General features: G+C 34.1%; 2 protein-coding genes across 2 annotated transcripts; one reads left to right on the forward strand and one right to left on the reverse strand.

Annotated features, from left to right (window-relative positions):
• Positions 1 to 10,814: 10,814 nt before the first annotated feature.
• Positions 10,815 to 27,601, forward strand: LOC137928886 (uncharacterized). The gene is made up of 7 exons (XM_068771891.1): positions 10,815 to 11,189; positions 19,291 to 19,484; positions 20,672 to 20,828; positions 21,204 to 21,369; positions 23,199 to 23,386; positions 25,415 to 25,597; positions 27,251 to 27,601. The coding sequence occupies exons 1-7, from the start codon at positions 11,028 to 11,030 to the stop codon at positions 27,419 to 27,421; spliced, it is 1,221 nt and encodes a 406-aa protein (XP_068627992.1). The 5' UTR covers positions 10,815 to 11,027; the 3' UTR covers positions 27,422 to 27,601.
• Positions 27,602 to 55,481: 27,880 nt separating this feature from the next.
• Positions 55,482 to 108,679, reverse strand: LOC137928765 (nose resistant to fluoxetine protein 6-like). Its single transcript, XM_068771727.1, has 12 exons — positions 108,385 to 108,679; positions 99,175 to 99,386; positions 74,639 to 74,832; positions 70,387 to 70,651; positions 68,255 to 68,415; positions 66,129 to 66,297; positions 62,382 to 62,575; positions 60,004 to 60,133; positions 58,932 to 59,121; positions 57,813 to 57,955; positions 55,914 to 56,010; positions 55,482 to 55,563 (listed from the first exon to the last, which is right to left on the reverse strand). The coding sequence occupies exons 1-12, from the start codon at positions 108,677 to 108,679 to the stop codon at positions 55,532 to 55,534; spliced, it is 2,082 nt and encodes a 693-aa protein (XP_068627828.1). The 3' UTR covers positions 55,482 to 55,531.
• Between the last annotated feature and the right edge of the window lie 13,217 nt (positions 108,680 to 121,896).

Consider the following 121,896-nt stretch of genomic DNA (forward strand, 5'->3'; position numbering starts at 1 on the left):
CCTACATTAATTCAAGACAAATGATCTACACATTCTTCCATTAAATCTTTTACACCACTTGAGTGTATAATATGTACTATACACATAAGTGTAAAAAAACGGTTTATACAAAAAAAAGTAAAATACAGCATTTCCGTGATGAAAAAGGCTTGGTTAATAAAGCATGCCGTCGTAATGGTAGTCGGGAAGCTTCGCATCTTGTTAGGCCGCCCGCACACGGACCGTCGATATCTCCCTGCCACTTATTATCGTCTGATTTGAATGAACGGTACAGGGTATAAACTGCCGGAGCCTCGCTTCGGATCGCTTGTTAGCCGGCTGTAGTGGCATCTATATTTATGTATTCGTAGATAAGTAAATATTTCATTATGTGTTACGGTAGTTCAGTATGATTATGGCTACTTTGCGTCGTAAATTATAACATAATGTAAGCGAACGATATGAAAAAGTACATACAAATAGGTTTTCAAATATTTTATCACTCACATTTAGTTTTACTGTTGAAGTTATATGGCTGACAAGATGATGAAATATTTCGGCGATTTTTTTCTAGCGTGATGCCTTAAAAATATCAGATGTCACGATCTGTAATTAATTTTTATACGCTTTTCAAAATAATTTTCAATTTTCTTTATAATATTTCAACTTTATTTAGTGTTCTTATTATCATCATCATTTCGACAAGCTGTTCGTCTTGTGGACGTGCTTGCAGGTCTGTGGTCTCCACTGCAAAACATCAGTAGCTGCCATCTGTTATGCTCGCTATGTGGCCTGCTCTCTACTTCTTTATGTTACCAATTCGCTAAGTATAGCTATGAGCTTTTTTATATTGGCTTTCATTTTTGGGGATTTCTCGGTAAGCCCTACCACCGTAAAGCTGGGACTATTTATGCAATTAATAATTTTTCACTGATTATTATTATTGTCATGCTCCTGTTTCATCTTTCTTAATATCTTTATTTCTCTTTTTTCCTTCTCAATATCTTGCATTCCTTTTCTTACCTTTCCTTTCGTACGTCGCCTTATTTCCTCCGCCTTCCCTCCATTTACATTTTATTTTTGTGTTTCTTAATTTAATATCAATATTATTTTGTTTATATTAGGGCGTGAGCTTGTCAATGATTCAGGAAGCGACAGACCACGTAACTGTGTCATAAATCATCACGTGTAACACACATTAGTGACAGGCCTTCGTCTTAGAGTATTAAGGAATAAAAAGGATGAAAATATGTTTCGGATTTTAATTTTAAGATGTACCAGTTGGCTCTTGCGACTAACAATTGTATATAATACCAACCAATCAAGCGCATACTACTCACAAATATATATTTATTATATATTTTAATTTATACTAATGTATTGGTAGCCTAGCCTAGCATTGTAGCCTAGCAGTAGAGAATTGAAATTTGTAGGTTCGATACCTGGGATACTATCTTATATGATTCACACTTTGTGCATTAATTATATAGGATTGCCACAGCTCACAAACAAGTTTCCTGACGATGGACAGCGGCACCCTCTGCGTGCCATAATACCACACTGCGATTGCTAGCCCGCCTGCAAACCGTGACAATTGTGGTATATCCTCCAATAGATATCTTTGGGGAGGTCTATGCCTTGGAGTACGTGCCTGAGTAAAAAATTAAAAAAACAATTGAGATATTGAAACGTACGTAAAATTAAAAAAGGGTGATTTCAAAGTCTTACTAAAATACTTGAATATTTTCCTCGTAAAATAAAAATGTTATGAAAGAATGTAGTGTAGTATACCTTTCGATTAAACTTGGCAATACTGACTTGAGGTTCTGGAGTGGAAATCATTGTACGGCAAGCTCAGTGCTGTATTAAGGTTGTTGGAAGGCGTTCGGTGTAAGCCGCTTCCTGCCGGTCCTTTTGCCATCCTTGGACGTCAGCAGTGGACATCGGTGATTTTTCATTAACTCCTTCAGAGCTTCTATACGTATAACCAATCATCCAGTATAATTAAAAATGTTGATCACCGTTGACTTATATAAATAGCGCCTCTTTTTCTATTACGTACTGGCGGTTTTAACGAACACTCCCAAAAGAGAGAAGTAAATTTCCTTAATATAAAAAAACAGTGTATGCTATGTATATGTTGTATTAACAAGACGCAGGCATTAAGAAATCTAAATATATAAAATGAAAAAAAACTAATGTAATGAATATTTAATGGAATTAGGCGTTATTTTACGGAATTCCATCCTAAGTAAGAAAAGGATCAATGATTAGCCATTTCCGCACATGCAGAGGTAGTCGTGCAACAAAGTGCACCGCTCGCCAGCCCACTGATAAATGCGCAAACAATGCGAATTACACAACTACCACCGTTAAATCACTCAACACGTATTTCACCCCTCCACGGGGCATCTTCAGGAGTTATGTTACACCGATTAGTGCCAAACGCAGAGTCGAAAGTAATGTAATGAAATAAAAAAAAAGAAAACGAAACAAACAAGTGGAACAACTTGTGGCATTTCTTAGTAAAATGTCATAGTGTACATTAAAAAAACTGGCCAGTTTTTATTTTATTATAGACAGGGGATGATTTATTTACTCCTATAATAAGATTTAAAGGCACAATGTACTTTTCATTTTCAAAAAATTAGCTCCGCGTTTATTATCATTAGAACATTGAATTCGATGACGTATTTCTAAACCGTTTGGAAGCAGGCTTTGTTTCGTAAGAGCTACCAAGTTGCTAGATTACTAAGAAATAGTAATGCTTCATTGTCAAAATTTTTTAAGGCAACTGTTCTCACATCGGATTGTATTTTTAGGAGTAGAGTACAATATAGCTGCTATTTGAATCATAATATTCTATTGGCCGATAACCCGTGGGTACCTTCGGTGTCGGTTGGAACGCGCGGGTTAGCAAGCTTGTAATGAAATATGAAGGTTCAAGTGGCAGTTACATATTTATATAAATGTCATTAAAATATATAGATTGCTCATTAAATTTTACAAAGTTATTGACAGTTACAAAATTTTTCATTATTCGATTTAAGCTTTAAATGAAAATAAACGTGTCCGAAATAAAGATAGAAGTGTCGACTCAGGCATAAAAACGTTTCTTTAGTTGCTAATGAACAAAATCAACATCTCTGATAGCCTGTTTAATGTTTGATTTGTTGAGAGTGCTTATTACATAGACGTCGTAATGTCTACCGTTCGCTTTATTTAGCGTTTGTAAATTTAACATTTTATTTACTTTGTACGTAGAAATTAGATACTGCCTACTCTCACAATCATAACAAGGAATAAATGCTTTATTGTATTTTGAACGCCTTTGCCAACCTTCGTGTGTTTATATCTTAAAATTTAAGTTATTGCCTGGAAATACTCGCACGGTTTCAACTCAATTAAATTGCAGCCTTTTTTTATATTTAAGTGTAAACATTTGGCTCCTAAAATTGGATTTTAATCTTAAAACAACTAACAAATTACGGGTTCAGACATGAAAAAGATGGGCTACGCAAATTGTTTAAATTACGGATCCCACTTTATGAAAAGATAGCGTTCTATAGAAGAAATTAAATAGGAAATAACGATAATTATCATGATAAAGCTTAACATCAGCACTAAATGCTCTAATAACCTTAAAAATACTTACATACATACGTTATCTTATTGTTTATATAATAAATGTAGATTTTAAGAAAATATTATAGATGAATTCATTTTTCTGCGTTCGACTTTCTTCACTAAATTAAAGTGACTATTATTGCTTTAATATTTAAAATAAATATCATTTTGCACGTGATAGAGATTTATAAGAATTAACATAGAAATAGCGCTATTGCAGTTTCTATCACGACACGTAATAGACTACTGCTTTATTGCTGGACTGAAAGCTCCAAGCGCGTCAGTGTTCGCTGGGACGGCACGCACGCCGCTGTAAGTGCGTGTGGCTTCTCGGTCAGACCACGTGTCGGTTCGAATTTGTTTCGCGTGTGTATATATTTGAAGACATTAATAAAAAAAATAAAATTTGTGCAATTTTGAATGTCGAACGTGGTTATTTAATTATCTATACCATTAATTCATTTAAATATTTATTATCAATTAACACGAGATATTTACGAGTAAGTTTGGAAAACGGTATTAATTTTTTTTTGTATTTCTTAGCTAGTATAACAATAGTGTTGAAAATGATGTAGCACAATTTAAATTAAATTTGAATCTTCTATTAATCAATAACCCTTTTTGATAACAAAATCAGGTAGAGACGGCGGTGACGGTTATGTTGGTTTTTTTCTGTTTTATATTCAAAATGATAGACCTTAGCTTCAAAAGTGTATTATATAATATATCTCAATGCATGTATATATATAATATATGTAGTATATATATAATGTATGTATATAATATATCTTAATGCAACTACAAATGAAAACATTACAAAAATTACTAAAGCATTTTGCCTTTTTAATCTCTCATGTAAAGGATGATGATGATGATGATGGTCGTCTGAAGTGGCAGTAGGCGGGGTACATCGCCCGTGCAACCGTTGGCCGTTGGAGCCGAAAGGTTCTCGAGTGGCAACCAAGAGCTGGTTAAAGAGGCTGGGATAGGCCTCTAGGGTGGCCGACGACATAGTTGGTTCGGATCGATCATCGTTGCGATTTTTGGGGTATGCCTATGCTTTGCAGTCCCGTCTATCGCCTAAAAAGAAGAAGATAAATAAACACTAAGCTTTGATTGTTATATTTTTCGAAAATTCCTAACGTCGTCGTTGTCTTTAAGTATGTCGATATACATAAATTGGGTCGCATATTATGTTATTGACATAAAATTTAACAAGTGCTTTAGGTAAAGAATGTTTTTTAAGATTTTTATTAGTCATAAGAATTCCCCAACGACAGGAAAATAAACTCTCAGTCAGAGCAGTAGAGTAAGGTCTATAATAGTGTCCTTGTGTGGTTGAAAGAGGTTACATATCTTTCTTATCTTTTATCCTAAAATATTTAAGTTCCTTTAAGGACTTTTTAATTTATTTTCAATAGAAGTTTAATTGATACAATACGTAGAAGATTGAAACTGCGATCTTACTACTTACATTCCCAATATGTTACATGAGATCACTGTACTTAAAGTGTTTATTCAAATATGTACGAACAACTTAACCATTAGTATTTGACTATGGAGTACATAGATAACGTTTAGTTCAGCTTTGTTGACGAATTTAGTTATTTCTTCCATACTACAAAGCTCATACTTACCTTTTTCACTGACTGTTATTTTACAAAATGTAGATTCATATTTTGTAACAATTTCAAAGACGAATCATAGATTAAAACACAATATGTCAAGGTTCAATATAAAAGAGACGTCACGATAGAAAACGAGACGAAATCTGCTAATAATAGTAAAAGCAAATTGGGACGCATTACAAAAGCGAGCTCGCAGAAGCCACTCAAAGTCATTAACATTAAAAGTTGAATGACAAAAGATATTATCCAACTGTTCTTTTGTAACTACAGCTATTATTTAGCAGCCGCCACTCGAAAAAATCTTAACACAGTATAGTTGGAATTTAAAACGAGAGAAAGAATTGGCTTTTGCAGTCTAGCCCCCATCTAGTCGCGGTTTCATTTTATTATGAGTCGAGACTGCGATTCTGTTGGATTAAATCACTTTTGAGATTGTACACTTACCCGTGTAATAATATTCACTTTTTGCCCCGCTTAAAACGGTCGCCGGCTTTGTTCTAAAGAACACCAATGTAAATTTATAAAATTTTATATAAATCCTTAATTTTTTTGTTATCTTTATACATAAAGTGTTTGTTGATGACGTCATCGTCAAAAACATAATTGCACAATATAAATACCAAGTTCTAATAAATTATTACACATTGAATAAGTATATCTAATTGTATTTATTACGATTGAGGAATAATTTGTTTGTATCAGTATTTATTCGCAGATAATAGGGAGTGTGACTATTATTAGGTCACATAACGTACAGAATAGATGACCGTTGAGGTCTAAGAATGTTTTGTGGCCCCAGTTTTCGGGGACCTTTCGTATTATCTCTATTATGAATTACATATGTATACTATATGAATAACATTTTTATTTTCACTCTCATCTTTTATCCGTCTCAATGTCACACATTTTTTTCTCTTTTATCTATCACAAACTATTTTATTTCTTTCCACACTTTATAACCTTTCATACACCGTCTTCCTTCGCCGGGATCTTAAAGTTCAGGAGTGTCTCCACTCTAAGGTATAGTAAGCGCAGCTTAGGTCATCCGTTCACAAATTAGACAGATGAACAAGTTAACGTCCATTTCTGGGTACCAATCCAGCTGATGTTTTTATGTTAAAATAATGATGACAATGACACTAGGCCAATGAGTTTTACCAACAAAGCATTCCTTAACATCAAGTCTAATATCTAGTGGCATTACAGTTATACGTTTGTCTATCATAAAAAAAAAAACAAAACTTTTTTACTATTTACTAGACATAAAATTTCAATAATGTTCTTTGGTCAACTAGAGTAATTATGTATCTAATAACCTACGTGTGCTTAATCTGTTTTTAAATTTGATTTATAAAATTAACATTCATACTTAATCTCCACTAGCTTTATTCTTAATATACGTCGCTTAGTTTGTCTGGCGTCTCGTCATCTTTATTTCTGTGACCGATCAATGTTCTAGATTATCTTCAAACTTCTTAGTATTAAAGTGTAATCAAACCATTTCAAATTTAATACTCCTAAAAGTTTTAAAATGTATAAACTCAAAGAACTTTAAAATCAAGGCACGTATCGCGTACAATTTGTAACAAATGAAATAGTTACATTTTAAAAACGTACAATTCGTTATGGTACTTAAAACAAATGTTATATAATTAAATAAAAGTAATCACAAGTTCACTACGTGTGTACAATACGGAAGTTGCATTACAGCATCGCTAAAATTCTCCAAGCGTACACGCGGCACTGACTATCGGGTACAAAACGCTGTTACGTCAAGCAAATCGTGAGATAGACCGCACTGTCCCATTTTATTCAAAAATACTGCTCTAGTGAATAGGTTCTCACGAATATTGCACCAGTAATGTTCTTGTGCATAATTTTACAACACAACCATAAGAGCTTGCAGCTTATTTGTATTTTTCTTTGTATCAATCCAAAACACGAGAAGTAATGGTCTACAGTCCGTTTATGTTAAGAATGTAGTCAATTATCATTGTCCGTCGGTCTGGTGATGCCCCGTAACCAATTAAATTAATCCTAATTACTCTTTTCGTTTCAAAAAACACGCCTTTGTCTTGACACTGCTGAATTTTTATTCACCAACGATTGGCCTAGTTGCTCGCAGCTTCGATTCCTGGGATGCAGTATATATAATTCACAATTTTTGCAATAATTATTTAGGATTAGCTCTGCCTACAAACAAGTTCTATAGGATGAGCAACAGCGTCCTCTGCGTACCATAATACTGCACTGCGATCGCCAACCCGCCTACCAAGCATGGTGATTAAGGTATATATTCCCTATATATATCTTTGAGGAAGGGTTATGCCTTGTAGTGAACGTTTATGGGCTGAAACGACGACGACAACGACGATTGGCCTAACAGCATAGCGACGGCACGTAGATAGGTCTGCGGACCATGATGATACTAATAAACATTCTTAACGCGAAAGAACTATAGTAACAATGTGATTTACGATCGTAAGTCACAGTTTTTCGAACGGAGCCACATTGTATGAATTATTTAAAATTGCCACTGTTTACAAAAATAACAGTCACCGATAATTTGTCACCCGAATGGTGGTTTAATGCTGGCACACTACTTTTGAGACGCTGATATCCAGATAATGGAACGTTACAAAGCTCACTGCAACAATTCTCTTTACTATTAAGTCTAAATTCTTTGTATTGCACAGGGATAGGTTGGTCCATATTCACCTGATGGAGAAGTGTTGGCTTAATATAGAAATCATTTTTTTAAACAATCCTGGGAAAATGAGTGACGAATACTATAATTGAGACTATATGTGCGAGAGATATATATTGATACTGTTTGTGTGCAAGTGGAGACTTCGAAAATAGCTCCTTTTGTAAATTTATCTATTAGCCGTATCCATAGTTTCATAGCGAAATTAAACGGAATAAATATGAATGCGAATAATGTAATATTCGCCATAAAGATGTAATTATCGTTGGCGATCGCAGAGTGGTATTTTGGTATGCAGAGGACGATGCCGCCGTCATCTCGAAACTTTTTTGTAAGCAGCAGCAACTTTTTAATAATTTTATAGGATTGCCACTGTTTACTATGCACTAAGTGTGAATTACATGAGATCCTATGAGTCAAACCATAACCTCCGATCGCAAGTCACAGTCCTCTAATACTGGGCTGCCTCTGCTCATAATAATATATATCATCTAAACTTGAAAAGGTTTTGTTTTTAAATCGTGCAAAGGGCGACCTTATTGTATCAATTACAATATAACAAACTTATTTCTTAGTTCTTATGTTTTTAAATAACGATTTTTATTCAGATAATTGTATCGGAATAACCAAAGATGAACAAAAAATAACAAAGGAATACAAATATGTTGTAAATCACGTTTTCGGTTTATGCGCTTGTTTTTGTTGAATTAATAAAACTTCGTTCGCATGAAAATTAAACATAATTTAAATCGGCAAAGTTGCGTGTTAGCGACTGTTATATTTCGATATCAGCATGCGCAGGATAAAGGAGGGTATTTAATTGATATGGCGATACGATCTATATATACCTGAATGTTGATGCCCAATGCATTGATATGTGTTATGGGATTGTAAAAGCTTTACAGAGTTGCATGTATGGCTCATCGTCATCGTTTTAGCCCATGGATGCACAGACCGCAGCCCGCCGGTCGAATACTGGCCCGCCGACAGCAAAAATAATACTCTCGTACATTCGAGCAAAAATATTGGATTCTAATTATTATCAATTCTTTATTGTCTTTAATTATCTATACTTCTGGCGGCCGGCCCGCCATCAGTTCATGATTTGCCCGAGTGGCCTCTAGTCTTAATAAGTCTGTGCAACTATGTTTTAGCCCATACACGCCCACCACAAGTCAAAGGCTCCCTCAAAGATATCTATGGGGGATATACCACAATATCAAGCAGAGGATGCTGCTTTCCATTCTCTGGAAACTAGTTTTTGAGCAGTGCAGTAGCACAAAGTGTAAATTATAAGTATGTGTCCTAGGAATCGAACCCGCGAATAGAGACCGGAAGTCTCAGTCAAATACCGCTGGGCTATCTGCTGCTGATATACCCCAATGACCCATATATCATTTGCTGTCAATATTATATGGTGCATTCTAGCCAAAAAATTAATAGTTTCAGATATAATAAATAACCTAATGATAATATAGTAAAAAAAGGTATTTCGAAAATCGGATTTATTAAATAGACTAGTACTATGTATTAAAATTAATTACGTTCTAATTATTAATTTCTGCACACTATGTACTGCCACAAATTATTCGACTGTCTCATCAAACATTTCAATAAAATAAATAATGCATTGAATTTCAGAGTGATTTTTATACGCCTTATACATGATGATTGGAAATAGGTGCATAGGTTTTAAAGTCTTTTGCTGACGAATGAAGTTTATATTCACTTTTTAATATAACCAATCACCTGTATACTTCGACTCGTTACCAAGAATGGTCCTTTGACGTGGATCGACCAATTTTACAAGCTATCAATGTTAAGTTTAGTATGTTTTTTTTTTAAATTGAACAAATTAATGACGAATACACATTTCCATCTACTTTTTAGCTGTAATTATTTTAAACTATTGCTTCGATAAGACTTGCAATTTTGCGAATATATCCATCCAGTTTTTACGTATCAAATGCAGGTATTGTCATTATTCTTGTACTTATAGCTGGCCAGGTACTATAATTTAGCGCTACGGTGTAATCTGTTCGAGTGATTTGGTATCGTGGGTATAGTTTCGACATTCTGTCTGGTATGATAAAACGTTAACCGTATCTTTAACCGTTACCTCCCGGTCTGCGGTAATCTGCGCAGTTACTCATTACACTGGAATTAGATAAACGGTGGTAAAAAAATAGGAATTTACGTGCTGGACGTTGGAGGCATTATTTTTGATTTCAGTCCCGTTAGATTATATATATAACTATGTTTAGGCTTGAAGGTTTAGTTATAACATATTACTGTACCATTCGTACACACCCGAATAATAGTATAGTCGTTTAATAATAGCAAAAATAGCATATTTGGATAATAAATTAAAATCTGCTATAATTATTAAGATAATAGATTGATGTAGTTATAAAATTGTGATTTTTTTTAATATTGGAAACCATCCCATCTACTTCCATAGACAATATTTCTACATGTGTTATTCAATTTCAAAATGGCCAAAAATATTGTGGATGCGGAAGTTATAAAATTATAAAAATTACAATGTTATGTATGCATATATGCACAGAATATGATTAACTATTGAGTGAGTATATATTTGAGAGAAATGGGCAGGTAACACGCAGAACCTATGAGATGGTAAGGCTTTGAAGAGACCACGCACCGGCCTTGTAAAAGCAGACCTTGAAAAGGTGGTCGAAAGACACAGAATTCAAACCCGCTTCCAACAGGTGGACATCCAACGGCTGAAATGATGATGATCATAATTATATAAAATATATCAATGATCATTTTATTATCTGCCATTTTAATAGTAGTTATTACCTCTTTAATAACTAAATACGTGATTTACTTTGTGTTCTAGAACATGAAATTTTCGGTGCGAAACATTTTAAAAGTGCGTGTTGTACTGTATTCATTGGACACAGAACAGTAAAAACTAAATAAAGTGCTAAGTGTAACAACTGGAACGTAAATGAAGTTTTATAACAGCATTTAAATTTGGAACATTAAAAGCGATGACCAAATGATATTAAGCAGTGATTGTCACTGGCACGAAAGGAATCGAAGAAGAAAAAAAGAAAATGGCCACTTGGTTATGGTTAGCTGCTTTAGTCTGTGGCACGCAGGCAGCCGTGCTGCCGCCGCCATGGGCAGACGTGAGAAGAAATCCTTGCGCTGCTCACCCACGAGGCTGGCTCATGCTGTACTGGCCAGCCGATGGGAAATGTTACACCATATATAAGGTACGTTTGTAAATATGAAAACGCATTAATTTACATTTTATGACTAACTGTGCTGGCAGATTTCGTATAGTTAAAATTTATTGGCGACAGTACAAGAGAAAAATTTAGTTAATAAGGCAATATCACAGCGATCGCATTATTTTATTTGATTATAATAAACAATAATTACTTTCAAATTAAAGTATACGTACAAAAAACTCTACGGTGCATGGTATATTGTTTTATAAATGTTAAAAATGCTTTTTCCTAGTTTCGATTGATATCAAATGTTTCACATCTTGGAACATGTGTTTTAATTTACTCTGTAATTTGTATCATACTTATATTTTTACTTTTTATAAGAACTTTCCTCGTGTGGTATTCAAAATATGAAAATTAATTCTATTATTAATAAGTAAATTATATTTTTATGTATTTATTTCAAGACTATTTATTATTATTTACATAAATAAATAAGTGCATAAGTTTAGGTGAAATTTTATTTTTTATATTCATGCACATTTATTTTGCGTTCATGTATATTTATATGTTGATTTAGATTTATTTTTAAGGGACTTATTTCTATTTAAATAGAAAATTGCACGTACATAAGTTTAACTGAAATAAGATCTTGGGGTATCTTTTATAAATGTCATTATCGCGTGAAGCATGGCTCTGATAAGGAAGTGTTGCTTGGCGGTGCCATTTAAGAGTGTGATCGGAGTTTGCAGCAGCTATTTATAAGTCCTACGTAATAGACATTAATTAAATCGTTAGTTGACATTGGTGAAAGGTGAAAAAATGCATGTCGATGTAAAAGGCGCCATGTTGCAAATCTTTGCGAATGTTTTGACCGTTTAAATACCAGTCTGTCCAGTTTGCCCACATTCGGAACGCGGACTTGTGAAAGACCGTGACCGGACACCCTCTTGACCCACTGCCTCTGTATTATTGAAACGTTTTTCGCAACAATTAGCGTCTACTGTGCGAATCGTGTTTTTTGATTAAATGCTAATTCAATTTTTGAAGTTTTTCCAATCGAAAGTTGCATTTAATAAATTATTTCATATTTAGAACAAATTTGTGTTTTTCAATTTAGTTTTTTTTTTGCGAAATGTAACCGTATTTTCCTTGGCGGAGTACGGTCAGCAGAACCGTATCTTGTATATTTGGAATTAATTTAAAATTATAAGGATAACGTATTTTATATCTGCAATGTACATTTATAGTTCAACTAGTACTTGGAGATAAAAGTTAACTTGATTGTATTCGTAACTATTATGAATACAGGTAACAGTCAGCGTTTTGTGATGGGGCCCTTAACTTTTACTAACTTCATCAATTATGTGATGAACGATGGGTCCGAGGTGGTCTACAACCATTTTGGTACAGCAAGGAGTAGCGTAAACATTGACTAACTCGATCAACGAATACATTTTTAAATACCACAGCGCTAAACGGACTTTAGTGCGCTTCGAATGTCTCCCAGAGCCACTCTTCAGCTTAAAAAACGGAGAATTTTAGTGGTTCCTCTGTTCTCTGTTCGCACACATAGGGCAAAGTGTTTTATGAGACGAAGATAACTCTAGTCTAAGGCAAAAAAAACGATCTGCCACAGGGTCCGGCCATAGCCCATACATTAAAAATTATTGCCATGAAACGTTTGTTACCGACGTAGCAGTAATAGTTACGTACTGTTAATAGGTAAATGATACAGGAAATTCGGCGATAAATAAAAAAATATCTACGCGAATAAGAGACAGTACTAGGTCAGTAATTTTCAAACTATTTAAATATACTTTTGGGATATATGAACAATTATAATTGCTTCTGTACATCACTATTGTTAATGCTCAGAGGCCAGTACTGTCACGCAAGTTATTAACGGTTACATGTAATTGTAAAGATTATTGCACACGATTGTTTTAGGCCAGTCATTATTCGCAACAACTAAACCCAAGTAACATACATAGTGCAACATACGGGTCAGTAGGCTACTTTGCTTTCGATTCGAATACCGTTGTCTTTGCTTATGTAATTCTTTTTAGGGTGCAAAGAGTCGCTTAACAATTGACACTATAGCAAATAATTTAAGTTAAAATTACTTCGAACAATGTTATATGAAGATGCACGCTTTTGCTAAAGCAGTGACCATAAAGGAAGACCTTCGTAAGCGTATAGAGGCTTTCGAAATGTGGACATATAGACGCATGCTGTCCATAAGCTGGACTCAGAAGATGACCAACGTCGAAGTTCTGAAACGAATCGGCCATATAAGCGCACTAATGCTCACAGTAAAACAAAGGAAAATCGCTTACTTGGGACACGTTCTTCGACACCAACGATACAATCTCCTTCAACTTATCATGATGGGAAAGGTCGCTGGTAAAAGGAAGGTTGGTAGGAGAAAGAAGTCGTGGCTTCGTAACATTAGAGAGTGGACCGGAATCGCCAGCGCTGCTGAGCTATTACGCAGAACCAAAAATAAGGAAGAGAGCAGGAAGCTGATAGCCAACCTCCTCTAGTTGGAGAGGCACTTCAAGAAGAAGAAGAAGCTAAAGCAATATGCCCTGCAATATTTTATAAAAATTGTACGTGTGCTTTTTTAACTGTTGTGATTAGCATGTCTAGTAACTGTGTGATAAAATACAGGCCTTCTAGCCGCATTTTTCGTTCCATATTCAAATTAAATCTCTTCTTGGTTCTCTCTGTAGGAGGAGAATTTTGTTTCCCAACAATGGGAATATTACATGTATAATAAAATATTTAATAACTAGAAAGCAATATTTTATAGTATGATTTTGCAAGTGTTCATGTTGCAGTAAACTTCTGTTTTGAGGAATAAAACCAGCTTTGAAAGGGGATGATCCCGGAGGTCTAACTCGAAATAAATATCACAAAGTAAAGTAAATATTTTTATGTGAATATCGAAATTCTCAATAGCAAAGGTCAAAATTGATGATAAAACTTCCAGTTTTTTGTACATTAATAATTTTATCGTCATTTTATTGAGTGTGCAATCGTTGTCAATTACGAAAACTTGTATTGTCATATCGTGTATCACTCTACGAAACCTACGTACTCGAGTAACAAGATGCGTGATAAAACCGGTTTTTATTTCATGGTACCTTAAGAAATTATCATTTAATCTTACACCGGAGTAGTGTTGTGAACTTGTGCCTAAAACGATTATCGATAGTTTTGATTATGACTGTAGTATTAGCTTAATATTTGTTGAAAATTATTAGTTAATTTTTCTTTCACCGTTTCTTATTATATATTCCATCGGTCATTAACTTCGTCAAGAAGAGGCGGCCCATAAAGCGACATATACAATCACTCATAGTTGCATTACAAGCAATCCTTAGAATATTCCTTTTAAAGGCAGTATCAATAAATTGATCACACCAAGGCATAGGCCTCCCCCATAGGGAGCTTCGTTAAGAGTGGTTGAAGCAAACTGCATTCAGTGTATTCTTGTGATCTTAATAAATTCGTCTATCCTCCTCTGAAGGTATACGTTATTAGTATAAGATTTAGTGAACCAGTTAAAATTAGCTGTGAAGCAAGAATTAAGAGAGTTTAGATCAGAAGGATTGATTTTTTCAGATGATTTACTAACTCTCAAGGACTGAAGAAACTCCCAGACTCTATTGTTGAGTTTCTGATATACTTATTACAATAGATATGATTAGCCACATGCTTATTCTAATTGCAAGAAATTAGTCAACTTTAGGCTTTGCCATCCCTTTATTGTGCGATTGGATTGGAGGAGCGATGACATCAGATGATCTTTTACCTTCATAAGGTTCATTGGAGCATAAAAGCCATGAAGCTTACTAAGATTGATCGTAAACAAAATCGCATGAACATTGACTAAGCACGTTGCAAGTACTGAGGCCAAGTCAAACTTATCAGCATGCTTACTTATAAAGTTGATTCAAGTCTATATAATAACTACGTCGCATCGCAATTATCATTAAAAAAATAAGATAATGATAAAAAAGTTTCAGTTGAAAATTGGCCATATTTTTAAAATAGATGACGAGAATAGATAGTAACGATGTCAAGAGAAGAAGGAGTAGAGTTTTGTAAATGATGAGTAGTGCTGAAAAGAACAATATGTCCTTATTTAAAGGTCGAAACGAAGGACGTAGATTGATTTAACTTTTTTTTAATATGTTTAAAACGTTATTTGTCCAAAAAATTATTTATAGGTAGAAATCGAGTATGAAATTTTACCGATGTAAAATAAATTGACAAATAATTATTATAAACAAACGCTTAGTTTTAAACCCGGAAGATTAGCCAGGCTCCATCCCGCTTTATGTGGTTAATAGCTCCGTGGACGTGACCTGAATTATCTAAGCTGTAGAGGCGATAATGGCTTGACGCTGTTACCGCTAATGTTGCATGACGTTCTTGACAGGTTCATGGGTCAAGTTGTATAACATTGTACGTGAGTTTTGTTTCTTTATATAGGATTATTCTCTAGGAATTGCCTTGGATGAATTATTTCATGCTATATATGTATATACCATTCACTACGTTAAGGTTTTACAACGTAAACGAAGTAAAAATCTCTTCACTTATGTCAATCACTGGAAACAAGAAATTTAAACTTTAGTAATCTACACTTATCTTCATGATATTAAAGTTGTTGTTGCCTTATCTATTTTACACTCCTTCTCCAGCAATGATTTTGATTAAATTATAGCGTAAATAAAAGGGTCTTTGAAATAAATTATTAATTAATTAATTTGTAAGTTTATTAATATAGGACCATTTAGAATAATTATTTGTGGCATAAGAAGAATTTCAGAAGAAATAAATTTAATACATACTTGAATTAGAATGAGCTTGGTTATGGTATCCTTAACTTAAACACTAATAATACGTAATATATTAGTAACGCAATTTATTCTCAAGTTTTTTAAACGCTTAAAAATCCTTCACGCTGTAATAAGATTTTTTAATCAGTTTTTATTAAATTATATGTAAAAGTAAATTTATTTATTGATAACTCATAGACATTACATAGCAGTGTATTGTAATACTGTATAAAGAGTTACAAATTTTATGAATTCTGTGTGGTATAATAAGCTATTCATACATACGAATACACACACACACAAACATATACATAATATTAACTTTTCTCTACGAGCTAAGAGCTCACAAGTTAGACATTGCTCTCACAATTAAAGTATATAGCCAATTATAACAAACCAATCTAATGATTTTCCGGATGGTTTCAAGTAACTAATATAGAAAAAATAGTTTCATAAAATAATCACGTAAAGTCACCGTGCTTGTTTCCGCCGGTAACAGAAAACATAAAGGTTATGTTATAGGCATATATTGCTCGATCAACTGCAAACTGCAATTTAGACACAACCGTTCAAAATATGTTCTCATGGTCAATTACATTCTGTATACGATCTTTTACTTAATTGTGTGTTTTAGAGCTGTTTTGGTTAAAGTGTTCGTTGCACAGAATTTCGCGCGTACAGATTCATGACACATACTGTAAAGTATGGTCTGGTAAATAAATCATCACTGGCAGTAAAATAAATTTATTAGCGATTACTTTAAGCTGTGGCTGTAAATAAACTTTCGCAACAACGTATTTTGCTCATTGTAATAAGATATACCCATCAATTCACAACTGCAAAGGTGCTGTCCAAGGGAGAATACTATCTTTGTAAGTTACAGTTAACCTAGATGCCATATCGTATATCTTGGAAGGTCCATATTACGGCTTGTTTTTTTGGCTGCATCTACATTGTACTTTTGGCTTTTACAAGATTTCGTGGGCTTGAGGTGGCAGAATGCGAAACATATTTATCCTTAACTTCGTTTATTTAACTTATATGGCTTCTTCAGGATCTCTGGCTTGGGGGGTTATATTACATATATTATTACCGTGTTGGATTTGTCTCTTTAAAGAGTTCTGCATTTAGTCATACTTATCGTACTATGTCATTAACATTTAAGTCGTATAACATTCACGGCTGGATATAGACCTTCATAGATTTTAAATGAGATAGGCTTCCTATCTCAGCTAGCATTCATGTCTTCCGAGGACCTGAATTAGGTCGTCTGTTCACCATGGCGGCAGGCATTCATGTCATCCGAAGACCTGAATTACGTCGTCTGTCCACTTTGTTGGTGGACGTCCTAACTCTGTGCTTGTTGGTCTATGATCTTCACTCCAGAACCTCGAGGCTTCAGCAACCGACAATTCAACGTGCTATATGGACTAGTGCTATTGCGGAGGCGTAAGGTTTACAGAGTGTATACATAATGTATCACGTGGGCTCATTGTGGGTTAAAATCACTCACAAATGTTGATAAATAGGTATACAAGTTTTTTTAGGATGTTTCCCTTTCCTATTTTTAATAGATGTTACTAGTATTAGATAGTACGAAGATTTGTCCTTGCGATCAACGCTTTAATATTCAACAGATAACTCGACGTAGATGTTTTATTTATAACAATATTCATATAAAAGAATTTAACTTCACAATGAAATAATTCACTCATACTCTACGTTTATACTGCGTTTTTGAACGCCTAACATACTTTGGTTCAATGTGCTTGTAACGTATCGAATGGTTTGTAAAATTAAATCGTCATTAAAACTGCTAACGCATTTTGGACTCTCATTTTAAGTTATAGTGGCTATTTTGTATTGCATCATCCGACGTTTATAAAGACGCGTGTGTACTACTGGACGTGATTTCCGTCACATAGAAACCGCATTCACTCAAATCTACGAGGATTAAATTGTAATGAGCTCTTTATGTAGGTTAAAATGGTGTTAAATTAATAATTTTAAAGTACTCCATGGACTTATGGAATATTCTAGTATATTCGTTTTTGAATGTGAATACGAACTAAATTAAAGTTTAAAATATCATTATTCAAGTAGACATTTAAAGGCACTTTCAATTGTTAACCATTTTAAGATTATTAAGCAGTAGGTTACCATCTGTTAAGCTGATCTGCTGAAAAGATCCGGTAATAATACATTTGTTTCTTTTATTTTTTAAAATGAAATTTAACAATGTTTATTGACAATGATAATACATCACAGTGTCAAACATGTAAATGAGCTAACAAACCGAGTTTCACACATTTCGATAAGGAAACTAAAAAGCTTTTGAATGCTATTATAATATTTTTTAAATTAAATTAAAAATCCACAGATAATTTATGACGAATACCAGTAACTCAAAAGATAGTTTTATCTATTGTGATTAACAAAAGTCACTTTTGGCATCTCCGGTTTATTCCATAAAATGTTTTGTCACGTTTAATGCTGTTACTATTTCATTCAATTTTTTATAAAGCACTATAGTTGCTAGGTTTTTGTTTTCTTTCTTCCGCTTTGAAGAACCGTGAGGTAGACAGACAGTGAACACAGTCGCACTACTCTCTAACCTAAATCCGTTTCGGATTTCGCTTCCTGTTCCGCGTTCGATTTCACTGGGAAATTCGCAACATTACGTAATGCCTATTTGCTCATAAATCTTTCTCCCCCAGATATCTACCACATTTTCGTAAGAAGAATATTGTTAGCGCGATTACTTAACATTATATTCATTATATGGTAGTATCACATTTTTTTTAACATCAAAAACTAATAAACGAAAACACTTAAAAATCATATAACGGTGTAAAAGATTTGTTAGATGTAAGTAAATTTCGGCAATTAATTGTTCTTACTACATAGAAGTAAGGAAAATTGTGAAAAGGATTACTAAACAATAAATTCGTCGGAGTTTATTTCACAAAATTTCCGGATGGAAAACGCATGCGTGACTAGCTTTGAATTTTTCCCTTTTTGATGAAATATTTTCCAAATATAATTTGAAGAAAAATAATGAAAAATAGTTGGAAACGAAAAGCGTGTTGAGTGTTATTCATTCGTTTCCTTTTTGTTCTAATTTAAATTAAAAAAATTAAGAAAGCCTTTTTTGATTAAAAACAAGCCTGTTGCTAATATTACACCCAACCAGATTTTATTACAAGCTTATAGGTTAAGCTTTAAGCTTATAGGTATTTTTGGTAACGCCTTTTTTCCGGCATATTAATCATATTCCTCTCTATTTCCAGAAAGGCCATCCGTGTTCCGATACGCAGGAATTGAGTCCTGGGCGGTGGGGTGGGAGAACGGTGGCTGAGTGCAAATGTCCTCCTGGTACTGCACAGCTGCCTCAGTCCACTACCTGTCACAAGCTGTTTGAACGCGGGCCCTGTCGGCCAGGGGAATACTTTGCACCCGTAGAGGAATCCTTTAACAAGCGAGGGTAGGTAAGCATCTGTGTAGATTTTGTTTTAATAGGGAGTTTTTAACCTATAGGCCTAACCGTATAGGCTCTATATTTTGAGCCCTATCAAGCTATTTTTTATTTTCCTCTAGTTCAAGAATGGGCAAATGCTAATAAGTATAACAAGGATTATTATATAATTTTATTGAGCCCAAAAATGTGATTCAAGTTTGATTTATTGTTTAAAAATCACTAAATACATTTTAACGAACTGTTACCTAAATTAAGTGTCGCTTATTTTCGTAATAAGTAGTGTTTATAAAGAAGGTTTCATGTCGTCTTTGCCGATATCACTAGCATAATTTTGATTATATCTGATTTTTTTATTGCCTCTCGTGTTCCCATCTTTGGGAAGGACAAGGTCGTTTTATTTAATTTAATATTTTTTAACATTACTTTTATTCGCGTACTCTTCTAGCATTCTTCTTATAATCTATCGGTTACATGTTTCTTTCCACATTTCTTCTGCCTTTCTCTTTCATTCCTCACCTCATTTCTGGATTTTATATTTCTTTATTTTATTTTAAGCATTATGTTCTGTATACAGTTCATTTTTATTTTGCTTTATTTGCTATTTTATTGTTTACACTTATTCTTATTTTTAACTTTTATCTCTACTGATTGATTTTTCTGCAATGATAATTGATTATAATTGATTACCAATACAAGAGTTTAGGAGAATATTCTCATAATTTACTAAACGTAACAACTTGAGAGATCTAAACGCTTTGCTAGTTCAAACGACAACGTTCTTTCTTGTGCCGTTGGTGCGGTGTTATAGAAAATTATTTAATTTTACTTTTTTTTAACAACTAGATGATTTTAAAACTTAGCTGCTCCGACATGCATCTATGAATAGACACTTTATAAATAGAAATTTTGTAAGAAAATTCTTTTACCTTTTTAACATTCATCACATATGTCTTAAGATTTTGTCGTGAGCTTTTCTCAATGATATAAAGTTACCATAAAACATAAGTCACAGTAAAAAGCTTTTGTAACCGTTTCCATGCGTGACAATGGCAGAGTGCAAAATACAAAAGCGTATCTTGCGTAATACGATTGGCAATGTTGATCGTGCGATCGTATGGGGTTACTGAGGCGTGTAACAAAATACCCATATTGTGTAAGTCGTGTGTGACTAAGTCCGCTATTTGGTATTCCAGCGTACGCCAGGGCATGTGTGTGAGGCCACAGCAATGCGCGGATTCGACCTTGATCTACTGGCCCGCGGATGGGCGATGCTATCATAGACTCACCCAGGGCCCCTGCTATCCTGGTACGATCCTCGATCTCGGTGCCGACGGTCTGGCAAATTGTACCGTAAGTAATATTTTCAACGACTTTTATAGGATTACAGGCATAGCCGCTCTTCGTGGCTCGAGGCGCGACTACGTTTACAAACTAAGTTTTATACATCAAATTGTGATTCCCAATAAATCAACTTGAAACAGTTCAAAATGCAATACTTAAAAAATATTTCAATAGCATCACTAAACAATTTCAAATTGCCGTCCTTTAGTTCAGTGCAAGATCAAAGCCTCTAACTTTAAAGTCCGCAAAACCGGCGGCATTTACGTTACGACAAAATATACTTTAGCTTTCTTTTCTAAAACCTAAGATCGAAAAGATGAATTTTTTTTTTAGAAAAAACAACTGGTAAAGGAGTTTAATTATTTAAAATTTTATCCTTTTCAGTGTAGCTCAGATAGTCCTTACTACTGGGCAGCGGACGGAGGTTGTTACGCGCATTACACGCGGGGGCCGTGCGAGAAGGGGCAGCTGTTCCTACCCGGCTCCCGATGCGGCTGCGATAGCTACCTCCCTCACTATCACAACGAAACTGCATCTTGTTATGAACTTGGTAAGGTCTATATTTCCATGAATTTACTATGATTTATACTTAAAAATTTTTACTCATACATACCTACGAGTATGATCATGTTTAAAAATAATATAACTCATATCCTATGTAAATTCTGCAATATATCATTCTAAACCATCAAGGGCATCTCTTAAGCCTTGAAACTAGGTTGAACTATGACTATAAACAATTTGCGCTTAACTTCTTGTCGTTAGACGACGTTAGACGCAGGTCACTCTTAATTAGTCAAATCTATAGAGGAGGCGATGTCCAGCTGTGGATCTCTTACAGCTGAAATGATTAATTATGATGATGATTTACTTTCCCTAATAAATAGGGATTTGTGTAATAAAAGAACTTTATTACCAGTATGTTTACACATCATACAAATTATGTTCGCGAAAACATAACACATTAAAACTATAATAAATGTTTTCAACTAAAGGTTTCAGGTTCTCGCTGCTAATGTCAGTACAATAATATCATCTAGGAACTTTGATTGCTTGTTGGACTTATTTATTTTAGGACTCTTTTGTTCGTTTCTGAAGAAGTTAATGCTGTTAGCCCTAAGGCTTTTACAGCTTCATCGGTACTGAGTTCACGGAGCGGTAGGGTCCGTGAACTAGAGAGACTCTTTTGCAAATTATACGTCACATTTTTATACGTGCAGTGTTATAGTTAGATTTTGATGCATTACCTACCTAAAGAAGTACAGGTTTAGGGATTATAATAAACATTGCGGTGTAATGTCTCTGGATTATCGGGTACTTGTAGTTTCAGCCCGTAGACGCCAACCGCAACGCTTTGCCTTCTCCCAAAGATATCTATGGGAGGATATAATATAATCGTCACGCTTGGCAGGCGAGTTAGCGATCGCGGTATGGGACTATGGTAGAGGAAACTGCTGCCCATCCTCTGGAAACTTCTTTGCGAGCGTTTACAATCCTGTATAATTAATGCATAAAGTGTTGATTACATAAGATTGTATCCCCGGATTCGAACTCGTGATCTTCGATCGCAAATTCAAGTCCTCTACCGCTGGACTACCGCTGTTCGAATTATTATGTAATAAATTATAAAAAAATATATATATAAGTGATTTATTTAGGCTTGGGACTAAATTTCCCTGATTAATGTATCGAGGGAACTTGTGGAAATGCTTCAAAACCCGTCTGTGTTTATTTGGTTACCGTTAGAGCTAAACTTCTTGTTTCTATCAATTTGGGCTCTTCTGGTATTCTTCTTATTACCTACGCAAGTGATACCTTTTAACCAACCATCCAGATCCATGTGTAACAATAATATCTTCATGAAAATGCTGCGCACACAATTAATTAATTTTTTATACTATAACTAACTGATCCCGCAAATGTTGTTTTGCAAAAAAATTAAAGTTTTTAAAAAATAAGGGTTGATCGAAAAGCGGTTAAAATTTAGGGTAATATTTTTGTATGCTGTATCATTAAAAAATAAAAACCCAAAAAATTGTTTAAAACTTAAAAATATTTAGGGGTGGACTACCCTTAACATTTAGGGGGATGAAAAATAGATGTTATCCGACCCTGGTCGATATGCATGCCAGGAATTGTCTGAATGTTTCGCTTGTCATAAAAATATGGATAGCATCATTGAAATTGGATACGGTATTATAGGAAGATTGAATTGTTCGTTCTATAGGGAAGAGGTCTGAACGTATACACGAAATAGTATCAAAGAACTCAGCAGTCACTAAGCTTTTTATTACTTACAAGTTATTACGGACACGGAAGTAATAAATAAATAAAAAATTACATTTTAAAGTTTTCTATCTTTTTTTTCGAAATTTCCAGAGACATTGGGCCCGTGCACCAAAGGTCATGTATTCGCGATATCGGAGGTGACAGAGCAAGGCTCTCGTGCGGAGTGCCGGTGCAAGTACTTCCATGCTCGCGCTCACGACGGCGCCTGCTACAGGCTGTACACGCGTGGACCTTGCAAAAACGACGAGATGATCGCCAGAGGAGGACGTTGTACCAAGGTACCAAATCTGTAACAATTAATATTTATTTTGTTATTTTACGTTTGTTCTGCTATACTCTTGATTGATTAATTGTTTGAAAGAGAAAGAGGCCGTGAAACGTGAGAGAAACAAAGTAAGAAAGACGTGAGTAATAGAAAAATATAATAATAACATGGTCCCTTAGATATAAAGATATATCGAAGAAAGTTTTAATTCCATTCGATAAACAATCGGTTTTGTCGGAAACGATTATACAAGATTGTAGCGTTGCTGGAGTTCCTTCTGACAGTTTTTCTCCTAGCGCTAAGAGCCAGGGTATCGCAATCGATCCAGACGAGGTTCAGCTCACCCAGGGAGTTCTGTCGGAAAGCTAAGTGAGTATTATAAAACCGAGGTGACTTACGACAGCTTACGAATCCGTTGAAAAGCTATGAAACGTTGCGAGCCTAGGAATCCCTAGGAGAATCTGGAAATGCCACTAAGGCGAACGGTGTCAAAATAAAGAACAGGTTTCAAAAGCCTTTATTAACTTGGAATGATTCTTTGCATCCTCTGGGAATGGTCGTCATAAATTTTAAATCAAGCAGAACCCGGTTTACCCCTGAAAGTATAAAAGGCTATTTAAACTGCGAGATTATCTTAGCTACGGTATCTTTTGAGATGTTAGATTTTAAAGGTAGATTTGTAGTAGAATACCTGAAGTAATCTGTTACACTCGTTCTTACAATTACGCTTTTATTACAGAAAACAAAATGTTATCCAAAAAAATCAGATTTTTATTAAATGCACATGTTGTCGTTCTGACTTTTAAATGCGACCGAAACCTGAACTGTCCCATAGGATACAACAAAAAAAATAATTTAAAAGAATAGTGCGAATGGTATTTAACGAGTTTTTTTAAGATTATTTTACTAAGTTGTCTGAATATCACGATTTTTTCCTTTAAGATTATTCGTCTCAAATAATGTTAAGTTTCATAAAAATTGCAGGATTAATTATTTTTTCGATACTAGATAAGTTAATATTCAATACTTTGAAATTGTTAAATTAATATTATTCAAAATAAATTTAAATGTGTATTGTATAAATCAAAAAGTCATTATAAATGATTATCATAATTTTAGATCAGTTAGCAACTTGTAAGTCTTTCTTTGGAGCGTGAGATTTAGATTGTTACAATATACGGTTAATTTTAATCTTTGAATCTGGCTTACAGGCCTGTATCGTGGAGATCAGAAGTTACTATTAAATTTGTTTATTGTTTTTTCCATCCATATTATGATATACAAACAAACAATTACATAATTGGCCAAGGTGCACAATGTGCACGCGGCTGCTTGTGTGAAAGTGTCAGTGCGTGAAACTAAGTTTGTATGTATATATGTGTGACGTGACGGAGCGGAAAGGAGGGAAAAGTAGTGAGTGTAAGATGTAATACAATTGATATGTAGGTGCCACTTGAACCTTTACATTTTATCTGCCGCTCGCTAACCCATGTGTCTTGTCCGCCGCCAAAATAATCGTTTTATTGACAGACTACTGCTGAAGTGCAATAGGATGATAACCTATGCGCCGCTTGATTGTGGTAACGCAGTTCTATAAATGGTCATGTAACTGTGACATATACGGAAGCGATGCACCGTACACATGTCACATAAGTACACGAGACACCGACAGCTGCGTTCGCCTTGCCCGCGATCGAGCAAGGGCAGTCAGCAGAGGCCCGTGTCGCTCCCGCACAATTAACACTACACTCCAGTCACAACTCTATAAAACTATTCGGGTAAAGTCCCGCTTCGTGTAAACGTCATCGTTGTAACTGAAATACGGTCGGCTAGCGTACAATTTTTAGCTTGCAGATGAAGCTGTACAAAGCCTCAATCGCTTAACAGCAATATGTCAATCCCATCAAGTGTCATGCAAAAACAAGCATTCAGTAATGGCGTTCCGTAACAGTCATGTGGTTTTCTTCATACAATAGTTCATTACAATAAAGATTTGAGAACCCTTGCTGCTCCTAAAGATGTATTCGTTGTTTGTGTGCAGGTGCCGTGCGCTCGCGGACGGCTATATGTGCCGGAGCGGCGGCGCTGCTACCGGCCCGGCGCGGGCGAGCCTTGCCCGGCGGGCGAGGTGGTCGCCTTCGACTTCGAAGCGCGCCCCGCCCTTGACGGCCTCAGCCACAACGGCGTCTGCGTCTGCGGCGGCGGCGCCTGCGCTAGGCGGGAGGTACTCACATCAAATGCATTTCTTGTAAGGTCCTAAGCCTCTCCCAAATATAGTAACGATGATATATATATATATAGCGGCTTCCCGCGACTTTATCTATGTCGTCGGTTCATCTAGTGGAGGGCTTACTACCGTTGTAACTTTTGCCATTGTCATTATAGACGAGCTACGTCATTTTGTGAACTGTTCTTTATATGTTATCATCGAGATGACCTTTTAACGCTTAGAAATAATAGCGCGACCCAAATAATACATAATGATATATACTACATAGTACAATCGCTATATACGTCGCACAATATTAACCAGCGGCCTCCGACCAAATGAAGAACATCAAGATTGTTCTCTCTTACTAGACGTAGTGATGCAAACTAGATCCAATACAAAAATTTTCATATTGAGTTATGCACATAGAAAGAACCTACAACTGACTTTAATCTGCCCAAAGGTCGGAATCATAAATTGTTTATAAACTCCAGTACTCCCTACGATCCCAAATACACGTTTAGAATATTACTTATTTCTATCAATATGCTTAACTCAGATACATATGATAAACTATTATTGGCAAAATTGTATTTTTAAAATAGTCAAGTCTATTTAAAACACATTCTTATTATAGACTTTTTTTCAATCTTTGTCAATGTGTATATATTTGCAAGCCTAAAGTTAGTTTGCATTAACAGTAAAAGTTACAAAGTCAAGTTCACGGTTAATAATTGAAAAAATACTTTTGAATGCAACAGTCGCTTAAAAATGTTTTAATGGGTTATTAGCTAGGCAACTAACTTTTAATCTCGACCACGAGTCCACAGTCCAATGCGCTCGACAGTCTGAACCATGGTCGATACAATAGCCGAAGCTATACATTCCGCTGAAAACACGCTTAACTTAGTGCCTTGCAAACTTTATAAAAAGGGTCATGTTCTACAGCAGAGAGGGATACAATGTAAGAAGGAGTTATGCAGGTTGACAATAACGATTCACTACATTCTAACAGATCGTACGTTTAATAGGTGTTCTTATTTTTACGGAAAGTTTCCATACATGAATGCTGTTTACTTTATACTAAATAAAACTGAAATCATTACTCAAACACACTCTCAATATCTGTTTCATTGTAATAATCTTCAAGTCTTGTTTCGTAATGTTTTCTAATATGAACTTCATTGGCGTAAGTATTTACTTACTTACTCCGCTGGCTCAGTGACCCCAAGTGGGTCTTGGCCTCCGAAACGAAAGACTTCCACTTTCCTCTATCTTGCGCCATCGTCTGCCATTGGTTGACATTCAATTCGCGCAAGTCTGCCTCAACGCCATCGATCCAGCGATACCTGGGTCTACCAACTAGTCTTCGACCCCTCGGTTTTTCCAGGTATGCTACCTTCACGCTCCAATCCGATCCCATTCGCTTCAAGTGACCAAGCCAGCGGATTCGTTGAGCTTTATATTCGCCAATGATATTTGGCTGTGCTACTAAAGTCTCAATTTCGGCATTCTTTTGGAGCCTCCAAGATCCGTCTTGATTTCTCGCTGGTCCCAAGATCTTCCGCATTAGTAGTTAGCATGTAAGTTATTTATTGATCTTTATTCTTTGCAATGAACGAAGCTCCCAGTTGTAAAGGATTTTTTAGTAAATAAATATGGTAACAGGTGGCAGCATGCTCGTCGCGCGTGGGCACGGTGATTTACAATAACGCGTGCCACATCCTGCACACGCGTGGGCCTTGCGGCGAGGGCGCATGGTTGGCACAACGTGGCGCCGACGTGAGCTGCCAGTGCCGTCCCGACCGTCCCAACTGCGACGGCAAAACCGACAGCTGACATACACCTATACCTCTGATCCCTTAATGATCTCGTTTGGAAACTTAATTTATAAACATATTTTACATAGTTTAAGTTATATTAACGATTACTGATAATTCGATAAAACAGTTATCACGTATTACGTTAAATACGATCCGCTGTTAAACTCTTGTTAACCTCCATTGGGTGTCTAAAATATTTCTTAAAAAACAATTAGATAATTACTGTTTAAACTATGATTAAACATTTCAGATGAACAGCTTTAAATTTTAAAAGTAATAATATTGTATTGTCGATATAGAAACCCTAGTGATAATTAAATAATGAACGAAGAACCTTAACAGAGAGAACAAGTAATATTGAATCATCAGGCCGAATACTAGTTTGAACTGGATCACCGATTCGCATGAGTCGGGTTTTCAGAATTTGACGGATCTTTCCTAGTGATGGCGGGTGGAAAAGAGGTGAAGAAAATACATAGAACGTCTTCTCCACCGTATTGAACTCTGAGTAAATGCGCCGAGATGAAAGTCTTTAACTTAAATCACGTCAGGTTTACCAGGGATAAGTCTGTCGATGAAAATTCTCTCGGGTCGCTGTGTCAATGTCAGACACACTGTTTTTACTGCTACCACCTTCCAGCAAATACTAAGCTACATAACGACGCATAGCAAGAGCAACGGGGGCATTAGAACCGTCCGGGTCATGACTGCGATCACTCAAGAATGCATGAATGAGACGCAGAACTTACGATATTTTGTATGAAATAAGTTTATTTTCTTAATGTAAACTTACTTCTGGCGACGCAAATCATGTTAAATTACGATTAACAACATATTAATTGTAAGTTAAATTAATATGCCAATGGTAAGACTAAAACGGGCTAAGAGGGCTTCTTGTAAAACAATTCGTTTGCATGACCACAACTGCTCTGTTAAAAATAAACGACCAAGAAAAAGAAGATTCAAAATTAAGAATGTTCAGTATGAATTTGAACTGGATACTTTATAAATAGCTTATAGTTATCTCAAAAGGAAAGAGAGGGAGGAAACGGTGGTGAGTTAAACTGCGACATCTCCGTTGTTAAATATTAGTGATGGTTACGTATTCGTGACATTCATTTAACTATAAATTATTTTGTGGGAATAACTTTTCCTCGTGTAATAACATAGGAGATTAGCTTAAATCCTAATTAAAACCTAAAGGTTTATTTTTTTTTGTGTGGATTCCTTAAAACATAAAAATGTTTTTTTAAATCAAAATTCAATACTTAGATGCAAAGTAATTAATATTTAACATATGCATCAATAAGTAACGAGGGAATCGAATGTTACGTAACGAACTGTTAACGTTCTGTAAATAGAACTAAAAACTTTTTACTACCAAATGATGTTAAAATTTAGGGCCGGAGAAGTGTTTTGTTGTTCACGAGTTTTCTGAATAACAAGGCTTTTGTTATTTCGTAATATAATTTAAACAAACTGGAAATCAAACTACTTTGTCTTTTAAGACTGAAACAAGTAATAAGTTAGTTACTATACATAATAGTCAATGGAAATCCGTAAATATAATACCTTCAAAAGTGGCGATTTTTTATCATCATCATTATTTCAGCTGTAGGACGTAGAGAAAGATAGATAAGATCTCAAGACGTGCATGTAACTAAATTATAAAATTAATATTAAGGTTAATTAAGATAAACAAATATTAATTATACTTGCATTTTCGACGTCATATTTTTATATTAATGATTTTATATTATATAAATAAAGAATAGAGAATAATAAATGTTTTTAAATAAAGAATAAATACTTGTATTTATTGTTTTAGAGTACTGAGACTAGTGATTCTAAGTCCAGAATTGCTATTGTATACAAATTTCCAGAAAATGGGCACATATCTTTCTACAGTTCTTAGCCAAAATGGCTTATTCGACGGCGCCCTTCCTTGCGAGTGCTATTGTTTCTGCATCGTCTAAACAGATAACTATTTTAAAATGCCTGCACCATTAAGTTTGTCGTTATATAAACATTGTGTAAGAAGTGTTGAAATTAGTAAATATGTAATATTAGTAAGCATAGTAACTTTATTAGTTTTAGTCTTTAGGAACACAATGACATTTGTATTTTGTTAGAGATGTTATGTCTTGTGTGTGCATTTGTATATGGTATTGCTGTTTTTTGTGCATTTTTAAGTTTCTTTTGTAACGGATGGTTACATTTGGTCTATTGGTATATATAGACTCCGCGGGCTTAAACAAGCAGAGCACAGAAGCGCGCAGTCTAAACCTCGTTTTTCATGGCAAAACTCGTGGGTACCTGAGAGCTTCGGTTTGGGCCGCTGTGTGTGACTTAAAATATCGGGTTAAATTATTTGTGTTTTTAGTGTTGCCGACTGATAAGAGATGGAGTTACTATTTAAGAACGTCTTTGGTGGACAAACTAAACGGTTATTAGAATAACATATGTGTCATTTGTCACGGATCTATTGAAGAAGCGATATATAATTCGATTCTATTAATTACATCACATTGGGATTTTTTCTTTCGTAGAAAAATTTAATATATTCGCAAGAAGATTTATATTTCATGCAGATGTTAAAATGAATATTTACCTACCTTATGACATTTTTAGTTTTTGAAACTAACGAACCTGATAATAACAGGTAGGGTATGCTCGTAATAGCTACTCAGAATTTTGCTTTAAAAAATTAAAACTGATAAAGTAGTAAAAAATCAAAAGAGACTTTCCACTATTAAATATGATTACAGGCGGCATTTTACTTTCAAATTACTCGCTATAATGCGAACAATTTAAAAATTCTTCTTTTTAATCCTAAACTGTTGGATGTTACTTCTGAGTAGAGTTCGCTAGCAAAGCCGCCAACTACAGAGAAATCATCATATCTCGTCTATCTATATCTCTCATCATATCTTCGAATTGAAATGTCAAAACAGATGATTGAATCTCACTCAGGTGTCATATGAACATTTAATCGAGAAATGATTGAGTAACAGTGAAAAACACATTGAAAAAAAAGGGGAAGGTGATACAACTCCGAGACTTTTATGATTAAAAATATGAAAGTAACCTTCACGTATCTTGACGAATTCTTCTCTGTCTTAAAGTTTATAATCCCACTGGAGAATGAGTATTTCTAGTACGTATAGCAATTCAGTGAGACGCATTTTTATAGCGTGCATTTTCAAGAAATTGTAAACTAAGTTGTTTTTGACTTTTGATAAATTTACAAAGGAAACACCCAGAACCATTTAAATTGCGACTGAAACCGCTGTACCGTGTCATGGGAACGCGACGAGGTGGGAGCAGAGGAAGAAAAGCATGAGCGCCGCTACTAAGAGTGTTGCCGGCTGACTGACGGGAAGGAGCGTCCGCTACTCCTCTAGTTTCATCATGTGCATACCTTAGGTGCGGTACATCGGATCCGGTGGAACTAATGCGCTACCAATTGGGTGAAATAGCAGTATGTAGAGGCCCGAGCCTGGGCTCATCTGGGAGCCATCGAGCTTTGCTACCTTAAAAGCGTCTTAGGCCAGGTGCTCTTTGCGTTCTGTCGCCTTCAATCCGCAGAACCAGCAAATGTAAATGGGCAGCATAGATAGGTCGGTCCAAAAAAAATCTACGCATCTTTAGCTTTTCAATAAATAAATCTTTTAAACATATTTTTAGTTCACAGTTCTTTCACTATCTTCTTTTGAAAATTCAGCAATCTTACACATTTTCTAGGATTTTCTAGTCCAATTACGTATGAATGTCGATAATGTAATTTTTGTAACCTTATTCGTAGCCTTCCTAATTATCTTATTAGTGTTATGTCTCAAAAAACTTTAAATATATAATTCCGAGAAAATAATCATTTAAATGGTTTTATATTCAAATATTTTTAGAAACTTAGATCGTGATCTAAGACGTTCTTATACCTAATTTCGTACTATGCATTTTCAATCTGTAACAAAAATGAAGAAACATCTGATGTGTCAATTTTCACGAGGACTATCATTTTTGGGAAGGTTTTATTGCGCCGTCAATACAATAACGGGTTGCTCGAAATTTCGTTTTTTCGTTGTCGGCTAAAGCTTTTAGGGGCTTATTTCTTTTTTTTTTGAATGTAAACGCTATACAGTGTCCGAATAAGTGCGGGGATAAAATGTATTTTATCGCTGCATCGTCCGGACGGGGCGGACTGAGCCTAACATGTAATATTGCGCCCACTGCGTCTCGTTAATTATGTCAAATAAACGCAATTTAGTTTTAACGTTATTAGTAGTTTATTTTTTAAATAAAAACAATGTACGTAATAGCAACTTATATGCGAAAGATATAAACTTTTGATAGACATGTTTACTTGTATGTCTCTCTAACTAGAGGCGTCTTAGGGAGAACTTAGTACCGCGACGTCATTTATATCTTTCCCGAAACAGTAGTATGTAAGCCAGGGGTCGGTAACCTATGACCCGTGAGTCAACGAGTGACCCATTTGATAATTTTAAGTGACCTATATCTACTCCTAGAATTAATAATAAAATATGAAAACTAATTTTATTACTAAAATATCTCTGTCTCATTCAGCTCCTCTTTAACAATTTCATCGATTAGTCTATTGGATCTATTGGAATGCGACTGGACAATAACTTCTGGCAGTATAAAGTTTGTCGGGACAGCTATTTATTTATAAATGTGACGACTATTATATTAAAATTATTTCAATGTATATCATTTTAAGTTTATATATATATATATATAAATACACATATATATACATATATATATATATATACATATAATAGAAAAAAAAGTTATGTGACATATTATAGTATTATCATTTACTATATTAATTTTATGTCAAATTAATTCATAAATTTTTTGATTTAACATAACTAATCGATGAAATTGTTAAAGAGGAGCTGAATGAGACAGAGATATTTTAGTATATATGTATATATATATATATTTATATATATATATATATATATATATATATATATATATATATATTTATATATATATTTTACAGTTTAAATTTTTAAATAACAATTACACTATCAATTACGCTTTATTCTTGTTGTCGTTCACTGCCTCGTATATTAACTGGTAAATATTGTTTAATAACATTAAGTTCGTCTTTTGTTCTTATACTTAGAGTAACAATAAACTTTTATACAAAATGCCTAATAATATTGCTTCTACTAATTATTCTTACCGTGTTATTTTAAACTAATTTAAGACACAAAATTAAATGTCAAGTAACGTGTGAATATTATCAAAAACACTGAGAGTAGCTCCAGTGAAACAATACTAGAGTGCCATACAGGTCCGGCTAGAGCCCGCTGTCCGAACAAATAAAGCTCTAGCACGCCGTATATTGGAAATAGCAATTTAGCACACCTCCGGGATTAATCTGTATGGAGTCGCAGCTGCGATATTCGTAGCTACGTCGGCGCAGGTATCCGGGGTCCGTCTGGGACCTACCAGCGCTTACAAACTGACACAATAGGGTAACCAACACTAACTTTACTGATATAAACTTTTAAGGATTCCTAGAATGTATTATATACCACGCGATCGAGCCGGTAGAGACGGCGTGGCTCTCCACTAGATTGACTTACGATTTTGTTAAAGTCCCTTGCAGTAGGCGTCCATCAGAGGAAGAAGAATATATTTTAAGAAAGAGAGGATATGACGACGAGACAAAACTATCGTCTAGAATGAGACAAAATAAATGTAGTTGTTATAAAATGTCATTAGATTTAATTTACAAATTAACGGACACTAATATAATAATAATTTACACATTCATAAGGTAATAATTATAAATATATAGTATCGACCGTATATAGGAGTTTTTTCTTACTGTATTATTATTACGTTATTTACTAATTCTGAAATCATTGATTTATGTATATGTTGTATCATATCTTTTAATGCTTTTACCGATCATATATCCTGTATAATATTATATACCTTTCTTTAAATCTTTTGTCTCTTTTATCTGTAGTGCCTGACTTAATTTGGGGTCTGACTTAACGTCTAGGTTTTATTTCATTGCGTAGAAGTCATTTAACTAGCATTTAAATTTTTTAAAGTCGTATAGAGCAATATGTCCGCGGCTTTGTTGTATCGCCAGAGCAATAACGATTCGTGAAATATTTACCTTTTCGATGTCAGGTGAAGCTTTTAAGGGTTTTTCGCTTTTTTATTTTAAATGTCAACGCTGGCCTCCCTTTATATATATTGCATTTTTATTTTATTGCGTAGTTCGCATAAATGCATTTTCATATTGACCTGAAAGAGTTGTTTGTAAATGAAATGGTTTTTTGTTATCTATTCTAAGTGAAGTTTAAGTAACAGTGTAAGATTAATCAAGTTGGCATTTATAATTTAGACTTGTCAACAGTCTTTGTGATGAATAAAAAAAAAGAATGTTAATAAAAAGATTTCGAAAAGTTGGAACTACTTTTTTAATAGATAAATGTAAGAATGAATTTTTTTTTAATAGACCAGTGAGGTACACTACCTTCAACAAATTAAGTTGTATTATAAAGAACACGGTCTCACATAATTGTATGATTCAAGACAAACGTAGCCAACCTTAAAACTCTTGTAAATAGGCGACTATAGTTGGTCATTAAAGCATTTGGTAACTTCTGATGTATGATAATAGGTTTGATTTTTCGTCATATACTCGTACTATTGCTGTATATGGCTGATTGCTGAAAATGGGAAGTTTTCTTAGGTTTTAATGAAGAAATAGGCCATAACTTAGCAAGTCATAGAACAATTAGTTCGAATTTAAAAGACTTGCAGCTTAGATATTTGATTGGAACTCTCACAGTATTTTAAAGGTGTTTTGAGGAATCTGCATAGGCGTTGGGCGTTGTATGGTTTAGTTTCATTCTCAGGTAATTGTAAAAGCGGTCGATGAATTGTCCGCTAGGAATCCTACAGAGTGAAGTGGTGGTCTGTTATGAAATATTATACTATTTCCATGAAATAAATACTTCATATGCCAAGGACCTCTAAGAGAATTCGAAGCCGGTATTATATGTTCGTTAGTTGTTTGCTCTTTGATTATTTTTACCGGTATAACACTAATAATTCTTTATACAAATTTGAGTCACCAACACGCGGATCTATCGATATAATCTGTCGAGCATTTTTGTATAAAAGACATTTCCGATTTTCTTACGATTTCACCTTTGTCATTTGTCAGCCTTGGTGGTGTTCATATTTATTTTTTGTATTATTTTATACTTTAGAAGGCGAGTTCATTCAACAGACAATTGTTGTAAACCGGAGTCTCAGGGAAATGCTAATTGGTGCACGCAGAGGGAGAAGATAAAGCAGAAGAGATTAAGTAATGGCATATTTGCTGGACACAAATGCTTAAGTGAGATTGGAAAGATTTCCTAGATCAAAATGAAGACTACGATGTCTAAATTCTAAATAATACCACTATAAGCCACACCGTCATCAAGCTATCTGTATGACTACGCTATGTTTGTTTAAAGTTAACATAAAATCGATGGCGTGTACGTACGGTAACGTGCGTTATACTAGGTGTAATCATCTGATGGCTAAAGCAATTTTCTAAAGCTGTGGAAGTGTTTTTCGAGTTAAATAATATTAATGGAGCTCCGGGCGTTGCGCGGTGTATCTCGTTACATTTTAATTAACCCCGAACATTGAGCAAAGGCTTGCTATTATTAAACAATGTTTTTTCAAAGGCCGTATTAAAATATTCTTTGTATAATTATATATTTAAAATAAAACTGTATAGCTATGAACGGAGCGTACGTTCTGGCAGGCGATATTGATTTACGTATTTTTCTTAAATACCACGTAAATTATTGTTATTCGTTTAAATTTAGAATGCAGTAATAAAATAGGTGGACATAGCCGTTGCGCACGTACTTATCTTCAACTGTTAATTCTGATTTGTTAAAAGGTGTGATAAGGACAAATGGTAAAGGGAATGATGAAACACTGTATTATTATTGCGAACGAACTATATTGTCTTCGTTTTGCGACACTGAGCCGGTATACGTCGTGGATAGTCCCCTTATACGTGGAGGTCTATGCCTTGTAGTGAGCATTCATCGGCTGAAAAGATCAAGAAGATTTTTAGGTAAAAGATGTTCCTTGTTATGAATTATTTATATCTAAAAGATCTTGCAACGACCTTTAACGCTATGCTAATTAAAAAATTGATAATAGGCTTTAACAAAAACACTAAAATAAGTTTTGTTTTTGCGCTACATAGTTTTGTGTTTACATATGACCTTGTGTGTGTAAGATTCTTTGCAATGCTGTTCACACACACAACTACATTGAGCTATTGTGTACAATTCTTTTAGTGCCTCGTGCTGCTAGCTGTGGTGCAACTGATATTAATGTGGGCAGGTGCAGCAATTTCCCTGCAATCATTTTTCACGCGTGACCTTAATACAATAAGGCTTCGTTGCGAAGACGTTTTCTCTCTCTCTCCTCCCTCTTTGTCCTGCTTCACGGATGTTTGTTTTGGTTTTGAATTGTTTATTTACTTTTTATAGAGAAAATGGTTCTTGTACTAAATTCGTGAAAAAGCTGTGGAAAATGAAATAGAAAAAAAATTAGTCTTTCTTTCTTTTAAGGTTTTAGTCACCTTCTTAAATTTAAAATCTATTACTTCTTGATGAAAGTGTGTAGATGGTCTAGATAAATAACAAGTAAGGCACTAATAAATCATCATCATCATATTAACGATAGGACGTCCACAGCTGGACTTATGCCTACCCAAAGAACCCCAACTCCCCTGCACACATCGTCTTCAGACAAATAAACAAAGTACACGCCTAATTGCAATGTATCTTACTTTTATTTTCTTTTTTATATTTTAGGTACCAAAGTTACTTATCCGCTAAACTTAAGTAAGCTTAGCCTTCGATAATATAACTCTCATCCTTTGCAATTGATTACATAATAAGAATATTTGTTATATGTATTATATGTTGACTGCAATTGTAGCAGAGACATTTTTTACCGCAAAGGAATAAGTTTAAATAGTATACACCTGATGATAAGTTATTCAGGCCACCCATAATTATGCGGACGCCCCCCGAAAACACCAAGGGGGACCGGCCACCACCAAGAAGCGAGCCCTGTGTCCGTCGAAGTTGTGAAAGCCTGCAAGGCTAAAACAACAAGAACATCAACAGAAAACAGCATAATTGTGCGGTCTTAAACAGTATTTTGTAGTACAAAGTCCAGAGTAATGTAACGTCTATGATCGTCTAGATACATACACGCTTTCGCGTGACGTCACTTCGTATTTAAGCACTAAACTTTTTGAAGTTAAATAATTCTTGTACGTTCAAATTCGTATTCGATCGCCGATTTGAATTCAGACACAATTATTGATGGTCGCCAATATTGTGTTTGGATTGAAGTTGTAAATATTACACGATTGTAAATAATCTTTGTATATATACACATTGATCAAATATGGCTTACATTTTCTTCACCAACGAAGAAGGACAGTACGTACTAAGATAAGTAAGGTATGTACGAAGAAAGACAGTATGTAAAAAGATAAGTATGAAGAAGTGCACGCATATATATATGTTATGCGTACGTGCACTGGATACTTCTCGCACCCGCAAAATGCGTACTCATAGTATGTCCCTACGGGACTTGCCTAGCAAAGGCAAATCGCCAATGAAAAAGTTTTACTTAATATTTTATTTTAAGGCCAAACATGTTGCCAACCGTCTACATGTATTTGGGGCAAGATCGAACGTGATGTCATAAACGGAAAAGGCTAAACTTTAATCTTAACGGGAGGAGTTTTAACAGATTCTTTGTTAGTACCGGAATCCAAATAAATCGATAAATAACTCTTTTGGCAGATTGTTTTTATTGCTATTAAGCGTGTAAGGAGATAATAATTAAATATTTACGATTTTTGATAAATATCAAAACTTTTTAAATTACATTTTAAACTCTCTACATACAGATAATTGATGATAATTGTTTCATAAATTGAATAAATATTGATAATCTGAAATGACGATGGACATTTTAAATGTTTTTATACTACCATAATTTCAGTAAGCAGAAAACACATAACTTTATGTACACACTTCCGTCCACTCGCACACTGTGTCTCTTAATGCAAGTATTGCAATAGTTAAAAGAATGTTCTCTATGTTTGGCACTAATCGGTGTAACATTACTCTTGAAGATGCCGCGTGGAGGGATGAAACACGTATTGAGTGATTTAACGGTGGCAGTTGTGTAATTCGCATTGTTTGCCGCATACGCATTTATCAGCGGGCTGGCGGGCGGTGCACTTTGTTGCTCGACTACCACTGCATGTGCGGAAGTGGCTAAATATTGGTTTACTTACTTAGGATGGACTTTCGTAAAAAAGGAGACACCAAAACAGGTTTAAGTTAATGATTGGCTTACCGAAATATTTTTTAACGAACTGGCAGATGCGTAGCTATTGTAATTTCAGTAAAAATCAGTCTAGAATTATGTTTTTTCCATAATTGTTTATATGAATTAAATAAAACTTTTTTCATAATACAAATAAAATACAATTTTTCCTGCATGTTGATTTATTTTAGACTAAGGTGACTAGTACGTAGCCGGTGCTTATTTCTGCCACCAAAATTCAAGCTACATTTTACTTTAATAGGATGCCGTAGCTAGAGAAAATTATTAGCTAATGACATGCAGGTATTTTAAAGTGACTTGATAATTTAAAAGTCTGAAAGGGACCTTGTTATGTTACGGCGTATTATTAACCAATATAGGAGCACATAATGAAAATGGAACTCAGAAAGCAACTAATTGAAGACATTTAGGTCACGTGACTGTTCGCAATATCACTGAAGCTTATATTGCAATCCATCACTACGTCGAATTGAAAAAGAAACATAATTGAAAGCTCCAACCAATTGATCCGTAAAACGTTTCATGGCGTTTGAAACTGTTCGTAATGGTCTGAGCATGACTAGACTGCTGCCATTCAATGTGCCTTATAGTTCGTTGGAACTGGGGCAGACGCCGTGCGCGTGCTGTGGGCGCTTTCATTCCTGACACCGAGCGACCTCGAAAGCTCATAAAGCTCCGTAACCGAAAAACTTATTCGATTTTTTTTAATAAACAGAATGTCTCTTCTGAAAAACCTTTCTATTTTTTGTCTTCTTGGATGTTTTGTAGATGGTAAAATTTTGAGGTTATTTAAAATGAGACATCACGAAAATAACCTTTATAATAAAAAATATCCAATACAACTGTATACTAAATGCTAGATGAGCTTTGGAGAAAGTTATATTTGTTATAATTGTTTTAAATTAAAGCATCTATTATGACTCTATTTGCGTTATCTCGCGGAAGTCCATCCTAACTAAGAAAGGGACTAATACATAGCTACTTATGAATTGCATAGCGGAAGTAGCTATATATAAGTACCTTTCTTAGTTAAATTAAAGCCATGTTGTAAATATATGTCTAATTAATTACTTCTAAATCTATAAAAAATATCGGTACAGCTGAGCGGATTGATAAGAAGTGAAAGTGGACAGGTCATATAGGACGCAGAACACATGGCTGTTGTGGTATTAAGGTTCTAAAATGATGAGCACAGACCTGGAAGCGAAGCGTAGTACATCCACTCCCAAGGTGTACAGACGACGTCGTTAAAGTAGTGAGAGGACGCTGGATGCAGGCCAATTTCAACTCCAAGAGAAGAAAGCTCCAGCTGTGAGTGACCTACAGCTGAAATGATGATGATGTTAAAACTTTGACATCATTTGTAAAGGGACGTAAAAGGCGGTGTAACTCTAGATAGCAAGTTCTTTTTAAATAGTAGTCTGTAGTAAGTGTCTTTAAAATCGGCGAATTGGTCCAAAGAAGTCATGCATATTATTTTTGTACTCTGTAATATGACTGCTAAGGGATAGAGGAAAGTAACATCGCCATGCTAGTTAGCCAAGAGGAGGAAGTCAGATCATTCTGGAGTACTGTAGGAGGATAATCAGAACAGTATTATTTATTATGTATGTATTATTTATTAGGGATAAGACGTAAGTTTGTAGAAGAGAGATAAATATTGCGAACAAACTGAAAAAACGAAATGAAAATGTTTATATCGAAATGTATAATAATAATGGATATAAAATATAACTTAAATAAATATGAAATTGTAAAAGTTATACCAAAAATAATAATTAAGAATTGCTATAATATTCTGGAGAGAGCTGAAGGAAGAGAGGCGATGTATCGAGGTATAAAAAGAAATAACGAAAGAGAAGCGCTTGATGTAACAAAAAAAATTGTGAAAATATTTGTACCTGACACAAGACAGGGGGGCACGATAGATCCCCAAAAACAGAGGCCACAAAAAATCGACTACTTAGAATACTAATCACCAAGTAAACGTTTTGTTCACCTCTGCAAAAATAAAATATAGGTACGTGTTTGAAACTCTCCCCAAGGGTAAATAAATGTTTTCATTTATGTAGATAGCAATACATCGCAGAAAAATCGATCAAAAATATATTGTATCGGCTTGACACACAAATCACATTAACTCGGAACCGTTTTCTGTAATATGTAATCATATTTTATGAAAGTGAATTTTCCCCAAGAAATGAATAACAGAAGTTCATTTGTTCTTACAGCCAAACGAAGTTACTGAAAAGAACCCGAAAAAACAAGATTGATTTTTAACTTCTATGTATTATTTCTTTTCTTCTAAAATATGTGAATTTTGTTATTTATATTTGATAGTAAGAGATTGGAACCTCTAAGAAAATTCCCAATATATCCACATGAACTGGAACGGCCCTCTGCATGTTCCACGTGTCTGACCCGTAGCTGAATATGGTGAAAATCTGAAAATATAAAAAGTTCTCCAACTTGTTAACATCATTTTGAACTTTTTAGATAGGTAGGTACCTGATAGCAAAACCGTAGGTTACCGACGTAGTTCGAAAAATTGCTTGTTTGTAGTGGCAGCGGGCGATGCATATTCTTCGGGCATCTGATGGCCGTTGGGGCCGAAAGGTTCCCGAGTAGCGATCACGAACCGGTGAATGTGGCATGGGTAGGCCTCCCACAGGTAGACCTACGACGTAGTTAAAGTCGTGGGAAGTCGCTAGATGCGTTCAGCGCAGGACAGGTCATGGTGACGATCTTTTGGGAAAGCCTATGCTTTGCAGTGAGCGTCTATCTGAAAAAAAGAATAAGATATATCTGTAGAATTGTAATCGGTCCTATTAAATCATTGGGAGAAGCGACGTCCAGCTGTGGACATTTGATAGTTGAAATGATGATGAGATCAAAATCTTGAAAACGAATTATTGACGGATTCATAAATGTTATTTAATAGTAAATATAAATATCAGTTTAGTAGCGCAAGAAATACAAACAGTGTTTTCTTACCATCCTCCTACACCCAGGATCAGCGGTGTAACTGATATTAATGTCGCCAGATGTCGCAATTTCCTCACTTTAATTTTTCAGGGGATTTATTATCTCTCTAACGCAGTAAGAGTCTTTCAAGTTAATATCAAATTAAAAAAAAATATAACACGCAACAAACTTCATAAAGTTCCTTTACTTTGTATAAAATAGTAATAAAAAGAAGTATTATGAAACTATCAGGGTCTAAACCTAAGTGCTTAACATATTATTTATGAGAAATGTGATCGCTAAATTACAATATATTGTAGTTTTACAAAGTTTGCTTTGAGTTTGAAATGTGTTTCCGTTTTATTTGTCGAAAAATGAACCTTTTAATTACTTCATAAACAATGGGAAACCAGGAAGGTGAAATTTCAATGATTTTAAAGATTGCAAGATGTACGAGTACTTTATAAAAAAGGCCAAAAGTTTACTTTATAAAAAACTGGCCATTTTAGTGGCTAATATTGAAGTTTCATTTTCATCGCCAAATGTACATCATAAAAAAACAACGTGTTTCAGTATTCAGTGCTATTTACTTATTTCATTTTTATATTTTTATAATCAGATGTGAGAAATATTTAAAGAAGAAGTCAGATGATGCAGTAAAGTCAATTCGAAATATTTAATTGTCTTAATTCTCAGAAGGTTCAATTCCCAACAGTTGTGTTCAAGAAAGCGTTGATGAGAGGGTCAAGAAGGCCGCAGCCGCCTTGGTAATGATTTGATTACTGTTAAACTCTATTAACAAAGCGAACTAAAATGGTTATTACAATATAAAACCTCAATAGACCGTGCTGATGTTAATTTCCCGAGGAATGGACGAATTCATTTTTAATTTTTTTTCATTGAAACAAATTAGTACATTTAATTTTCTGGTGGCGTTTTAAAATTAATAGGTTAAACGAATAGAAGAGAACAGATCCGAAATAAAGATATAAAGAATAAAGGGCACAGATCCGAAACAGCTAAGCCTGAAACGACCGCTTCTATATTTGGAGCGGTGAATGTATGAAATGAATATACTAGTCAACTATTCAAAATTAGCATTTTGATTGTAGTCGCCATGTACATTTATTGTTGTTTGTGTCTTGAGAGGTATAAGTTTTTTTTTACGTTATTTGTTCCCTTTCATATAACCCACAATTGGGACACATGTCTCCACTCTGAGAGGGTAGAGGATGTATATCCTAACGCATGTTTATATTATGCTTTTAATTTTAAGATTTTTCCAATGATTGCAAGTTGCAGTACTTATATCAGGTCCGAGTGTCTCAGGGTAAGTCCAGTCAAGCCTGTTATGCGATAGCCCATATTTAAAAAAAATTATTCAAGGAGTAAAAGTTGATTCTAATTTAGATGTATTATTGGACTAAATAATTAAAATGATAAAACTATATCTCGATAAAAAGCAAATAAATAGAATTGAGAACTTGAAAATTACCACAAGGCTACAACTCTACTTAAAAATTGTGATAAAATACTTATGTATTTGTCGCAAATAATTTTTATGAATTAAAATACACCTTACCATTATTGTATCGAGGTATTCGTTTATATGTCAAGCTATTTGTGAAACAACTTTCAGGAGTGTGAATGCGTCACAGAGAAACAACGATAGCCAAAAAAATGTCTGGTTTTCTGCATTTTGACATTTACATAAGCATGTTATACGATAATCATTATCTTTTTAGCCGTTAACATCCACTGCTAGGCTTAGGCCCACCCCTGGAAGGAAGGGCAAGGCCTATACCTGTTTATTTATAAAAATAAATAAAAATGTAGACTATTTCAATGTGATGTTGTGTTCAAAAATCTTTGTGTATTAACCTTAGTTAACCTAATAAATCTCATACTAAAAGGGCGGACCAACTGGCCAAGGACGCGGCCCTAAAGAGTAAAAGACGTCCAGAATATGAGGAATGCCCTATCTCATACGTCAAACGACAGCTTAGGCTGGGAAAGCTTGACGAATGGAATGGCAGGATGAATGGAACAACGGCATCGACAACGCGGAAGTTCTTCCCGGACGCCGTCGCGGCCTACCGCGCGCTCCGTAGCATGGAGGTGGACGTGGTCTTGGTTCAGCTCTTCACGGGGCACGGGGGGTTCTCTGAGTACCTTCATAGATTTAAGCTCAGAGAGGACCCCTCGTGCTTCTGTGAACTGGGCGTGGACCAGACCGCGATCCACCTGGTAGCCGAATGTCCCGCATTTGGAGGGCTCCGATATGAGACCGAACGCCGGCTAGGCAAAAATATAGAGTAGGCAAGACTTGCCTCCATTATAATGGAAAAGGATGAAAGAGAGTACGTCCTCAAATTCTTCAGGAAAGTTGCACAATACGCAATAGACAGGAACAAAACATAGGTGGATAAAACATTGTAAATTTATTAAAATAGATTTATTGATATTAAAAAAAATAATTGTAAAATAAATCCGTGATAAAATTGATGTACACGAGAATATAATTAAACCAATTAAAACTTTGATACTATAATAGAAATGGATAACTGCAGTGTTTGATGTACGAAAGGAATAGAATGATTGAGAAAGGAAGATGGAATTGTAGAATGATAGAAGGAGGAAAAAAAGATATTGTGTACTATGGAAGACGTGAACGAAAATAAAAATTCAAGTGAAAAAATTATTAAGAAATACAAAACCCTGTTCCCAATTAAATATGGGGTGGAAGGAAAAAAAATATATCGCATAATTTTAGGTTAAATGGTTTGTGTCCTTATTGTATAGAGAAAATGAGTAAAATGTATCGAATACTGTCACAGTAAATAGTTCGAAGCATTAGGTAGTCTCCGAGCAAACACTCGACCGAGAAAATGTTTAATGTAAGGCACTTGCTAATGGACAGGCGCAGTGTTTTATGGTAACATTTTTACGTGTAAATAATTTTTTGCCTGTCTGCGACTAGGCCAACTCTAATGGAATAATTCAATAGATAGTAATGGTGTTTGAAGCGATATAATTCTATTGTAAAAGATTATATTTATGTTAACGTGTATTTTTTGTCTATCGCTATCTCTAAAAGGTCTAAGATTCTATACGCTTTCTTTACATTATTGACGGAGAAAAGTTGCATACAAATTGGGCCTGGTGAAAATTAAGCTAAGATTTTGTTCTACATCCAGTGTGACTTCTTTTTCAACTTTTTATCTCAACATAAATATTTGATATTTTTATGTAATTATTTTGTCTGATCATGTGATTGTGATATCTTTATATAATCTCAATATAATTGTCTATTGTCTCGTGTGAAGTTTGTGCTGCTAGCCTTGCGGCTTTTACAGTTTCATCAGAAACGAGTTCACGGAACGGAGGGGTCCGTGAACTATATCCAATATAATTTCTGCAACACTTTCATACCACTTGATGACCGGTAGATGATGTTTTTGTTAATACGTCTGCATATTTTATTTTATCATCATTATCTGTTTAGTATTACTTTTTTTAATTTGTATATTAACAAATGAAATAAAATTAAAATATTGCGAAATAGTGGTTATTCCTACAATTTTGCGATGTCTGAATATAACAATAAAATAACATTTTTAATTAATTAGAGTATTAAAAAAGATTTGGGGCCAGTTTGAATTTGTAATGATTTTGCTTCGATGCAAAAGTCAGTGGCTTGCCGTTAGCGGCCGTTACTATTTTAAGCCGACGTATACACACACACTGGCATTTATTTATTTGTTGGCTGGCTTTGTATTCGAAATGAAATAGCGACGCAAACAAAATCTTGCCGAGCTCGCAATGCCAGACCGGTACTTATGCTTTGTTCTATTTAGATTGAAAATTTACTTTTTTTATAAACGTAAAATTGAAAGCGTCCTCTGTTTTACGGTTGTTTTCATTTTTTTTCCCGAACGAGTCCTTGAAAATAGCGTTCCATTTGCGATTTCGTTTTGGCAAATGAAATATTAAGTGGATAGAACGCTATCGTGAAAAGTGATATAAATACGTAAAATATTTTCATTCGTAAATTGAAAAAAGAATCTTTATTTTTCTTTTTTTGTGGGTCATTCACTTGATGTTATTTATTTATACAAAATAACTTGTGCAAAACTAAAATTTGGATCAACATGAGACATTTAACGGCTTGTCCAGTGCGGCTTTAGTTCAATAATTTCACTGTAGTCCGTTTGCGATAAGAATGCTAGGAATCATCTTTATATTGGCCTGGCCACGCCTCTTTACTAAACAATTTGTTTTATTTTGCTTGCTTAAGCTTCTATTCCTCCTTAAATATTATTAAGAGATATGTGTTGTTTATATTATTATATTTTTTGAAAAAACTTAGATTAGATAGCTACCCATATCCATTTGTATGGATTGTGTATAAAATTTATCAGGTGCTAATAACTTTTTTATTCATTAAATCTAATTTAAAGGCTCAATTTTTATTTTATACTTTATCATATTGTTCCTAATTAGAAAGTCAAGTTCACGGTGACTTCTTGAAGACATAATTTCAAAATAAACGGTTAATTTAAGTTTAGAACGTTAAGAGGCCTCAATAGTTGAGAACGACGATTCACTGTATTCTTTCCGAATAGACTGTGGCTTGGACGTCTTTTAATTAAAACATAATAAGTTTTACTATTATTTATAGGAAAATATTAAAGCTATGGAGACTTTTAAAGGTATGCTGACACAAATAAGTAATAATAAGAAGACTATCAACTAATAATTATAAATTAAATTGTATATATTCGATTATCTGTTTTGTTTAGTGGTATATGTTTTCTAATGAGATCAAATTAGGAATGACAAGGACTATAGATGAACGAAAGTAATCAGGGGTCGCAGGGACTTCAGGATTTTGAAGTGGAAATTAAGGACAGCAAGTGTAGTATGTCTATTTATTAAGTGAACAGACGTCTTGTTAAGATCGTCAAAAGACACTGGGAAGACACATTACGTCATTAAAACCTTGGCCATTGGTCAATGGCCAAAGTTGTAATGACGTAGTGGTGAGATAATAGATCTTGTCACCATAATACTAATATTAGATTTATACTTTCACGAATAATGCAAATACTTTTAGTAAAAAGTGGTGTTTATGTTTATTATAAAAAGTGTTGTAAAAGTTTTGTTTATGTATGTTATATATATATTATATATGTAAAGTACTCAGTGTAGGTACCAGTTCGACTAATACTAACAAAAGAAGTAGAATGTAGATGATATTGAGTAGCTCTTCTTTCTTGCCAAAAACCTTTCTGTGTAGGGTCCAGACCCCTATGAAAAGTGGTGCCAACCTGCAGCTTATGAACGTAATTAATTACTGTTAATTATTTATTTAGATCTGCTTTGTGATATATTTAGAGTACTCTCTGCAAAAATATATTCTGTTAATATAAAATTTTACACGTCTTGACATTTAACTACAAAGTATAAATGTAACGTATACATTGGTGTTTATACAGGAACAGCGGTCTCCTAGTGTAAGAGGCAGCCCGGCGCTCTAAGCTCGTGAGTGGGAAGGCTCCTCCGAGGATCGTATTTTAGTAATGCGCTCTGTGAATGGTGCAGCGTAGCGGAGCTACGGGATATGTTGATTATATGCAAATGTACCGGCAGCACGTGTTACTGGCAGTATATACTTGCATGGAAACAAGGAGGTTTTATTTTTTTTTCGAAAATTATGTTTAGTCACACTACGAAAATTCTATCGGTGTTTTCTAAAATTTGTCATTTAGGTAAACATTTATCTTTGCGCGCACGTAGGTTTTAGAACCATAGATAACATCAAAGATATTTAGCCTTTCATACCAAGGTTACAATAGCTATGCGCTAGATATTTCATTGGTCTGATTTTAGCTAATACAAAACTGACATAATACTTTCTTTGCTTACGTCCTTAAAAGCGTATTCGTGTCGAATATCGCAAAATAAAATAATACATTGTCAAATTGTGAGTAGTGGTAGTCCATCGGCGGAGGACAGGGACTTGTAACCGCGGGTTCGATTCCCGGGATACAACATTAATTAATTCACACTTCATGTCTTAATTTCATGGAATCACCACTGCCCACAAACAAGTTTTCAGATGACAGACAGCAGCGTCCTCTGCGTAACACAATACTACATTGCTCTCGCCAGCCTGTCTACCAATCGTGGCGATTGTGGAAGGTATGATGGCTTCGGTAACGAGGATATTTTTCCCGGACGCCGCCTCAGCTTACCGCGTGCTCCGCAGCATCGAGGTGGACGCGGTCTCGGCCCAGCTCTTCACGGGGCACGGGGGGTTCTCTGAGTACCTTCATAGGTTTAAGCTCAAGGAGGACCCCTCGTGCTTCTGTGAACCGGGCGTGGACCAGACCGTGATCCACCTTGTGGCCCGGTGTCCCGCATTCGGGGGACTCCGGTACGGCTTCGAGTGCCGGTCTGGCGTGCAAATCAGGGAGGACTCGATTGCCTTCCTGATAGGCGGGGAATTTAAACACTCATTCTTGACCCTCTGTAAGGAAATTGTCAAAAAAGCCACAAACATAAACAAAACGCAAACACAATAAATAAATAGAAAATAGAAAATAGAGTGATAAAATAGGAAACATAAATCTGTGATAAATGAAAAATAATTATAATGTAAGAAATTGAAATGTAAAAATAAAAAAGAAACAAAAAAATAAAAAATGTAAATTATAATAAGAAAAGAGGAAAGAATGAAAGTTGAATAGAGCGAATGAGAAAGAAAGACGAATTGTAGTATGAAAGACAGAAAAAGACTGAAAGAAATGAAAATGTAAAGCAAGAAAGAAGAGAAAGAAAATAAAAAAAAGGAATGTGAAAAATATAATTGTAAAAAATGTCCCTGTCCCACCATTAGATAGGGGTACGAGAGGCCCCCAATAGCGGGGGTCATATATTTACGGAAGCCTATACTTTCCTTACGTATACACACCCGTTATTTAATTAGTTACACTGTGTGTGTACTATTATTTTCTTTAAGAAGTTAGTTAGTTAAATATACTTAACGAAATCTCTAAAAAACTTACAACCAAAGCTTATTCATATGAAATACAATCGATTTCAGAAGGCACTTATACTTTAAAAACCTTGTTAGTAATGCCAGACATATCAACAACGTCCATTGAATATAATGCCTTTTGTTATGTTTTTATAGAATATTCGTTTTGAAATCTAACGGAGAGTTAACGTTTTAATTGAAATTATTTTAATAGTACTTCGTAATTGTATATTCATACATTAAATTGGTTATTTTTATTTGTCTGTTATTTAATTTTAAATAAAAACATTATTTTTTATTCATTTATTCAGGTTTACTTTAAGGATGTATCTAGCATAGTTGCGGCCACGACTGTGTACGTTTACAATAGGTAAAGATTTAAATTTGGAAATGTTATATGTGTTTATATGTTTTGCGGTAGACGTGTTTAAATGAAATACGTAAACGTATTTTGTCTCCTGTTTTAAAATAGTTACATGCCTTTGTATAAATTAGGATGAAACAATTGAAGCAACCTATCGTGCCTTGGAATATATTTTCACATCTTTTGTAATAAATGGCTTCAAATAAACTGCTAGAAGAATCAAAGAGAAAACGTTTTTATTTCAGACAATACAAATTTAAATATAATTTAAAAGCACAATAAACAACAATAGACTCGGGCATAGAGAGGATTCAATTTTATAAATCTCTCTTGTCTATTATACTGGGTTCTCGTAATGAGCTTATAAAATAAAAATTTTTCGCTACATAATGCTTTCTTAGTTTCTTAGGTAAATCTGAAAGATTTTTGCTATATTTTTATAATAAGCAATTAAAAATGAGTTTTCTAAACATTGCAAATTTGAACTTACGTAAATGATAAAGAACGCGACGGCACCTATTTGTTTTGGGCAATGGCTCGTGTATTGGTAATATTAAATTTTTTAAGTTCGTACTCTTAAAGAAAGTCTTTTTTTTAATAAAACGTACGAAATAATTAAAATCTGGTGATAGAGAAAGAATAATAAAATATAAAGAAAACGCGATCTTAGTAAATGGTTTATAAGGCTTATTTTTCAGCAAAGTAACATTTTATTGTTCACTTGCGATATTACGTTAAAGTGCCTTAATGGGATTATTGAAATGACATTTGCAAAAGCTGTAAGAACGGGAATACATGAATAAAATATGAAAATCGCGAAGCTTTTAGTCGAGAACAGTAGGTGAATGAATTTATTAATAATTGAAAGTCTTTGATAATGTAAATTTATAAAATGAAACTGTTTAAATTTTGTTCCTAAAGTGGCAAAATTTTTAATGTAGTAATAACATATATTTCAATAAATTTTCGCAAATATATGACTTGAATAGCAAAACAGTTGAAATGTTTTTAAATAGTATAAACGTATGAGAAATCGTCGTAAAAATACTTTAATGTACATATATATCTTTACAAGCTTCAGCTAAGACAAATTATATTTAATTAGTATAGTAATAATTACAATTATATAAAGATGTGTCAAAAATATTTACATTTTTAATTTTAACCAGACTAGTAAACCTTTTAAATTGTTTATTAATTACATAAATAATATTCATAGAATACGTAAACATGGAGTTTGATATGAATCAAATAAAGTTATAGCTGTTTCATTATAAACGTTCATATTAGTAATGTTTTTGTATGTAGTTGTGTACATTTATGTATGAAAAATTATGGCGATGCTTAGAAATTCGATATATAAAAACTTACGTAGGTCCGGGTTGTAAATTTGATATACGAGGGTATATCTCGTCGGATATGTATTCACTGGCTAAGGCGTCCGTCCATACGTATATACGTATATAACTATATATTGCACGTTATAATATTTCTGCCAAACACCATAATGACTTTCAGGTCTTGGCATTTTTCATGGATATTTTTAATCATTTAACTTTTGTTACAAAAAGAATAATTTTAGATTTTTAATCGGTGGCCTCTTATTACATACAGGATGATTTGTTACGAATGTAAAGTTTTAAAGGCGAATGTAAAGCTCATTTGCTGTCAATTAATATAGTATATGCTCTATACAAAAATCAATGGTTTTAGAAATAGTAAATATCGTAATGTTATCATATGATATCATTGTTAACCAAAATTCAGATTACTAATTATTAATTTTAGTGATTGTTTATAATCTGTCTGCGCAGATTTTGTACTGCTAGAAATTATTGGGCCGTTGCATTCTAGTCGTCTTCGATGTCGTAGTTTCAGCCCATAGATGCTCCTTGCTAGGCACAGGTCTTCCTCAAAGATATATGGATAGATATACCAGAACCACCACGGTTGCCAAGCGGGTTTGCGATCGCACTGTGGTATTACGGTACGCAGGGGACGCTACCTATCTTCTAGAAACTTATTTGTGAGCAGTGACAAATCTATATAATTAAGGCTTGAATTGTATGAAACGCAGAAAAATTAAATTAATGCGGCATATTTCAGTGTGATCACTTTCTAAAGGATGCTTGGAAAAAGGTGTAAAACTTTTAAAGTTATTTGCTGACAACTGAGCTTTTACCCCTAAAAAGCTTTTAAAATAATTATTACATAAAGTAGAGATGATTTTTGTACTCTAAATAAATAATATTAAATGTAGGTTAAACTAATAAATATTAAAAAAGAAACACAAAGTCTCGTAAACTTAAGATATAAACTAAATACGTTTGCCACAACATAAGACCGAGCGGCTGTCTATATAAAGTAAAGCTGAAGCCACTCAAGGACTTTTTCGCTCGGCTGGACTTCAAACATAAGTCCATTTTGGCTTTTCTATTTAAAAGCCGTATATATATTTCGTTCGTAAATCATAATCGTTAAAAAAATAACTTTTGAAAGTTTCTTAGAACACGTCACAAATTAATTCTTATAATACTAAGGTTTTTTTCAAGAGTAACGAAATATTTTACTTAATCCACATACAATCTTACATCTTTACAAAGTTGTTACTAGAATATACTGTAGAATAATCTGGTCTCTGATCTTCACTAAAATAATATACATATTGATTGAATATAGGTGTAAAAGTTTAAAAAGGTAAAAGTATTGGTCATTTGCTCTCAATAAATGTATGATACACCCTATCCAAAAATCCATAGTTACAGAAATAATAAATAACACAATGATAACATAATAAGAAAAAACATTTTCAAATTTCTGTTTATAACAAAATTAATTTAATTACTATCGTCTTTTAAAATCACCAACAACTACTACACAAATCTAATATCTTATATCTTCTAACAAGAAGTTTGTAAAAATAATGCATGTATTTTCTAGAACGTACAAGAATTTTTAACCTAAATTCCGGTGTGTTTAAGAAGTTAATTACAAATAATGAATACAGTATGATTGCTTATAGGTATAAAAGAATTAAAGGGGCAAATGTATATCTCATTTGTCAGCAAAAAGCTTTTAGCATATTTTCAATCAGTCTCTATCATATTATAACTCTAAAATATGTTTTTATTTTTCTATCGGGATGCGTAAGGCATATAACTTCTGGATAAGTACAAAGTCTGCAGAGAGAGATAGTGAACTATTATTAATTTTAATATTTGTTCACTATCTCTCTTTTCGATTTTGAAAACGCTTTTCCGTACTATGATACTCATTGTCTTATTTATTAGTTCTGAAATCTTTGCTTTTGAACAAGGTCTATTTTTTGCCATAAATTAACTGATAGTATTTACAACTAATCATTGGATATAACAATACGTTGTATTTTTCCATGTTGTACTTATTTATTGTAAAAAAAATATTGAATATTGTACTTTGGTTGTATCCCGTTGTGTGTCGTCGTTTCAGGCTAAAGACGCTCACTGCAAAGCAGGGCCTCCCCCAAAGATATTTATGGGGGGATTTACCATAATCGCCACGACTGGCAGGCGGATTGGCAAAGGCAGTCAAGTAGCAAAGGACGCAGCTGCTTATTCTCTGGAAACTTGTTTATGAGCAGTGGTAATCCTATATAATGTATGCACTAAGTGTAAATTATGTAAGACTGTATCCCGGGAATCGAACCCGCGACCTACATAATGTCGTATATGTCTTTTATAAATAAATAAATGTTTTAATGAAAATATATCTTATACGGACAGGTAACGGAGCGGTATCTTGAGTGAAAAATTTGAAGAAAATATCAATAAATTTTTCAGAGAAAAAACTGGTGTACGCATAAACGTGACCTCGTCATGGCCGTCAGCGAAATCGTTTACGAGGTTCCTTTGTTAAATTTGTACAGGTTTCAGGCACGAATGGACGGTAGAAAAATAAACGCCCTTAGGGCCGCAGGTTGTATGGACGCTTTTAACCTTTTACCAAAACTACGGATTACAATGGAAGATCAAGCATTTGGTTCAGACGCGTAATGTATCCAACTAAAGTTCACTTCGCATACTTTTGTAGTGCTATATCGTGCATACATTATTATTATTTATACGTAAAAGTCAAGTTAATATTTCCATAAATATTTATAAGTAAATCTGATAACCTTTGTACAAGTTATGCGGACTAAAATATATTATAGGAGTAAAAGATAGATGTGAATATATAATAAAATACGAGTATATTACATTAATATATCGTCCCTTTCGGAATGCGACAAACCTTTAACTCTTGGTAGTATAAAACCTGCAGGGACAGATAGTAAACAATAATTAAATTTAATATATAGTTATTCAAAATTTGACAAAAAATTTTTCTTATTGTATTACTATTATAATACTTATTGTCTCCGAAACCTTTGATTTTTGGATAGCATGTACCATATATTAAGACAGCAAAAGAGCTAAACAATCACGATCATTTAAAGATTTTACACCTATTATCAATCATCTTGTGTATATATATATATATATATATATCTCGAAGTGTTGTCATATAAATCTGTATGAAGTATTTTTTTATCATACAAATAACTTATGGTTTCAATTTATATGAAATTGTACTTTTACGTATTTTATTTAAGCAAGTACTGTTATTAAGTAAATATAATAATGGGGCAGCTCATTTGTTCGTTCATTTCAGCATTTCTAGTTGTTTTCTTTTTAGTTATACAAACGATTTTCATTAATATTGCAATTGTGCTTTCATAGCCTTTATATCTATTTTTAGACCTATAAATACCTAAACAAGAATAAGAATGGCGATAAAATGTTATTTTTATAGCTTCGTGTATCTGAAATTTTATTCTGAATTACCAGAGGCAGGACCATAGGTTTGATCAATGTTTTGATTCTAGTTTCTTTTGATCATGAATGTTTTATTGTAATGTTAATGTTTTATTTCTAGTTTCTTTTGATCATGAGTGTTAAATCTCATGTGTGTCTTAAAATACATTCAGATATTACTATTCGTGTGGAGCAATAAAGCCTTTCCAGCTTCTGTTTTACAATGGATTGCACGAAGCGAACCATCCTTGTGCCTGTATAAAACATCGGTAAAAAGACTGTTATTGAACTGTTTTAAAATGGGTTTTTCAAAGTTTAATACACGTTTACAAACTATTACATGAATTTAGATTTTTTACTTGAGTGTTAAGTATTTTTATAGCTGCACGAAAATTCAAATGAGAAATGTCTATTCGTCGTGGTAATATACTACACTTGATCCAAAGTTTTCAGTCTAAATAAAAATATTTTATTTTTATAAAAATCCTATATATTAGGGGGACTGGAAAGGAAAGTAGTTTCTGTCGACATATTTCACAAAAAAAACGATTGATTTTTACAGCTATATTTCTGTTATATTGGAAATTTGTATACTAGATGGCAAACGGTTGTTGATAACGAAGGTGAATGTATTGTTAATTGTGAGTTTACTTAAGAAAGCGGTATTACTTTATACTTTCCGGTCCCTCTAATGTTACTCGGGAATACATATATGTTGCGAAGACCTTTTGATAACTCTAAAGCAGGGATGAGCAACACGCGGCTTGTTAAACATATTTATGCGGCTCGCCAAGCATTTCTAAAACTGAATCTATTTTATCCGCTCTCTGTCATCAATGTATTGTTACAAAATTTATTATAATAAAATTGTGGTACATGCTAAACCGAAACAATTTGTTAATAATAACCACCGATCATAACTAATTGATGCAATATTAGAAAGATGCGTATGTATTATTATGCAGGCTGTACGCTTGTGTTTTAAACTGTGCTAAATTTCTCATTAATTTTTTTAATTACATTGCTTTTTCCATTTTTACCTTGTTTAGATATATTCTGTGTTAAAAGTTGTGTATTTTCTTATTGTAATATGTATTGTATGTTAATTATAATAACGTTTTATAATTATTGATAAATCTTATATTATGAGCAGCTCGTCAAAAAATTTTAAAATTTAATTTGTCCCGTTGATTTAAAAGGTTGCTCACCCCTGCAGTGGGGCAGGTTGAACTGCGGGTCGCAAACTATATGCGGCTATTTGTCTCTCGAATAATGTACTCGTCTCTTTTTCATACATGTATAATAATAATTGAAAGGTTGTTCAATATTAACTAACCAGCGTCTTTAAGAATTAATGAACAGTGCTGTTACCTGTTATTCACCAAATTTTATTGCATTATCAAGAGAAGTAAAATAAATGTGTTCAATTTTTAATATATAAATTCAATACACTTTGTATTTTTATTTATAAGTTGTCAATAAATATAATTAGCATAATTTTTTAAAAAAATTCTTTACATCTTTAATTATGGCTCACTAAAAATTCAATCATTTGGAAAAGTGCTAGGACTGTGAATAACTTCCGGATACTTACTAGTTCCATAGAGTCAGTAGTTGTAAACACAAGGACAGACAGTAGAGATGGACTATAAAAGTTTAAACTTTAAAGAATCTACAAGTTACTCCATGGAGCGTCTGCTGAAGCGACTGAACTTCTTCTGCTTTTCATGCCGTCCACTGCAAGGCATAGGTCTTCCCCATAGATCGCCACCATGACCAGTCTAGCGCTGCCTGCACCTAGCGACGTCTTGCGAACTTTTATGTCATCGGTACTTTGTCTAATCCAGTGAAATAAATAACTTTATTTTTTTAATCAGGCGTTACCTCGCGGAAGTCCATCCTAAGTAACAAAAGGACCAATATTTAGCCACTTCCGCACATGCAGTCAGCCTCTGACTATTGACTCTGTGTTTGGCACTAATCGGTGTAACTCCTGAAGATGCCCCGTGGAAGGGTGAAACACGTGTTGAGTAATTTGGCGGTGGCGGTTGTGTGATTCGCATTGTTTGCCGTATACGCATTTATCAGTGGGCTGGCGGGCGGTGCATTTTATTGCACGACTACCACTGCATGTGCAGAAGTGGCTAAATATTGGTTCTTTTCTTAAATAACTTTAAGTCAGTGTAAAGAAGCTATACCCATTTGACGCTCTGCCAACGGATATTAAAAAAGGCTCGTGTGAAATTAAACTAAACTGTGCCATTTTATTGATTACTTTTAACAATATCACCATGATTATATGTTTGGAAAAAAGATAATAAAAAATATACAATTTTTGAATATTTTATTTACAAAACTTATCATTACGTATTTTCTTAATATTACAGTACAAAATTGTCAAAATATACAAACTAATTATGTGATGTTTGGCTTAAAATAATAATACATAATATCTAGTCTTTGAATTGTTCACTTGTCTTTTAATTTCGTCTGTGATTTACCTGCAAGCGAAATATAAACAAACAGATTTTAATTACACATAACAGAGTTTTTGGAAACTAATTTTATATGGAAATTAATATTAATTTAAAATAACAAATTTAGCTGTTGAAAACTATTTAGCTCGATGTTATTTTAAAAAAAGTTTACGTGTCAAAGATTTTCGTGCTTAGAAATTTTATACGTGTGGCGAAGTTAAGGACTTTTCGCAGTGTGAAGAACCTTGATATGGATCCATTTTGGGGTGGCTTTTTATCATTCGATTTTTAAATATTTCAATATTGTGGAAGTCATATATTCAAATAGCGTTTTCTCGTTCTTAGGTATTATGTGATGAGGTTTTGGCACTTACCGAAATATATCCTATAAACTTGATTGAAAGGCATCTCGATGGCGACGGTTGCTAGTATAGACAGCATCAGAACGGCCAGCATCTCTGGTGCATGCATCTGTTTATATTCGCCGAATACAGTTAATATCAGAAAATTTTAGACTTGTCTCGTTAGTTAGTATTAAGATGCGTTTACATTATATGTGGTTTTTATGATACTTATTCATTCTCATTTATACTTACCCTTTAACTTACTTTGTTTTAGGTCCTGTTAATATTTAATACATGGTTAATGGTATTGAATAAAATATCATCTTCATCATTTCAGCCATAGGATGTCCACAGCTGGACATAAGCCTTCTCCATAGATTTCTAAAAGAAACGGTAGGAAGCGGTCTGCATTCAGCATCATGTAAACGTCACGCTAAGTTAATGGACACCTCAGTTCCGCAAACTCAACTCAAGCTGCGAAAGCCTCAAAATATTTAAACATCACGAACAAAAAATTTATTAAAAAGTAAGTAGGATTAGATTATGGTAAAGTAAAGTCATAAGAAATGTCTTATGTATAAAGTATTTATTCGTGACATAAATAATAACTATAATTTTTCCAATACTGATATTAGATTCGTCGTTCAAAATGTAAAAAGAATATGTTTTTCTTGATAATATTCTTGTATTTTAAACAGTTTAATTAAGAATTTTGTACCGGAGTAAACAACGGCGTGTGAAGGATAAATTCTAAGAAAATGCTCCAACAATCCTTGTTTCATTAAAGGATAACCCGAGAGAAAGCTTTTAAATTTACGTATAACATCTAGCAATTGTAGCCTAGCGGTACAGGATGGAGATTTGTGGTCGCGGCTTTGATTCTCGTGCAATCTTTTAAATAATTCACACCATGTAGATCAATTATAAGATTGTCACTGCTCTTCAACAAGTTTCCAGAAATAGGCAGCAGCGTCTTCTTCTTATCATGATACCACACTGCAATCGCCAACCCGCCTGCCAAGCGTGGCGATTAAGGTACATCCCCCACAGATATCTTTGAGGGTGGCCTATGCTTTGTAGTGGGTATCTATGGGCTGAAACTATTACCTATAATATTTCTTCCAACAATACATAGAAGTTCGTAAGGTTATTTAACTTTTGTAGGAACTTAGAAATATTAAATAACAAATATTAATTGTTATTAATATTTGTTATATGTTATTTAGCTTACAGCTTACTAAACAGTCATTAATATTTTGTGTGATAATTATTATTAACTATCTCCCCTGTCAGGCAGTAGCAAAAGTTATCTGTCTGTCATTAGTTAAATGAAAATAATAATATAATGAAATGAATTTCAGAGTGATTTACAGAATTATTTGATGTCTTAACAATAAACAACAATAAAACTAAATTTTCAAATTTGTACATTGCAAAATTTTAGTGCTAGTCACTAAAGGTATGTGGTTTTTAAAGGAAAAGAAAACCGACGTTTTTACTACTTTCATTTTCTTTATAATACAAACTCATTCTATTTTTTCGTTTCATAAGGACTTTCCCGTGGCTTAACAAAATTGCGAAAACAATTAGATGAATTGATGAAGCTGCTCTAGTTCAGTACAACCATTCATTTTCATTTATTTTCAATTCTTTAATATTCATTTTTTAATTTATAGTTTTAATTCTTTTTAGATACAGTAGTATATTGCTTGTCTATTTATATTAATAGCAGGCTTTGTTACTTACATTCAGTTGGCCAATATTTGAGTCGTTATAAAAAAATTGTATGGTCATATACTATTCTTATAAGAAATATTATCGTTCGATATTTCTGCCTAGAACACTTTTCTCAAAGCGGCTACTCATTGCATTTTCTGTTCTTAGAAAAACTGTTTATATAAGTATAAGTATAAGGAAACATCTACTTACAAGTAGCAACGGCGTGTAATACTCCGCGTGCCTCTGTACGCCCACGTTGTAGAAGAAAATTGGGAACTGAGTCAGGTACACCGCGTATGCGATCTTATTGAAGAATTTGAAGGCGCGCGACTCCACGAACGCCGTTCCGACGCCTAGCGAAATTTGCATCATTCAATTTAACATCAATACTTGCTAACAATGCGTGAAAATAATGTCATTTGCCATGGCGAACGTACGGAATACATTGTGCTTTTTATGCTACAACCAAAAATATTTGTAAAATCTGTTCACGTAAAAAATAAAAAAAACACAAACCACACCTTCGACTTGTTGTTTGATAGGTAATATTTTTTAAGGTAATATTATTTAAAAATAATATACGAACAGTAAATATTTTTGACAAGTCGGAAACGTGCGTAACATTTGAGTAATTGGGTCGACAGCGATTTTGGTCAAAAGTGACAATGTCTCCGGAAATAAGGACAAATATTGCCTTATTATCGAAAATATTTATGTCACTCACTTTTATGATAATAATGCCTTTTTTATTTGTTAACATATTTAGAAAATATTGTAATTTACATTTACTATATTTTGTGTAAGTGAAGTTTTAAAATAATTTTAATAAGCGGAGATTTTTTTCTTTATGAATTTCTAATCTTTTCATGGGTTCCATTTACGCATTTATAATTAATATTATAATCACTTTCTTCCCCATAGTTTTCCAATAGGATCGGCAAGAGGCGGCTTGCATCAGGCGTCACCCGATACTTTAACAGGCTCGTCTGTTTATCTTATGGGTGGATGGACGTCTTACTTTACGTTTGCTGGTTCGTGGTCACCATTCTAGAATCTAAAGGTCTCAAAGAATTTACTATAACAAATAAGCTATTATGGAGAATAGTGCAGCCTATTAATAACGCAATTTCAAATTTGTACCGGCGTTCAAACTAAAACACACTTGTATTTGATGATAGCGAAGTATAAAGTTAAGGATCCTTTTTAATATTTTGTTTTGTACTGTCATATTTCATCACTATACTCAAACTGTATTTGACGTTTGATTTTAATAAAAAAACATCGCAGATTTGTTTTCGATTTCTTAATAATTTTATGTTATAAACTGACCTGAATAATCGTTGCATATCGCCCAATGCGCTAAACACATGGACAAGCCCCACAGGATTGGCGAAAACGCTGCGAACATGGCCGCCGAGAAGTGTTCATATTGGTAACCTTCGAGTCCCATCTGGTACGGACTCGCTATCGTGAACGCCGCCACACCGAAGCATGTCGCCCATAGAGCACGCGCTTGCATCTGAAAAATGGACCCAGTGTACATTTTAAAATTGCCAACGTTTTATCAAAGATAACTTCAAAAACATGACAATGTATAAGAACCATTATTATGTATAGGGTCATAGAGGAATAAGCTTTAATAATATGAAATGTCTCTACCAGACGACCTTTGGATGGAGATAAGAGACATGAAGGAGTGGGCAGGCAGGAGGGACAGGAAGGAGCTTAGAGTGTACATACATACAAATACATACATTGCCATACACACATACGTATATTAAAACATGCTTCTATAAATATATATACATTTATACACATACATATATACAAAAATACTTATATATACAAATAGACGTATATAAATAATAATATATATTATTAAAATTAATTTTTGTTTACTATCTGTAGACTCTGCAGACTTTTGAATTGCAGAGCGCGGAAGAGGCTTAACTTTAACCTCGGTTAACTTAGCTCTAAAGATTCCTTGGAGTCCTCAGCTCGGGCTGTTATGTCATGTGCATTATCATTGGATTGGAATTTTCTAACGGAACCAGTGTAATATGAGTTTAAAAACCCTAAAGATTTTGGATATCTGTCACACTCATTGATTTTTCTTAATAAAAACTGTGTATGTGGACTCCATTGCGACACCTATTAAACTGTTGTGTATAAGCAATACTAAGTGGAATCTAAAACTGCACGACTATAGTGCATTAATTTGTTTATCTTTTTATATAATCGTGATTACTCTGAAATGCGTATTATAATTTTTTTATTAGACTGCGATCGGTAAATATCTTGATAGTACAAAATCTGTCAGCTTGTTACAAGTTCCAAGTATGTTTAACTAAGTACAGACCGTATTAGTATATATTTTCGGAGTAATATATAGAAGACTTACATCATTGAGTTTGAGACTGAACTTTTTCGATCGAATAATATAAGCCATTGCGACTCCAATGAGATATATCGTAGCGCGGTGGGTCGGCAATATATACGAGTATCGGGCTGCGTCAAGCAATTTCTGCACTCTGAAAGAAAATCGCATTAAATAAAATGATCTGCCGATATATTTCAACTCACTTGAAATATTTAATGAAATTTGTCTTTCAACTAAGTTTTTCAATGAAATATTGTATTTGAAATCAAAATTCGCAAATCAATTAATTTATAATAAAAATCCTTCAAAGTATTATTCTGTTAAAAAATTTTATGTTTAGAAAATATAATAAAAACACTGTACAGGATGTTAACCTCAATGACATGAATCTTTAGAGAAAATTTTATGAAATGTTTTAACTATTTTTCTTGTATATACGATATTGTTTTTTATCGCGTGGACAGTCCCGTCTCCTTAGGTAAACCGATGACATAGTCAAGGTTGTAGAAGGTCACTAGATGTGTGAAATGCAAGACTTGATATCGTGGCTATTTTTGGGTTAAGTCAATTCCTTGTAGCGGGCGACTAACCGATGATATGATAATAATGATGCTATCGATATCTCTTTCGCTCAATCAATTAAAGCGACACCAATACCTCACTTTGCGTTGTGGTTACGTTCCAAAAAAACACGACGCAATTTGAAACGCCGCAAAGTGAATTAAGATTTTCTATAGCAAACCATGTTAAGATCGAAGATAGGTTCCAGGGTTACGAAAATACAACTTTTTTAAAAAGAAAATTGAACAAAGTAAACATTTAAAAAATAAAGATAATATAACTCTGTCATCAAATAAATTGAAAAAATTTATACCTTTTTTGTAACCTGAAACAACACGTTAAAATTTATATAAATTTATTATTCTCTTTTTAAAAAAAGTACAACACACTACATTACAACACACTTCGTAATTGAATCTGAACTTCAAAACTAGCAAAACAAAGTGAAAATAAAACTGTATTAAAATTGCGTTGATTTTTAGTTAGAAATGGAAGCCCCGAGTTTTGAAGGCATGGCTCAATTAGAAACAAAAGTGTGGCCATCTTTTGGAAAAAAAAAGAACAATTTCAAGAAAGAAACTAAAGATTTGAACCCAAAACAACACAACCTCGAAAATGTTACGACGCACAGTGACAATTAGTGCTAATTAAGCAGCGACGCAACTTCGAAACAAACGCAAAACAAAACGACGCAAAGCGAGGTATTGGTGTATTGTGACATGAATGGCCGAACTGAACACATTTCCCCATAGCGTCTATGTACCATAAATACCGAATTTCATACAATATTAGTTTAATACCCATTGTTAATGCGTGCCCATTGTAACATTGTAAACGACAAATTATTCAGCAAGAATCACGATAATGATTAGGTCAGTCGAATTCATTGAGACGGCGACAATCAGTTATCATCCGGGGAATCCCGTGGAAAATTAGTTTAATTACATCGTGGTGGACGTGTGGATCGATAGAGTAGGTACCGTTCAAATTGACTTTGATTCATTGGTTAATTGCTAAATAGATTAGTTTCATGTTCTCTCATTAATGTCATTGTTAGTCACGGGGATGTGTTTCGGAGCTATTGAAGATAGATAATGTTATCTTAAATACATGTCGTACTATTTGTCAGTACAAATTTACGAAGGGTCCATATAGTCCACCACTTCATTTTGCGAAGAGATTTTTGTTTAGTGACAAAATATGACTGTTACGTAAATACAATAAACACGGATTAAAATTCACGCTATTGTTTAAACACCTTATCTTTTCTTATTTAAGCTTCTCGACAATGTGTGGCTATGCATAACATAAAGTATTGTTAAATATTGATTGCTTGGCAGATTACAAAATTGATAAAAAGTACAATTTTCACTCTCTCTTCTACATTCATTATAATTATTTTTTTGGAAGTAATATATCCACTGGTAGATATGGGCTTCCATAGATTTCAAATAGAAAGGGAAGTGGTCTGCATCCAGTGCCATCTTACGACTTTAACAAGGTCTTCTGTTCACTTTATTAGTGGACGACGTGTGCTGCGCTAACCAGTACGTGGTCTCCAGTCCAGAATGAAGAGGCCCCAGTCAGCCATCAATTTTGCGCCTTATGTGGCCTGCTCCATGCCACTATAACTTTCCAATTCCTGTTGTGTCTGTTTTGGTTACTTTCGTTTGTCTACTGATTTCTTCATTCCTTATTCGATCCCGTAAAGAAATCCCGAACATTACTACATTCCTTTCACATTATTACGTATAAGCTATATTATATCTAAGAAAGGTTTTAAGTTAACTTTTTAATTTAAATTACAAAGGTGGTAATATTTTCTTTTAATTACTTACGAAATTCCATAATACACGAACATGCTGATGTCGTACCAATGTATGGCCATATATCTCAGGACGGTGGACGCGACGGCGATGCCCGCTACCAAGGTCCATCCCAACGTTCTGAACTTCCAAAGAACCAGCATAAGGGGTAAGGTGGCCACGTAGAGCTGCATGTCCATTCCGATCTGATGTGTGTGAGTTAAGCACTGGAAATTTTGAATATAGACTAGAAGTTTTGATTTACAAAAAATTGTAACACTAATTAAATAACAAAAAGAACCCTGAGGTTGATATACAGTCAATATGACTAAATAATTTTCATCTTTATAATCATATCAAACGCACATTGCAAGGCATAAGCGTACCCCAAAGGTCGCCACGATGTCATGTCAATGGTCTTGTGCCGCCTGCTGCCTAAGGTGGCTGAATCCAGATGAAAGCCACCTTAGCTATTTCGACAGCCCACCTAATGCTCAAGGTATTTTTAGCATTTTTTTTTCAAAAAAACTCACTCACTCTCAACTCACTCGGTGTTTAGCACTAATCGGTGTAACAACTCCTGAAGATGCCCCGTGGAGGGGTGAAACACGTGTTGAGTGAATTTACGGTGGCGGTTGTGTAGTTGGCATTGTCTGTCGCATGCGCATTTATGAGCGGGCTGGCGGGCGGTGCACTTTCATGCACGACAACCACTGCATGTGCGGAAGTGGCTAGATATTGGTCCTTTCTTATTTAGGATGGACTTCCGCAATGTAACGCCTGAATCCATTAAATTTTCAAAAAATGTTTATTCGCCATTCTATCAAGATCTCACAGGGGTTATTAAAAGATTTTAACCATATCTTAATCAAAATCGAAAATTAAAATCAAAATATTCTTTATTCATTTTGAATTTTAGTATTGTCAGTTCTACAGGAAACTACCTCCAGCTCGTAAGGCAGTTCTGCTGATAAGAGACGTCGGAAAACTCAACAGCTACTCTTTACAAATATAGTTTTGTAAAGAGTGCTTGACAATGATTCGCTTGCTGGGAGAGCATTACCAACATTTAGTTTCACGCATTAACATCAGTATAGTATATTCGGATAAAATAATCAATAAAAAAAAATAATGTTTTTTTTACAATAACATTTTTTTGGTATTAGTTTCAAATCTTTCCAGTGACAGATATGAAATTAGTAGTGGAATTTTATTGTACATACTTTGTGCTATAAATTATTTATTTTTATTTTTCTATCGCAATGGCTGCGAAAAGTAATTAGACTTGTTACATTATTTTCGTCTATTTTCTCTCGTGTTAGTTGTAATTTACGCGAATTAGGGGAAAAAACTATTAATTACTACGTACAACTCATAAAAACAGGAAGCACATGAAACGTTTTTTAAGGAATATATCTTATAATATTTACTATATTGACTTCTTATTTATTAAAGCAGTAATGTAAGTTGTTATTGTGGTAATTGTAGAATAACATCTTTAGCAGGCGCTAAAGTGAACTACTGTGTTACTGTAAGAGGGATCTAATATTGGGTCATGTATAAGTAAATGTGTGAGCTTACTCTCTGGACGGCAACATATTTGAAAGCTACTTGGAGTAAAACATGCTACATGTTTAGCCTAGTGAATTTACAGGCTAAAGATCTCTTTAAATCGGAGCACTAATAATTCTTTTAGAAAGTCTTTAGCAAAAGAAATAAAGTCGGTAAACAGTTGACTCCGTCTGGCATTATACATTATGTTTCCTAATTTAATAATATAATAAGATATAACAACGTTATAAATAGTTTCATAATAATGTGTACGTTCCAAATATTATTTCTAGAATATGAACACGGGAACTATGTGTAACTTACAATAAGCACATTTATATTGTAGTAAATATTTCACTTGTTTTATTTACGACTTTAATATGAACTAGAAAAAGTACGAAAAAATAAACTGTAATATATTATACGCAATTTGTTGTGGACTTATTATTGCTATAATATTTTGAAAGTAAAATCTTAATGGTACATCATTTGTAAAATAATAGGAATGGTTTAAAAATACATTGTTTATTAATAGTAAATATTTAGGATAAAACGGTTGGAATTCTTCACAGGCGCGAGAGAAAAATTTCAAAAATGTACTTATTTAAAACAGTTTTATAAAAACAGTGGTTAAATATTATGAATATTGAAGATTGCAGGTTCGTAAGCGAAATGTGCACAATTTGTTATTCACAAATTGTGCACATATAACATCATCACCATCATCATATCAGCCGTTAGTCGCCGACTATAAGGTTCCTCCCTCAGAGATTGCCAAGATAACAGGGTCATGCGCTGCTCGCAAACAGCGGTCCACCTGACGGGAGGCCAACCCACAGGTTGAAATATAACCATAACATTATCAATGTTTACAAATAGTATAGAAAAATATTACATAGAAACTATTCACAATTCTGTTCTAGTAGCAAGCTTTTGTCGCAATTATCGTAACATTTAGACAAAACACATTTTCCACGTTCAGTTCTACTAAAGTACAAGTAAACCCTTCAATAAAACGAGACGCAAAAACTGCGTGACGTGGCATAATACGTGGCAAAACAGCGTCTTTAAATATGTAGGTGACACAGCAAATGAGTTATACAAGCACCTTGAGAACAAGGGAACTTATCTCGAGTACCATTGTCCCAGCCTCCGGGGGCCCGTACCACGATATCCATTGTTATCACGAACCCAGTATTGAAACGTCTTACGTGTCGGGGAATTCTTGTTATATTTCCCTTTGTAAAATTATTAAAGGAAGATAGATGGGGATGGAAACAAAGACATTAATTTCGTAATCGTTTGCGGGTTTCGTTTGAGAATTTTAACACATTTCGAGTTTCTAATTTGTCATCGCTACACCCGACGCTCCTCTCCGTCTAAAACACGATGCTGCTTTTATTTTAACTACTCTATTATTTATTAGCATCCAACTACATTGAGTAGCCTGGAGCAATCCAACCGCATGTTTCAGCTTTTGATTTTAGAATCGAGTGTGAATGTTGACGGAATATCGATTCAATATTCATTGTGTCGTAGTGTTTGTATAATATAAACAATTATACTAAATAACTAGATGAATATATGCAAATCGTCAAATAATATATCGTATCCATAACAATGCCGCATAATCCAGTACATTATGATACTTAATCATCAACAGTGTCGCATTTTAATTAAAGTAACATTTTCTTAGTGTAATGATGTCTTTAGCTTCAGAGATCTACTCCCGCGACGAAAGTAATAATTGCTAAATATATTATACATCATCATTTTAGGCATAGGTCGTCCACAGCTGGACATAACCGCCTCCATAAATTTTTAATAGAATCAGTTGGAAATGGCTCGCGTCCGGCGTTTTCCTACGACCTTAAGAAGGTCGTCTTCGACCTTTCGACTTGCAGGTTCGTGGTCTGCGCTTTAAAACCTTAAGGCTCCAGGCCAAATACACTAATCAGTATAAAAATAAAACTAACAGTGATGTACAGTGGTGATCTAAGCAAAAAACTTAAAAGAATGGTAAATTAATGAACACGTCAACGTATAGTATTTAAGTTTTTTTTTTTTTAAAAAAAGTAAAAAACTTCATACAAAACTAGAAACAAACCAGAATAAATCATTTATGTCACAGGAAAACATTTAATAACAAAATTGTTTTAATAATTAAGACTAATCATATTGATTTATGTTATAAAAAAATAATTTAAATCATACATTAAATATGCTTACCATGTCCTCAAAGCCGAAGTAATTATGAATGAACAGGAAACTCCTCCACATGTTCTTCTCACAGACTCTGCTGTGTTCTTCTACGACCAGGTTCCACTGGGGTCCATTGTTTATGTCGGGCAAGATGTACGTACAGAATAGCATTAAGGTTAGGAATAGAGGAAACAATCTACGAAGAAGAAATTAATGTTAGTAAAAGTTAAAAAGCAACCAATTAAAACTTTAAGTTTTGGAGTGACGACCACGGATCGCCAAACTCACATAAGGACAGACGATCGTAATATGGTAGCACGAATGCGCTAGATGTAGACCGTTTTAAACGGTCTTATTGGAAATCTATGGGGGAGGCCTATATCCTTTGACTGTTATGATGATGGTGATGAATCAGTTAAGCGATTCTCAATGAATAAATCATTAAATGATTATAATGGAATTATTTATATACATTATTATTACCTAAGCTACAAAAGAAATCATGGCAGTGGCCGAGCGGAAGAATTTAATTGATTTTGTGTATGTAGCAAATGTTTGAGATTAAATTTTACAAACCGAACTGTCTTTTCATTTTTATTTTCGTAATTGACAAAATGTAATATTTTAAAGACTTGGAGCAAACGTCAAAAAAAAAAACAATAAAAAAAAACTGGTATAAAACTGATAATTCACTATTGCGCATAATTTATGAGGCGAGTGAAATGAATTAATGTCTTGTTACAGAATACTCTGGTTGTAGAAAGAACAAAGTGAATATTTTATCTAATAGATTCAGGCGTTACTTTGCGGAAGTCTATCCTAAGTAAGAAAAGGATTAATATATAGCTACTTCCGATATGTAGCAGTAGTCGTGCAATAAAGTTTGATTTTGACTCGGTGTTTAGCACTAATCGGTGTAACGGATTTAACAGTGGTGGTTGTGTAATTCGCATTGATTGCCGCATGCGCATTTATCAGCGGGCTGGCGGGCGGTGCGCTTTTTTGCACGACTTCTGCTATATCGCGGAAGTAGCTATATATAATTCCTTTTTTATTAAGGTAAATATTACAATGAATTATTTAAAAATGTCCAGATTTATCTATTATTTTTGATATTCATAAAACATGTCAGCTTACAGTGTTTGAAAACTTATGTATTCGTTTAAAAACCTCAATTGTTATTAGACATTATGAAGCAATATTAGCCCTTCGTCATTATTTATTATAAACATCCACTGCAAGGCCTCGCTACGCTTGGCAGGTGGATTGGCGTTCGCAGTGTGGTATAATGTTACACAAAGGATGCTGCTGGCCATCCTCTGGAAACTTTCTTGCGAATAGTGGCAATGCTAAATAATTAATGCGCAAAGTATGAATTGTATAACATTGTATTCCAGGAATCCAACCCGGGACGTACGATCACAACTCCTAGTCCTCTACCGCTGGGCTACCACGGTAGATTGAATATTAGCCCCTATTTCTTTAATATAATAGCTTTAACGATTTAGTGTTTCCTCATCATCTATTTATGTATTATTTAATATGACGGTAAATTAATAGTTAATAAAAGCCGCGTGCCTGTAATATTGATTAAGATATTAATAATGTAATAATAATGATTTTTAAATCGAACTTTAAATAACCAATTTGAGATAGAAAAATAAATAACATTGTTGCAATTCTAAGAAATATATAGAAATAAATGGTTATGAATAAATTTTAATGCGATTTTTTTAGATTAAATAATTGCAGTGGCAATCCTATACAATACACAAAATGTGAATTCTATAAGATGGTATGTCGGGAATCGAATCTGCAGTCTACAATATAAGTCTCACTCGACTACCCCTGGGCTGCCACCGCTAAACTATGACTGCTATCTAAATACAACTACGGTCTATTTTTGGTCATGTATTAATTACTCTGCACTAGTTATGTATGTACTTTTATTTTTATGTATATGCTGTTTATTGTATATTAATAATTATATTTATATTTCATATCTTACATGCATATAATATAAATAAATATCTGAAATATTCTCACAGCTTGACTAAATAACTTTATGTCATTCGTTACACCTTTTACATACAAAATAAAGCGTAATAAATGAATTACTTGAAAATTAAAATCATTAATTTCGTATACGTTACCTGAACCATCTCGAAAGCAATCTGTTTTTAATATCGATACTCCCTTTCCTCTCTAACTCTTGGAAGAGATTGTGAGCGTTCAGGAATCCGCTCAAGTATAGGAAACTGTCAGTATAGACGATGGCAGACCGGCCTATAACCGCCCAAGGCATGCCGAATACCTGTAATGTAGATACAATGCTATATTATTTTAAAAATATTTAAACTTGCTGTCTCTACTTTAATAAATAACGTTAGATGTTTCAAAGACAGCGTTTATTGTAATGCTTTTCGATACACAAGCATTGTTAATTGTATTTTCTCGTGCATAAATAAATAACGTTGATGATTATCCAACACGGGATCAAGCAATATATAATAGACCATGTAAAACACATGGTTATTCAAGATTGATTTATCGACATTGCAAACTACAAGGCGTAACGGAAATTATAATGTTTCCATAAGAAACTTCGAAGTATTAAAAACATATGAATGTTATTGTAGCGTGAGGAGGTCCCCTGTTATGTGGAACGACGACATAGATGAGGTCTAAAGTAAAGACCTATCCCTTGCAGAAGGCGTCTATCGACTGAAAAGAAAAAGTATAAGAATAACTAAAGCCATTTTAAACTTGTAGTGTAGCCAAGGAAAAAATGAATTATTTTTTTAAATATGTTTACTTTAGTAAATAATATATTTAATATATTTACTCTTTCTTGTACATCCACAGGATATAGAAACAAATCACGTTAATCACGGAAGTTTTATCGCCGATAGAGATAGTAAACAACCATCGATTTTTGTGCATATTTAAATAGGATTAGATTTAAATAGGTACGACTACATAAAAGTAATAGCTCACGGATTACGTAATTGAGAGCCTCTTTTGAGGAAATATGATATATAATGGAGAACGTCTAATGTCTGGGAAGGGTAAACAACACTGAATATATCCAAATATAAAAAAAATCAAGAGAGACTAAAGAACGCGTATAATTTTTGTTCATAAGAAAAACTTGAAATGTGAAAAAATCTCACGTAACTCTTTTTTTGTCTCTTTCTACACTGTTGTCATATTGACATTTACAAATTCCGTGAGCTTATGGAGCCTGAACCTTGTTAACGAAACATATCCAGTGCGCTTTCAAGGAACCCTGAGTCGGGTCATTAGATGTAATATTACTGGATTGGATCCAAAACTCTTGTAATTTTACTAACTACGGCACTTTACTACACCGAAGCACAGAGTCTAGTCTTATGATTTGCGGTAAAAATGTACTAAGTATTCCATTTTGATTTTTACTTCTGGTTCAAAAATATGCTTATTTACAGATGTCAGAACGAGATCAAAACTATTCATTTCTATATAATAAAATCTAATACTACAGAAAAAGAGCTTCAGATCTATATACAAAAAAAGGGTGAATGGATGTGTGTGTGTGTAAGTCAAGTTTCGGCATCTCATAAACGTTCATCGAAGTTACGCCGTGATCCGTTTGTTGATTGCCGAAGTTGCCCAGACTTAACAACTTTTAATAACTTTGATATAGCGAGAGTGGATAAATGCATTAAAGTAATAAAAGTGGTAGGTATTCCCACTAACGGCTTTTAGGCGCTCCGCAAAACTTCCAAGTTGCGGGGAAATGAATTATGAAGCACTTTTACGGTTTTTTTTTAAAAGTTGTTTGTCTCGGTTGATTTTAATCACATATTGTATTGTCTGGATGTGTATCAAGATTCAATATTCACCTCTTGTAAGGACAAACAAGAATCTGTCTGTTTTTTTCATATTTCGTTCCCCTATTTCTAATCTATGAAAGGAGTTTTGTTTCAAACAATTTCCAGTATATTTTTTATTAGCGTTTTCTTCAGTCATTTTTCACAAGTTCTTTTACTGTATCTTTTTTTATTTGTTACATTTTCTCATGTACTCTTTTCTTTCATCGACAATCTTTCAAGTTTCTAAGTGTTCGACTTTGAACTTTACCGATGCCAAAAAATATATGATCACTACATAAAATACAAAGTGACAGTTAAAGAATGATTTAAAGGAAAATACTAAGATTTAACATTTTACAACCAAATAAGACTACTCAAATATCGAATCCCGATATTGTTTTACTTAAAAAAGATACGGTTTTAATACTCACCGCTGAAAAGCTCGTCTTGTTTACGTAAGGGCTGTGAGCCATCGCCATAGACTTATGAGCAAGCAGCAATGCCAACGCGTTCATCCCTCTGAAGGCGTCCACCCCTTTCACCCGAGTCGGAGCGTCAGACAAGTCAAACACTTTCCTCAAATTACGTTTTAGGGAAAACGCGTTGAGAAGCCTCTCGAAGTTAGTCGCGCCTTCCTTGCCGTCATCTAATATCGTGCCCAGGCTCAATAGCAGTATGATTGCAAGGAAAAATGTTCTGTAAGACAAAGTATTAAGGTTTCATTTGTTTTGAGACATCGGGGATTATGAGACGTTTTGAAAGTATCATCTATAGTTTGTTGTTATTAAATTTGCATAATACGTTATACGTAGATACGAACACTATGTGGAAAGTTATGTGAATAATGCTTTAGAAAAATGCTTGGATTGAAACAAACGGGGTCAATTTGTTTATGTCAACTCTTTTCTTCAGGTGCCATTATTATTATGCACATGTAAATATGATATATATAAACGCGGAAGAAAATTTCTAAAAAAAATTGATAATGCGCTACTATTTGTTATGATTTTCAATTAATTTTAGGTAATTGATAAATTCGTTTATTAACACTCCACTATAGAAAAGACATCATTTAAACTTTACAAAATCTAATAGAAATTTTAACAGTTTCGAAATAAAATGTGTGTTTTATATCAATAATCATTTAGTAGCTTAAAAAAGGAACTTTCTAGAAACATTTGAATGTTTACATATCCTTTGGTTATATACTGTGGTTTGATTTGTAGAGGAAGTAAATTTAGATTCTGGCTTAGGTAATGGTCTCTGGACGCAGGCGTTCCGTTTGAATGGGAGCAGCGAGCAGATGCATTAAATGTGTTCCACGCCCGGCTTGTTGACAGATGCAAGACTCGATGGGCTCTCGCAGCAAGATGGCGCCTACCGCTTACAAACGCGCTTCTCATCCGAGGGTTATTGCATACATATGCACATAAATTACAATGAAATTACTTTGTGGTGCTTCTTTAAATTGGTTTTTTAATGTATTTGTGTTACGTAAAATACTGTAAGTCACAGAGGTTGTGCTCTACAGTTTTTTTGTTTCGTAATTTTTTTGTGTAAATTACTTGCAAGTTTATTTTTAGTTTCTTGTTAACTGATGTATTATGTAATAAAATTTGTAAAAAATATTTCAGTGACGATGTTATGAAATAATACTACATAAATATAGTTAACTTGTAAATAGTCAACTCGTAAATATTTTATCGAAGTTATGCGTATTTTGTGTAAACAGATAATTATATTACATTATTACTCGGATTGTAATTTGATTAAATAAAAAAATTATTTACGTATTAGTTTTTTAGACCATCTTAATTTAGTCTTCGTTTAACTAAACTTTATACGCCTTTGGTAAGATAAAGGTTTTTACTATACAGATTGTGCTACAATGCTTTTAATAGGGTTTAAATTAATATGAAGTAAATTAATTAGATACAGATAAGTGAAATATATGAAAAAACTCATAAACAAATAATCTATACCATCTTGGTGAATATAATTAAAATAAAGATTTACATGAAACAATGATAAGAGCTAGAATTAAATAATTTGATATAGTAAGTAGAAAATAATGGTAAAAAAACTGTGAATAAGGTATAACAAAGCCTCTGACATTTTTAAAAGAGGTATATAACGATTATTAATTAAAAACAATGCTTCTAATTGTACATATAAGCATTAAATTTTACGGTAGTTCTGTTTGACATATACCATAAGTAGGCAAATCACATATTTTTACGACATCTATAGGAGTTTATTTGACAATTTTAGTTTAAAACCTTTCCGTAAACACAATTGGGAATTCTTGTCCCGATATTTCCCTCACTCAACGACAACAATAGGTACCAATTTCATAGGAATGTTCGCGATCTAAAGCGGACCAAGAGAGCGGTCTATAATACTAAAAAAAAGTCTGTGCCGAGGGAACTAAATCTAAGAATATCATATAAAATCGCGATGTCATTTACTTTAGTACTATTATAGTCGCAGTTGAGCGTCGTTTCGAGTGTTTTTTTTCGTCACTTGATATTAAACAAATATTTACGTCCCAACGTCGTCTACATGATAGAAAAGAAAGAATAGGTAATATCATTGAATTGCTTTTTCCTTCAGCGCTCTTATCGTCGCCTTGTAATGTTTGTTCTAAAGACGAAAACCGTTTTGGGGTTTAGCTTGTGAAAGACTCTAACGAGATAAATTTGGACGACAATATTATTAAAATCATTTTATATCTTCCATCTTTATACGGCTTTTTACGGCTATATATTTAAACTTTAATAATTATATTAATATTCAATTTATTTTTAATACTTTTGTAGATTAACTGAAATATAAATAATGTTAATGAATTTATAACCTTTTACATTAATAGATTAACAACTTTAAAAAAAATTTTTAGTTTGTTTTATATGCATATCTGTGGATATATTTATCTGTTTATGTAGTATCACATCCGGCTCATGTTTATACAATAATGTTTAGTAAATAAATAATTATTTAAAATTATATTATAAACATATTAAAAGTACAATGTAATTCCTGGTGATTTTTTTGGTTTACAGCACGGAATACAAATCTATCTTACCTAATGTCAAAATATAAATTACGTAAGAAAAAAAAACTTGTGTAATTCCAAGAATATCATGAACACAAATTGCATTATTAAATTTGACCACACGATATTTTTAAAGCTGACTCATTTAAAACTTTATAATGTGAAAATTTAGGCCAGAGAACCACAGAGTATATGAAATTTTGATCTTATCCCGTTACTTTACGAGCAAAATCTATAAACATGAAAACGTTCGCTTACATCAGTTCGATAAAATGGCAACCAAAACATTTTCTATTACCTAACCAGCTACCAGGCCAATACGCTAATGTTTTTTTATCAATTATAAAAAAAATTCTTTGATCTCCAACCGAAACACAGCATCACTTCTAAACAATATTATAATAAATAATATTAAAAATAAAGAAGCATCTTTTGAGACAAAAACACAAATTTCAAACATAGCTGTAAAGCACTTTTCTGATAAGTAGATTATGATTTATTGACTCCTTTGTTACACATGTTTTCATTCTTCGCCGTTAGTGTTCAAGACGACAGACAGTAATTTATTTAAATTAATCTCTAGACTACACTAACATTACACTAACATTTTTTATTATGTACATAAATAGTAATAAAAATGTTCATTATATCAATGGCTTGTTCTATAATTAAAAAATCAGATGGATATGTGATATCGAATATTAAAGTCTGCCCCCGCGTAGACTGACTTTCTGACTTTAGCTTCCGCTCTACCTTTCTGAAAGGAAGCTAAAGTCTGAAAATAACAATATTAATGTGAAGTAACGTTTATCAAAGTCTAATTTCATTAAATTAGTAGAATATTCAAAGCTCATTCATATTAGCTCCGATAATATTGGGTCATAAGAAAATGTGTTTTAAAATTTCCGTAACGTAAGCACTGTTGTAATGTTATAATTGATCGACTTCATAGAATGCATTTTATTTGTTTGTAGTGTAATTGGTCATAAGTGTAAAGGGTATGTAACCCTATTCAGAAATATTAAATAACGTAGTCGATTTGAAAATTTTGTTTACTACGCGTTTAAATTCATTATAATTTACTATCTGTCCCTATAGACAGATATGCACTGCCAGGAATTATGGGCCTTGTCCCATTCCCATAGTTAAAAAAATAAAATTAATTTAACATATTTCAGAGTGAGCACTTTATACAAGGTAATTGGATTTTGCTGACAAATATGATTTATATGTTTATCATATAAATTTGTCTCTAAATTTTTACACGTACTCATCCTGAATATTTATATTCTATATTCAAAAATTATGTATGTAATGTTCTAAATTTAAGAAGTTGGTTAACCAAAAATTTGTTAAAGTGTGAAAGGTTTTTAGCTAATAATAAAGCTTAAAAATAAATTGCTTTACTACTGTATTATTTAATGTAAAGATTTTGTATATGACCACAAAAACGTCTATTTTCTCTTTTTATATGCAATTGCGTCTTGTTTAATTTATAAAAGGAAGACATTACGGGATGTTTGATTACTAGAAAGTAAAACAAGGATATTTAGATGAGTTAATATAGGGAGTCTTCTACATTTCATTAGAAAATCATGCGCAGTTATTAAAAGCAATGTAATTCTTACATAGATAACGCCTTTCCGAAGGAATAGGGTCTGCTGAAATTTTTAGTCGTGCACATTGTGTGGTGAACTCTGACAGAGATGTCTAGATGCGAAAGCTTTTGGGAGAGCTCATCCTCTAAGTCATAACTGCTGCAGGAGCTTGGAATACAGACGCCCCATAGCAGACTGGAGTAACGAGGAACACGATGTCCCATCTGAAACAATGGAGAAAAACTTTCTTTTAATTACATATAATTTGTATACATAAAAGAACTTAATACCTTATAGGTACTCTAATACAGATATGAGCAACCCGCGGCCCACGGGCCGCATGCGGCCCTCGAGGCAAGTAAATTTAAATTTATTTTTGTATTATATAAAAAAAAATGTTAGAATCAAGGCTTTAAGGATAATAAAAGTGTCTAATTGGTTGTAAATCGGTTGATTACGAACATAAATTACGTTTAGAACATGTTTATTTTTTTCATGGCCCACTGTTTTTGAAACTGCGGCCCTCCGACCAAAAAAGGTTGCTCACCCCTGCTCTAATCCAATAGTGATACAGAGATAACCAGTAGGCAGTATAATACTATGTATAAAAAAGGTATTTCGGTTCGTGCAACGGATGGCCGTTAGGGTCGGAAGGTTCGCACGATCACGAGCTGGTAGACGCGGCGTGGTTAGGCGTCCCACTAGGTGGGCAGAACATATAGTTAAGATCGTGGGAAGTGGCTGAATGTGGGCACCGCAAGAACCGTTATCGTAGCGATGTTTGGAGCATCTATCCCCTGAAAACAAGGTGAATAGGTGTCCAGTGTATAAGTCAACTCTATGGTTTTATGTTGTCTTTCGTCTGGTACTGTGATAACTAAATCAATTACATTTAAACGTATAGCGTTGCTCAATAGAATGTTTGTTGAAGTATTTTATATAATCTTTCAATAATACATACGTTTTAGTATTTAATTTTGTTTGTTACACGTATTCCTTATTGATATAAATATTATTCAAATTTAATGATTTTGATTTAACATTAAATAGTAAATAAATAATGAAAGTGTAGTTATAATATTTAAGTCTAATCTAGGTATTACAAAAAATATACAGGGTGATTGTCTATAGGTGTCAAAGTTTTAAAGGGATGAATATAGCTCTTATTTCAGTAATAACTTTGAAGATGTTATATTTATTTCTAATTATCTAGTATAAAGTGATTACTAGGAAAAAAAATCTTTAGTGAAATCAAAATCTAATAAATTCTAATTGATTTTAATCAGTGTATTATCAATCAACCTGTAACCCTAGATTTGTGCTTTGCTACGATGTTAAATCGCTAAAAAATTTTAAGTTATTGTGGAATTATTGAACAAACTTAACTTATTAATATTGTTAAAAATTAAAGCGTTTAAAAACAGTAAAGTGTTTATTATATTTAGTTAAAATCTTAAATTTACACAGAAACCGTGCAGTATTTTCCTATTCAACAATTTGAATTTAGATTTGATGCACTGGATGCATTCAAGGATGGAAATCGAGCGGGAACCAATTCCATTACAGTGTACAGACGTATCGTACACCGATAGTGTAGTCGCACGAAAAAGAATAAACACCTCACGACTTTTTGTTTTATGTGTGGAGGTAAGCAGAATTTATAAAAAATATACGTGAGCTTTGTAGATGAAGGTGTTACACTGAATTTTTCAGACAAAGTTGATACCGGAAAATGTACAACTTTTCACGACATAATAATGCGTTTACATGCATATGTTCGTTGCAAGGAGGGAACGCGTTCTCTTCCTCTTTTGTTGATTATCCCTATTGACTTCTATATTTGCTTATCATTTAGCATATTGTTGAATTAATTTGGGCGTTTAATCTGTTATTAATAGCGTTTTTCTTAGAAAGCGAACATCCAGTACATAGGAAAATCCAGCAACAAAAAGATTGCGACTGTATGTTTTGACAACCGAGAAGATAGATAAAAAAGATGAAGTGTTTATAAAAAAGTATTTATTTACCTTTTAAAAAGTAGCCTCATGTAAACGTATCCTTAGATTTTTGCCACTGGCAGCCACTAATGTCATATTTCAATTTTAATTATAAAAATGCGATTGTACTTTATGCACAATGGTCCACGACAATGATAGCCACAACTAGACTTATAAATATTACATATAACTTATTTTTTATTTGTTCACTATTAATGCAACTTGTGTAATGGTCGTACCTTAAGAATTCTCTAACAATCAACCCAAGGATATCTAGTAGGTATAGAAAACTTATTTAATTGTATAATACTTTCAGCTATATATATATGATAAATACGTATAATATAAAACATTATGTTTGTTTATATTGAGACTATGAGTAACGACCATCCTTTCCTTCTTTTCTTGGGTGACCAAGGAGAGGGAGTACTGCGTTTCGTAAGTGGTTTCTGATTAAAAATGACTGAAAATATTTTTTTTTTGATTTTTTTTTTTAATAAAAAGAATATCGAATTTTACTATTTTTGTGCTAAAAAAGTTGTTAAATAATATGAAAATTAAAAAAAGTAAACGGTTACAAATTATAATATACACAGTGTTTAAGCCTTTCATTCCCAAAACACATAAAGTGTTTTTTAAAAGGGTCCTAAATCACAAAACACATATCTGTGTTCATGAAATGTACAAGAAGATATATATGTGTTCAACATTTACGGACATGATAGGTTCATAAAGGGTTCAAAAATTCTGGAAACGCTTTTTTGTTTTATACAAAAAGGGTGAGGATGTCCCTTTAAGAAAAAAAAAAATTTTTGATTTCTTTAATATTTTAAAGAAAAAAACAAAATTGAGCTTCGGATTTTTTATTATTTTATGGGCAAAAAATAAAAAATTGTTCCAAAATGTGAAAAATATATAAATATATAAATAAAGAATTTAGACTCTTTAGGGGGGGGGGCGGCACCAAGCCCCAATCTGCCCAAGGCCCCAAATACCATAGCTACGCCACTGGTCATAGCATAAGTTCCGTAACGGCTGTGCTTATCTGTGGTATCCTTATATGAATAGAAATATTATACCGTATTATTAATATTTATAATAATATTTTTGATATTTAAAATTAGATCGAGAAAAGGAGTAAGTGGGTAAATATTAATAAATCGGAACACAATATTTGTTACGTAAAATTTGTTTGACGTTAAATGCAGTAGCCTTTGTGGCATCTATCTGCACAAACTGTTTAATAAAGGATACGTTTATAAAACACGAAAGCTCCAAAATAGGTACAAAAATAGAACCCCTGCGTATTTCATCAACATTTTGTACTTGAACTTAAAAGATTCTTGTAAATAACAAAATCATTATTTTTATTTCGCTGCTTTTGATATGTGTACTGATTACGAGAAAAACGACGTCTGCGTGACTCCGCCATCGGAGTTCCTACCTATCTAGGTACAGATAAATTAATTTCATTCATTTTATTTATGTTTTGGGTAACATACACGAAATGAAAATGTGTAGTATATGATAACCGACTCGCGTAAAGATCAAAATAATAAACATATTTACAATAAAAATATATTGATTATATAAATGTTTATATTTATACAATCAAAATATTGTAATAATTTTATAAATTTTCGAGAATTCTTACCGCGTAGTTGAACGTGTGGTAAATAATCATGCAACACAATAAAAGTAAACATCAAAAATAATAGAGTTTAAAGAGAATTCTCCGAATTAAACGAAAATTGAATAATTCATTCGATATTTATATATTGATATTTTTACTAAAAAGTACCTCACGTGTTTTGTTTGGATAAGATGTTGATTGCGGTGTGGCTAAGCATCCCATTAGATGAACTATCGTCATGGTTAGGGTGGCAGAAAGTCGCTGAATGCTAGCAGTATTCATTGCAGGAGGCGTGTATTGGCTGATATGTTGAAGAAGAAGTAGTTTGTAAAAGTAGCATCAGCCATATTGATATAAAATAAATAGTTTTTAATTTACCTTACAGAGATCTGATATTTTACATTGGATGCATGTCGATAGCTTTTACTATTGGAAATCTATAGGATAGAGGTCTATGTCCAGCAGTAGATCACCTTCGGTAAAAATGATGATGAAATGAACCTTAAAGTTTGTAGTTTGGCAATGCAGTTTGATTGCACAAATTAAAAAAGTATGTAGTGAATGAAAAAAAAAATCCATAGTCGTTAATTTTAAAATTACACCATGTTTTGTTTAAAGCAAGATTATATGAATAACAAATAATGCTATGTAGCAAATGAACACATACGTAATTACACAAAAATATTATCAGCGTAGATGGAAACCAGTGCAAAATTGCAATTTATCTTTCCGCTAGACCTAGTCATAATTTAGTCCCGGGACCCGGTAAAATTAGCCTGATAAATTGTCCTCGTAATCTTTGCTGCACACGACGCCGCTTAAGCCCGGGATTAATATCTCTCCACTTGCGGTGTATTACTTTAGTTTTACTAAAGCTACGTTAAAACGGGCTCGCTCTTGAGTTTTATGCTCTCCTGGTACCTGTAAGGAGTTTTGCGAAAGTACTGCTTGCGGGAGACTCTGTTTTAAATGTAAATTTATAAAAATGTATGCAAATGTTTATTCGCAAATAGGACACTTTTATGACTGCCGTAGTTTGCTGCCTTGCATTTATGGATGAATAAGGTGTTCATTCAGTAAAGCAATGCGGATTCGTTGTGAGGGTAGTAAATGAAAAATCTTTTAAAATATTATAATCAAGTTTGTCACTTTTTAAGGTTTATTGTCTTAAAACCCTTGGACCGGTAATTGGTGACTGGATTCTGTTTGAGTCAGAGATAAATTACTTTTATTATCAACGATCTCATTTAACGTCGCTCAGGGCACATGTACATATGTCCTTGCGACCGGTATTGCGACAACGAAAAGGTTATTTCTGTGTCACACAAGCTTCGACCCTAGTTCTGCACGTGTTATTATAAAGCACCTCTCTAGGTCTGTGAGCTAATATCCAATGAAATAAAACAAAGCACGACAATTTAATTTATTCCAATGACATAGCATTTTTTTTACTTGAGGGGAAGAAATAGTTGTGTACTTAAGATGCACTGGAGTTTTAGCGGACTCCTACCAACTAAAACTTCATAAATAGGGTGGTCTACGATCGCGACTTCGTTTTAAATGTCCACAAAAATGAAGCTCGTTATTTGCCTTTTATATACTGGGAACACCTTAACTGTACTCAAAAACCTGATATTAAGAGAGGAGGTTGCGGCGGCGTAATAGGCAAGATGGGGCTTTCAATATTTTAAAATTTTAATAGTGCACTATCATTTTGTATAAATGGTAAAAAAAACTTATGGCTAACACAAAATACTAAAATAAAATTCTCAGAAAATATAATGCTTGATTGCCGAAATACTAAAGCTTTTTGCTTTAAAAGATCGTGACGAAGAATATGGCGGTAATTTGTCTGTAGTTCTATATATGAAGCAATTTTTAGTCAATAACGCATTTATAAAATATCAAGTCAAAGTTTGCAGTAACGCTTTGGCGGTTAGCTTTCACCTAATGCGAACCTTGAAACAGTTTGCCAGGAGTCTAAATTAATGTTAGACATTTTCAACACACAAAGTACGTTAAAGTTTTTGTTGCAAGGCACTTTGCTTACGAATTGCTCGATTTGTGCAATTTCTTCAAAATTCGCTTGCTAATCAGATCGGTGGCCCGGCCTCTCGCTATGTGAAACGCCAATGCAATTTTGCAAAATTGGATTTCTTAAACGATCTCATCTATAACAAATCGTTGTGTTCATAAAAACGACTAGACCTTCTCGAAATTAAGTATTTTTATTTAATATTACATACATTTTATATATAGATATTTAAAATGAGTAATAAAAGAGTACTGGATGTTTAAATAAATTTTTAATTTGGGTGTTGTAATAATCTTGTAATATGTTCATAGCAGTAACAGAAAATTTATCGTTTAAAGAGGTTACAGACTGTAATCTGCAACGCAGATCTAATGCTAGATTCGTGAATGTTACAGATCGATATAGTAACACAGAAACCCCTACCGTGCCTTAGGAAATCACGGCCTTATGGAGGTTGAGGTAAAAGGAGTATAAGCATAGCCTCCACGTTGTGCGATTAACGGAACAGAGTGGCCGGTATTAAGTTACTGGAATAATAATGTCTCATTTCATCTTATGTAAATGCGCATGAGTGACCTCTTGACCTCGAGCTATGCTAGGAACAGGGAGGTAGATACAAGTCAAGACGTTTGTTCTTACATAATTCGTGTGCGTCTTGTCAATCCCTTCCTCTTATGTAAATCTTTTTCGCGTAAAGTATACAAAACTATTTTTAACTTGAAATCTTCGGTAATATTGATTGGTAGTAGTGTCTTTGTGAATGTTGTGAAATAGAAGTTTCGGAATTTGATCGGGGTTGTTTTAATGATTTTTATTAGGATTGCGTGTGCTCAGATATTAAATAATCATTATCAATATGATGTCAGTTGATAGACTCCCACTGTATAGACTCACTGGAAAGAATTTAAAATTAGCTAAAATAATTCTGTCCAAGTTCTTAAATTTTTTATTAAACGTGACACAAAAAATTAAGACTTTTATCATTATTTTAGCCGTTCATGTTCTGTAAAGACATGGGCTTCCCCATAGATTTCAATAAAATCGGAAGGAAGCGGCCTACATCTAACGTTTTCCCATGACTTTAACAGGGTCATCTTGTTGGTGAACATCCTACGTTGCGATTTCCGGTCCACGGTTGTGAGCGCTATGTGACTCGCCCACTGCTATCAATTTGCCAACTTAAGTCATTGAGAAACGTATTTTCGATCTCAAACTATAGGCAAATCAAATATAGTATAGAATAGTTCAATCCCATTTGTTCAGTATTCCCTGGTTTTGTGTAAGCAGAAATATGCAGACGGGATACTGTCACAGCTCTGAGGCTCCACTCGTGCCACATTTCACTAAATATAAAATGAAGTTTATTTACTTAATCAGTAAAAGATCTACACTGAATTACAAAATATGTGAAGTGGCGTAGAGAAACCCTATCTTCGGAATATGTCCGAAACGAAACATAGAGAGCGTAACAATAACTTATCTGTGAGTTTAATAAATTATAGCGGCCTTTACTAAAAGAGCGAATATATTATTCAAATTAATGAAAATAATATTCCTAGTTAATACTATGTTAATTATATCTCGAAATAAGGGCGATGTATTAAAATGAAAACCCTTCATAATAAACAAAGATTATAAAAAAAGAAATGCTCTTATAGTAATAAACCATGAAGTTGGAATTTAAACTTTATCGAAACCAACTTATTTAGAATATATAGTGATTTTGTCGCCAAATTCTGGATTTACAAGTTCGTGTGTGTTTTATAAGTTTCTTGATACCGAAATAAAACGTCGGGGTATCGTCGGCGGCAAATAAAATCAGTACGTTGCTGTTAAATTAAGGTGTAGTAAAGTGAAATAGCTTCGAGTAACTTTGTTCGAGTTAAATTCGTTTCGTACCCGCAGAAAATCTAGCTCTAGTGCTCGTTTCTGAGCGTCCGTATCTACGTCTAGCTTGAATATACTTATTTGCGGCAAACCCGAATGGATTCTCTATAGCATTGTCTTTACTAAGGATGCGACAGTAAAAACTCTTTGTATTTGTTTATTCCGTTTCGAGAACCGCACCGTCTTGGTCAAGGGCCATTGTATTACACAATAACAATTGTGATTCGTAAGCAACGTGGCGTCCAAATAAGCTGACAAAGTGGACGGCTTGCGGACAGCTCGCTGAATATTAACTAAGGAAGCGAACCTTGGTTGCCATTTGCGTGATCTTGATCAGAATGATACAAAGACGTTTTGTTGTTACGCTCATTACAAATCACGATGTTCATTGTTTTTTATAATTTAAATTAATTTATATTTGAATGACGAATGCTATAGAATAGAACATAAAATATGTAAAGTTTTCCGTTAACAAAGACGGAGAAACAAAGGCGTATCAAATGACTTTGTTTATATTACTTCTATTTACATAGTTTTTTTATTAAATTATTTATATTAAATATTATAGTTATAAATAGTTACATATACAAAGTTTTTTCGCCAGTAAATTTGTCATCTAGTAAGATAAATATCTCGTAGTACATATAAACCATGCCGGAAGATAGCACAAACAAAATTTTTTCCGAAGTATTATTGCAAAAAAATTATGAATAGTTAATTGTTATATCCATTACACTATAATATTTGATACATCGGTAATTAACGCAGATTATACATACCGCGATAATACATGCTTAACCCTTAATTAGGCGCATGGGGTCAGGGCCGCTTGAAATGCAAAAAATTTTGGCTTACAGTGTTCAGAGCGTGCTAACGCTCTTTCTAGCTTCCTCACTCCCCGCGGGGTACGCGAATTAGTCACATCCAGAACATTAACTCGTGTGCACACATAGCTGTCCTTTAGAGAGCTGACCCCATGCGCCCAGTTACGTTCCATTTTTTGGCGAAGGTAAGTTTTTACTTTTGTGATTTTTTTTGTGTTTCTATTAGTATATTGTTTACTATTTATCTTTGTATGTGTGTATTTTGATACGGTATGATTTCTTTATGTATTTTTGAGTTTTTTCCTATGCTTTTTCTTTTTTTTGAATTGAAATGCCTAACGACAAACAAATATTGCAATGGCTGGATGAAGTGCTTGATAAAGAGGAAGATGTTGCTAGTTCGGATTCGCAAGACGAAACTTTAAACGATGCTCTCATTGATAGTGCTCATAATTCAGAAAGCGAAATTGAGGAGTTTGAACATATCCAAGACATCCCTGTATCAACGGAAGATAATTATTTTTTATCTCGACATACTCAGAGAAATGGCCCGAAAGTGAAATGGTGTAAAGTACCACCATCGAATGCAGTAAGGATCCGAGCACAAAATATTATTTTACATTTACCTGGAGTATAAACATACCTAGCATCAACCCATTTGTCATACACAAAGCGAATACTGAGAAGACTTTGACATATGCAAGACGGATTTTCTTCAAGAAAATAGCTGCGGCACTTGTGGAAGATCACCAAAAACGTCGCACACAACTACGTGCTGTACCAGCGACAACAAAAAAACGACTCTATGAAGTTTATAATGTGAACAAGGCGGTTTATCAATCGACAGCTAAGCGTGGGCGCTGTTCATCATGTCCTAGAAAGGACGACAAAAAAGTGCCAACAAAATGTTTCAAGTGTTGTAAATTTATTTGTCAGCAACACTCAAGGATTCACTGCGTCGGATGCAGAACAGAAGATTCCGCTGATGAGACTAAATAAACTTTATTTATTAAGTTGATCTCGGCTATGCCAAAAAAAAAATAGTTTAAAGAGAGGTTTACTGTTTTGTTTGTTTTTTAATATTTTTAATGTCATAGTAAGTATTTGTTTCTTAAAGTTAAGTATATTAAAGAACTTTATTAATTACTATAGAAATTCATTAAGTTTTATTCCTTTTTGATACTCTTTTCCCAATGTTTTTTTGGGGTCATTTAAGACCCCATGCGCCTAATTGAGTGATTTTCTTAATGCGCCTAATTAAGGGTTAAGTGTTTATCGTATTGTAAAGCAAATGAAATTGTTTTTAATAATGTGATGTAGGTTACACTTTTATTTCATTACTTTGGTTTCCCAAAAAAAAAAAATATAAATCTGAAAAGTAGATTACATTGTGGATTCTATTTTTAATAAACTATTCTGTTTTCATGAACTATGTTTATTTTATGTATTATGTGTATTACTGTACCTGCTTATGCTTTTAAAGGAACATACGAGAAATAATTGCAATTAATAACTATTAAAAATTATAGACGTTGAACTGTATTTAAAAGCGTTACAAATAATTCTTTTAAATACTCATGGGCGTAGAAAGAGAAAAAACTGTAATAAAAAAACTAGTGTAGGGATTCTGGTGTTTTATTTATAATCAACTACGCAATAATCTTTCCATCGTGTTAGAAACCCTTATCTTATCAGAAGCCAGAAGGCCCTCTAGACATATTGCAGTATGTTGAAGTTACCAGGGGTTGTACAAGTTTCTATTAACTTAATAGAGCGAGCTTGATTTTACGTGGGCTTACGGAATGTTACAAGGTTACCCGAATCGGATGGATAATAAGCCCGATGGACTTAATGAAGAAAGATAAGTGGTCGGGGGATTAAGTCACGTAACTTTGGCAGCGTGAGATCTCCCCCACGGTCCGTATAAATTGCCACAGGCAGGGTCCAGTATTGACTTGTCAAAATTATACAAACATCGACTCGACGCTCTTGTATATTTTAAATTTAGACGAGTGTTATTTTTTTTGTTTATTAAATACTTGAGTATGCAAAGACCTATTCGAAGTATGGCGATAGGACATAAAACCATTTTTCGTAAAAAAAACGCATTGCTAATCAGGACTTTGTGTTACGAAGCTCGACGTAGAACTACGTCTTTGCTTGTGATGAAAAAGATGGCGTCTATTCAAAAAACTTCTTTTCCTCATCATCATCATTCCAGTTGTGGGGTGCTCATTGTTGGTCAACGGATTTACCAAAAGACCTATTGAAAGCCGCTTGCATCGAGCGTTTTCTCAAATACTTAAGATCACTTGTGGGTGGTTAACACTCCAGAAGCCAAATAGCGTAGTGGCAGTCCATTTGAACTTGCCAATCCGCTGGGTCAGGTTGGTTTATTTCGTCTTCTCGAATGTCCTTATCGCTTGATCTCACAGAGAAAACACTTCCATTGTCCTCTGATCCTATCCATGGCTCGTCTATTGATCGTGAACTTGCCAATTAGAAAAACAGAGGATATTATTCTTATTAATATTTGATAGAACTATAAGTTGTTGATAGCAATAGAGACGGTCTGCAAAATAAAACCGCTGATGAAAACATATGTGAACATTAAATATTACAAATTAAATCTGTGAGGCGTGATAGTTCAGCGCATAAAAGAGTCAACACCCGCAAGGGTGCGGGGTTTGAACGCCGCGCCGCCAGAAGTGAAATGTGAATTTTAATTAAAAGGAAAACGTAGCTGGAAAACTATTTTTCAAAGCAAAAGCCGAGGACTAAGCGGGCGGACGCTTCGAGACCCCCGTGACAACCGACGCGTAAATTGTGATTTTAATTTTCGCGACTTTTCTCCTTTTTATAAAGTGCGTGAATTCCTTTTATACGAATCCTTTACTAAAACAATCCTTAGTTTATATTATATATTTATTTATTTTATAATTATGATAATTTATTTTATTAAATTCTATCATATGTTGCGTGTTAATAATAACACGTAACATATTAAAGAAAGATGTAGAACTTTAATAATGTAAGAATTACAATCTTCAAACAGATTAATCTATTACCGACAGCCAGAGTGTGGAGCTATATAGCGTATAGGACAGATGGCTGCTGGGGTTTTAAGTTTCTGAAGTCCAAGTGCAAAGTAAACAATGAAAGACGACATTGTTAAAATCGTCAACATTGTTAAACCAGTCCCTTTACTGCAAGACGTTTACTACCGGACACAGACCTCCCCTACAGATTTCTAATAGGATCCGTTGAAAGTACATCCAATCACCAAAGTGCATCCAATGTACTCTGGCGACCCTAACTGAGATGTCTGCCCAACTTGTGGGTTGGAGGTCCTAGGCTGTTTCAATAATGAATTTATGCTACTCTAATACTGAAATAATTTAACCTGCACCGTGTTTATATTGACTGATGTCATTCCTATCATTAAAAACATTAAGAACAAATATGTGGATATAGTGCTACTTATTGCAACTTTAATGTGAAGAGAAATAATAAAATAATAATTACTGAAATCTATAACAATGTTTTCTTATGTGTTTTTGGTTAACTCAACAGTAAAACATTGAACTGGTTTCATTAATTAATCAGAAAAAATATAGCAGAGGTTTTGTTTTGCTTGTGGTATTCTACGAGATATTGACACTTTCATTGTCTTAATGCCTCATGCATTATATTGAAATGTAAAACTGTGGTAGCTATCGTGTCTAACGTCAAATGCATATATACATTTTACTCAATATATATATGGTGTGGACCTGGTTATCGGGAAAAAATTTAATTTTGCACCTTAATAAAAGTATTACTATTTCAATTTAACTTTTATCGTAGTGTGTAAGTAATATTTTTTGTTTAGCGCGTTTTATTTTACGAGCTACAATCAATAGGCCAAGAGTTAGAATCTCGTATGTTTAAAATTTCAAAAACAATTCGTAATGCGCTAACAGTTATTATGACTTCATCGGATAGATTTATTTATAACAGAAGCGTAGGCAAATCAAGCCAGTTGGCAAACCTTATCATTTACGTAACCAAAAACTCCGCGTTCGCGTCAAGTGTTACTGGCCTTCCAATTTTCCTTTTATATTCCGAGGCGTCTCACGTCTCTATTGGATTACACGTCTAGAAGGTGCACGAGCTCGGTGAGGTCGGCCACCCTCATCCCTACGCCGTCAGCGGTCTCGCAGGCGAATCTTTTTTCAAGCGGCTTGGCTTAGTATCATTTTAGAGTACCGCAGTCAAGACACGAAAACCGAATACCCAGCTGTTTGTTTGTACATCCACTCTATACAAAAATTAATGGTTTCAGAGACAATAAACAACGTATTGATAATATTTACTGGTCTGTCGCATTTTGAAATAGCAAAATATGTATGTAACTTTTTTCGTAGTGATCTCTTTATCCAGGGAAATAAATTTAAAACTTTAAAAGATTTTTACTCACAAATAAGCTGTTACAGTAAAATTTTACAGTTATAATCAATCACCCTGTGTATATGTACATATATACATTGAAATTACAATTGTTGATGTTGATACAAATATACACTTTATACATAGACTGTGTAAATCTTCAATAGGTAACGATTCTGGAAGATGAATATATTGAAAAATTGTTGGTTATATATTTTTAGTATTTTAATATTTCTTCAAGACGATTCTAGTAGAGAAGATTGGGATTGTTATCCAGTATACTGCATTCGTGGACGTCCCACCGTTTTTGAATTTATGTCCAAAAAATTTCAGTTTAGTGTTTACTATCGTCCTTAATGTTTTTACTAATAACGAGAAAAGAAAAATGCCAAAACTTTTTAATATATTAGTAAGGCTTAAAGAGCAGTTGTCGTTCTTGTGATATGTTTTTAGGCTTATTTCAGCTGTCATTCTTAATACCTACTTTTGACATTGGTTTATTAATACGCACGTAAAAGTTATAACATTTAGGTTTGAAATTGAAATTTAGGAATATCCCGATATAAAGAAATTATCGCTGACTTCAATCTAACGAGTACTCGGTTGTGTTTACGATTTTGTAATATTAGCAGTGTGTTAAATTCCCATGTCCCCAAAACAACGAAAATTTCGTATCGTTTAATTTTATTTATACGGAACCCCCGTTTGATTTCTGCCTTAAACTATTTCTCACTAGCTCCCGACTGTCTGTAGATAAAATCGTGCACACGGTGCTTGCACGGCAGCCTTAAGCACGTTTACTGCGTGACGGTACCTATCTTGATACTGCGGGCGGAACCCTCGGAATCTTTGATGAGTTTACGTTTAACTACTCAGTCAATTGCGAAGCGATGACAGCTAAGGTTTATACCACAGTATAAATGTTGAGATCGGGTAACAAATTTATCTCCTTTTTAAGTTAATTAACATAAAACAGATCTAAAAAAGTCAATTTTTTTCTTGATTCATCATTTGTTGTAGGTAAATCAAACGATTGTATGTACCATATGGAAGGATGAAAGAAGTATACAGTAATTATTTCTATAAGAGTTTTCTCTCGGGAAACCCATTCGAAATTATAAATAAAAAAGATATTCACAGTAACAAAACAGTGTATATGTACATCTTTATTTTGAACATTTTAAAACGCTTTGTTAATATCTAAAATATTTTGTACAAGCTACGTTGACAGTATACGTATGAAAATTTTATTTAAATAATCATACAATTTCGACAATATTTCTGTACAATTACACGTATTGGACGAAAATATTACTTTCGACTCTCAAATAAGGTACTATTAGTATAGACCACCTGCTATATCTTTCGTACAAGCTATATATAAGACGTGACACTATTTACAGATGCCGACGGCATTTCCGTCAACATCAAAGGCGGCGGTTTCTTCAACTGGTGTTCAAGCCTGTTACGTTATTATCTACGATGCGCTAACGAACAAAAACAGTATGAATGTATAAAAAAAAATTCCTTTCAATTGTACTTACAAGAATTTTCCTTCAACGTTGGAACTCAGAAATTGTTTGCTTACATTATGTCTCAATATATTTGAGGTTAGTTACTAATCAAAGTTAATTTATTTACACTTTTTTGTATAACATAGATAAAAGAGGAAAGAGATACAATTCATATGGTAGAAGAGGCGGTTTTATCACTCGAGGCGATATCTAACAGTAAACCAGATGGAGATGAGAGACATGAAGGAGAGGGCAGTTTAGGATGTACGTAAATACAAATACATGCTTTACTATTCACCTATACATATATAAAATATACTCATATGCTATATACAATATACATATAAACTTTCATACAAATACATATATTACTATACAAAGTTTATTAGTAACAAACTAACAACTTTAAAGTTTGATGTAACAAAATTTTATTAAAAGGTACGTTACTTGCTGTTCCAATTTGAAAGATAAAAACTAAATAATAAATAATAAAAACGTAATAAATAAATAAAACAAATAAAAACGTTATCAATACTATTTACATGCAATGTTAATACTGATTCGTTTTATATCATTGGTATTTGACTCTTTAAAAAGAGGGCTAAAATACTTCGCACCTTTAGGTCACCATTAGTGACATCAAAAACAGTTTTATACCCAAGTTTTAATTTATTTGTAAAATTTCACGATACCTATTTTGGTTGGAAATGTATATAGTTAGAAATAAATTTAGAATAAAAACTAAAATCAGACTTGACTTGCGTTTGTTAAATATCAAGACGTAAACTTAAAAATATCTGCTTCCTCGTGTAAATTCTGTCTTAAATCTAAACTTGCAAATACATCCAGCACAGCTACAAATATATCTTTGGAGTAACGTGTTTTTTTTTCTTTGAAAATTTTCTTTTAAAACAGTTATAATTATGTTTCTGCTGCAACAATACTTTTAGGTGGATTTTAAATGAGGTGGGTGAATAAAGCACTGGTCCACATACGGTGAAAGGAGGGTTTAGCAGTAAAAAATGATAAAGGATAATCCTAAAATACGAAACTATACTCAAGATTTTCTAAAGTAATCGTACCGTGAACCCAAAAGCTTATACGGTCATATAATATGTTATCTGTATAAGAATAAATCGGGTATATAATATTTAATTTAGTTACGGAAAAATATTATTCTATCCCAATTAAATAACTAATCTATATAACATTTAAGGTAGTTTATTGTGGAATGCATTTTAATCATAATAAAAAAATTGTTGAGCGTGTCAAATATCTAAATATACCTTTTAAGGAAGTAAGATTTTAAACTACATATCCTCGTGGAGACTGCTTAAATAATTCCTTTTGTTTACTTTTGTACAACCCATTGAAGCCGTTTCTATATTTTTTAACCTAACAACTAACGCCCTCTAATGTAAGATTGGTTATTATATTATCTCCTTGATTTTTGTTTTCATACATATATCTTTTTCTTTTTCTGCTTTTCAGCCGATTGACGCCTAGTACATGGCACAAGCTTCCCACAAAGATCGCCACGATATCCGGTCCTAATTATGTTGCCGATCCACCTAGTCTACCTAAGCCGCGTCCACCTTCACTCCACGTCACTTGGAACCTTTAAACCTCGACGGAAACTCACTTTCCAGAAGAGCAATATATGCAAAAGATACCTCTAACTATGCTTTTATAAGTGTTTTATTTAGTGTGTTGTTTATTTGTTTCATTGTGATTTATAGCAAAAATATAGAAATAATGCATCAAATATATGTCTGGTTATAGCTGGGTGATACGTAAATAATTTCAAAAAGGCTGTTTAATAGATCTGGTTTTGTTGATACAAAGATTGCGACATATTAATTTACTTATGCATAAAACTGTTTAATTTTTGTCTATTCAAATGATTGTCACCTATATTTAATTTGACACAGTTTACATTATAACAGGATGTGGTATTTCAACATGGAAAATATTTGAAATTATGTAATTAAATAACAATGTTTAGTAGAGCTCGTTAAAGCAGTTCGGCGTAGTCATAAAATTATCTTAAACAAATACAAAGACTAATTGAAATTAATTTTGTTTAATTTTTTGTACAGATTTATTTTATTACCGTATTTGCAGTATTTCTTATTATTGAAGAAATAATAAACCAAACCAAATATATCTATTAAAAGACTCACAATAATGTAAACTTCCAGAACTTTTCTAAACTAAAGGTAAACGTTTACGTACATGAAATTCTGTAAGATTTGATAATAAATAAATAAAGGAATGTAAAATATATGAAAGCTGTTTTAAAAAGCCTATGTTTAGCAGTGGACATCCTAGAGCTGAAATGATGATCATGATGATTAAACATCACACTGCTGCGGGTAGGATATGTCACATCTCATCAGTTGAGCTGTTCTTGTCGTGACGCCAATATTAAAAACAAAATGCAAATTCATTTAAAAAATCATATGTATTCCAAAATCATGGATCGTTTACAAAAATATTTACTTTTTTCTATCCGTATCCAAAAAATAGTGTTTTAAACTTTTAATATTATTGAGAATAATTATTAAATCTATCACCACGAGTTAATTGATATCTATTAACAAAATTTATGGTACTAAAGAGCAGCAGGTGCTTAGCGGTAAATTATAAGTGATGGGTTCGTTTTTAAATTACACTACCACGTTTTAAAGGGTGATGGAAAACATCTCAAAGAAAATTGACTATTTTATAACTTAAATTCAGATGGAATACTTATCCACTTAGCTCGGTGAATAAAGCCTTGTAACCTCTCTGAAGCTCTGAAGGTCAATTACACATACGTCAGTTGTATTAGATGTGACGATATCGGAAATACCGAACGATCTTCTAGCACCCGGTACCAAGTCATCGCGGTTGGGTAACCGTGAGCGGAATTACAATAGAGTTTTTCGACCCACCGCCTATCCTTGAGTAGTGTTATCAATTCCGTTAACAATTCAGACACACAAACAAGGAATGTAAAGTCGTTTAACAACGTAATCGTCTCTAGAACTGCCGAGGAAGGCGAGTTATAAAATATTTGATGGTTGATATGACGTAAATGTTTTTGAATCATCATTAATAGCAATCTAACAGTAGAGCTAATACTGTTTGATTGTAATTTATATTGCTATAACGATTTGGTAGATTTTTGTGACTTTCCATCTATAAAGTGGAAAGATGAGATTGTTGGTTGATGCTGAATGTGAGCAGCTTTCAACTGGTTTTATTGAAAATTAATAAGGGAGGCCTGTGTCCAGTAGTGGAGATCTTACGGCTGAAGTGATGAGAATGATGATAATAATAAATAAAACAAATGTTTAGCCAATTTATAAAAATTTCGAACTAATGTTTTTTACAGTACTCACGGTCATCGGTAGGAATACGGTATTGTTCCTCCATAAATCATTATTTCAAGATTTATTTAAACTTATTCCTTTAAGAGTCAGTTAACTAAGTAAAACACAAGTTTATTTGTTTTTTTTTATCAAAATTCTATAGGTATAAACTCTATATGTTTAAATTTATGCTACTATGTGGCCTTGACAACTTTGTATGTAGAATACAAGATGAACTAAAGATTAGATGAAGAAAATTAGGAGCTAACTTAAAAAAATAAACGTCTATTTTTGACTGTGTGTGTTATTTCGTCCAGTTTACCGACTCTGTTTTGAACCAACTTGGCATGAAAATTAAGGACTCAGTATTAAATTCAAAAACATTTTAGAGCATCATCTCTCTTTATAGAAAACGGTCTTGCTACAATAATTCAGAAATATTTTTCTTATAAAATAGACGTTAACTTGCAGTAAAATAGCCTTCAAAAGTTTGATACACAGCGATATTTTTTAAAAAGTCTAACTAAGCTCGACTATTCACATCTATAATGACAGTAGACAACCTTAATGTACCGCTTGTGACCGTACGTTTAAAATCAGGTTCTGTTTCACAAGACATGTTCGCGATCACGTGTAGAGATTTAATAAAAAACAATAACTGAAGATTAAACCGCATTTATTTATAAACCGGGAAACTATTTTTAGATGCATTATAAGAAAACAAATACCTTTTGCATTCTTGTAAAAGTCATATACCAGCCTACTGAAGCTGTTCAACATGTTTCCCTCTTTTTCTCGACTCGTTTGCACTTGGCCTTGGATGGCGAAACGAGTTCAAGGGCTTAATAAGTTTAACAACGGAAACAAGTAGGTGAATTGCGAATTAGTGGTCGCTTTTGTAGTAGTTTGTGGTTCCGTGAATGAAGAACTTTCTCCATGACCGAGTATCATGCTTTTAAATGCTTGTTCTCTTGGCTTAGCAGTGAACTTAGAGCTCAGAATAAATTGCTAGTAAAGAGGTAAGGTATCGGGAAAAATGTTACAATACATTTTCCTGCAGAATTTTTTTGTGAGGAAAAAGGAATATTTTCCGAAAAGACGCCGAAGCTATACCGTACACCCTTGTAATAGCATAAATGAAAGATCATTGAGAGAGAGAGAGATTGTTTTAATCGGTGAAAGTCTAACACAATATATCTTTGTAAAGGCGAATAAAAAGTTGAATAGGTTACATACATTGCTATCTTTATTATGTCTTATTTCCTTAACCTATTGAGCGTATGTCTCGAAAGTTATCTTCTTATAAATATGTCAAAAGGATTAAAACTTCAAAAAAGTTATACAAATTTGAATTTTTATTTGAAAACATCAAATCGCTTTAGCAGTAATGTACCAATCATATTTTTTAAATTGCTGATTCGCGTACTCAGAAAACTCAACACAAATAAATGTATACGATTTGCAAATTTCACACTAATTTGCATCCATTTGTTATTGAGATTATTATGTCATTACTGTACTCATATTTATCATGGAATTATTACTCATGAATGCTTGTTGTCATATTTACTTAATGTTGAAGATCACAGTGAAAAATTTGGAAGTTTGAATAGTTTAATGAATATTTCAAAGCAGCATATAAATATTATTTCCAAGCTTAAAAATAAAAAAGAAACCTTTGCGGGGTTAGACATGTTATTAAAAATAGACGAAACTCAATTCACATCGTATAATTTTACCAAATTATTATAATAATTACATATGTCTAAACTGTGGCATTAATGTTTCTCGGCGCCGGATATTGCATGTTATTAATAGGTTTCTTTATCAATGAAGGTCGCGTCCGTCTCGGAACGCCTTGACGGAAATGATGACGAGCTGTTTCGAACCCATCCTGTCTTATGTTAACCTTAAGTCAGTAATAATAGGGAGTCCCGTTATAGACTTAATCAGAAAAACGGATAAGTTTCATTACAGCTAGTAGGTTTTTGATGCACAATAAAATACATAGGGGCATCCCCCAAAAATATCTTTGGGGGATACACATTAATCGCAAACCTTAACAGGTTGGTTAGCGACCAAAGTATGGTATTGTGGTTTGAAAATGACATAGCTGCTTATCCCCTTGAAACTTTTTTGTGGGCAGTGGCAATCCTATATAATTATTGCACAAAGTGTGAAAAAGATTGTATCTTGGGAAACAAACCCGTGATCTAGGATCGCAAGTCTCAGTCCTCTACCGCTGTGCTACCACTGCTCCCACGTACATATTAATATTATCATTCACTTCGGATCATTTACAGTGATCATTTATGTGAAATATAAGACTTAACTTTAAGCCTGAAGATCACAATTTGTTATACCAATCTGGATGTACACAACAAATATAAACGATTTTTTGTGACATCTATTTATTTATTTATTAAAGAATTATTCATTTTATTATTAACTAAGGATCATAACATATTAACTTTATTCATTATCGTATACTTCAACCTACGTACTGACTCATCACGATATTTCTGGAACCATATGGCTTATACATGTGAATGAAATTTCGTAGAAATATTAATTTCGCCCAGTAAAACCCAGATACGAATGGAATTTACGTAATTTTATTCGCAGATTGTTGCTGACAGCTAGTTACACATAACATCGAAATGAAAATTTAGGTAGTCTATCTACTTGATACATGGTATTCTAATATAGTGGTTAAGGATAGACTTATGTATACTAATTTATGTTATGTTACATTCGGTTCCTCATTATCGGTGAAAGAAATTGTACCAAAAACGATATATACTTAATTTTAGAGTATACTGTAGAGATCGTTTATATAAACAATGGGAACGATTACCTGACTAGAAACAAAAACTTGGTAATTGTTGACTTCGAAAATTTGCAAGGCAGTTGAGTGGTAGAATAAAATATGTTAGAGTTCAAGACTTAATTTTATATAAAGGCAGAAGTTCGTCCAAAATAAGGCTCACTATCATTTGTTATATATTGATGAGTTTTGTGGGAATAAGCCCACTAACAAGACGCAGTTGCGTCAGTAAATAGCCTCCATCGATACTTTCAAAATTGTACTTAATGTCATAGACCGCATAGTTTATTTTACCTTGTATATAATTACAATCATTACTGAGTATAGACGAAGTTATATACGTACGCTACTATTAAACTTTTTGCTATGATTACTTAACAAAAATTGTATGAGTAAGACATATAAGCCGTGTTGTTCTTAGAATATTAAATTAAAATCTTCTCCTTCTAACTGTCCTTCTAAGTGTATGGTCTTCCTTTTAACTGTCTAAATTTTACCATGATTATTTATAATCCGAAAGTTTGATAGGCATAACTGAGTTTAACAAAAAGTTTTGGTTTGAATATCTGTTGCTGCTAAAAATGCAAACTGACTGCATTTATTTTGTTCTAATCTTTTAAGTCCCGTCTGTCTTTTTACACTCTCAATACAATTTGTAAAGTTAAAAAGTAATATATTGTTTAAAAAATTAAGATTATTTTCTGTTGGTTCATTACGTTCATTTGATTATTAAAATTTAGTTTTATAGATGAATTATATAGTAAATCACTATTTAATTACAAAGAGTATTCAATATATTAATAGGTGTATTAATATTTACAATGTTAAAAAAAATATATACTCATAACGAATTGTGTATTGACTACAGTTTAAGCGAAAGGTAATATGTTCATATTGACCCAGTTATGACTGCTTAGAAGTTGAAAAACTGGTATTTTTTTAACCGAACATTAAAATTAAATTGTGTATATAAATTAAATTCCAAATATGAAACTCGCCTAAGTCTAATAAGTCTGTTCATAGCTCTGAATTTCAATAACAAGTCATCTATATTTTCGAAATTTAAAAAATAAATTGATTTTAATTTAAATGAAATTTTAAATAATGCTACATATAAATATTATTTAGACAATAAATACATTTGAACTGTTAATTCATACACTTGATCTGAACTCTACTCATAAGTGTGACTACCAGGTTGTAACAGAATTAACTCAGATTTTAATTATCTTGTTGTCTAGTTGTTCTTTTCAGTCAACAGGCGACCACTGCAAGGCATATGTCTACCCCTAGGATTGCCGCGCTGACTTATCTTGCGCTGCCTGTATCCAGCGACATTCCGCAACCATAACTTAGCCGTTGGTCCCCTTTGTGGTGGGATCAACCTATGCCGCGTTACCACGTCTAGTTCTCGATGACAAATAATTGAATAAATCTTAACAGAAGCTTAATCTAGAATCGGACTGATGCTTCATGAGTTTAAAGGCCAAGTTAGATCTGCCTGGCCGGGTACTACCTTCTAAACAACTTTCTATAATATTTTATGGTTATTAAGAATAAATAAATAAATAATTTATTTTTTATTAATTCGAGTATAATCTCAGGGTCGAACGGTGTGAACGTGTCTTAATATACGTCGTCAGCGTAGGTCATGGTTGCATCTCTGAGTCGAGTCACTGGTCGATGCCGGTTTATGTATATTTCGAAATACCCTACATTTTTATTATGCGAGGTTGGTGGCTGACGCATATGCTTTATCTGTAAACAAATAACTGCAACAGTTTTCGAGATGGATTTTCGTAAATTATTTTAAATGAGATCTAGGATTTTTTGATTAGAACTTTGAAATTTAGTATTAGAAATTAATGCATCAGTCCTAGAATACAAAGCAAACAATTTGCTCTACAATCTATGACATTGTTTAGTTATCAGCGTTACGCTCGAAGGTATCAATTCAAGAAACATTTTCCCGACTAAAAACAATTGAACCCGTTGTTCCATGATGATTTTTCCGATTCATTTGTTATATAAAACAAAAAAACAGAGAACAAAATAAAATAGAATCAGTAAATGATTGCATTATTTTTAAGATGATGACATTCATTAATAAACATTTTTTCCTAGCAGGACTTTAACAGATGGTTAGACGTTTTATGATAGCGTTTGCCAGGGTTGGTAAACCTTGTCATACATACATATTAGATTCCGATAGACAAGTAATTTACGTAGTTACTTCACGATATTTTGAAAAAAAGTTTGTACTATTTTGGCACGTAGGAAAAATCTTTTTTTGTGGAATAAATACGATTTATTTTGCCATCACTATCTCTCTTTTTAGCTAATAGACGCCCACAACAAGGCGTTGACCTCCCTCAAAATTATCTATGGTTAGATTTTATAAATACGCCACGTGTAGCAGGCGGGTTGGCGATATTAGTGTGATATAACGATTTGTAGAGGGCGCTGCTATCTACCCTTTATAAACTTGTTTGTAAGCAGTGGCAATCCTTTATAATAAATGCTTCTTCTTCTTCTTCTTCTTGAAGTGCCTCTCCAACTAGTGGAGGTTGGCTATCAGCTTCCTGCTCTCTTCCTTATTTTTAGTTCTGCGTAATAGCTCAGCAGCGCTGGCGATTCCGGTCCACTCTCTAATGTTACGAAGCCACGACTTCTTTCTCCTACCAACCTTCCTTTTACCAGCGACCTTTCCCATCATGATAAGTTGAAGGAGATTGTATCGTTGGTGTCGAAGAACGTGTCCCAAGTAAATGCACAAAGTATTAATTAAATAAGACTGTATTCCCGGAATCGAATCCCGGAATTGATCGCAAATCCCAGTCTTCTACCGCTGTGCTACCACTGTTCACCGTGTAGAGTGTAACTATTAAAGCGTAAGTATTTCTTTATAAGTTTTTAGCGTTTCCAGAACAACCTTATAACATAAGCAACTTTCTCATTAACTAATCCAACTAAGTTAAAACGTTCGTTATGGGAGATTAGTCGAATGGGACTAGAACTTAAGGCTTTAAGTTTTGGACTAATTACTATTGCTTGCACTGATTCGATCCATATCATAAAAACTTTAGAGAGACAAAAATAAAATTAGATAAACTAAATTGCAACAGTACAATATATTGTATGTAACAACAAATATAGTATAATGACACCGACAGTACTTAAAACAGAATAAAATATGTTCTATATTATGGAACATACTTTTTCTGTATTATAGAACATATAAGCATAGAATCTTTAAACATCAGCAAACTTCATGAGTAGTATACGAATGAACAATTTTAACTTTTAATAATTTTTTTTATTACAAGTAACAAAGATTTATGGTTGATAACAAATACTATTCCATAATGCGAACCTGATGGGTGCTTGGACCTTTAGGTCTTAAAGACCGGCAAGCGCAGCGTCTTACGTACTATGTTAAGGTTGTTGAAAGTCGCCGCATATAGGCCGCTTCCAAACAATCCTATTCCAAATCTATGGCCAATGCCTAGAGCAGCATTGGACGCGCAATAGCTTTAAAAAAAGTACTATATTAACTGTTTAGTTGCAAAGAATTTTACAAACATTAATAAGAACCAGTATGTGAAAATATGATATATACTTTTATTACAATAAACATTATTCGGCCATAATTTTTTTATATGAATTATTGTAAGTACATATATTTGGGTTGTTAAAATATTCAGACTTCGTTTTTATAAGCTAACAGCTTGTAAACAAGGTGAGTAATTTACAAGGGGTGCATAAAGACATGGATGTATTGTAAAGACAAGAAGGACACTTAAATAAGCAACAGTGATATTATATGTTTAAAATAAAAATAGAATTCGTCATATTAATCATCGGTTATAAATTAGATACGTTCTTGACCTTTAATTTAATTTAAACGTAGTGTTAAATGTGAGGTTAGAATTGTTTTTTTGTCTAAGGTTAATAGACAGACAGAGCGCTCACAGTATATAAAGTGTGTTGCTTTATTGATAATAACGCATTATCCATACTGAGTTATGTAAGAGGTAGTTATAAATAAATACAAAATATACTCACATCGGTTACATTGCTTCTCAAATAGTGTCCACTGTGTATTAGCGTGTCCAAATGATCAAGCTGTTTATCGCCTTTGATGGTCACTTGCAAGGAAGCCAAACAGTATTTGCCGCGCACTGCGCCATCTACTTCCAAGCACTCGTCAAAGTCACCGTACTGGTTACCATTTCCGCTCAATATACCGGAGGGTGGTTTCGCTGTGGCGTCGAACACTGTAACAAATATTCCGTCAAATAAACACACACACACACACACACTACATAAAAAAAGACGAGAATAACACGACTAAGTCGGTCGCTGTCTTACTTAAGTCGAATGAAAGGTTCTTATGGAGAGAAAAAATTTAAAAATTGTAAGAAATACTTATCATTAGTTGAAAAACATTTAACCTAAATCAAAAAATAACAATAATTTCGAGTACAGAGACTTGAGATTGTGGGTTCTGGGTTCGATTCCTTGGATATAATTTTATATAAATCACTGTTTGTGCATTAATTATATATGTCACTGCTCTGCATATCATAAAACCATATTGCGTTTGCCGACCCGTCTGCCAAGCGGGGAAATTATGGTATCTTCTGCCACAGATATCTTTGGAGGAAGCCTATACTTTGCAGAGGGCGTCTATGTGCTGCAACGACGATAATAGTTTCGTAGGTGAATGAAATTAACTAATGCGGCTAAATCGATCCGCAATTTAAAGTGGCAGCAGGTAGGACATTTAGCACGCACATGGGCGCTAGGGCCATAATATTCTGTGATTGAATACAACAGACTGGCACCAGCAACGGAGGATGTTTACCCACATAGTGGACAAACGAAATTGTCAAGGTGAATGCATCAATGTAAAAATTTATGAGGGAGCTTTCTTGCAGCTGAATTGATGATAGTAATAATTTCTTATACATTACAGTTTTATATAACATGTCAAAGTTATGTAGTGCAATGCAAACGCGCAATGTAGTGCTAATTTACGAACAGTTGTCATAATAATTTTTATTTTACAGTTTTATTACTATAATATGAGGTTGTATGAAACAGACTTTATGTAAATGAAGCGATATATAATAACAGTTATGCGTGATTAAATCGTCAAAAAGCGAGTGTAAGGCCGCTGATAACTCACGGCGGGTTATATTGAAGGATTTTTATAGTTTCGACATCGTTCATGTCTGCGCCGAGATAATTAAACATTGTGGTAACGTGAGAATGAAGATTATCGCTGGATCAGACGGAGGATATGCTTATTAGACGATTGGCGATGTAAAATAAATTTTGTTAATCATAACAAAAAGAAATAAAAATTTTGTATTTGATTTAGCTTAAAGTACGATTTTTATGGCCTATTGGTAACCTCTTGTAACTTTGTCTGGTTTGGGACAAGGCTTTTATCACTCTTTTGTTAATTTTTATCAATGCCTCACTTCTTTCATTTCGTTCCACAAATATCCGAATTATAACATTTGTATATTTGCTTATGCTATTGACAATTTTTATCCTCTTTATAATATGCTATTTCTAATACAAGTATGATATTGCAAGCGTTCCAACAATTGAAGCTATATCCAGCGATAATTTTTATTTAGTAAAGCACTCAAATATTTGTATTTTAATGAATGGTAATTATTATTCGCAAATCGCAATACATGGAGGGATAAAGTGATGAAATAAATACATAAAAATGTAGCGTCTATGTTTTTATTTACTGATACCAAATATAATTATTAAAGTTGAACAATTACCAACATTTTATTCGATAGAAAACTGGAAGGTTAGAAGTACTCTTATATCGCATTTGTTATTGCTTCTAAAGTAGTAAGAAATAAAGTTTGTAGTGGCTGTAATGTACTGTTATTACATTACAGATGTATATATACTTTCGTAGCATGAAATTATTTATTTTTATTGACCTTTTATTTCCTTATCATATCCAATGCAGATTGATAACAAAGTCATATGTAGTTCACATCAAGTTCATTCTTGGACAACCATAGATCAACAATCTGTGAATGACAGAGATACATAGGTGCCCACTGCTCCTATAACTAATTAAAATCTTGTAATTAAAACTTCAAAAAGTTTAATACAAAATATTAATATGAAACATCGCTTAACATATTTCAAAGTAATATGTAGGTGAGATGGTTTCGGAAAAGTAATATATTCGAGAAGACACGTTTCCTTTCAAAGAGGAATACGTATGTAGAGAAACGACAAAGTGGCTCGCAGTTCGGTAATGGGGAGCAAACTTGGAAGCGAGTTGTGCAAACGTTATTGTATACCGTAGCGCCTTTGATCAGGTCCGGAAGGAAGCTGCATAGAGTGTAATACATTCACCGACCGTTTCTACAGTAGATCATTTCTGACTTCAAAATCAGAAACATTTTGAAAGTGATTACATTAGAAATTGTACGAGATTATTTTGAATTAATGTGCCAATAATAAGACCTGTGATCGAACGAAAGTAACAAAGATATTTAAGTGGATTAGCGAGTCCAAGTGGCAGTAGACTGGCCATATATATATATGGCCATATATATATGGTGCCTATATAAATGGTGTATGAAACAGTTGGCCGTTAGAGCCTTAAGGTTCTGGAATGGAGACTAGAGACCGGCAAGCACAACGGAGGATGTGCACCCATAAGCTAGACAGACAACATTGTTAAGGTACAGAAGAAGAAGGATGCAGGTTGATTCCTACCGGTTTTGTTGGAAATCCTTGAGGTGGGTCTAAGTCCAGCTGATGATATCCTACGGCTGATATGTCGACGTAAATATGTAAATTGACAGTTAAAAGAGCCAATTTACTATCAGTAACCGTTGAACACAATAAAACTTAAAGGCTCTCTGAATACGCATTATTTTGAAATCTAAGTTCTAGGCATTCCTGTATCTAGGCAAAAGGCTGTAGGGTCTGGAAAGTTAAGCGCACTAACCTAGAAAAAACCTCTCTCATTCATGCCTTAAGACACCATAGTTATGTGGGTCGGAGAACAAAGCCCACGGCGGAGAAATACAGCCCTCAACTATGCGGATTAAAAAGGAGGCAGGAAAGTGCTACGCGAGCGCAAGGCATCAAATTCTACGCTTTCAATGCTTTTCATCTTGTTAAAAATACTTTTACTGTTTGTTATACATTGACAAATATACGACATAATAATGTTAAAATAAAATTAAGTAAAGTCATTGCTTATATATAGATATCTTTCCCATTAAAATGTAATTTCTGGCGCTGATGCCAATAACAACGATGCATTAGTTTTGTCATAATTTTTTTTACCATTTCGTCTGCCCCGCACATAGAAATATTTTATTAGCTTTACTACATATTTAAATATTTATAGAACAAGCTATCAAACAAGAACGCCGGTGGTTTATTAATAAAATGAGAAAAAATAACGGGTATTGTTTGTCCTAAATTAACGTTTATTTATGTTGTTATTGTTTTTTTGATTGCGAACAAATATGGTACTTGATAAGTGAGAGCTTGTATCGATACATACTTGTATTAAATATATCGTAAATGCAAACAGTAATTTAATCTTGATAAAAAGTGGCTTGCGTCCCAGCAATGAGAATATATTTTATTTATCTTTTTCTTTTTTGTCTAATGTATTTCACTTAACTTTAATTTACACCATTTGCTGGCAACATATTGTTTGTGCCAGAATACAACCTATCGTCGTTCCTGCAACCTCCATGATAATTTAGCAAAAAGCGAGATAATTTGGCCGCAATTTTTGATTGAATTTTACATTGATAAAAGGATTGGCTTAACTACTGCAACGTATATAATGCTGATTATCTCCAAATTGAGACGCCATTAGTGACAATAGTATAAGCAATACATACATTTACAAAAAACGTTTTTAAACTATTTTTGAATTGAATGTTGAAATGAAAAAGGGCAAAGGTATATTCCGTCCAAAATTTCTTTCACTCGTAACATCAATGTTCGTGTAGGATTTGATAAATGCATACATTCTAGTCACGCCAATGTCGCGTCCGCAGCCGGACCTGCATTTCTAATTCACCACTCGATGTAATTTCACCACCGCCACGCGACAAGGTCTGATGGTGAACTGACATCTGAAGGATACCTCTCTAAGGCCGTCATTGCGAAATGGTTTTACAGAATCGATTCGCCAAACCGGTGGACTATCGAGAGTTTTTCAAAGTCGTTTAAAATTTAGATAACATTAAATTCTTTTTGCTTTTCTTTATATTTATTTAACATTATTATACGTATTACACCAAGTTGTTTTTCTACGTATTCTACATCAGATATCCGGTTATTTACTAGGCTGTACAGATAGAAAATTTATTACTACAAACATCTTAAGCGAAGTCATCATCAGTACATACGCGTATATTCTGTTAATTACTTCTGAAATTAATCTAAATTAGTATTTTTCAATAGTATCTCTTACTAATACCGGTCATTATTAATAACTTTAACATCTTCAATGACGATATAAACTCTCAAAAGTCAAAATTTAAAAAGACTACATAAATAGACAATGTCGGCGTACGTATTTGTAAAACGTCGTCACAGAATTAACGTTTTTAAATAGCTAATTCAAATGTTGTAACATGTAGAACTTTATGTTTCAAAAACTTGATGGAAACTTAAAGTCGTTGTAACGGAATAACACACCAAACAGCAAAATTTCTGTAGATATATATATATATATATCTATATATATATATATATATATATATATATATATATATTTATATACACATATTAATAACTTATGTAACATAATCAAGAAATTAGTTTTATATAGTCAGTTCAGTAGTTAGTTGTATGGTCTTTCATATTGATAATATATACGCGGGACACGAAAATAGGTGTTAAGTCTTCACTTCACAGTGGACATTTGTTATACATTCATCCCTTCAAAGGTTACACATTTATTTCTTATAATTCTGTATACAATATAAATAAATATGTACACATCTATCATATTTATAAATAAACACGTAAATTCATACATTATATGTGTGAATGTATTTTATATATTTCATTGTTTACATTTATTTTGAAAGTGTCTTTTATTACACAGTATCAACAACTTTAATCTTAATTACTATAAATAAAATTTGTATTCATTAATTTTGTCTATTCACGACATGGATCGTAAGTTTATTTTGAATGTCTACTTATAATATTTACAAATAATAAAGAATGTATTTAGCGAAAATGTAATATATATGTGTGTAAAATTAAAAAGAGGCTTATAGAAAAAATATTTCATTAAGCGTTTTAAAGAATGTTTTACCATTGCCCGATGTAATATAGGTTCAATGTACTAGCCAACTGGCCCTTGGGATTGGAACGCATTGCTAGTACAGGTTTTAGCAATTAGCTTGTGTTTGTTCTTTTTAAGACGTAAAAGTTGCGTGTTTTGTTTTATTTTGATCACGGTGACACAGTGGGTGCTTTTGAGTCAGTCCTTGGTAATACCCATATAGTACATATACTATATACTATCCATTACTATGATTCAGTTTATTAAAAATAAGCCAACTTCGTGCAAACTACGCTTAATTATTTTATATAGAAAAGGAATAAGATGTCTTAATGGTTACGATCGGAAACATCACGAGTCATTGAGTTTAGCTGTAAGAAATTTCACACAAGCACAGGTCCTGGCCACCACAGTCCAACAAGTGTAGTGTATTGTATGTTAAGTAGTCCTAGGTAAGTCCAACTTCGAGAAAGAGGTCATCCATTAAATTCAAATCGGTTGTTCCTCCAACATACCTTATGGTTTTAATAAAAGTCTACGATCGATGTATGTTACCAGTGGTGGCGTACAGAGTAACGAGATCTCTCACTCTGATTCTCATTGACAAGTGAACGTTCATACAACGGGCTATGGAGATGGTTATGCTCTGGAAATTTTACACAAGCACAGGTCCTAGAGACCACAGTCCAGCAGGTGTAGTGTATCGTATGTTAAGTAGTCCTAGGTAAGTCCAACTTCGAGAAAGAGGTCATCCATTAAATTCAAATCGGTTGTTCCTCTAACATCCCTTGTGGTTTTAATGAAAGTTTACAATCGAAGTATGTTACCAGTGGAGGCATACAGAGTAACAAGATCTCACACTCTGATCCTCATTGACAAGTGAACGTTCGTATGGCTATGGAGATGGCTATGCTCGGGATTCATGAGGAAATGAGGAGGTCCATAGACGAAAAAGTGATCGACATAGGCCAACGGATTGGCAAGTTGGAGTGGCAGTGGGTCATATAGCACGAAGAATAGATGGCCGCCGAGGTCTCAAGTTTCTTTATTGGAGACCACGAACTGACAAGCGCAGCATGGGGCGTCCTCTCATTAGTTCGCTTCCTCAAACAAGACGCTCGTTCTGTCGACTTCGCTCAAAGCGTGCCATATGTCGGGGCCCGAGGGTTATGTTATTCTATTACAAAAAGAGTATCACACACACACACACACACACACATATATATATATATATATATATATATATATATATATATATATATATATATATATAAACATTACTTAGTTTTAAGCCGATGCACTGCTAGGCATAGGCCCTTTCAAAGATCGTCACGATGACCTGTCCTGCGCTGCCTGCATCCATCGACTCCCCTCGACCGTAACTATATCATCGATCCATCTAGTGAGGGGGCCGACCTTCTTTATGTCCACCGGCCCATGATCGCCATTCGAGAACCAATTGGCCCTAACAGCCTTCGGTTGCACGAGCGATGTCTGTCCACCGTCACTTCAGACTATGATCTCCTAAGTTCGCTTCTAGCCAGTCCTATTGTAAATCTATGTCAGATACCTATGTTCTGTCGTCAATGTTCTACGGATGTAATGATGATGAATAAAAAAAAAAATTGAAGATTTATTTTTCATGATTCAGAACTGAATTAAATATTTGAAGGGCTATGGAAATAAAGTCGCTTGCCAGCGATTGCGTTCCAGGCCCATTATCATTTTAGCTAATGTGTTTTATCATTAAAGGCTACGTAGCCATTAAACATAAGGCAGAAATTTAATCAACGTCTTTAATAAGATAGTCGCATAACGTTAGATGAAAATTCGGTGAGATAATAAAAAATGTATAATAATTATATAAATACAATAAATAAAAAGGATAGGATTTCAATTAGTTTTAGTTTCAGTAGGTAGGCAAATTGTACCAAAAGGAATAGTCGCTAGGGCCTTAAAGTTCTGGAATGAAAACCTCGGATCGATAATCGCAGCGTTAAACGTAGTTAAGGTAACGGATAATGCAGGCTAGATGCAGGCTGTTTCCTACCAAACCTACCAGAATCCATACAGGAGGCCTATGTCCTGCCGTGGACTACCCACGACTGCAATTAGTATGCTCAATGATAACGTTTTAAATATTTGAAACGTTTTCAAACACGCGAAAGACTTTATTTTTAAAAACGTATTATTAATAACTAAATTACCAAATATTCGATATATATATAGCGATATTCAACTAAATAAAATAGTGAGCTGCACGGTTAATCTAAAATATATAATGAGAACATACAGTGGGCTTTATGTTTATTTAAAATTTTTTTTTTGAAAATATGGGGCATCGTATTCATGTAGTTTAAAGAAGGTGCGATGAACTTAAATGCAGATACGTATGATTCCTAGTGCCCCTTCAAACAGGGTCTTTCTCAATCTCATGTTTAACTTAATTTTAAATTAACTGTCAACATCAATTATCACGTCATCTCTGATAGCACGACTGACAAAAATTCATAGCTTTTATTTTTGACGTAAGATAAATAGAATGCCTATTAGTTCACCTATCGTTAAATATAACGATCGAATGCTTCTTTGCACTGTTTATTTTCACTAAATAATGTTTTATTTAGTAAATCTAAAAAAAGTTAACTATTTTTTATAATGATTAAGTAGAAATCTATACGCGAGAGACATTTCAATATATTAAAATGACAACGCATAGTCATCTGTCGTTGTCTAGAACTAATAGCTATTCGTACCGAGATTCTATTTTTTTTTCACCGCCATCGTAACGTTATTAGAGCTAAAATGACGTTAGCGGAGAAATATCAGTATATCGCGAAGAAACGGCTATTTTCTAGAGGAAAGAATAACGTTTTATACAAGGTTAAGTGGGGCTCGTATTCTGTCGTAATTGCTATCGAAGACCCTTGGAGATTGTTGAGAGGGAGCTTTATTAGAATTTGATTAAGATAGGTTAGTCTACTTGGTCGGATAAGTCTTCGATACATTATTTTCTTATTTTTAAGTACCAGTTATTGGCTGTAATAAAGAGGTTATATATTTCATATTTAATATCAAAAATCATACAGTGGAGTCTGATTTAATCTCTTAATGACCCCAACGTCAGTAGCTTCCGTGTTCTGATAGGCACGAGTCTATGTTAATTATTTTCCCGCCACCAGCGACAGCAATAGTTTAAAAAAAATTAGATTTAAAGTTACCTTTATAATTCAGAACATTAGCCAAGTCAGTATCGATACGGACCAAATTTTCATCTAACATTCAATAATATTCGTTATTACAAAATTAGCTAATTGTCTGCGTTTCTTATCTTAATACATAAAATAATTTTCGTCGTATAATAATCTGTGACTTGACTTGCGTACGGTTGGCGTCAGAAATAGAATCAGCTTTTACATTATTTAAAAAAAAAAACAAAATAACAAAAACAAAGAGATAATGAACAAGTAGATCAATAGAGAAAAAGGTAGCATTCTCTGTATCATCTAAATTTTGGGTTTCCCAATAAACAGTCATGCAGCTGTGGACATGCTACGGTCGAAAGGATATTTATGAAGTGTTCTATATATACGGCTGGATTTTGATGCGTCAGATTGTGCCTGAACACACCCTGCTATTTGACTACACATAAATAAGACAGGATCTATGTAGGTCAACGTTCAAAATTAAGGAACTGATTTATAGAAATTAATGCTTAAATAAGTTAATTAATGGGTTATAACTTTTAACCTATATTTAGCGGGTTTCGCTCTCACTGAGAGTAATTAACAAAATTGAAAATTAGTTTTTATACTGTCGAGAAAACAAATATTTTTTAAATTCAATGGATAGAATAATTATGTTTCAAAATATAGAAATAACTTATTTGATAAGTAAAATAGTTATTTTTCTACATACACTTTTGTCTTTAAAATAAAAGAAAATGTATTTACTTTTCAGAGCCCACAGCTCCAGCTGCTCCAGTCCGTCAAGGAACACCCGACTGTCCCGGCGACATTGCTCGGTCGTCCCATTCATTGGCACCATGATCCTCGGGAACCGATCCCATATACCAAGAATATTCGTTTTAACACTATCATCGTAACTCTCGTTTTTCGTGGTAATTTTTAATATAGTCCCATTGAAAATGCCATCAGCTATATTTCTTTCGGAGAGGGTAAGTTCAATGCACTCGCGCGCTGCGCATGCGCCGGCCAGAAGCAGTAGCAAGCAAGCGCGCGCCGCCATGATAACTCGCGCAATGAAGCGATCTCACACCGCGGGCATAAAGTAATCATTGGAGCTTGTATGCACTTGAACAATAACCCTATGCCGGTGACATGCGCACAGACAATCGAATTGGGAAACTCATCTTTATCTATTTACCTTCAACGTTTAATTGTTACAAATTTATGCGCATGATTGCATCGGATTGACCAAACGATTTAAAGAATTGATACGATTGCGTTATTTATATGTCATTATTTATTAACAAAATATTTTAATTAAGAAATCATTCAATAAATCTATTACTTTTTAATTTCTTCTGTAAATTACATACATTTTTTTTTCAATTAAGTATTTATGTTATTTAATAAAAATAAAGGTAGAAACTATAGTGCTAATTTAATTTATCCCTTTACATTACCTTTAAATTTTTTTAGAGATTATAAGCATTTCTAATTCAACAATTCATTTAAAGCACAAAAATTATATTACAAATTATAAAAGTCGAAACCTTCGTAGGCTCGAAGTGGTTTTGATACGATATATATATAGGTAATAAAAAAGAATAAAAATTGTGTATATATATATTTATATATATACATATATATGTGTATATATATATAAATACACATATATGTATATATATATTTATATATATACATATATATGTGTGTATATATATATATACACATATATGTATAAATATATTTCTTCTGGAGGTTATACACATTTCCGTTAACTTATTCAAACTATAATAATAACATTATAAAAATAAAAGGGTTTTCTATCCGGACAATTATGCTCTGAAAACTTTAAACTAAATGTAGTACATATGATGCAAAATATTTACGAATACCATAAAAACATTTAAATTAAAATTTAAATTAATTAAAATTAATTCAGAAATTTAAATTCGCTATTTTGATTTGCATATATGGTCCCTGATAGTATTGAAACGATCTTGGCAAATTCAAAAGATCAGGATAATCAATCGATGTATTTCACTGACAGTGTATAATTTGGAATAGGTTTAATTAAACGAAAAGATCTGATTAGACATTGATGTCACCAAACACGATGCTTGAAGATCTTAAAGAGTTTTGCGAACAGTGAGCCTTGAAATGAACATGGTTGAGACAAAAATTACGGCTCATGCTCAGCGGTGGATATATGATATGCTGATGGGGTTAACCTCCATAGATATTCAATAGAACCAATTGCAAGCTTGCATCTAGCGTCATCGACGAGTAGCTGGGCATTTGTTGAAGATTCTTGGCTGCTATATCCATTAGTAACAACGCAGTTGCAAGAACTTGAGTACTTGGTCTTCTTATATTTATCAATATAAAGGGTATATATTGCATTTTATTGACTGCATTATGGAGAGCGTGCGTTGGAATTACACCAAACCTTTCTACCATCGGACAATAAAACGTATGGATTCACGACAACCGTACACAGTTGACCTCTTCCACCTGCATTAAGCGTACTGCTTCTACTCCTTGGCACTCCTGGGATGTTCGCAATCCACCGGTCCCAGATAACTATATCTTAGGAGTCTTCAAACAAGAGTGAATAGGTCTCTCTTAGGCAAGCATGTATAGACCATCGCTTAATATCAGGCTCGACGGCAGTTGACATCTTCGCCTATAAACGATAAAAATTGATTCTAGCCACGCTTGGCATGTGGATTGGTGAGTGCAGCTTTATTATTTCTCATCGTTCGTGAATATTTTCCCCATACTCTTCTCTTGTGGTAACCACGGGAGGAGAAGGTAGGGATTACTCTATGCACTAGTACAACAGCATGTGTATTTTTGTTAATAATTGCTAAATATTCTGTCATCCTTATCTCCTACGGAGATCACGATATTTACTGATTTTGTGCTACCCGCATACAATAACAGTTGTTGATATTTACAGAAACTCCTAAATTTACGAAGAAAGGCTAATATATATTACGTATTCCAAAAAAGGGGCCCGCAAACCCATATATAAATTATTTTTAATATTTTCTTCTTTTATATCATCAACAAGTTTTTTTTTTACGCTCTAATACTGTTTCTGTATTATGAGCCTATTGCATGCCATATGGACAATGGACTCCTACTTTTCTGGTCTTCTTCTATCGCAAGCAATATCACCAATCTTTAGTGTATTTAATAATTTAATTATGTATAATAATTTTTATTTACGTAAAATGCATTGCATTAAAATGCCTAAAAGAGAACTATGATTGCCTAATATTTCAATAAAAATTATTTAGGTTGCCTGTGATGCAATTAACTGTTACAATTTTTTTTAAGTACACTAAAAATGTTATTAATACGAAAATGTGTATAGAGCTTACTTATATGTAAAATCTTTAATTATCCATGAACATTATCACACCTTTTTTTGGGATCGAGATAGCGAGTGCGTCAAGCGTATCCTTACGCATACGGATCTTTTTTTTTTTTTTTTTGTTTCGGTGGGGGAAATCTTCCGGTATTCAAGATGCCCTGCCTCTGGGGGAAGGACAGGGGTATGTGGGATTCCTACCAACTAAAACCCCCCCCGGTGGTCGCCCTCTGCGCTAAACGGGGGACCGCGGTATCTCCCGGTCAGGGATCGCCACGCGGTCTTCCCTTGCGCCTTGCTATTTTTCGATAGCCCGTCCCGGGATATGCGTGGATACGCTACCCCCGAAACCCTCGTGGTACTATCACGATGGTTCGGGACCACGTCGAACCATCGTCCGCCACAGAGTCGCCGAAGCTAATGGGAGTTTAGCCCCCCCCCCCTAAACTCCCGCGACTCCGAAGGCCCCGTTCATGGTTGGGGAGCACCTTTCCTCGGAGGGCCGTCGCGAGGCACGTCTCTGTGCTGACGGCGTCGTCTCCGAGCGGGATCTGTCCTCTGCCGATCCCGTTCGGCTGCCTCCTTCTGGACCATGACGGTCTCGCAAAAAGAGGCCACGGCCCTCCACGCCGATGACCCTCTCAGCATCGCCGACACGATTGCTGGCAAGGAAAGGTCCTGTCCGATCTCGTCCGCCAGAATCCGCCGCTCCGACTGCCACGCCGGGCAGACCGCAAACGTGTGCGAGGCGGAATCCTGGGCGGCTCCTCCGCAGTGGAAGCAGTTCGCCGTCGCTTCGCGACCAATCCTACACAGGTAATCACCAAAGCAACCGTGCCCGGTGATCATCTGCGTAAGCCTGTAGGTGAGCCTTCCGTCTCGTCGCTGCATCCAGGCCTCGAAGACGGGCAGGATCGCTCCAACGACGCGTCTGCACGCATAGCGCTCTTCCGAGAGCTTAGCGCGCCACGTCGCGAGCGCCCTGTGCCGTTCCTGTCGTCTGACCGCCTCGAGCACACGGTTCGGCTCGCCACCGCCGTCTCGGCGGAGGGTGCGGACTTGGTCGTAGACCCTCGCATCCGACTCCGCTAGAATGTCCAGGGGCGGAAAGCGCGCCAGGACTGTCGCCGCCTCGAACGATATCGTGCGATATCCGCGTACGATCCGTATGGCCATCCTCCGCTGGACGCTGTAGATCTTAGTTCTACAGCGTCGAATCGCCAGCCTTTTTGCCCACACGGGCGCCCCGTACAAGGCTTCGGACCGTACGACCCCTGCATAGAGGCGGCGGACTTCCTCCGTGGGTCCCCCGAGATTAGGCAGCAGTCTATGCATGGCACCCGCTATCCTCTCAATCCGGGGGACGAGGCGATCGAAGTGCTCTTCGAAGCCCCAGCGACTGTCCAAAGTGAGGCCGAGGTACTTCATGTACCGCCCCACCGTGACATCGTGCCCATCGACGCGAACGCGCGAGTCGGGAGGTTCCCTCGTTCGAGGCAACCGGTGGAACCATAGCGCCTCGGTCTTGTTTGGCGCTATTTCCAACCCCAGCCCGCGTATTTTAGCGACGACGACTTCCGTCCCAAGCTCGGCGAGCTCCCTGGTCCTCTCGAAGTTGTCTCCGCTGGCGACTACCAGCGTGTCGTCGGCGTAACAAACTACGCTCACGCCGGCGGGGAGACTGACTTGCAGAACCGCATCGTACGCGAGGTTCCACAAGAGTGGTCCTAGGACCGACCCCTGCGGCACCCCGCGCTTGATCTCCCTCCGGTTACTCCTTCCGTTTTGGTCCATGTACACGATGTACCTGTCTCGCAAGTAATCGCCGATGACGCCTCGCAGGCAGGGAGAGACCTCATGCTGGATCAGTCCCTCCCTTATCGCATCCCAGGGCAGTGAGTTGAAAGCGTTGACGATGTCGAGGCTTATCGCCAACGCTACACCACCCCGCGACACGGCCTGCTCCGACAAGGACCGAACGCGCATGATCGCGTCGATGGTCGAACGCCCCCGACGGAAGCCAAACTGGCTGTCGGCAAGATCGGGGCCGACGCGAGACAGATGCTCGCCGATACGGGCGGCAAGTATCCTTTCGAACAGCTTGCCGCACTCGTCCAGCAGGCATATGGGACGGTACGCACAGGGAGATTCTACGGCCCTGCCTTCTTTCCTCAAGAGGACCAATCGTGCCTCCTTCCAAGGCGTGGGGAACGTGGCTCGGCGGAGACAGCTCGTGAAAAGCTCCGCCAGCTTACCCCCCAAAGACGCCAGACTAAGTACCCAGACCCGACCCGGTATTCCGTCGGGCCCCGGCGCGGTGTTTCGCGCTCTGAGACGGCTCACGGCTCGATCCAGCTCCTGCGCCGTTACCCTCGTCTCATCCGTCCACTCCCACGGCTGTGCCGGGGGGTGCGCGGAGGGACTTGACCGATCTTCCGGAAAAAGAGTATCTACTACCCTCCTCACAAAGACCGGTTCTAAGGTCTCCGTCGTCGGGGGCATCCATGGCCGGAGTTTTCCCAGCACTATTCGGTATGGACGCCCCCACGGATCCCTGTCGAGTCCCTGCAGGAGCTCGACCCAACACCGAGCCTTTGCGCCAGCTACCGCCTTTTGCATCGCCTTTGTAGCCGCCCGGTACTCCCTGTACAGTCTGGCCATCTCCTCCTCCGGAGCTCGCCATCGCCTCCTTCGGGCTCGGGTGTACCGGCGGCGGCTCAGCAAGCAGACCTTGCGGAGTTCCGCAATTTCCGCCGACCACCAGTGCACCCCCCTGCGCTTGGGACGACCGGCCCGGGGCATCGACGCGTCGCAAATTTGCGTCAATATCTCCCGGAACCAGTTCGCTCCCCTCTCCGGTTCGGACAGAACCTCTTCGGCGTTCGGCCAATCGGCGACGCAGGCGGCGGCCTCTAGCCGGTCTTTGTCTAGCCGCTTCAAACACCAGCGTCGCGTAGTGTTGCCGTCACGGCCGCCAGAGTCAGCGACGGGCCTGCGGATCGCAACATCGAAAACGATGTGGCGATGGTCAGAAAGAGTGACCACCTCCTCTGCAACCCGCCAGCCCGAAAGCATACGCATTGCAGCGGGAGTCGCCCATGTTAAGTCCACGACCGACTCCCCCTGCCAGCGCACGCATGTGCTGACGGATCCCCTGTTGACAAGTCGTACGCATACGGATCTGCCCTAACAAGTCAATCGATTCTGAAATGTGTTACGCAAAAAAGCCTTATAACTTGATAGCAAATTAGTCGAAGTATTTCAAGATAAGTGTACTGAATTTGTTACCATCAAGCAGTCTGGTTCTTCTACGTATAAAATATTTGTATCATATTTTGAATTTAATTTTACTCAACAAAAGAATAGATGAGTATAATTGTCACCAAAAGGTAAGTGTTAGTTCATCAACATTATTTCAGTTCCAGGACGTCTACTGCTGCACATAGAACTTCCCTACAGATTTACATTATGACCGGTTGGAAGCGCCCCCATATAGTGATTGTTACTTGTCTCTAACACTTTGGAACTAAGCAGCATCATGTTATCTCTGGCCAACACCTCAGGATCAATATGCAATCATTAGTTCATTTAAATAGCTATGGCCTGAAATACAGTAATGTTTACATACCTGAAAATGGCTTGTAAGAAAGAATACAAATGTTAGTGGTTCATATAACCGCTTAAAAAAACTTTTAGTAAAAGAGATATAACAAGTAACATCATATTTATATTATAATTCATTTAATGCACGTATCTGCCTTGTTTTTAGTAACTTTTATAAATTTTATCCAATATATTATTTATTATAAACTTTGTTTTATATATTCTAATGATTATGGTAAGATTGTTTTACCGGCCTGTACCTTTATTAATATTCTCTCTATTTTTATATAATCATCATCATGATAGCCGACATACGTCTCTTACAGGACAAAAGTCTCCTCACAGATTGCTAGTATGATCGGTCTTGCGTTGCACACATGCAGCGACTTCGCATAGCTTTGACCATGTCGTCGGTCAATCAAGTAGAAGGACTACTCACTTCGTCTACTGGCTCGTAGTCGCCATTTGAAAATCTCTCGGCCTCCAAGGACTACAGCTGCACGAACGATAGGCCGCACGAACGATAGGCAGGTCGCACTTACTGTCACTTAAAACGTATAGTTTTCTCGGATTTCCTCAATTATGATTCTATCTCGTAGCGAAGCTCCGTGTATAGCACTCGGAATGTAATGGAGAGGCCATTGCTCTCTGGGTAACTGAGCCTTCCACCCTCCCATCGTAGACGACCACATCTCTGATCAGTAAATCAGCACCAGTAACACAATGGTCGAAGACCTTCGACCACCGTCTTCAACATATATCTTTACTTAGTTATCGACTTTCAAAATGCAAATAATTTATATTGTTAAAAATTTATCTCTATCTATCTTTGCACTAGGCACGCAGACCTGTTTGATAGAGATCAGACGGGTTACAAATACGCATGTTGATAATTTATTAACTTATTCATTTTAAATCATAATGTACAATACGTATAATAGACTACACCATAGATAGAATTACATCATTTACTATAGAGTATATTTTGTATGAGAGCGTGTGTGTGTGTTAATTATGTGTATTTGTACAAGGGTGTTTCATTGTCGATTTTTGAATTTCTCGTACCTTCAAAAATCTGTCAATATGGTAGTTTGCTTTTTATTCAGCTACCGATTCGTTAACGTCGTCATACTGAGCAGTAAGGGCACCTCACACTTCTTGCTCCAAATAAGCACTCTTGACATCAAGACTCGTCCTCCGTCTGCCGCGCCAAAAACGTGACCGGCCCTCTCCTACTTCAGCCTATTGATTTATTTGGACTGTGTCGACGACATTAGCTCTGTATGTATGTGACGATTGCGATTTTTATTCTAAATATAAACGCTGAGAAGAGCTCTTACAACATTCACGCTTTTAACCGATGAATGAACCTAAAATGCCAATATAATGCAAAAAAAAAATAATGAAAATAATGTCGATATCTAAAATTTAAACAGATGGTAAAGGATGAAAATTTTCCGCGAAAAAAAAAAAAAAAGCTTTAAAGTGTCAAACGTATTCATTTGACAGCAGAAAGCTTTAAAGGTTTTAGGCGTATTTGCAGTTAGACTGTATAAAGGGATTACTTTAGAATATGTTAAATTAATATATATTAAATTTTTGATCAATATTTAGCCACCTCCGCACATGCGACAAACAATTACTCAACACGTGTTTCACCCCTCCACGGGGCATCTTCAGGAGCTATAACAGGAGTAATTTGGTGGTGGCGGTTGTGTGATTCGCATTGTTTGTCGCATACGCATTTATCAGCGGGCTGGCGGGCGGTGCATTTCATTGCGCGACTACCACTTCATGTGCGGAGGTGGCTAAATATTGGTCCTTTTCTTATTTAGGATGGACTTCCGCGAGGTAACGCCTGATTCCATTAAATATTTAATATATATTAAATTTGTTTTTTCTATAGGAGTGCGATATAAGTAAAAGACACCTGTAACCTATAAGTGCTGGACAGTATGGCCACAATAATTTTATGTAAAATTCGAATGCTGATTTGAATTCGGACACCATCAGTGATGTGGTCATTGCTGTTTCGTTAAGGTCGTGTAAATTATAAGTACTCTTTGTGCATGTGTAAATACATCTTCTTCTATCAGTCTAGGCTATAATCTTTCTTACCAACGTGCTCGGGTGGTAAATCACTTCAGTCCGCTAATAGTTTTTATTTCATGAAAAGAAGATCAAATACACGCTTCTGCGGTAATTCACCTTCGCCCTCTAATTGCGTACACATACATAGTTCATTAGTAAATTTAAAGAAATATACGAATCGAACTCGAATAATTCTATTAAAAATCAGGTTAATGGAAACGGAGAATAATGACGTAATTAGGTAATGACGTCATTATTATATATTTCCATTGACGACCGACGTGAATACGTCAGCAAATGTGTGAAATACGGGGACTTATTCCTCGAATCACGTGACGCTATTATTGAGACCTTAATTTATTTTAATGCTTTTTATTGTTTTCAATTAGGTTGATTTATTTGACTATGATTTCATTATATACGTACTGAATTTTTTTATATTAGGTCTTGGTTAAATCTAAGATATAAGAAAAGGTAAATCCAGAAACTTACCAAAAACATATGTGTAACATAAAAAACTGTGTTCTAAAATATATTAATAAATATATATAATAAATATATATAATAATATAAATAAATATATATATAAATTTTGTTTTTCGAAAGCATCACGTAGTTTAAAAAAAACATTGTCTTTACATATGATCGTTTACTGCTATTATTTTAGAATTGTCCATAAATAGCAAGAGAGAGAATTAGTATTATAATATACGAGGACTTATTTCTCAAATCACTTGGAAATTTATCACATTTGCCATCATCTTTAGAAACCAATTTTTAAATTGCCTTTATTTGTTGAATGTTTAACCGTGTATACAAAAGTGCATAGTTGCTCAGTTTCACGTGTTCATGGTCAATACATAAGATAAGACTTCCACTCCCTAGATCTAGGTCTACCCTATAGATGGTTGTTAAAATATAATATCTTATTAACTACACTACTAAGTTTTACATGTTTATATCTAAGGTGTCATTGCTGTATCTTTTCTCTGAAAACCGAGTAGATATCAATTAGTCGATATAATACGTCAGGCAACGCATTTGAAGTAGATTTTTTTTTAGTTTATTAGCTCGGGGATTTCAGATTCGCGAGCCCTGAGTCCGATGAATCTGTTAAAACCAAAACGGTTAACAGCGTGCAGCAACATTCGAATATAGCCATACAGATATAGCCATAGATATAATTAAAAATACGAATGCAAGGGATATCTGTTAATGACAACTATAGCATTGACTCACGGAAATGTCGATGAAAGATTCAATTATAACTCAATCAACATTTTACCCGTCTCATTAAGAAATACGATTATTACTTTTAGCAGTAGTTGATAGCGGTTAACGAAATGGTAGTAGACGTACGTAATGAAATTAAAAATGTCATTAGCTGTTGAAAATCACCGGCTATTTCAATGTGTTTTAAATTGTGAAAACAAAGTTACAATACGGTTTAATAAAAGGATTTTTTGCACTTCTAATGTAGTCTTTTTTTTGTTTTTATTTCTTCAAAATTAATAAATAAAAAATATGTAAAATCGCCAAACTATACATAGTTTTTTGGCGATAACATACGCTCTAATAAAATATTATATACTCTATATATTTTCGATTCTTTTAGCACAATAGTTTATTATGGAAGGTTTCACACACTTTCCTTGCTTCAACTACCTTATTATGTCTCATGGGTATCTTTTATATTTGTTTATATAATGTTATTCAATAACTATATTACACTTTACTTTCGCTTGCATATATAATAAATAATTACTGACTAAAACTTCAATTTTACCTTCTTACTTACGGAATATTAAGTCTGATTTGTAATTTTTTTATATGGTCAAGTTATATTTTGAACGTAAGATTGCAGTGTAAGATAATCTTTATTGTAACTTATAAAACAGTAATACTTATGTATTCTGTTATTAGAATAAAGCAAATAATTTGCATTTATATTGAAAGAAGATAATACATTTGTAATTTTATTCTAGTTTTAGTGCAGTTGACGGATCTTTTTCAACGATTCATATGTTAAGATGGCGCTTAATATCATATTACAAACGCTAGAGAGACGTTTGTTAATGCGTGGAAGATACGGAGCAGAAAACTCATAACGCGTTATATTTTTCTATAAAAAATTAAATATATCTTTAATAAATAGTTTATTATAGTAAAGACGTGAATATTCGTCCATGAAATATTTTCTTACATTTCTCTCATCTCCAATTAACTCTTAATACAGTAAAGTTTTAATTTTTTTTTGGCTCCTATTTTTGGGAACTTACCATTCTTCCATGCCTTGTATAAGCAGGGACATTATTTAAACTAAATTTTTCACAATTTTTGTTGTAATTCCACGCTCCTTTTTTGTCCTTCTTTCAAGGTCTTACCTTTCATTCATTCCTCTGCTGTACTTTCATTCCATTCCATACCTTGTTACCTTTTATACTATATAACAATTCTAATTTTTCTAATCTTTATTTTACAATTTTTAGTCTTTTACTATTACAAACATCTTTTATATTTACTTACGTTTTATTACTGTTTCGATTATCCTTCTAAAGTTCATCTGAAAGATCAGGCGTCTTCTCTCTTGGCTAACTAGCAAGGCGATGTTACTTTCCTTTGTTTTTTCCTGTAACCGAAACTGGCAATTCGTTCGTTCCGCGCCAAGGACGGGACAGCTGGTGATTATGCTCACCACGGTTTTGTTTACACCTGGGTCATGGGTGTACTAAGGACTCTCTTTGGGCTTGAACCTAAAAGTTTATATATTGGTCTAATTGGGAAGCTTACAGTCCTTCAATGCTGCAAGTTATGTTCGAGGTTTCTCTTTATCGAATCAGGAATGAGATGATACGTACGAGAACGAAGGTATCAGACATAGCCTTGAGGATTAATCGTCAGAAGACCTGGATGCATGTAAATTCCAACCTGTGTTATTGAAAATCTATGGGTGAGCGAGCAGTAGACCTCCTATGGATGAATGATGATGAAAATGACGGTGACAGACTTTGTGATACACAATATCTAAATAGATAGAATGACGTAATATCAGTATCAGAAAACGCTTTTTTCGTAGAGTTGTTGAAGAAAGGCCGTTTTTTCTCAGTTTCTTAACGGGAAATGAAATTGATTTTTAATTTAATTAAAAAAATAGGATTAAGTTTTAATTTTTTTAAGTTTTTGTAAAAAAGTTATAAAACATGATTACTTGTATAAATTTCCCGCTTTTTATAGTTTAAAATCAGCTGATTTCGGCTTCTGTAATTTACTACTACAATCCAGAAAATCAATGTAAATACATATAGGGAACATAAAAATACCCGTATTTTCTAAAATTAAAAAAATAATACCTAAGAATGTTTCTTTTCATTGTTCAAATGAACTTTAATGTATCTTTTTTCATAGCGTTACCTAGTTTAAAAAAATATTATTATACAAATGATCGTTTACTTCTTCTATTCTTCTAGAATTATCACTTATAGCAAGAGAGTAAATTAGTCTGAGTTCGAGGCCTACGGGGCCTTGGCCTATGAGGTTCTTTGCTCTTAGCTGGTTTTGCAAGATTGCTTTGACGCCCAGTTCACTCCTGTATCTTGTTATTCTTTATTATAAACACAAGTTTAACAGAAAAAAAAGAAAACCTTTTTAACATGATCAAATAACGATGACTTAAACAAAAATCCATATAAATTTACTAGTTATCATATGAGTACATACACATTATGACAATTTTACTGATAGTAAATAAAAAATAGTAAACGATTGTTAACGATCATCTCAAAATATTTATCACAGTGTAACACTTTTCGCGATGAAAGTGAAGTATAGTACGGTGTTACTGTATTATTTTGAATGATTGAGTGATTGTTAATAAACATTGTTAAAGATAAAATGCGTAGACCGATGCAAATTTGAAACTAGAAGCGTTTAATCAACTTCAATTAGCTTTTAAAGTCACAATGTTACAATGAACTTATCCCGTGAGTTCAGCGGTTTTAAATATGGTTGCTTAAATTGGAAGGATGGAGAAAGAGTTCGTCCTTTTGGTATAACTACGTAAGAAAATATGCAATTGATAAAAAATATTTAATAAAACAGTCAATACAGTATGAACAGCATAATTTTCAGACTTAACAAGAGTGTGTGGTAGCAAGCATCGTAGTTTGAGGGAAGAATAGTCCACGCTGTAAAATCCGTCAAATTCAAACGCATATTCCGCGGTCAGTACAAAGGATTTCTTAGAATACCATACCGATAAAAAAAATTCTGCTCCGCCTTATAGCCATAAATGCATGTAGCTTTGTATAATTCTCTAAAAATAAAAGCTAGGTAAAGGGAGTATATTTTTAATTATCAGAAGATGAGCTCATTGCGTTTAGATAAGTCGCTGTAGAAATCCTTGTCGTTTGCTGAAAAATTATGTTTGAAAATTGGTTCAGACATGTTAAACTTTGTCTACTTTTCCTTTGAATAAAATCAGTAAAAATTACCATTACATACAGTTTCAGTAAATATTATAAAAGTAAATAAAAATTATTCCCTACAGTAGTTGCACTAATACTACTCCTAGACGGACCAACCACAAAGCGGTCGCGGGAAGTCTCCGGGGGCGGACAGCGCATAACCGGTCTTTTGATCAAGGCGATCTTTGGTGGAGGCTTTTCGGCCCTGCTTTTAGCGTTCCTCTACTGATATGATGATGATAACAGAAATCGCATATCGCGTTTAAGACAAATGTACTATAACATTGAGTTGAAATACGCGTGAAATTAATTTATTGATTATGATTGTTCTAATATATGCAAAGCATGAAAATATGTGTGATTTTACTATGATCACTGTCAGTTCGATCACTAGGACGGTATTAACCAACGCCACGCAAAGTAGGTTGGCAACATTCACAGCCATCTCTCTTCCACCTTCGTTGAAATCAAATAGCGCGCGCTTCCCCGGTTTCCTGTAACATTTCCGTTCCTTTTCACGAAATCACTCGCACAAAATATCCAACGACCGAGAGAAAAAATGTTAAACAAAAAAAAAAATAGAGGATTATACTGCGAACATAAAAATGCAGTGAGTTGATTCTGTGTAGTTAGAATCAATAACCATTAACAAATTTTAAGCTACCTTCCAATAACTACAACATGTAGATGTAAAATTTTTGAAAAAATTGGTTTATTATTAAGACATTCAAAAAAAATTTT

Source organism: Battus philenor, unplaced genomic scaffold (genome assembly GCF_028537555.1).
Source record: "Battus philenor isolate CCGP_79_NKW_IND1 unplaced genomic scaffold, ilBatPhil1.0.hap1 SCAF_4, whole genome shotgun sequence".
In the NCBI taxonomy this organism is placed as follows: domain Eukaryota; kingdom Metazoa; phylum Arthropoda; class Insecta; order Lepidoptera; family Papilionidae; genus Battus; species Battus philenor.

Bases quoted from the DNA above. Each gene is read 5' to 3' on its own strand.
- LOC137928765 (XM_068771727.1), bottom strand. From the start codon at position 108,679: ATGGCGGCGCGCGCTTGCTTGCTACTGCTTCTGGCCGGCGCATGCGCA. The intron at 99,387-108,384 runs GTAAATACATTT...TATTTGTTACAG, and splicing joins GGAGCTGTGGGCTCTGAAAA to TGTTCGACGCCACAGCGAAA. The intron at 68,416-70,386 runs GTGAGTATTAAA...TCTACATTACAG, and splicing joins ACAAGACGAGCTTTTCAGCG to GTATTCGGCATGCCTTGGGC.
- LOC137928886 (XM_068771891.1), top strand. From the start codon at position 11,028: ATGGCCACTTGGTTATGGTTAGCTGCTTTAGTCTGTGGCACGCAGGCA. The intron at 11,190-19,290 runs GTACGTTTGTAA...CTCTATTTCCAG, and splicing joins AATGTTACACCATATATAAG to AAAGGCCATCCGTGTTCCGA. The intron at 23,387-25,414 runs GTACCAAATCTG...GTTTGTGTGCAG, and splicing joins GAGGAGGACGTTGTACCAAG to GTGCCGTGCGCTCGCGGACG.